Here is a 144,179-nt window from a genome sequence, read left to right as displayed (position 1 = left end):
CTTGAAACTTTTCTCCTTTCCTCCACCTTCTATATCTGTTGCCTTACCGACACCTGGCTTAGTGGGAATAATTATTTTTCCGACTAATGTAGGTTATAAATTCTATGTGGAAAACAGAGTAGTCAAAAAAAAAAAAAAAAAAAAAGGAGAGAGATTATGGTATTAATAAAAGAGGGCTTTCTTGTGTTCAAATTTCTATGCACAGAATCTTCAATCTTTGGAGCCCTGCTAATGAATACCACCCATTGCTATTTGGCTTAAATATTATGAATGTTTATGTTCTACCTAGCCCACAAGAACATGTCTTTATAGATTTGATGGCTTGGCCAGATCAACGTCTCAACTTGAAAATTAACACATATTTTCGATTACTTTAATCCTCCTCTTCCCTTTTATTATGATTTACATTCGCATTTGGTTCGATATTTTAGTGCTCATAATTTAGTCAAGTTATTCACTTTCCTACCAAAAAAGAGAAGGCTCTTGAGCTCTTATTCACGAATATTACTAATTTCTCCTTCTACATCTGAGAATCCTCTTTTGTTTCTGACCATCTCTTTGGCCAAACCTGTAAGTTATGATCACAGAAGTCATGCATGTAAACGAGTATATCATTTAGAAAATATAGCACGAGGAGAAGATTATTGCCGAAATGGATTAATTATCAGTTAGCCAGTTTAACAGGATAGAAAATGATAGAATAGGAAAGACAGAACGATAAAAAGTACTAGTACTGAATCCTAGATAGGTACAAGTTGATCTGTAATCGTACCACAGAAACGTTTAAGCTGGAAAAGAGAGCAAAGAAGGGAAACAAGGAGTTTTTCAAATATATGAATAAAAAGAAAAGACGAATGTATCCGATTCGAACCTTGACTGAGGGTTAATTGAAGAGGTACTTCGGATCAATATTTACAGAGAAAGGATATTTCATTGTGAAGTAAAACAGTGCGAGTGAAGCTGAAAAGAATTAAATTAATTTCAGAAGATTATTTATTAGAAAATATTTCGAGCTCATAGACGAGTAAGGCTCCCAGGATTGATGGCATATGTCCAGTGGACACGGCAAGAGAGTGCACTGAACTATTCAGGTTAATTTAGAGGACGTTGTTGGACGCAGGAGAGATTCCCATTACTGGAGAAGTGTTAATTTATCGTTAATACATAAAGGCGTTTCTAAGAGTGAACAAGATAACTACTGACCGGCTTGTATGACTGTCAAGAGTGCATCATAGGATCATTTTGATAAAAATGGAATCTGGAGGAAACGCAGCATAATTTTGTAAAGGGAAAATCACATTTAACTAACCTGGCTATCTACTTTGACACAGTAATTCATGAGCTGGATAGAGGAAATAATTTCGACATTCTTTATTTGGAAGTTGGATTTCAGCAAAGCATTTGACCCAGTTCCGCATGAGGTTACTGTATTAGCTGGAACATATCATAATCCTTAGATGATCGCAGGGTGGGGGGCAGATGGTTGTGATTAATGGTTACTCTTCAGATTGTACTAAAGTAAGAAGTAAGATTCCCAAGGACCAGTACTGGGACCACACTTGTTTGTGATTTTTTTTAAATGACATCGATGAAAGGACGTCTTTATGTCCTTTCCTCAAAGTCAAAAATTCAAAATTTAAAGTCAAAAATTGTAGATAATATTAAAGTCGGCAGAGTAGTCAATGACAGCGTCAAGCAACGCTTCTTCAGGACGACTTACACAGAATTCAAGAATGGTCAGAAAAGTGGCAGCTTGCAGCAAAATATAAGGTTTTACATATGCTGAAGAGCAACCCCAAAATAACTTATACATTTAGTGGAGTTGAATTAAAAATAGTAAAGTAAGATTTGGGAATTATGACAGGGTTGGACATAAAGTTCGCAGAGGAGTATAGACAGGCATCAAGAAAGATAATATTAATCTGCTGTAAACCCTTTCGGCTTCGAGGATCAACAGTTAATTATAATGCAAAGTTTATTATCTATTTTTTTACAAGGTATATTGACGAGGAATCGGAAATACATGTTGCCATTTTTAGAGCTAAAAATAAATTATTTTCCGTTCTGCAAAATACTGTTTTAAATTCTGCATTATACATTTACAGAAATATATAAATACTAGCCAAAGCATTCGAGAATTGTCCGAATAAATTTGGTATACTACTTTGATGATTCAGGTATAGTGCTTTGATCGTGTGCGTGTGTGTGTTGGTGGGTGGGGTGGGGTGGGGGTTAATCGAAAGAATTATCAGGCACTATTTTATAGTCCTGAGGGGGTAAGGTTCGATAAGCACTTTATCAAACTTAGGAGATATTGGAAGGGCAGTTGCACCACCTAAAAATTCACAAAGTAAAATATGAACTATTCGTTTATAGCAGAATACAGTTTAATAATTTAAAAGTGTTTATCAATAAAGGGAATAGAATTTATTTATTTCTATCTGGCATGTCAGCGGTAAGAGAAAGTAAAGAAAGATATGGTGTAAAGGAGCATCATGGAGGGAGGGGGGATTTTCCCTTTGATGGAATGTGCAGAACATAATGGAGACCTAGTTGGAAAAGCAGATTTTTTTTGTCATACATGATTTAGCTACTCATTTTCGTGTGGTTTATTTTAAATAAAAATATAAAAGTATTTATGAGAAAAAAAAAATTGAATTATTTCTTTAATATTTATGTTTTCAACTACCTACTTACCTGACGTTTTTTTTTTTTTTTTTTTTTTTATAACAAAGAATTCCCATGAATCTGTAAATAGCGTATTCTATTTAAAACAGAGATACGCTTGAAAAAAAAAAAAAAAAAAGTGAAAGGTCGATCATGTGACCCTTTTCATTTTTAAAGTAACTCGTATATTGAAAAATGCTACTCTTCCCTTCAGAATGGAGTGAAATTTTTATTTTTTTCTCTATCTTTCTAGCACCTGGAGAAATTACAGCAAAACCAGAAGCCCGAACATGTTTAAATGCGGAAATTCTGGGTCAAACCAAAGAGATAGTAACTCTGGTTGCTATCTCTTTGGGACTGGATTTGGATTCAAGATTCATCTACTATTCCATTTTTGATAATGCGGATTTCGAAAATGAAGTACATCACTAGTCAACAGCAATCAGTCTTTTTACAGAGTAAATTCCTAGAATTTGATGAATCCATGGGACACTCGTTTGTCGTGATTATGTTGAAATAGAAATACTATTTAAAGGTAACTTTCCCGATTCCTTTTTTTTTTACCTTAAGACTTATTTACCGATCTTGTAAAATATTAACAACATGTAAGTTTAGATTTTCAAGACGTTATTTTTTTATGTGGAGAAACTCACACACGAAATATTACCCAATACTGTAGTTTGGTGTAATGAATGAGTTGAGAAATTTGAACATTATTCAATTCAGGAAAATTTTCGATAGACTTTTTTTTTAGGTATTAATTGGTCATATAGCAAAATGGCCATGATGGTTTCAAATTATTAAGCGAAAGATACTAAAGTTTTATTTCAGGAAATAAACTATTCCAACGCTTATAAACTACGATAAATATTTTTATAAAGGAGCATCGCATTAAAAACCCTTAACCATATTAACAAACTATTGCGATCCTACTTGTCGCTTAACTATTGAAATTTTGACCTGTTCCAAAAGTAAACCATTAGCTCCCGTATCCTGGAACGAGCCAGCAAAATCAAAATTTAGAGAAAAATACATTATCTTTCCCATCAACTTCAAATGGCTTTTTGAACTTGGACCCTAGTTCAATTGCGCTGTCATAGCGACGGTCCTAGGTCGCTAATAACAGATGCGAAAACTTGTTTCATATTGTGCAAAAGTTTTATTTGAACTTAGCACCAATATCTAGCAGTGCAAAGTTCTGTGACCAACAGACAGAGTACAAAATATTCTTTTTTGAGAACAATGCGAATTGGGAAAATGTCTTCCAAAATTCAGTAGTTCAATCTTGAGATGGCCAGCAAGTTGCTATCACATCTTCGTGTTTACTTTCCTATCTCGTTGTTTATGTCGAAGCTCTGTGTCAAGGCAGAGCACTGCTCTAGGATGTGTTTGTTACTAAGTGAATTAACATGAATTATAGAATACACGTCATGTTTACCGTGACGTGTCAGACGTCATCAATTGACTTTTGCTCCCTGATTAATAATTATATAAATAATTTTTTTTTACGAGCTGCTATAAACTGAGACCTGTATTTTCCGCCTGGCAGATTCTACCTTGTGTTTCGAGTGATCTTCAACGGCTTTTCGTGGTGTGAAAGAAATTCATGGAATCATAAGTGTCACGGAAGGCAATTAATTCCAAGGAGGTTAGATAAAATTGGTATAATCTTACATTGCACTTTTGCTCGGAAAAAAAAAAGTAGGTCATTCACTTTCACTTAGAGCGAACTTTTTTATGTTAATATTGTGTAGCTCTCAACTTTATTTTGAGATAAATGATGTGTTCCAGTACGTTGTGGCGTAAGTGTAGTATTTATGATACACAAGGGGTGTTTTGTTTTTTTGTTTTTTTTTGCAATAATGCAGATGATAAAGACTGGGAAATTAAATACACAGCTCTGCGTTCTAGACTAAATTCATTTATTTCAAATATAGAAATTTAAAAAATATATATGTTGTAAAAGACGTATCAACATGTACTTCGCAAGGTAAAATTATCAGAAAGTGATAATCAACAGGCACTGCTCTTCGTAGACTAATGTTATTAGTGGAGTTCCCCAGGGTTCTGTGTTGGGCCCATTGTTTTCTATATTTATCAATGATATTGATGAAGGTATATCAGGCTGTCCAAGTTTACAGACGATACGAAGGTTGGCAGGGTTGGCAGTACGCTACTGCAACAGGATCTAGAAAAGATGGGCAGATGGGCTGAGAAGTGACAACTGGGAAATGACTCTTCAAATAGGTCATAAAGTGGCCTACCAGCCACAACAAACACCAAAAGAGTTCCACCATCTGGAGTAATACCCCAAGCATTCTGATCTATCTTATACATACTCTGATAGCAGATGACGTATCCAAGCACCCACAGCCTTACCAGGGAGGCGCCTCCGTAGCCAGGAGCAGCAGTGCGTAGCACACGCTTCTTGATTAGACCGGGGTTCGAGCCCGTGACCACCAAATACGGAGAATGCGGAAAGGTCAGGGAATGACCACCGCATATCCCCGGAGCAATATGGCCTTAGTTGCTAATGCTCCTAAAAAACAAATAACAATAACCTTACCAGGAAATGAAGCTCTCCATCCGGCCCCAGGCTACTTCCAGTTATTTCTAGCCGGCAAGACCTAGCCAATAGGAAAGCACACCACATCCAGAATCTCTCTCGAACTTGCAAACCAAACCCCTAGCTAATCAGGATCACTAGGTCGCAAGAAGGCTTAACTCTAATTACTTTAAAATTAACTCTGCGATATTCTGAACATTCCTTTATTAGTCATCAGTGAAGGCAGTAGGCACCTGTTCGAGCAAGCAGTATGTATGACTTTATTATAGTATTTATTAAATACTGTGTATTGTAAACGAATTATTTAGTAAATATATATTAATCAATAATTCATTGGTCAGTTTATCTTATTTTTACCTCCGAATAAGGCAGAGAAGCAGCCCTCGATATTTAAGGATTTTTGGAAGATATTTTCCAGATTTTAAATTTCAAGCGAAGAGATGCAAAAATAGCATTTAAAAATGTTACAAAAATCACATCTTAAATTAGCAGTAAGCTATTTAATACTACGACTATAATTCTTCACCTGGAACTCATGTTATTAATCTTTAATAGTCTTTCTCACAGCATTAATGTTTCAGAAATCTAATACATAAAGTATGGAAATATTGGGCGATAGTATCTTTCGGATGGCAATTGCCGTTGGCTGGCTGCGAGAAGGGCCCTTTAAGGAATAACACCTTTACGAGGCCCCCGTTGACTGTCTACCTCTAAAGCAAAGCTATGTGTAAGGTCACATGTAGCCCACCCGAACTTGTTACTAAATTCACTTCTACTTTATCGTGAAGAAAGCGACGTCTGTCTGGAGTCGTTCGGCTAAAATTCAGGGTCATATGATGCCTTTGGTCGAATCACAGGATTGTAAACATAGGTTGGGTGACGTCAACTTTTTGGTATTGTCGGATCTGTTTCTCGATCACTGATTAATCGCACCTTTGTTCTGGTCAGTAGACGAAAAGTACAGAACTGTAAGTGTTCAATTATTTCTCTTTTTACTTTTCCTTTTGTTAACAGCGCAAAGTGTATTGGTAAAGTTTATAATGTTATAGAATTTATCTTGTTGGTATTCACTTTTCTTAGAACCTGTTTTTCGATTAAATCCTCTAATCACTGCTCAATTTATGTATTAAAATCAATGAGTGACCAATGAATATTGGGAAAAAAATCCTACGTTGATTGAAATTCAGATTTTGTATAAATTACTGGCTTTTATATCGTGGATAAAAAAATTGATTTATCGGTTATTCGTATTGAATACGCATTGCAGTATGCAATACGATTGTGTTCATTTTATTTTTATAAAGAATGTGGATCGAAATACATTCAGTGAACTGGGGAGAATAATATTTTCACCGTGCAATTTTTTCAGCGCCTCGCTCAACAAATATGCAGTAGCATAAAAAAAAGCAATTCTTGCCCTCAGGTAGACGAGTTGGTACAATTGCTGTTTTCCCCCCACCGGGTGAAAAAAGGTCCGAGTCCAGTCAATAACGTGAGGAATTTTTATGGGCCTTTTTCACAACGTGGCTGATTTAGTCGGTTTCAGGCTAGTGTAGCTTGGTTTTTTCTCCCGCAAACTGGGGTTTTTTGTCCAAACAACAGAACTAAAACCCTATAACAACAACTTGCAACTCTTGTCGCATTTAAAATATTTACGATTCAGGGGAAACCCAGCTAATCCTCATGATGAGTTTTAAAGTTTTCATTTGTTTCGATTCATTTTTCTTTAAGGTTAAAATTATTTAAGAAAAAAAAAAAACAGCATTGAGGTAAGTTCAGAACTAACTTAAAATGAAACCGGTAATTTTAGAAGATTTTGCCAACTTATTACGTTACTTGAAAAAAAAATATGTGTGTGTGTGTGTGTGTATATATATATATATATATATATATACACACACAGTAATATATATATATATATATATATATATATATATATATATTACTGAACTGAGTTAAAAGTCGCCAAAAATAATAACTTCGAACTTAACTGTCGATTTTGTAAATCGTTATTTCTCATGTCTTGTTAAAACGCGACTATATTCTGGTTTAAACCTTAATTTTGGACCAAAATATTTTATTTTGGCAAGGAATTATTATTTATTATTATTAATAATTTAATTAATAATTGTTATTAATTTTTTTATTATTACTACTGACACCAGGGTTATCCCTCGCAGCTGTAGTATTCTTACTTGCTCTTGTGTTAATCAACATTAAAGTAAAAAATATCAGAATACTGTATACACAACATAATACTACAATAATTATTATACAAATACTGTATTACTTTTAAAAATATATTACGCTACAGTTTGTAATAATTGATTGAAGTACTCAGATCAAATTGCATTTTCAACGATTTTCCAATTTGAGAAGATTTATTATCGTTATTTAGCGATCAGTTGCGATTAAACCATGGCCAATTTAAACGCGTGTACTTTCAGGTTTACTTTTCGAAAAGTAAACCCTCCAGGAAACAGCAAATTAATCAGAACACATGCAATTTACAAACATTATATACTGAGCAATATGTCCTAAGTTGCTTATAGTCTGAACTGTGCAGCATATGGTTGTTTCAATCTATAGTTTTTTCCAGTATTAGTACTGGAGTAACCATTATTCAAGCAATCATTATGAATGCTAAATATTACTTTCTTCTTTAAAATGATGACGTGAAACCGAAATAGTTTACAGCATGAAAGAAAGGTTAAAATTATTTAAAAAAATACAATATGTTCTTAGTTTGATATGATTGTTTTTATTTCCTTACAACTAGAAGCTGTCCCAACTTTGAATCTTCCGCAATCAGCTATAAGTAGAAAAATGCCACAGCTTTATGTAGGGAAGAACGAGTTCAAAAAAAAAAAAAAAAAGAAACGGGGAGGGGGAATTCTTAACGAAATACTTTTCCAGAGTGCACAAAGCAGTCGTACCATTACTGAAGGATCTCTTATTACGGCATCTTGCCATGATAGTCGGAGGCCCTTCAAAATAACAAATAGTATTTTTATAAAAGATTAACCCAAATTAAAATTAAAAAGGCTTGAAAGATTAAATAGCAGAGTTTAAAGCAACAATTCAAATTAATTCAGGAAACAGTTTTAAAGGAATGCGTACCTGGAAAAACACTCACAGAACTACAAATTATCACGTACTTGAGACTAAAATAAATAATAAATAACTGGTCTGAATATTCTGCACATTACGTCACCAGCTCTCTTCAAATTGGTCAAGAATCAAGATGACATTCATGTTCTTCTACGAGAAATGCAACTAGATTTTTCATATTAGAACAAACTTTGCCTTCACAACGTGTTACCTTGGTATTGCACTACTTTGAAACACATTTGTTTGGAAGTAGTGCAATACCAGGACAACTCGTTGTGAGGGCAATTTTGCTGTGAGCAATAAGACAGTTGTATTAACTGTAATTATGATGAGGAACCTCTCTTTCTGACTCCATATAATTTAAAAGTTATCTAACTTTAAAATTTTATAAATGTAGTATAATTAATTAAATATAGTTACTTATTAATTAATTAATTATTTTAATTAAATTACTTTTTAATTAAATAATTAAAAATTCTTTAAGTTGGGGGCCATTCTGTTCCCGGATTTGAACAGGAAGAAATAGCAATCCAAATGTTGAGAGTTGTTGGCACAATATACTGAATATGCACTGCATTCCTCGTTTATCTTAGAAAATGGGTACCCCGTGTGATTGTTTCCCAGGGATTTCTGAAACAATTTATATCACTAATGAAACACGGGTCACAGGAGTGAAATGATTTGAGAAACTAACAGCTCTTTTTTTTTTTTCTTCCCGAAAGAGGGATGAACCAATAAACAATCACGCTCTTCTCACGAAGGTGACCTGTGTTCAGTCCTCTACAGTGGCAATGGAATTATAATTGGGAAAAGAATCGTAAAGACAAGTCTGGTTGTGTCACGCCGGTCCCTGGAACTTCACTTTGTAATATTTTATCAAAGTGATCGAAAAGTGTTGACTTATTCGGGTATGAGGTCATTGAGCAATGGCATTGGAGCGCCACTAAGCATAAAGGCGACCAAGTGGTTGCCTTTATGCTTAGGTCCTCCTTACAGATGACATTTCTGTAGCTCGAAGACCCGTTTTCCTTCATCTCTTCAGATGGGGGTCTGGTCCAAAATCGCGACAGTATCTGCTATATTGTAAAAATATATGAATTCTATATATTTATTAGTTTTTAGTAAGTAAAATTTACCATATTAGATTAATTTTGTATAGAAAAAATTAAAATTTTACGACAAATACCTCTTTCAATTTGAAGATCATGTTTTCTGTTACAGAAACAAAAAGTTTTAAAATACGATCGGCAAATAAAAACGGCTTAATTAATTTTACTTCGTTATATTGCATTTAACTGGTAATTTTTCAAGTCGAATTTTGGCATTTGTATAGGGCGTTTGAGCAATAATTATAGGTATAGCATTGAAATGCTAAAGATAAAAAACTTGAAATAAGAATACTTTCGGAATATGAAAATTTAGAGTAATGTATTTTGGCAGCTGCGTAACATTTGTCATAAATATAATTAGCATAACTAAAACTGTAATTATACAGGTATTTGTTATTAGCTATACTTTCACGAATTTCTTTGACAAGTACATTAGGCATGACCATGGGCGCCGGCAGGATAATTTGAAAGGAGTAACAGGGAAAAAATCCCATTTTCTTCTTATTATTATTATACTTAACATTATTTAAGTATTATTATTAAGATTATTGAAGTATATTACGATTATTATAATACTTAAACGTTTGATTATAATTTCTATGATTTTTTGCAAATTTTTGCAAAATCTTGATTTTGATATCATTAAACTGTGATTATTGTCAGTAATGTGGTTTTTGTGAACTGATATATATATAAAAAATCCGAACAAAACAATCATAAAAATAAAATAAAATAAATAACTAAATAATAATAATTAATAAAAAAAAAAAAAAAGGAAATTAAATCTATCATCCTATGCGCTTCCCTTACCCGAAAGTACTATCCAGATGACCTTTGAATTTCCCCAAACTGTCGGCCTCTACCACCCATGAAGGCAACTTATTCCAGTAATTTATAACTCGCTGGCTAAAATAAAACTTCCTGCAGCCCAATCTAAACATTTCCCCCGGTAACTTGAATTTATGTCCCCTAGTTCTAGCATCATTTATAATCTTGAAGTTGAGCATGTGGTGATAAAAATACTGCAAAACTGAAACAAGTTAAAATTGGCGACTTTTTAAATTCGAAACTGCGTGTCAAAAAAAATAAATAATAAATAAATCGAAATCGATTTATTTATTTATTTATTATTATTTATGTTACGCACAATATAACATAAATAACAAACAACGTACATTTTTAGTTAGTGGGCGTACATAAAACAAACATTACATTAAATATAAATTAAATAATGAAACAACAAAAATCACACCAATTCGTATTAATGGAGTTGCATGTGTACAGTAATGTGTAGATTAATACTGTAAACATCACATAATTCCCAGATGATAATACGATTAGTTACTAATAGATGGCAGCACTGACTTGGTCAGAAATGTGATGAACATAAAGTACAAAAAAAAAACAAAAAAACACACACATACAAACCGTTCATGAATTATAAACGATATGTGATAACATTGTCTGACTGTCATCACGACTGCTTCCTCATAAATAACATTTACTGTTTACATTTATATTTATATTTGCACAATCTGAATAGGCAACCGTGTTTTATTATCCTTCAAAGTCCAAGCGCTAAACTTGTTATGAAAACGAATTAATATGACACGCACTTCGGTTCAAAAATAACAATAATATCATCAATAAATGTTATTTATGAAGTGCAAATATAATACATTCAAATTATTAAAGAAATTTAATTAATCAGTAAAAACTAAAAAAAGTAATTAAAAGTGAATAATAAAATTGAATAATAACAAATAATAAAAGTGAATAATGACAAATAATAAAAAAGAATGCTGGAAAACAACGGGAAATATGAATTATAAATATAAAATAATTACGTATTTAGAATTAATAGAAATATAAATTAGCAGGGCTGTAAAAAGGCACTCCACAGTACAAGTATAAAATAAAAAGTTAGGGTTTCTCTATAAATAAGCATTTACAAAGTAATAATAAATAAATAAAATCTTAAATTTCAAGATACAAAAATATATTAAAATATTTCGAAACAAACAATCAATAAATAAAATGTAGTAGTAGTAGCATGTGATGCAAGACAGCATGAGCTTATGCAGCGTCAGCAAAAAAAAAATCACACCATTCCCTCCAAATGCCTGTCCAGTTCCTCCTTAAATTTATTTAACCTATCAACTTCCACAACGACAGATGGAAGTTTGTTCCAGCAATTAACCACCCGCTGGCTAAAGGCAAATTTCCGCACATCTATTCTACATCTGTCTTTCCTCAATTTGAAGTTATGCCCCCTTAGGTTCGTAATATGAACAAGTAGAAGGATTCCATCAGAATTAAGCGTGCTCAACCCATTCAAGGCCTTATACACCTCAATCAGATCACCGCGCAGGTGCCTAGTCTCCAGCCGCTGCAATTTACAGAACTTTAGCCTCTTGGTAAGAGGATCCCTTCATTCCCCTCACCAATCTTGTTGCCCTTCTCTGTACACGCTCAAGCAACTCTACATCCTTCCTAAAATGAGGCCTCCAGATTTGTACGCAGTACTCAAGGCGTGGCCTGACCATTGCCTTATACAGAGGGACAATCACCTCCTTCTTCCTGCTAGCAAAATTCCTATATATCATTGACAAAACCCCATGACCTGCACTGGCAGATGTCTGCATTGCTCAGAAAACTTCATATCTGACTGCACAATTACTCCCAGGTCTTTTTCATTTTCTACCACCTTAAGTGTAGTACCACACAGTTGGTACGTTTCTCTGGGGTTACTTCTACCCATATGCAGTACTTTGCATTTGTCAAGGTTAAACTTCAGTTGCCACTTCTTAGCCCATCTGCCCAAATTATCCAGATCCTGTTGCAGTAGCACACTGCCATTACTGTCATTAACAACCCTGCCAACCTTTGTATCATCTGCAAACTTCGACATTAAGCCTGATATACCTTCATCAATATCATTGATAAATATACAAAACAACAGTGGACCCAACACCGAACCCTGTGGGACTCCACTAATAACATTAGTCCACGAAGAGCAGCGTCCATTAATTACCACCCTCTGCCTTCTCCCACTCAACCATCCTTTTATCCATGTAGCAACTTACCCTTAATGCCATACCTCTCCAATTTGTACAGCAGTTTTCCATGCGCAACAGTGTCAAATGCTTTCCTGAAATCCAAATATATGATATCAAAATTATGTAAATCATTATAAAAGCGAAACGACATAGATTTCAATAATTTACACAAAAGAAAAGAAAAGCATAGGAAAACAATGTTAATACTAAATTTGGATATGGGTCTAGGGGTGTGTAGTTGTACTGGTCAGTTATTTAGTGTTTCAGGCGCATCAGCGACTTAGGCCATATTGCACCTTATATAATATGTCCGTAAATTGCGTGTGTTCTGTGGTCGATTTGTTGTTTGCTGTGAGGAAAAACTACTCTCCCCCTGACGACGACTAACTAAAAGAGATGATATATAGGAGGTTTGCTTGCAGGAATAAGGAGGTGATTATCTCTTTGTATAAGGCAATGGTCAGACCATACCTCGAGTACCGCGTACAGGTCTCGAAGACTCATTTTAGGAAGGATATAGAGTTGCTAGAACGAGTACAGAGAAGGGCAACAAGATTGGTGAGGGAGAACAAAGGCATGCCTTATCAAGAAAGGCTTAAGTTCTGCAAATTGCAGCGTCTGGAGACTAGGCACCTGAGAGGTGATCTGATTGAGGTGTATAAGGCGTTGAATGCTTAGAGCATGCTCAATGCCGATGGGATTCTTCCTTTTGCTCAGATTATACATCTGAGTAGACATAAATTCAAATTGAGGAAAGACAGTTGTAGAATCGATGTGCGGAAATTTGCCTTTAGCCAGCGGGTGGTTAATTGCTGGAACAAACTTCCATCTGCTCTACTAATGCTAATACTAACTCAGCCATGTTATAAAAATAATAATAAAAAAATTTCGTGATTGAGGGGAACAGGCAACTCAGGTTTTCCCACGTTCCACCCGTGTGTTAAAAAAAAAAGATAATGATTGGATGAATTATTCTATTCAATAAGCTTACATAGTTGTATAATAATTATCATTATATAATTTTTAAAATATATTTCAAATTTAAAAAATGTAATAATAAATAAATTATACATATTATAATTATTGTATATTTTTTCTATTAATTTTAGTTTATAGAAAAAATTAGTACCCTTGTACAAAATACAGTTTAATCCTCTTACAACGTGCGATACAGTTGTCATAAAAGCACAAAAAAAGTGCTTATTATTGCGAGGAAATACACTGAGTGATCACTGAATTATGACCACCTACCTAATACTTCGTAGGTCGTCCTTTGGCCCTCAGTACAGCAGCTATCCGACGTGGCATTGATTCAACAAGATGTCGGAAGCGTTCGGGAGGTATGGCCAACCAAGCTGTGTGTAATGCAGCCAGCAATGCAGGTATGGAGGTGATTGGTGTATCCAGACGCCTGATATGACCTTTTTCCAAAGTGTCCCACAAGTGCTCTATGGAATTGATATCTGGGGAGTTCGGAGGCCATATGCTGAAAGTCAGAACTGTGTTCCACGAACCATTCCTACACAACATTGAACAAGTGCTCAATGGCTCGGCGCATTGTCATCTTGGAAGACACCATCGCCATTCAGGAAAACGTTTAACGTAGCGGGGTATACACAGTCAGCAAGCAGTTGACGATAACGGAGACCACTGTTACGTTGTTCCACATGCACCAGGGATCCAAGTTCCTGCCAGTGAAACATGCCCCACACCATACAACCGCCTCCTCCGGCCTGCACTTTTGATACTATGCATGATGGATCAAGAGCATCATGTTGTTGAGGACAAATCCATACACGACCATCTACGGTGTGGTACAATTTAAATTTATTTATGGATTACTAAATTTACTAATGGAAAGGATTTTAAAAAGATCATTATAAGACAGATGAATGGAAAAGGATTGAATAAATAGATTAAAAGGGATAAATGGATCATAGTTGCTTATATTAAAAATATTCAAAAAATAGAATATCGGACTATATTTGCCATAGTCGGTTCAACACTTCAGAAAAAATAAGTTATCTCTATAGTTAAAAACTGTAATATAACAAGAGATAATAACGTAAAATGGTTTATACAGTTCCCATTAATGATTGGGATTATATATACTGTATAAACTTCAGACCAAGTTGTGTTCTTCTAATATTTGTGTTTCTACATCAATTATTCAATTGCTAGAGGTTTACAAAGAAATAGAATTCCAATTTTCTGTTTAATATTTGTTATCAACAACTGGACATTCATGAACTAGTCCAGTTGTACAGCTCAGCTCATCCATATATCACAAACGTAAGAGTAAGAATTCACTCTTGGGAAAATCCCTCGTAAAAGCAATGAATCTGTAACTCTGTCAACAAAGAGACATCATCCTATTGGGAAATTAACCAGTTGGAGAACGTATTGTCCAGGGAATGTGATGTTGCTCGAGACGTGGTCCAGTTGTTTGTTCTTGTTGTTAGATACCTTAAAAACTGATATGATGGCGTTATCTCGGTGACTCAGAAATGAAGATAATTTCCAATTAATGAAAGTTAAAATCTCAAATAATAAAAATTTCTAATACGACCTTATTATTCATTAACAACTAAGGTGTACCCATTATTTTACGTGGTACGTCTATTCTCTGAAATTCGTTCTTTAAACTTTCCAAGAAGTTGCTCTGGCGTGAATTCCAAAATAGTTTCTTATCCTTCTGCGATGTCATAAGTTCCAGGATCTGTCACAAGCAGTTCACCCCGCTTTACTCACTCATCTGAAAATAGAAACGTAAATTAAAATACGACTTTTCCTCGTCAGAAGCAAAATTTCACATAGTATCAATCGGATCTTGGGTACATTTATAACAGTGTAATTGTAATTTATTCTGATAAAACTATAAACCTTCATAAATAATAGCCATGCTCTGTCGGCCATCTTTAAAGTTTTTTGGACTTGTTAAAAGGAAAATTAATTAAGATATAAAATGACTGAGAATTTATTTGCTGAAAATGAAGTCGGCAAGTGGAAGAAGGATTACTGCACTGATACTAACTTGATAGTCCTTAACGACGTCGGCTTAAACAGTTAATACATTATAACATGAAGTAAACAACCCTTCCACGTCAACCCTTTGAGTTTCTGTCTTTACAATGTAAACTGGAAAGTTGCCAGTTTTGTTCATCTCTCGGTCTTATTTAAAATCTGTAGCAAGTTTCTTGGTAAACATTTGAAATATTTAAAATTCCTCAGTTGGAAGTCTCCCAACAGTAGTGACCAGTAAAGGAAATTGAAGGAGAAGGAAAGTAACAAATTGGTAATATATGATGTTGAGTCGTAAATAAGGAGAATTTTCAGTTGTTCTGACTTCATCAAAATCTATTACATGCTTATTGCCACATGGGCCTACATTGTTTTTTAAATCTAAGAATCTTGCATTATTATAATTGTTTGTATATATGCACAAAAACATTGGCAATAATAGTGACAATAGCAACAATTCGTAAACAAGTGGGGTGAATTATTCAAAATGGCCGCCCAGTTGTAGCTGATAGTCACTCGCTTGGAAGACTAGTAGGAGCAGCAATGCTTAATTGAGTTCAACTTGCTAATGAACTCATTAAGACAAGCTACACATCATTTTGGCTAAAACATTTTGTTGATTAGTCAACAATTCAGACTAGAAGGTAGTTCACGTACAGTAGTTTATATCTGCCGAACTCGACTTTGTGCCTTCTGATTTTCACACGTTTAGACCATTTAAAGGCGCATTTCGGTGATACAAGTCCATGGGTTATTCAAGAATTCGAAATATAGTTGATAATTGTCTACTCTTTATCAATCACTTTCTTCTCTAATAGAATCAAAACTTTTACCAGTTTCTGAAATAAATGTGTACAGATAGGTACTATATTGATGAAAAATAAACGCGACCATGTTGTCTAGTTTTGAAGGTGTACTGCAATTCATTGCTCCACCCTAATAAATAGCACACTGCACACCATGCCATTAGGATTGCTACTGAGACCATCACGAGCCAAATTTCGCATTGTCGTACCCATTAAAAGGGTAGGGATAAGTTGGATATGAGTAATTATGGACTGGCACATTTGACTTCTATAGTTGGTAGGATAATGGAATCAGTGATTAAGGATTTCGATAGGAGTGATATCTTAAAGGGATCACAGCATGGATTTGTGAAGGTCAGGCCTTTCCTGACAAATCTGGTTAATTACTATGATAAAATCATAAAGACTTTAAATTTTGGAAACGCTGCAATGCAATATTTTATATCTAAATTTTAGTAAACCTTTTGATTCGGTTCCCCCACGAGAAGCTAATATACAAAGTAGAGCAAGCTGGGATTACTGTAAAGATCCTGAAATGGATTAGAGTCGACTAAGTGAAAGAATACAGAGAGTGGTAATTAATGGGAATTCTTCAGAGTGGGTTAATGCAGAAAGAGAGTGGAAGCTCTCTCAGGATTCAATATTTCTGATTTTCCTTAATGGTATTAATACAGGGAAAGCTGTCAAAGTTTGCCGATGATTTTAAAATAGGTAGAATGGTAAACAGTCGGGACCATGATATGTGGCTTCAAATTGACTTAGATCGGCTACACATAGATCTGAAAAATGGTAACTGAAATAAGCTTGATCCTAATAAATGTAAGCTTTTGCATTTGGGATAAAGAAATCCGGTGGAAAGATTTACGAGTTATGACATAAGCAGATATGAAGTTTTTCTCGTAGTTAAAGTAGACGCCCAAGAAAGTTCAGGATGTACCATTAGTGATAAACAGAACTTTTACCAGAGGAAAGAATATGTTATTATTGCTCTTTGCAAAATAAAAATGATGGGACTTCACTTGTAACGTTGTATTCAGATCTAGAAGCTTCACCTCATCTAAAAAAAACGGTATAGAACTTTTATAATGGGGCCAAAGAACGGCAACTAGATTAGTTGGGAATGCTAAGGATTCTCTGTTGGAGGAACGTTTTAGGAGATGAGGACTGCAGATACTGGAGACTAGACACTTCAGAGTTGATTTAGAGGTGTTTATGGATCTTAAAGGAATAAGCACAATGAATGGGAAAGGTATTTTTCAAGTTGTCAGAAGAAACAAGTAAAAGGAGACACAAAAATAAATTTTTGCAAGTAATGGAAGATAAACTTATATAATCTCTGATACCTATACAATTTACTGTATTTTAAGCAGACATGAGAAGGAATGAGTTACAAAGCAGTTAAGTTAGAAGTTATTATTTTAATAGCTTTTAATTTAAGTTATTGTTTTTTTTTTTTATCCAAGTAACGTAATAATTTGGAAAACCCTTCTAAAAGTAACAGATTCGGAGTCATCTAACAATAACATTAAGTTAAGAAAGAATCAATCCCTATGTTGTTTTGTAGATAACGTTTAACTTCAAGAAAAAAAAAAAAGTCTAAAAGAAATTTTATTTAAAGTCACTATCTGAGGATTATCTTAGAATTCCTGGACTATAAATATTTTAAATATGGCAAGAGTTTCAATATTAATTTCCTGAAAATGTCAGGAAGTAGCAATCAGAGATTAAAGCGTTTTCGAAAGAGATTGATTTTGAATTTTCACTTTTGTCCTCTATTTTATATCGAATATTCTCCTTTATTTATTTATTTATTTATTTATTTCCTGAAAATGTGGCAACATACGAAGATTTTTTTAAAGCAGCCATTCCTATTTATTTAAAATGCGTGGTATTCCCCATTTACATCCTATATGCTTGTGCCCTAAAGTGCCCTCGTTGGTAGCACAGTTGGTAGAATCGCTGTCCTCTCCATACCGGGTGGAAAAGAACCGAGTTCAATTCCGTCGATGACGTGAGGAATTTTTATAGGCCTTTTTCACAACGTGGCTGAGTTAGTCGGTCTCAGACGAGGGTAGCATGGTTTTTCTCCCGGGAACTCGGTGGGGGGGGGTTTCGTCCAGAAAACAAAAAATCGACCACAGAACATACGTAATTTAAAGACAGTGTACACGGACAAATATTGCCTTAGCTTTTAGATTTATATGCTCCTAAAACTCTACTACTACAATAGCTCTAAAGTTCCTTGAGTGGCGTATGATAAAAAAAAAAAAAAATTTAAAAGTAACTTTGTTCTTTTTTTTTTTTTTCCCAGAGCATCTTTTAACTAAACTTAGTTACTTTTATCAGCCAACCAGTTTAACTTAACTTTGCTGGCTTTTGAAAAGTATGAGTTAAAACCAATTCTGGTTTCAACTCATTGTACTGTCTTTCGGAACTGTAATGTAGTATTAGTAGTAATAATAAATGATGCAAGGAAGCAATCTTACTGCGTCAGTCAACAAAGTTTATATCTAAGAATCTTTATCTGATTCTTAGATATAAACAAATTATCCATTTCTACGACATCAAATGGAAGGTTGCTTCAACGATTACTCTCTGGCTGAAAGCAAATTTTCGTAAATCTGTCCTACGACCATCCTTTTTCGATTTAAGTTTATGTCACCTTATGTGTGCGTGTTGTCCGACAAAGAGTAAGGTGCTATCAGCATTTAGTTCACTCAATACATTCAAAATATTTAACACTTTAATCAAATGCCTAGTTTGTAAGTGCCTAGGCCTCACAAATGCCTAGTTTCTAAGTGCTGCAATTTGCAGAACTGAAGTCTTTCGTGGCAAGAGTAATCTTTTGTGTAGTAGCAGTAGTAGTACTGGAGGCATGTAACATAAGAAAGCAAGCGCATGAGCTTATGTAGCATCAGCAGGGAAAAAAAAGAAAAAACTATAAATTTCCACAACAACAGATGGAAGTTTGTTCCAGCAATCAACCACCTGCTGGCTAAAGGCAAATTTCCGCACATCTATTCTACAACCGTCTTTCCTCAATTTGAGTTTATATCCACTCAGGCGTATAATCTGAGCAAAAGGAAGAATCCCATCAGCATTGAGCTTGCTCAAACCATTCAACGCCTTATACACCTTGATCAGATCCTCACAGGTGCCTAGTCTCCAGACGCTGCAATTTGCAGAACTTAAGCCTTTCTTGGTAAGAGGACCCCTTCGTTCCCCTCACCAATATTGTTGCCCTTCTCTGTACTCGTTACAACAGCTCTACATCCTTCTTAAAATGAGGCCTCCAGACCTGTACGCGGTACTCAAGACGTGGCCTGACCATTGCCTTATACAAAGGGATAATCATCTCCTTTTCCCTACTAGCAAAATTCCTGTATATCTTTGACAGTACCCCATGACCTGCTCTGGCAGCCTGTTTGCATTGCTCAGAAAACTTCATATCTGACTGCACGGTGACTCCTATTACACATTTGGTACGTTTCCCTTTCCCTGGGGTTACTTCTACCCATATGGTACTATAATGATAGGCATAATCGAATAATTTTCTATAATCGAACGAATCATTCGAATGATAAGTAATCGAAATAACCAAATGACTTTAGATTATGGAAAATCATTTTAATCATTCGAATGATATTAGTATGATTAAAATAAATCGAATGATTTGCTACAACCGAAATCATCAATTATAACCTCTTGATTATTCCCATCAGTACTTTTGTGTCCTTGACTAATCGTTGTCGTACTCTGCGTCCTTTCCAACAGATCCAAGTCCTTCCTAAAATGGGACTTCCAAACCTGTGTGCAGTAGTGCTCAAGATGCGGCCCGATCATTGTGTTATACAACGGGACTAGGAGTTTCGATTAAAATAAATTTAAGTATGAAACGTAACGTCAAACATGCCTCTCTTTGGGTGGCTATGACCAACACTCACTGGGAACACAGTAACGTGAACGAATCTGGAGACTGTAATGAACTCGAATATCACAACACCTTCGATGACGTAAAGGGTCTGCAAGTACATTGGACTGTTTCTTTATATAAATGACAAATTGTAATTAGCTTATGGTTTTTTTTGGGTGGGGGCCTTAATACTATGTAATACTAATACCTGCTCTCTTTGATCATCGACTATTAGAATCGTCACTAAAAGGATTTTCCTTATGGCGTCGCTAAACATCCATTTAATGTAAATTTTGACTTTCCTAAAAATAACTGCATCAACAACATCTATAGTTATTTTGGAACACAATTCTCAGAAATAACTGCAGGGGAAAGCGGTTGAGAAGGAAGGCATCATGGGATATAAGGTAGGGAAATAAAAAAAAAGAAAAACGGCTGAGGTTAAATTTCGGAAGTTAACAAAATCTTTTGCAGGAAAATCTTTCTTTCTGAAAGATTTTCCTGTTGCTTTTACAGTCGTATAGAATTACGAACTCTGTAATGTGGTTGGCACTAAAAGACATTCAACAATTATCATGTTCCCCTCATCCCCACTCTTTTTTATTTATTTTATTTTATTATTATTATTATTTTTTTTTTTAAAGCAATGCAAATATCAAAGCTTTGAGTTGCTGCTGTTCAAAAATCGCTTACCCAGAGATGATTTGGGGGGAATGAAAGCAGTCCCTCCCTGAACCAAAAATTGTTAAAAAGACTTCTGGTATATATTTACTTGTATAGATTTCTAATTTCCAGTTTAGGACCTTATCAACGTCTTAGTTTAAAACAGTGGTCCATAAATGATCCATCATGAACATAATATAATTTTCTAGAGAACACCAAAACCAGAAATCTCATTAATTAATCTTAAAAACGAAATATTACATAATTACCCGACTTACCCATCGTGGACAGAAGTTCCATAGGCGATTGCAGGTCATTCGTTAGCCGCCCTCATATTTCTCATTCTGCATTTTCACCAACATAATTCTTGGTACCAGCTGCCTTACCGTTTCTAACAATTTGTTTTTGAGAAAAGGGTGGAACTGTAATATGAATGCGCCACTGGATATAAAATAACTCGTGTTTGAAATTCTTCACTTTTTTTAATCAATGCACACTTTTTCCTCATCCCCAAACAGGCCTTCTCAGGGGAATGGACTTGCCGATCTAACCCTATAATCTGTGCGATTAAAGAGGATTAAAATATCCGATGTCATAAATGCGCTCGGTATGATAATTTAACTAAGGTAAGCGGGCTATCTGCCTGTGAACAAATCCTGTTTTCAGATTCCATAATCACATCTAGATCCAATAAACAATGAGGAGTGGTGTGGAATGGACTTCGTACCGAAAGTATGGCACTCAAAAAGAAATTAGCATTAGTAGAGGCATATGATGCAAGAAAGCAAGCTTATACAGTATAAACCCTTCCCATTTCACCCAACCATTCGCTCCAAAAGTTTGTCCAGTTCTTCCTTGAATTTATTTAAGCTATCAACTTCCACAACGACAGATGGAAGTTTGTTCCAGCAGTCAACCACCCGCTGATCAAAGGCCAATTTCCGCACATCTATTCGACAACTGTCTTTCCTAAATTTCATTCATTGTCTAATAAAAAAATCTTTCTTATTAGAAAGGTAACCCTCGTATAACACGGTTCTTAGGTTCCTGTAAAATGCCGTGTTGTGGGAAACAGTGTAATACGGGACTAAGAAAAGTACAAAAGGGGGGGGGGAGGGGTTACGTTCCAAAAGCTAACAAAAATACACTGTTTCGTTAACAAAATGTTAACAAAACTAACAAAAATACATCATTCTAGATTTCGTGTATCTTCTGCTCTCTTTAAAAAATCAATATGGGTTTGTTTGCTTTTGTTTGATAAATCTTTGTGAATTTCACCGTATGGAACTAAGCATTTTTGAAGCTCCCTTTTGAACTTTGGGCTCCTTTCGTTCAAGAATCTGCATTCGAAAAATAAGATTCTAATTGCTCGGCTAACTTTATGCCTTCCCGTATGCTTTTTAGTGTAAAATTTGGAAGTCTAGAATTTTCATATGCTCTATCATCCTCTGAACTGATTTGGTTTTACCTCCGATGCCATTTCCACCAAATCCGCTTCGCCGGCCTCTTTTTCTACCAGCAATTCTTGAACGTCTTCAGTAATCAAATCTTTTTTAGATTTGTTTAGGCGCATATTGTAAATTGCGTGTGTCCTGAGGCCGATTTTCTGTTTTGCTGGACGAAAATCCCGAGTTTCCGGGAGAAAAAACCGTGCTATCCTCGCCCGAACACGACTAACTCAGCCATGTTGTGAAAAAGACCCATAAAAATTCCTCCCTTCATCGACGGTATTCGAACTCGGGTCTTTTCCAGCCGGTGTGGGGAGGAGGAGGGCGAGTCTATCAACCGTGCTACCCACGAATTCTTCAGTAGTCATATCATCAAACTTTCCCCTCGTAGCGATGTAGCAAGTTCTACTATCGCACCGATTCCGTTTTCTGCCCGTTCGATCATATTTCGATCATAAATGAACTGACTCTGGCCATACATTTTTCCACACGCATTTAACATTGACGGTTTTACTTCTTTCAGCGATAAAGCTATGATTCTAATACAGTCCACAATTGAGAAATGTTTCCATGCCTCCATTACTTCAATAGATTCGGAATCAATTTTTTACAAAATCCATTGTAACGATTTTCTGATGGAATGAGTTTTAAAGGTGGATTAATGCCTTGATCTAATGGCTGAATGAAAGAAGTTTTATTAACCCCAGTACAGCTGTGGCGGTAGGAACATAACTTTTTCTTTTTTCCAATGTTTGGATGACTTAAATCTTTTGGAAGGCCTGGTGTGCTATCCAATAGTAATAAAACTTTGAAATTTAGATTTTTCCGCAAGTTCAACAAGTACAAGTTCAATAGCACAGAAAGAAACACGGGAATTTCCCAACAAAATGAAATACAGGGTTTCCTCGATATTTTTTTTTAATAGCGAGTCAACAGCGGGGATTCAAAAAGAGTGGAAACGTTTAAAAATTACATCCAACATAATAGCAGAGTTTCCCCCGCACAAAAGCTCAAAAATACCCTGTTATGCGAGATTTACCGAAATTCTCTAACCGTGTTGTGCGAGGAATTACCGAAATTTATCAATCGTGTTAGAGCGAAACCGTGTTGTAGAAGTACCATGTTATGGGGGGGGGGGGAGGGCCATATTTTTAAATTACCGAACACATCGTGAATTCTGAAATTTTTTTAATATTTGGGCAAGGCAGACCAGCATTTATTGCATACACATTTGCGTATATTGTATATCTTTTGTGGTGATTTTTTTTTATATTTTTAAATCTTTCTGGATGATAATTCTTTCATTACTGAATGAATACGCTTTGCTGGTTTTACACATAAATCTTCATTGTTGCTTTTCTTTTCAAACTACTGAAGGTAGTGTTTCACTCGCTGTTGATTTGTGTTCTCATCTCAAAAGCGAAAATAATGCAGATAAGTTTGGCTAACTATTTAATAGCTGATTATTAATAATTTCATCGTTGATATGAATTTCATCTTCTTGAAAATACACTATTTGATTGTCAATTTATAATTCTAAAACTGTCTCAGGCTTCATTAGTACACAACTTGGACAAATATTTTTCATCTGTGCGCCTCCTTCCACGCATTGGTGAAATGGAGACACACAGATGAAAAATAACTTTTTGATTGGTCTTCTGATATATGAAGTTTCTACAAGCAATTATCATTATTTTCATTTTGATTTACTATTTGTTTCCATGGCGATGCCTTTAATTATGACATACAGGGAAGTGACATTTGACAATTTAAGGCAATGATCAGACCACACCTTGAGTACTGCGTACAGGTCTGGTGGCCTCATTTTAGGAAGGATGTGGAATTGCTAGAACCAGTACAGAGAAGGGCAACAAGACTGGCGAGGAGAACAAAGGGGTGCTGTTACGAAGAAAGGCTTAAGTTCTGCAAATTGCAGCGTCCGGAGACTAGGCACCACTTGCGAGGTGACCTGATTGAGGTGTATAAGGCCTTGAATGGTTTGAGCGGGCTCAATACTGATGGGATTCTTCCGCTTGCTCAGGTTACAAACCTGATGGGGCATAAATTCGAATTGAGGCAAAACAGTTGTAGAATAGATGTGCGGAAATTTACCTTTAGTCAGCGGGTGGTTGACTGCTGGAACAAACTGCCATCTCTCTTTGTGGAAGTTGTAGTTTAAATAAATTCAAGGAAGAACTGGACAAACTTTTGGAGCAGATGAATGGGTGAAACGGGAAGGGTTTTTTTTTTTTGCTGATGCTGTATAAGCTTGCTTTCTTGAATCATATGCCGCTACTAATGCTAATGTTAATTTCTTTTCGAGTGGCATACTTTCGGTTATGAAATCCATTCCATACCACTTAAAACCTTGACGCAATTAATATAGCAATAACGTTAAACGGGACATTTGATTATGATAACCCGCCAAGAATGAACTTTGATAAATGATGTCTTTATTAAGTATTTAACAAATTAAAATCCAGCTTTGATGAATGTGTTCAAGAATAAAGCAAGAAATGCTCTTGGAGTTGATGGCATATATATCCAGTAATTTTGAGGGAGAGGCCAGAGAGTATTGAACAAGTGAGGTTAATTATGAAGGCATCATTTGACTTGAGAGAGATTCCTTTGAATTGGAGAAATGCCAAGGTATCGCCAGTAGATAAAGGCAATTCTAAGAGTGAAGTCAGTAAGTACAGACCGGTTAGGCTGACTTCAGTGGTAGGGAAAATCTTAGACGCAGTGATTAAGAGTGCAACCTTGAAATATTTAGATAGAAAGGCATTCTGTTTCTATTTATCTAACCTGGTAAGCTATTTTTACACAGTTATTCATGAGCTGGATGTAGGAAACAATTTCGACGTAATCTTTTTGGATTTTAGCAAGGCATTTGACTCAGTCCCCTATGGGAGGCTACCGTATTAGCTGGAACATTTTGGAATTACTGGAAAGAATCTAAGATCGATTGCAGGGTAAAAGGAAAAGGGTTGAGATTAATGGAAATTCTTCAGGTTGGTGTAACGTCAGACGCGGAGTCCCCCAAAGATCAGTACTTGTTTCTGATTTTCATAAACGACATCGACGAAGGGATAAAGAACCCTATGTCAAAATTTGCAGTCGACATTAAGATTGGGAGAGTCGTTAATGATCAATGCCAATGAGCGCTCCTTCAGAATTACTTGAACATTCTTCACGGATGATCAGAAAAATGGGAATTATGTTTTAATGCAGCAAAATGCAAGGTCTTATACTTGGGAAAAAGTAACCCCAAATTAACTTATACACTTTGTGGAGTTGAATTAAAAACAGTAGAGGAAAAAACGGATCTGGGAGTTACAATATGAAGGATAAGAATATGAACAATATCAATGATTTATCGAACAATATCCTGTAGAGATAGACCAGTCATAATCTCATTGTATAAGGCGATTGTAAGACCACATTCGAGTATGGAGACCTCATCTGAAAAAAAAAACATTGAGCTTCCTGAAAGGGTCTAAAGACGGGCAACTGGAATGGTGAGATCGACAAAAGAATGACTGTACGAGGGAGAACTTCGATTATGTGGGCTAAAGAGCTTGACAACCAGGCACCTTAGAGGGGACCTGGTTGAAGTTTATAAGGCTCTGAGAAGGGTTAGTAAAATTAATGAAGGCGGAATTTTTACTGTTAAAAAGAATTCCAGGACTAGGGACCATAAATTCAAATTTCAGGAAACGAGGCTTAGACTAGATTGTAGCAAGTTTTCTTTAGCCAATGAGTTGAAAACGGGTAGTAACAGGTAGTTGAGGCTATTGAGTTTGAAGAAATTCAAAGATGTACTGGACAGTTACTACATGAGAAGGGAAACGCATAATTTGTATTTTCTTTACTTTTTTTTTTTTTTTCTTCCGTGCACAGAAACCTGTGGATTTCTTGCACTATATGGCTAATATAAATATTAATACTAATATAATGTCTATTTGTTTTTAGATTTACGTTACTTTATAGTTTATTTCGTACAAACTTACATTGTGTATCTTTTGTATTTATTTCATATTTTTGAAAATACATATATATATAATTTTTAAATCATCTATAATTTCGAAATCTTCTGCTTTTATTTCAAAATCAAATGCACTGGACATTTAATCCAGGCCACTTAATCCTCTGGATGAACTGTTTTTCTAATTTATCATTTTAAGAATGACAGTTAACCCTCTGGTCGAAATGCTTTGGTTCAATTTATCTACGCCTTGTTCAGTCTCATTAGAAACAGATGGATCATTTTAATTATGGAAGAACTTACATTTAATCTTTGCACATTCCTCCCATGAGGTACTAACCGGCACACCCGTTTATAGAGATTAGAAACTGACCTAGAATCAGAGGTGCACTTATGCCCAAATTTTCTGGTAAGGCGAATTTATCGGCATACACTAACTTGCCCTACTTACAGGTTGTATCTAATCAACAGTTCAAAAGTGACAGGTCAAGAACTGTTCTTCCACCAGCAATATTTTGGAATACGAATTATTCACTTGAAGGGCAGAGTTCGTTAGGGTTTGGCTGTTTTGAATAAATCATTCTAATAAGTTTAAGACAGGATAATGGGATCAAACAAGTCACGCGACAACAGAATGTAGGCCGTAATGGTGAACAATAAGTGTTACCAAGGTTTCTGTGCTTTTCATTCCCAAAAAGACAAAAACGAAATGAAAATTTTCTTTAAATCCAAGCGCAGTTTCATGTCATTTGTACTTAACGAAACGCTATGATTTCGAAATTATTTGAAGGAAACCATTAAACCTGTATAGTTGACCTGCCAGGTGATATGAAAGTCGTGTTAGCTTAATAGGTCGAAAATGATTATGGTATATTATCATTGCAAACAGAATAAAATCAGTCAATGGAATAATTGCTCCTGAGACAGTGATCCGGTGGTTTTGTTTAGACAAACTTGACTTCACCTAAAAGTTTCTAAGAATCTCTATAACCAAAATAATTTAACAGTATAGTAATTAAAAGCGAGGAACTTCTGCCCTTGTATTCAGTGGCTTTATAATGGGTTAAGAAAAACCAATATGACAAAAATGCTGTTCGATTTTGACTGAGTGGCATGGTACGTAGGTAATGTAAATAGATTTAAAGAAAGAATGAGGCACTTCCGATATGAAGAAAGAAATGGCAAAAAGACCATTACGTAAATGATCTGTCACGTGACAGTTCAGTATATCAAAGGTGCTCTTGTAAAAAAAAAAATTATTGTGATAGGTCGATTTCGAAACCGTGTTTATTTTTATACTGTAGTATTTCATATCATGGAAGAGGTTGACTGCCCCTGTTTGAGGGGCAGTCAACATTTTCAAAAAGAATTTTGCAGAAGCCCTAATTGTCATGATTTCAAAATTTGACGTCAGTTACACTTAATGACTTAATAAAAAATGTTCTTATTTTTCTAGAAAAAAAAATAACAGTAATTTCTAAGAAGAATTTTATTCATTTCATTTAGATCATCATCACAAAATTAGAAAATCGCTCTGGACTTGTTGTCCTTGCATGAGCTACAACACCAGGAGCTCATAAATACAAAATTAAGGTAAGTAATGAGAATTTATGTAAATAAACCTTTAAAATAAAATAACATAACAAAAATTGAAGTTATTTGACGTTTTCAAAGTTTGAAAACTTACAAATCTTTATAAAAGCTAGATTGTTATCATAGAGCGAGGAATGAACTCCTTTTAAACAATAATTAACTAAAGATTTCTATTGAAGACACAGATATCGAGGTAGAAAAATGAATTTGACAAATTTTGGCGATGACTGTCTTGTTTTAATAGGGCAGATCGAAATGGAAACAATCTTATCAAGGTACGCAAATATTCCCTTTCTCTGGTGGTATAAATTTGGGTTACTTTTCCCTGTATTAACATTAAACGCTACCCCTACTCCTCAAACGCATAACACCTACCCCTCAATATATGTATGATATTTTTAAAAGCCACCTTTTCATATTTGGAAAATAGTTTAGCCCACTTTCTAAATAAAGTAAGGTAAACTAAAATATCAAAAAAACTACAACGTTGATATAAATTTTCAGTGAAAAAATCATATTGTGAACAATTCTGCCAGAAAATTAATTAAGGGTCATATTGACGTGGACATGGATACACCAAACAAATAAGAAGGAAAATACCGACTACATACAACCTGGCTAGTTAATAACGCTTATCAAAAACAACAGCTGTCTGCATCGCCAATTTTTGGGAACAATGACTGTTTAGCCTGGAGCAGTTAAACTCATTGCTGTTTATAATCGTGGGAGAAGTTTCGAAACGACAGAGAAAGAGAGAGACTTGTTAACCTGGATCCGTAATGCGGTCTCTGGTCACTCCGCATACCACATGATAATTAAGTTAGAACTAGTTATTTCTTTGATTTCTGATTCTCAGCCTGTGTTTCCTGGCTCAAGGTGAATATGAAAAGTGTTCGTGACACAGTTACGTAATTAAAATCTAGTTCTCTGGCTCAGCGACTGTTTACGGAAATAAATACCACTTCGCCTTCGACCGAATCGACTGTTGCTCCTTCGAAGCGTAAATATAAAATTAGTTCGTATACTTGAGTGTAGATGGCGCTGCGGTAGGCCATCGCGGTAAAGAAAAAGGTCATAAGCCTTAGAAAGTGGAGCCGTTTACCAGAAACTCACACTTCCGAACTAAAATTGGATACGATCTCCATTTTCTATTTCTCTTTTCATGTTATAGACCAAAAGGAGACGGCATCTATAAGGTTAGGGAGGAGTACGGCTGCGGTAAATTAGGCATGTCTCCTTTACTTTCCACCCTCCATGCGCCACTTTCACTATGGATTAAACTATGCGTTTAAAGTAGTTTGAACTCAAAATTTGTATATATTTTATACACCAACATTCGATAATTCGGCAATATTCTCAAATGAAAAAAAAAATTATTGCATTTATATATGAATACAGTAATTGATATTCATAAAAATGAATGATAATCACGAAAAGGTAGAAACTGAAATACAACTAGCTTAAAACCTGGGCAGTGGCGCGTTATACCTTTATGGGGCCCAAGGCAAAATGGAATTTGGTGGTCCCATTTAAAGAAAAAAACTAATAAAGAACATTTTCAATTTCATTTTATTGTGACAACAAAACAAACAAATCATATGACATAAGAACTAAATATAAAATTTCATCAAAATCGGTAAAACCATTTTTGAAAAACACTTACTGTATTTTCAAATTGATCTTCAAGTGAAGTTCATTGATCTTGGCAGGTAGAAAGTTCAGTTTCCAGTAAAAATCACTTAAAATATTAGTAAAAAAACAGTAACGAGTTTTGAAACAGTGAATTCCCCCCCCCCCATCCCCGACACACCTCTGATCAGAGTCCTAGGCAGATGTCTTTTTTGTCTATAGGATAAGGCGCCACTGGATCTTTGCTACAATAAGATTATTACACAGCTAATGTTTAAGTGGATTAGGGAAAGAGAAGCACAGTATTTGCAAATAAAAAAAAAACACTTAAGGAGCGGGAACATACGAGCTTACAAGATAAAATACAAGCACATTATTGTACTTAGCCGTCACTGCACTCCAGAATTGATCACTCAGCTACGTCACCACATCCAGATGATTGAGATGATATATCTTTCAATAACCCTCACTGAAACAGTTCAATTTTCCAAAAATCATGAGAAGACGAGATTTTCTCTTTCTACTATCGCTTTTGTAAATTGAGTGTGTTTTGCTTTGAATGTACACATACGAGAAAATTTATTTAGCGATTATGCGCTAAAGGAGTATGATATGCATTAAATTGGCTCTTTGCATTGTTAATTATATGTACCAAAATCTTCTAATAGATATACTGTTATCTTCTGCGTGATGGAAATACGCTTTGGAACAATCCCGAAGTTGTCTAGCGTACTGTTTGCTTTCTTATTTCCTTCTATCATTCGTATTATAGGACAAGGACATTAAGGTCTCCATTACAGATAATCTTTTACGAGAAGAATATAAAAAGAAGTTCTAAGAAGAAGTAATGGATCTTACATTCCATTTCTCTCCACGTGACCAGTAATGTAGAAAATTTCAACCTTCTTTCAAAAATGTCAGCCCGAAATAAAAATATTCTGTCAAGAATATCTTGGATTTCATCCCTCCCCCTTGACCTCTTCCGTGTACTATAAATTTTGTTTTGAATCTGACTGTAAACACAAATTTAGATGGGTGAATGGTCACGAACTTGTTTCAAAATGGCTGATTGCAATAAAAAACATGTCCGTCAAGAATGCCTCTTCATACTTACAATAAAGTTTTGAATGGGCTGTATATGTAAAAGTTCTACAGAGTTTAACCTAGTATTTTATTTTAAATTTGTACAGCCAGTTTTATAAAGTTTTCATTATCCAAAGTCTTTAGTCTTGTTACTTTGCAATACAACCAGCTGTAATTCAAGAATGAGTAATCAACTTACCTTCACGGGCCTGTTTAGTTGTAAGAGTTCTAAATGGTGGTGTTTACAAAGTGCACACCATATTTTTGTTTTCAAGATGATAAATACCTTAGGATCACTTTACAAGTTGTGTAAATTCGGTTTTAATCAGACTGTTAATGCATACATTCTATGCAAATGACTCTTATAATTTGAGCGGCGGCCATCTTGTTTGAAAATGGAGGTTAAAACAACTTTTAAAGAATTTTGAAGGTGATTGAAACTCATCTTCAGAGCCATACAGTATCCTTAACAAAGAACTTCTAGCCAGTGAAGTTAACATGACATCCACTTTGCAGTAATTAAGATTAGCATTATAGTGAAACAACTGACAGAAGAATTAGACCATGCTGACTTCTGGAACTTCATTAGAGTTGGAGATCCACCAGCTTGGCTCTGAAATTCTCCTAAATTAACTTTAACCCTGGACAGACTGCTGAAATTTGATCATTACTCACCAAACTCTGGAATACGGGTAATCAGTAACAACCTTGGTTTGGATGTAAACTACTGAACACACAACCTAGATAGAACACAGCAGATTCGTTAAAAAAAAAAAAAAAATGTTTATGTAAAACTGTGAATTGTACTTTCTGTAAACTCTGTTATTGATCGTAGAAACAACTTTGTTTTGTTACTTTCCCCTTATGTGTAAAGACCCCGCTAGTCGTTTTGAGATTTCCGGCTGATCCAATACGCACAACTTGGGATGATTAAAGATTATCATCCAAGTTGAGCTCTGCGGTAAATTTGGATGAATGTAAACACAAAATTTATGGGAAAGTATGCAGATGCACATACATTATTGTTCAAAAAAATGTGCACATAATGATATATGTGCACACTTTTACATGTGCGTATATTTATGATGAAAACATACATACATCTTTTTGAGAAACCCTGCGTATGGTGCATTTCAAAAGATTGTTTTCTGCTTTTGAAAATCAGGCTAAATATGAAATTCGTTTCATCGTGCATAAATAGTTTTAGCCGTAGTTGATCTAATTTTACTAGATCGGAAACATATTGTCACTTATAGGAATAAACTTCAGTCGCCATCAGTATTTTTAGTCGCCAAAGGCGATAAAATGTCTAACTTGTAAATAAACATGATGCCTCTAGTTATAAACTAAGCCTCACTTAGACAAGTTTCCGTACTCAACATTTCAGAACCACTGCACAAAGGTCATTTATACCAAATAATTCATACTCGTATAAAATATCTCATTCTTCCAATAAATTAAACATGTACAGTATTGATTAAATCTACAACGACACATCCGTCACAGGGGAAGGTGGGAAACATGATCTAGTCAGAAGCGGGGATCTGCTACCATGGGCGGGCTTGTTATATTTTAGCTTGGTTGGTCCATCCCATTTTTAAGAAAGTGTTGCAGCTATGTAAATCCAGTGGATTTACATAGCTGCAACATTTTCTAAGCTGCAGTTATGTAAATCCAGTGTATTTACATAACTGCTGCAGTCTAAGATTTAAATCCAGTGGATTTCCAGCTGATTTAACTCAGAGTGTGCAGGCCATGTAGTTGGTGCATGTCAACCAATCAAACGGCTAGGATACTTATTATCGAAAAATTCTCGAGCTGTGAGGCTATAATGTGGAGTCCTATTACGCATGAACCACAATTGACGTCGTGTTTCCAAGGGAACTTCTTTCAGCAATTCAGGTAATTCTTCCTTAAGTAATGCATGTAATTTTTGTCAATTGAGCATGGGTTATAGGAAAAATGGACCAATCAGGTAGTCACTAGTGATACACCCGTGATATCATGCGGTTTCTTCCCATAATATAAGGAGCTTATTTAAAGCAGGTGTTCGGACAGTTCTGATTCTTCCTCAATCAGCAGTACCAGGCGAAAAGGATCCCATCTCTCAAAGACGCCGGTGGATCGTCTTTGCAGAAAGGTTTCCCAATAGAAACGTCTAGCTTCACTACTGTTCCCGTTGGCTCGTCCACATATAAAATGAATGCCTGCCGTTTCAGCGTTAAATTTTCGATTATTTATGGTCAAGATAAAAAATAACACGTGAATTGAAAACAACAGGAATGTCGATTTTCACTTACAGGTAAATTCAGGATAAATAATAAATAGAATAAACGATGAATCATTGTAAGAACAATTGTCTCACCCAGAAGGAGTAGGTAGATTCGTTCCAAATTGCATGCATATGCAAATGATTCATATTTACCTACGACATCACCATACTTATTAACAGGCGTTCTTACCCTCATGTATGAAAAAAAAGAAAATGGTCTGTAACTCGGAAGGAAGATGTTTCCAGGCCACTGTCCATATAAACTTTTTTCATCTCTATTCTCGGTAGAACACTCCCTCAAAGTTTGAAGAGAAGTTTCAAAAACACTCTGTATAACATGGATGCTCCCATTCAGAAAAACTAAAATTAACGAAAACATTCGCTTCTTTCAGGGTAACTGAAAGCAAATGACTTTCATATCAAATCTCGGCATCCATTTTCTAAATAAAAAGGATTTATTGGTTGTTAGAAATCCCCTTGCATTTCAGTAGTTTAATGTCAAATAATAATCATCGACTTCCTTTTAAGCAACCCCCCCCTCCCAGTACCCTTTAGTTAGCTTACCTAAAGGAAAGCTAACTAAAATTTTAAAACAAAAAACTATCGCTATTTGCGAAACCACTAGCCTTGTTACTGGAGCGGGTTTTATTGCTTTGCTAAATAATTACCTGACAAACAAAAAAGATAATAATTTCAAAATTTTTCAGTTGTGAATATTCTCCTTTAGTCATGACATTTTCAGCGCGTGGTTTTTCCTTTTCTATCGGTAACTACGGAAAGATTTCTCTAAAGTCATTCTAAAATGCAAAGTGCCTTCTATACTATACAAGGAAAGTTTTTGGCATTTCGAAACAGAACGGAAAAACATGACCAATACCCTTCCAAAGTAATTATCCGTGTGCGTGCTTGCGTGCCTTACATTTGAAATTAGTTGGTATTCGGGCAGAGACAGTGATGTTTTTGATTTCTTATCGAGAACTGTTTATGTTTATTTCAATAGGCAAACTTTAGATTACGCGCAGTTTACTACAATAAATATTATGACCTTAGTGGACTGTTAGCGAAACCTAATCAATCCAACATGCTCTTGGAGGTGAAACTGTTGCAACGTCTGATTAAATGTCAATCGTTTCTCTGTTAGTTTTCCAGTATCTAATGGTGTTTTCTTTTCATATGAGGATGGGCCCTAATGTCTCTTAATTCGTAACCTAAGCACTAGTGGTGCAGTATCGTTTCGGTGTGGTTGTTCGTTTACAAATTACCCTGTTTGAAATGGAATTCGAAACGCGATTTATGCAGTGATTGAGTTTATGACTGCCAAAAAAAGATACATTTTTAAACGTTATTGTGACTGGAGATGCATGCTGGATTCATTACTATAGATTATGTCCATTTATTCACTATTAAAACGTCTCCATATCTTAAAAAAAAAAAAAAAAAGAGGTCCAAGTATCAGCCAGGAAAGTGATTTTGGCTCTTTTTGGGGGGGGGGGGGATTTTTTAGTGTCGATAACTACTTCACAATAAATTCAGTCCGTACATTGAGACATTAGACAAGAATCAAGGAGTCTCTGGCATTTGAAGTTGTTCATCACCCTCCCATAGTTCAGATTGGCCCCAAGAGACATTTTTTGTTCCTAAAGTTTAAAGGATATCTCTGAGGTAGCAGCCATGAAGAGATGGTTGGCCACTCTGTCGAAAGTAACTTAATATCCTGCTTTAAATGAAAAGCGGATATCATCTGCAATTTGGATTCAATTTTAGGAGCATGCTTTTGAAATTGAGGAGTAACCAATTGAGGAGTTTGAAATTTATTTTTTGCGCCATACTGAAACATCCACTCAACGAAGCATGAGTTTCAGTATATCGGAGTTACGTTGCTGTCTTATTGAAAAATTACCAACAAATTTCAACTGTTCGTGCTTTTGCTTTCGAACTCAAAATTCATGGATCCATCTCAAAGTAACTTTTTTCATGCTCGGGTATTCTTTTACTTAAATATAATTCTTCCAAAACTAAAAAGTATAAATTTAAACTATCTGGCTCAACAAAACATAATATATAAAAAGCAATGTGTTCACCAGTACATGTTATTTGGTGAAATATAATTCCTTTAATTTTGGAAACCTACTACACAAACAAACCTTATCTTTGGAACAGATACAGTTACCTATCACTTTAAGAGGAAAAATTGCAAACTCTGATCCATCTTCTGAATCAACAGGCCCCCTACTATAAACATCACAAGTGTTTTCCATGCAGCTGGCAATTGAGCCACTTGTGCGATTCGAAATATCCTGTTGTAGGAGCCAGTAGTGATTCCAATCTTAACCATCTACTACGGTATCCACCTCCCACAGTTTTGTAACGTCCAATCGTCAACTGATATTTCCTATCGCGTCAAAAAATTCACGAAAATTACAAATCTGTTTACACTCCGGTAAATTTGACCGCCAAACTTCAGATAATGAACCAGTGAGTCCGTTTTCAAGTATGGTACTCATTATTAAAACGGCTACTCTTGTTACCAAAGAATCCCTCTCACTTATCTCAATATCCAGGCGATGACACATCTTAATATATACACAACTGACCCACTTTTTTAAACCTTCATTGCTGACGTTCTTGGCACTTCAATTGACTAATAAAAAAATAGCTCATTTTATGGCTGAAAACGGGAATAAATTGCTGTAAATACTGCTCCTCTGGAAAGGTGTTATTCTGCCAACTGTCGCTGTTTATGCAGCGTGTTGACCATGCGGATTAACTTGTGTTGAGTTTGGTGATAAAATCCTACAATAAATACAACTAACATATCGGTCCCGTGAAAAGGAACAAACACAGTCGACATTTCGTCATCTTTATTCATGGTGTATACCACAAATGCGGCTTTCCCATATACTGCCTTTCTTAGAAATTCCATTTCATCTTGTGTAAGAAACACTTTTCGAAGAACCCATCTATCAACTTCGATAACCGCAAAAGAGGAGTAGACAATTTTCTGTTTCGCAGAAATTAAAGACAAAATAGGTGTACCCACACTTGTTTAACCACTTCTTTGCAATGCAGTCCTTCACAGCATACAGGATTTCACTGTGTGCTTAAATAACAACAGATTTAGCACACGGAAGGAAAGAAGTGGCGAATGACGTCACTGCTTCCGATTGGGAGTCCAAGGAACCTTTCAAGTTCCTTACGTGGTTATCTATCAGTGGCAATCTTAGAATGTAAGTTTATTTGTGACAGACGCGCATCACTGACGTTTATGTCTATGTCACCCTGATAATTATTTTGAATATAAAATAGGGGAACTGAAAAAGTCAAAAAATTATATTTAAGTTTTGAAATTTGTTTTGTTTTCGAAACTTTTCTCCTTTAAAAAATTGCGTCTGTTCTGTGGTCGATTTTCTCTTTACTGGACGAAAAACCGGGAGAAAAACCATGCTATCTTCGCCTGAGACCGACTAATTCAGCCACGTTGTGAAAAATGCCCATAAAAATTCCTCACGTCATTAACGGAACTCGAACTGGGTCTTTTCCCACCGACGTGGGGAGGGCGGCGATTCTACCAACTGTGCTACACACGAGGTCCAAATTATGTTAGACCAGCTGTGATCTGACAGTGAAGACATAAGCCCTGACTGTTAGTGAGCACAGATTGACATTTCCGCTCTGTACGCTGAACTTGGAGTGGGTTAACAAATAGAACTATGTCGCTGTTCTGCACCAAGCTGGTATGATACCTGGAAATAAAAGTTGCGATTAGTTGGTGGGGAACATGTCAGTCATGGTTTGTTTATTTGACTAAGGTTACAAAGATAACGTTTGGATTTAGCAATAAGCTCGATATGCTTTAAAAATTTTGATTCAAGAGATACCCAAGTAACACATGACCACACAACAGATCGTCGTTGGCATAGTCTCGACTCTTGCGTATCTTATTAAGAAATATATCTCGGAGATTAATTCAGGTTGGTTGTTGTAACGGTTTAGGCGCATCAGTAGCATATTGCGCTATATACACTGCCTTACCATTCCGGACACCCATCCATGGATGGGGGAAACAGGTTCTATGCATGCAACATGTCACAGAACCTGCTATAAATATGCACAGGGTGTAGAGTGTGTTTAGTGTCAAATAGCACCAGGGGTTTCCCCCATCTCCGCATAGTATACATTGTGGGTGTGAAACAGAACACTGTCAATGTCAGAGGTTTAAAGGTATATGGATTTTGTATATGTGTATTGTCGTGTACTGTTGTTCCTCTGGTCATTTAGCCGCTGGGCCCCTACTGGGCTTCGAACACACAATTGCAAAAGTGGGCATGCAAGATGACACGTTCAACAGAATTGATCACCCCAATAAATGCTAGAGGCCGATTAACATGGTGTAAGGAGCGCGAATCCTGGACTGTAGAGCAGTGGAAAACAGTCCTATGGACAGACGAGTCAAGGTTCGCACTCTACCAGTCTGATAGCCGTTCCTGGGTGTGGGAATGCCAGGGGAACAGTTCCTTCCTGATTGTATCCTCCCAACAATAAGATTTGGTGGAGGTTTGTCATGGGCCCATTAGTCGTTATCGACAAAACCATGAATGCCGTGCAATACCAGGACAGCCTGGACAATTATGCATTTCCAGCATTATGGAAATACTTCGGGGAAGGAAATACCTGTAGCAGCAAGACAACGCACCATGCCATACTGCTCGGGTCGTAACAGAGTGGTTTGAGGACATGAGTGTGGAAAAGTTGGATTGGCCAGTCCAGAGTGCTGATCTGAACCCTATCGAGCATCTTTGGGATATATTAGATCGTCGGGTACATGCACGTCGAGATCGCCAAAAGAACAAGGCTGAACTGGTGCTGCGTTAAAGGCCGAGTGGAGAACATATCACTTGACATTTATTAAAAAAATAAAAAATAAATTTTCTGTTCATACTCCGGGACGACCAAACGGTCAGAGGAATTCACAAGATAGACATAATACAAGAAACATCATCGTATTCAGCAGTCACGGGCTTGAACCCCCGTCACTCAAGGCACGTGTACTTATACGTCCACGCGCCTGACCACTAGGCTATGGCGGCCTAAGCTGGTTGAGAGTATGCCGCAAAGATTGAAGGCCGTCAATAGAAGCAAAAGGTTTCAGCACAAAATATTAAATGACACAATATTTTTATTTTTTTTTTTTTTTGTCTAAAGGCAAGTGTTTGGATATTAATGGTGGGGCAGTGTATTATAATATATCTGTAAATTGCGTGTGCTCTCATGCGTCCGAGACCGACTAATTCAGCCAAAATTCGCAGCGTCATTGATGGGATTCGACCTCAGACGTCTTCGCTACCCGTGCAAGGAGGGTGATAATGCCAACTGTGCTAACCAGATCATGTTTTGTAATACCCTGTAATCACAGCGCCTAAAATGCAACACTTATTTCAGTCTTTGTGATTTAATAAATTAAACAACAGTAGTATACCGTCAATGCTTTTGTAATGAATTTTACTTATTTTTTGATTTTAATAAGAACTGAAATATAACAGTATTTAATGTTTCTGTATTTAGTAAATAGAAAATAAAAACTGAGCAAAGAAATCAACAACTTTTATCTGCGAAGAAGAACCGAGAACATTTCGTTTTTGCGCATTCGTCATCTTTCCTATTCATTCCTCCAGTTGGCGCACGGAAAGAAACATATCTAGTGCTCTTCGGCTACAGTATATTAATAATTTCCTGATTCCTATTAGTCAGATTTTAATGAAATTTGGGATGGTTCAACAAATCTTTCTAAAAGAGCCAAATATAAACTTTCGTGAAAATCCAACCACTGGGAATCCAGTTATTACATGAGAACGGACATTCAAGACAACAGACGCTATATGCTAATGCGCCTAAAAACTGGATACTTAATTTTCCACATTTGGTATAATGAAGTGATATTTCTAAAGAGGAAAAGGTTTACGCGATCAAACATTTTATACAAAATGCAGAAATATTAATCATCACCATACATACAAAGAGAAACAGACCAATCCCGTGAAATTTAAAACCATCGCTTACAAATATGTCTTCATCATCTATTTAATCAGATATCTTTGTTCCTTTTTTCTTGTTTGAATATTGAACTTCGCCTGGAAAGTGATGTGAGTTGATTCCACACGAACGACTTCTGTTTATTTTAACAAGATAGCGGTTAAGAATAAGGAAGATCAGTGTGTTACAAGTGCCGCATACCACTAAAGGTTTGTCTGAAATGTAAACAACTCCACATTTGAAGGGCGTATCTCAACAAATACTGATAAGATTTCTTAGAAAAATACTCTAATAACTTTTCGAAGCCTTCTCGATGACATCTGAAAAAGAGTTTACAAACACAGTAAAACCTGAAGAACTGTTAGCGGAGCGAATGCAAATGACTCCTCGATTTATCTTTGATAGGTGTAAACAATCTAAAAAAAAAAATACAAATTAGAAAACAGAAACGCTCCTAGGGTTATTCAAAAAAATTTCCTTAAAATGTACATTTGAATATATTTTGTGGTCAGCGTGATTATTCCGAACCAAGAAGCAGCTATTGTCGCCATCATAGGTTCACTTCTGCCCTTCCTCGGTACCTCTTCTCCATTGATTGCATCTCTTGAAGTAAAGTCCGGGGGGGGGGGGTTGCACAGTGGTTATAATTACTATCCTCCCCACAGTGGAAAAGGCTCGGGTTTGAATCCTGTCAATAACGAGAGGAACTTTTATGGTTTTTTTCACTCAGCTGAGTTAGTCTGTTTCGGGTATGAGTAGCAAGGTTTTTCCGGAGAAAAACCTTGCTATCCTTGCTAAACTGTTTTTTCGTCCAGCGAACAGGCAAACCAACCAGAACAAATCCACAATTTATGAATATATTACAGCTTAATCCTTACAGCCCATTCTCTTTTCCTGTAGTGCTGATACTAACCTGCTGAACCAATGGCAGAGAAAGCAAGGGAACTTGGTGAAACCATCTGGTGTATATTCCCATTGGGATGCAATATAACTTTCATAATTTTACTTGAACTGTCTATGAAAAGACGCCACTTTCTGGATTGTGGTTGATACCAATTTCTTCATGACCAATTATACGAAACTTTTTATACAAATACTACAGACTCTTATATTGTATATCACAGTATTAATGCGCACTTATGTCATACGGTACATATAAATGTTGCAAAAATCCCCAATTACCGCCAAAATATTGACACAGCACGGGGAATTAAAGAAATAAATGTAAGGTGTAAGATTAAAAAGTATTATTCTTGTACATTAAATAATAGAGAAAAATAAACTGAAAAATCAAAACTAAAAGTGCTGTAAATTCGTTAAAATGCACAGGTAGTTTTCGTTAAGCCACATTATCTTTATCAACCAGATGTCGTGTAACAGCTGTGAGAAGTGCGAATTCTACACGTGATAGTTGCAGAGTATGGAGTATCAACCATGTAGTAAGTGTATAGATAACATTGGCTAAGGGCTAGCTAACGTTGGGATAGTACACGATGCGGTCGATCTCAAGTGTCGCCAACGTTCATCATATTGTGCTATCATGCCACCTTTGAAGTACAAATTTTTTGCAGAATTAAAAAAAATATATGAAAACAAAATTTTTAGAGAGCGCTAAACACAGTACGCTCACAATGATGTCATCAACATCGAGCTATCCTTGTCATACTTATGTTGAGTCCATCTTTCCTAATCAAACTGTATGGAGTACACCGAATATGAAGCGATTTTAACCACTTCCTATGCCAATGTATGAATTAAGTGACTATATTCGTGGCTTCGTATGGAGAAATTTGCTCCTGCTGCCAGGTGTGATGCAGCAATCACGGATTATTCCTAGAAATTCTGTTTACAAACAGCAGGATTGTGCTTTGCAGGGGCTGTCTTGACGTTTCCTTTTAGTGGACATAATTGTCCCCACAATCTGGACCCCAATAACAGTAAAGCTCCTTATCACGAAGTCGTTAACCTTGATCACGTAATTTTCATCCTCAAGAAACTCTTATTTTTGCTATGAAGACCTGAATATTATTGAGAAAGTTTCATAAAATATATTATTATTATCTAAAATTATACTCACTGAGTCTACAAATTCCTGAATCATAATAAAATATAAATAACTTACAAGGAAATTCCTCTCTTTATTACAGCCTTCTTTTTCTCAATAAGAAGTCATTTGCATAACCGGTACCTCTTTATTGATACTACCGATTTAACTATCAGGCAGAATTTCAATACCTAATATATGTACAATAAAGAATGTTTGTTTTGTTTTTTTTTTGTTCTCAGAAAAAAAACATTGTGTTTTAAAATATAATTCTTTTAGCGTATTAGACACGTTTATTAAGTTTCAGTGACCTGTTTGCATTGTCTGGCAAACTTGATTAGCTAGAATGATAGTGAAACATTTGTTTGTCTTTAACGAACACTTAAAAATAACGTTTTCACCACCAAGGTTAAGTAGTAGTTCCCTGTTAAAAAAAAAACAACCTACTAGAAATCTGGCAGTCTCTCAAGGTTGAGTGTGCTGCAGAGCCAATAACATCCTTTCTCTTTCATTCCTGTCTAGCATTTCATTCTAAACGGGAAATCAAAATCATATATCAAGGATTTCCTTATTTTATAAGATTCACTTAGTTACTTAATACAGTATTTAAGTGGTTTTAACCAATGTAAATATTTACTTATTTATTTCACTTTATAAAATTAAATAAAATTGCCTTCGCTTTGCTACGTTTCCTTTTTGTTTCTGTTTGTGTAGAGTATGCATTGTGTCTGTGTAACATGTATTATCAGATCAGATTGCTTGCTTGCAAGCTAAAGAAAACGATGGGGAGAGTGAAATCCGAGGGAATTGTTTACCTCGGTCGAGACCAACTAACTCATTCTTCGCATCTTCGATAGTAGTCGGATGGTGACCCTACTGATCTAACAGGTTGAGGTGGTTCCTCCACACAAACCTTTCAGTTTCGATACGCTTTTTACAACGTTAAACTAGGGTGCTGTATACTGGGGTTCTAAAGCTCCTTGTCACAATGTTAGAGCCAGCCACGAACCCCTTCTTCATCGTACTATTGCCATCTTCAAAACGCTCTTTACGGCAGCTGTTTTCAAATCAGCGTCCGTAGATGATGTAATTCAAGTTTTGGGTTAAGGAATCCCGTGCCTTTGATTTGAAACCGTTGGACATAATTATAGCAGATTTATTTGTGTAATCTCCTATTCAGAGCAATCTCCACCTAGTATAGGAAAAAAGTAAAACTAATTTTATTTATGAAATGTTAAATTTCATGTGGTTTTTTTTTTTTTTTTTTTTTTTCGCACCTCCCACTCCCAAAATATGTTGTGAGCCCAACGGTTATAAAAGTTTCGAAGCCATTGCTTAAGCGAGGCAGAGATAACTGAGGATAAAAGTTGGCAGGAGACTGGCATCCCACGACCGGGATTGCCTCCATGTGCGTAGGTTGAGAAGCCGGGCGTTGTCATCAAGGAGAAACACCTCATTACGGTTTGGTTAGGCCAAGATCTTTGGACGCAGTGTTCCAGTTACATTAATGTCTCGTTGTGGCGCTTTTATTTAATCATGGTATCCTTTTCAAGTCCACAACCCGAAAATTATTAATGGCATTCATTGTTGCAGAAACGATAACCAGTGGTCCAAGCCTAAACCATACCAACCCCACACAATAACAGCACCTCCGTCAAACTCCACAGTTGGGACTGCACACTCTGGTAAATAAATTCTCTAGGAATCAGCCACACCCAAACACGACCATCATATCGGAAAACCGTCTACAGTGATTCGTCGCACCAAAGCATAGTTTTCAAAGTTCCAAGGTATAGAGTGGTACACGAGTTTGAATTGGCTGCGATTCGACTTCGTGTGACTGCCAAATATGCTAATTTTCATTCTCTATCTTGTAAAATTCTGTGATCCTATATGACCGTTCTGAAGTCTGAACAGAAAATTTATTGATTAATTTTTATGATGACTCACGGGAAGTGGATAAACTCAAATCTTCGACCCATCTATTGCATTCCGTTGATGCAATTACTTGTAGCGTGAATGGAGTTCCTTCCAAACTAATTCCTGACACTCGGGTGGGTCATTTTTTTCAAAATCCCAGGGGTCTCCGAATACTTTTTTTTTTTAATGTAAACCCTAACACGAGAGGTATTAGAACCTATAGTACTTAGTACCGTGCTTGGGGTTGGAGGTTGAGAAGACGAAAGAAGATATTTGTTGACATTGGACTTGAACTTCTGTATACTGTAATTTTAAGGAAATATGTATGAAGGAAGGTTGTTCCCGAAAACGGCAGTTGAATGAATAAATGAGGAAGATGAAAAGTTGGTTCTGTGAGTTTCAAGTTGGACGGTAAATGGATGTTGGCTGGTGGGGGACTCTGTTTTGGAAGGGAGAGAGCGGGAATTATAGAAGCCAATTCAGAAGAGCAGTGCCCATGGAAATATCTGTAGAAGAGGCATGCAGCAAAAACAGCATCTATGAGACAGCGAGTGGAGAGACTCTGTTAGAGATGAATCATTAATTAACCTAACTGCCCTTTTCTGAACGTAATCAAGAAGCCTGAGAGTGGTTTTGGGTGCACCACCCCAGATGTGGGAACAGTATTCCATGGTAGGGCGGATTTGCGATTTGTACAGAGTGAACAGCTGTTTGGAAGAAAAGTAACGCCGAGAGCGAAAGAGAAAAACCAAGTTTTTTTAGATGTAGGGGAAGCAATATTTGTAATGTGCTTGTGCCATGGGAGATTAGAAGTCAGGGTAATCCCCAAAAGAGATATATCATTTTGCCTAGAAATCGGAGTGTCACCAAAGATTAGCATAGGAGCAGAAGAATCCTTTTTGCGACATATAAGACAAGACTGAGTTTTAGAAGGATTGAAATCAACTAAGTTGTCCTTGCCCCACTGGAGAATTACCTGGAGATCGGCATTTAAGGAATTGGTAGCGGATATTCAAGACGATGAAGCTGATTGAGCAGGGAAAGGTTTCTCAAAATGGAAAGTGGAATGCAATGTGCTATCATCGGCAAAACTATGGATAGGATTTCCAGTCAATAGAAGAAAGTCATTAATATACAAGAGGAAAAGAGTGGAGGAAAGAACTGAACCTTGGAGGACACCAGAATTAGTGGAGAAGTTAGAAGACAGAGAGCCATCTACCATCACCCTCAGTGAGCGATCAGAGAGAAAACTGGATAATCAATTACTAAAAAGAGTTGGCAAACCATAAGATGGAAGCTTGTTTAGAAGACCTTTATGCCAAACATGATCGAAAGCCTTTGAGATGTCAAGAGCAACTGCTTGTATTTCACCGAACTTTTCCATTGAATTAGTCCATAAATTGTTAACATAAGCCAGAATATCACCAGTGGATCGACACTGATGGAATCCATACTGGCGATCGTTGATCAGACGGAAGGTTTCTAGGTAGTTTAAGAGTTGGGGGGTTAATTGATTTCTCCATTACTTTAGAAAGAATAGAAGTAATTGCAATTTGATGATAACTGAATGGGAGGGATTTGTCACCCTTTTTAGGAACTGGCTGTATATGAGCAAATTTCCAAACAGAAGGAAAAACACCTTTGGAATAAGAAAGTGAAAAAAGGCGGCAAAGAACAGAAGTAAGTTCAGAAGCACAGGTTTTGAGAACAAGTGGAGAAATACTATCGGGAACTGAATATTTCTTAGCATCAAGATTCGCCAAAATCCTTTTGAAGGAAGACCACAGGAGGCATTGAATGGAGCGTGTTGGGAATGGTGGGAGGTGTTTTACCAAGATCATTAATACATGAGTTGGAAGAAAAATGGGATGCATGCTAGGAGGTCGGCTTTATCCTTGGCTGAAGTGACAACAGAACCATCTGGTTTGGACAGAGGTGGGAGCAGAGAGATGGGCAAAAGTTGCGGTCAACAGCTTTGGGAAGAGACCAGAATGCTCGGCTACCATTAGGGCAAGAAGCAAGTTTTCTACCCTTAACCTGTTCAAACTCTATTTTGGACTGATTAATAACTGCTTTACAATTGTTGCGATCTTTGGTGTAGGCAGAAAATGAAACCGAAGAATTAGAAACAAGCCAATTACGACATGCAACGTTCTTCTCTTGAACAGCCTTAGCACATTTACTGGAAAACCAAGGTTTCGATAGAGAACGTGATTTTAAAGTGGAGTGTGGGATAAAGGATTCCATTCCTGCAGGAATAATTTCACTGACACGATCTGAGCAAACGCTGAAATCAGAAGTTTTGAAACAGTAATCCGACCAAGGAAAAGAAGAAAAGAAATCTCGCAGGTCGTCCCATTTTGCATTCTTGTAATGCCAAACACTAAGTTGGGAACAGCCATGAGATAATAAAGGCTCCATAGGAGAAGAGACAATCACCAAGTTGTGATCTGAGGTGTCTAAAGGTCCTTTCACTTCGACCATGTACTTAGAAGGGTTGTTTGTGAGAAAAAGATTAAGCGTGTTGGCTGTATGGTTAGGATTGTCCAGTATTATTGTAGGTACATGAATAATTTGTGCAAGGTCATTTGTAATTGCAAAAGCTTCAGCATCTCCACCACCTGGGTCGGTATGACTAGAAAAAGGAAGCCAGCTGGAGTTGTGAACATTAAAATCACCAAGGAAAATTACCTCACTGTTAGGAAAGTTGGACTGGAGAAAGTCAAGTTGCAAAGAGAGGAAGTCAAAGAGCTCCAAGTGATTAGTGGAGTTGGGAGAATGGTAGAGACAACAGATGAATTTGACACAATGAGGTTGAGAGATTTTAAGCCAGAGAAGATCGAAAAGAGGAGATTCCAAATTACCAAGTCTCTGACAGGGAATATCGGAACGGAAATATGCACAAGTACCACCTTTGAGGAGAAAGGAATCATACACCGAATAATTTGGGCAACTAAGATAAGCAGTTGTTGAATCAACCGATAACTGAGATTCTGTCAGAAAAAGTACATGGAGTTCGGCAGACTGCAAGTGGAAATGGGCCGACAGGGCTAGCTGGGTGGGTAAAGTGCCTGCCTGGCAACCCAAAGGTCGCGGGTTCGAATCTCGCCTCGGGCTTGGATCAAAGTACTGCAAAAACCTTGGGAGGTGCATTATGGCCACAGAAGACGATGCACCAACAACTACCAAAAAAAAAAAAAAAAGTGGAAATGGACATCGTAGACCACGTAAAAAAAAGTAAAGTGCAGCCATTATCAACCCACTGCAGGGTGGAAGCCTCCTCAACAATTCATGCTGAGGGAAATGGACCATAATCTGCCACGCTGGTCCAGTGCGGGTTGGCAGATCGACCGTATTCAGCAGTCAGGGGCTTGAACCCCGGTCTACTCAAAGAGCGTGTGCTACTGCACTCCCGCTCCTACCCACTCGTATATTTGTGAAATGAATTAGGAAATGTTTGGGAGGTTCAGATTTTTTCACAGATAAGCTTATTCTATTAGTTTGAAAATTCATGGTGTATTCAATAGTAAGAAAAAGTGGGTGGGACATGCTGTATGAAGTAATGAAATTTTTGGATATGGCGTACACATGGTAAGAATATACCCAGATCCTTGACATAACGTGGCCTCGACAATACCCCCCCGCATACACACTACTCGGTTTTTTTTTTTTTTTTTTTGATTTGGTAGTTGTTGGCGCATCGGCTTCTGTGGCCATATTGCACCTCCCAAGGTTTTTGCAGTACTTTGATCCAAGCCCGAGGCGGGAATCGAACCCGCGACCTTTGGGTTGCCGGGCAGGTACTTTACCCACTCGGCTAGCCCGGTCGGCACACTACTCGGACTCCCTCCAGTCACTATCTGGTAGAGTAGAGGTAGCAAGATTATACACTAGCTGATCCGGAAGCCTCCTAGAAAGTTACCAATAGGTTCGGTCCGGTGTACTAACTAGCGGCCGGCCTGCGAACACCGTTTTAGAGCTGTACCCTCGAAATGTAAGGAAGATTAGATCTCGCCACGATGTTCATCATAACCTCAAAAGTCATCAATCATACTGCATGATGGAAGACATGGGGAAGGGTTGACCGGAACTTAGCTCTGGAGACTAAACATGGGTTCCACCACTTCAAGCCTCCAATAAGCAAAGTGGTATTGCACCGGTTGATGAGAGTCATCTACCACCTAGTACTGCCTGGTAACACAGAGGGGCGGTATTCCTCCATGTGGTGTGGGCGTCACACCTCCACCCCTACTTACATTGGTTCACACCTCGGTGGTCACCCACCGTGTGCATGGAGGTTATACCCATCTATGCCTGAGACTGAGTTAGTCAGTCTCAGGCATAGATAGCAAGGTTTCCCCCCCAGAAACTGAGGTTTTTCGTCCAGCAAAACAGGCAAGTTGACCAGAGAACACACGCAATTTAGAGACACAATACATATACGGATATATGTAAGAAATTACGGGTGGCATTTGGTGAGTAGGGGCTTGGCACACCCAGAGTCCTGAGCTGGACGTCATCATTCTTCTCTCGGTGATTCCTTTCTACTTCTGACTCTCTCTCTCTCTCTCTCTCTCTCTCTCTCTCTCTCTCCTGGTGCAGCGTAAGCCTAGGCTTCCATGCACCATATGGCTGGCTATTAATAAATAATAATTTGATTTGAATATAGTGTGTGGCAAGTAGCATGCATATACAGTATATAATTTGGCTGTCGTCATACCCAGCTGTGCGAAGAAGATTTGAAATCGATCCCGTCGTTGACTGAAGTTGCAAAATATTTCTCGTTGGTATGGCAGGAACTATTAAAATCTTTTTCTTGAACTGTGGCCGAGTATCGATTTCCGGCGGAAGGGGGGGGATCCTATGGTACCTCAACCCTCGGAAACACTGTTGTTTCCGAGGTGTGAGATACCATATGACAAACGACAAACTGATGATCTTCTACAAGTTGACTTCTTCACTGTGACCATAATTCCTGTTTTAGACTCCTGCTCACGATTTTAAAATCTTCATGGTTGACCTACAAGTGCCAGTTGGATCCTCGGAGATCATCACAACCTTATGTTGGGACTTTTTTGTGTCAGATACGTTCATGGTTTGCATTCTGACATGGACATTATATTGAGAATGAATTGATCATAGGGAACCTAAGAGAATTGTACATCAGCATTGTTCAGTAGTACAGCACTGTAAACAGTTTGCGGGGTTGCCAGGAAAGCGGACTGGGACCACATAGTACAATAAATAAAAAGTCAACGTACAATAAATAAAAAAATACAATATATAGTACTGATGCTGCATTCCCTTAGCTGCCAGTGATTGTACAATCACATCATCCATTTTATACCGAAACCAATTCAGAACAGTTATGGTTTAATTGCAAGCCAGTTTCGTCGTTATTATATTGTAACTGCAGCTAGCTGAGAAGGTTCATATCGCCAAGAATTTTATCAAACAATTTGAAAAGGTTGTTGAATATTTCTTCATTAAATTCCAGGAGTCAATTTTCTGAATTTCACAAAAAAAAAATTGGCAAGTTTTGTCTTTTTAGAGTATTAGTGACGAGTATTCCTTTTTTTGTTCCATGGATGGTAAATTTAAATCCCTGCTGAAAACGAATTATTCTTCTCTGTGGTTTCCTTTTCTATTCTAGCGAATCTTCCATTCTCGAATTTTGTCACTTTTTTTTCATTTGATCTCTCCATATTCCTCTGGTGATGTTTTATTGTCTAACGGTAGTAGCCTCTAATAAACCTGATCTTGATTATTTATGTAGTGTTGGTTGGCCAGTAGCCGATCGATTTTTCTCTGGAGTTATAAAACAAAAAAAAAAAAAAAAAAACTAATACGACGTTATTACTCGATAATCAAATAGCCATATTTCCCTCTAAACATGTTATTTGCGAACTTGCCCTATGTACACCATTTGGTAAGATAAACTTCTAATTGAAGTAGCAATCGAAGATCTAATCTCTGCATGTTGATGGTCAAAATTCTAGCTCCTTCCCGAGTGACGAAATCAGTATGCATGAGAAGAAAATTAATGAGACTTCCCCCTTTGAAATTTTTGAAGTCAGAGATTTTTTTTTTCACTAACTTGACCTCAAAATGACTTTTTACCCTCACACAGTTGGTGGCCATGAATATAACGACCGTCCACCAGGTATAAAAATTCCTCGCCACAGCTTGATGTAGGCTGAGAGCTACTTTAGTAATTACTTACTCAATTAAAAGTAAGCTTGTTTCCAACCCACGATGACAGCAGGCTTCCTAAGGAATACCTGCTAGGGGCCTACGGGGCAATAATTTACCCAGATTACGGATTCCAAGCTATATCTCATTATCGGCACACTCTTATATAACAGAATTTTTCATTTGTTATTATAACCTGATATAAACTATAGTCATTTGAAATTATTACTCTGCATTTTGGAGAATGCAGTTTACGATTAGTAGAAATTAAGCTAGGTGATCTGCGTGCTTTAACCCTGGTTGGAAAACATGGTGAAATATAAACTTATGTGTCAAATGCTCTACTGGATGTTTTTTAATTGGAGAGAACAGATAGGTGTTGAAGTAGTTAATGATGATGAAACTAACTGGCATCAATAAGCATGAATAAAAGATTACGGAAAACATTTTGTTAGCAAAGTCACCCAATGATTGCATAAATATATCTGAAGGTCAAGCATATGCACAAGTTAAACATTGGGAATAAAAATAACTTAAAAGCTCCGTTCATTCTAACATGTTTTTGATTAAATTAACTCAGAATTTAGTCTTGGAACCAAATGAAAATCTGGTATTTAGCTTCTGTAGAAGTGGAAAAGATTGACCAGCAATCAGTCTGTGGTTCCATTTTCAGTTTGAATGCTGCTATGGCATGAAAGAAAGGCTTATTTTCTCTTGAAGCTGTAATTGTTCGGTTTCCGGAGGAGTTAGTTTTATTCCAACGTACATGCAAACCGTCCTTGGATACCTACGAATTGCAAAATCGACATGCTGGTGCCTCGTGGAATTAGCAGCCTCGGAGCATAAAATTAAATATTTCAACTGAATATTTATTAAAGTATAATGAATATTGTATATTTTCAAAGTCCGCGAGAGTAGCACAGCGATTATAATCACCGTCCACCACATACCTAGTGGAAAAAACCCGGGTTAGAATCCCATCAATGAGCCATTGTTTCCTACCCCTTACGACACTCGAGGCTTTCATCCAGCAAACCGATCAGAGAACACATGCCATTTTACAGACATAATACATAATGTAACTCTCGGGTGGCCCTAATATGACAGTTTTTTTTTTATTTTATTTTGTGTGTGTTTTCAGATAATTTTTTTTCGTGTCTGTTGCTTAACTTTCTCAAAACCGGTGTCATGAATTCTCTCTCTCTCTCTCTCTCTCTCTCTCTCTCTCTCTCTCTCTCTCTCTCTCTCTCTCTCTCTCACATGAGTGTGCATCGTTCTACTTACTCAAAGCCATAACGTACTGAAATTTGATTTCTTTCACGGTTAGTTTCCTTTTGTGGTTTCTTTACAGTATATCTTCGGGATTATATTTCTTGTTATTTAACCCACTCAACAGTTCCGAACTTAAAGGAACTGTTTAACGATGTGCATTCCTATGCTGTAGCATGTTCGGTGATATCAGTCTGCATATTAACGGTCACTTTAACTCTACAAGAATACAAATACCTTGTTATTCGCTTTTAAAATGCGTTTTAATTGCATTATTTACTGGCGAAGTTCCAGTATATGTGTACAGTATGCATGATCAGCTCTTTAAGGTGGAGCGCCCTTCTTTCCATATATAAATTATCAGTTTTATAGAATGACAAAGCAATACGATAACACCAACAGAATGAAAAGGTAGAACGATACAGCATAAAGAAGAAAGAATCCTAGTTACAAAAGGAGTGCAAGTGAAGTATATAGAAGAGTTGCGTTCTTTATACCACAAAGTCTGTCCTGATCCTTCAAGGAAAATTGAGTGCTGAGGAATAAAATTGAAACAACGTCCTACTTGTTGTCCTTGATACCGATAACCTGTAATATAACTGTGCACCGACAAGTGAACATGTAATAATCAAGCACTGTTGTTTATTAATACCTATAGTTTTCCTTCCCTGAATAGACTATAGGTTATATAAAGATCGATTATTCGACTTGGATTTCCAGACCAATAAAAGAACTTTGCAGATAGCGATTACTACATGCTTTTTGCATTTACATGATTTTACATTGGCTAAAATATTTTAGCAATAAAGAAAATTTAATTAACATTTAATTAAATGTTAAAGGGTGACACGAGTAATTACAGACCAGTTAGTTTAACTTCTGTTCCGGGTAAAATAATGGAGTCACTGGTTAAAGATGCATTGCAGGATCATCTAGACAAGACTGCAGAAATAATTCAGACACAGCATGGGTTTGTTAAGGGAAAGTCTTGTCTGAAAAATTTGATAGGATATTATGATGTGGTTACAAAGGAACTGGATGCGAAAAATAATTTTGATATCATATATTTGGATTTCAGGAAAGGTTTTGACACTGTTGCGCATGGAAGACTATTGTACAAATTGGAGCAGAATGGTATTAAGGGTAAGTTGCTACAATGGATAAAAGGATGGTTAAGCGGGAGAAGACAGAGGGTGGTAATCAATGGGTGCTGCTCTTCTTGGACTAATGTTACTAGTGGAGTCCCACGGGGTTCGGTGTTGGGTCCACTGTTGTTTTGTATATTTATCAATGATATTGATGAAGGTATATCAGGCTTAATGTCGAAGTTTGCAGATGATACAAAGGTTGGCAGGGTTGTTAATGACAGACAGTAATGGCAGTGTGCTACTGCAACAGGATCTAGATAATTTGGGCAGATGGGCTAAGAAGTGGCAACTGAAGTTTAACCTTGACAAATGCAAAGTACTGCATATGGGTAGAAGTAACCCCAGAGAAACGTACCAACTGTGTGGTAGTACACTTAAGGTGGTAGAAAATGAAAAAGACCTGGGAGTAATTGTGCAGTCAGATATGAAGTTTTCTGAGCAATGCAGACAGGCTGCCAGGGCAGGTCATGGGGTATTGTCAATGATATATAGGAATTTTGCTAGCAGGGAGAAGGAGGTGATTGTCCCTCTGTATAAGACAATGGTCAGGCCACGCCTTGAGTACTGTGTACAGGTCTGGAGGCCTCATTTTAGGAAGGATGTAGATTTACTTGAGCGTGTACAGAGAAGGGCAACAAGATTGGTGAGGGGAATGAAGGGATCCTCTTACCAAGAGAGGCTTAAGTTCTGCAAATTGCAGTGGCTGGAGACTAGGCACCTGCGCGGTGATCTGATTGAGGTATATAAGGCCTTGAATGGGTAGAGCACGCTAACTTCCACTTGTTCAGATTACGAACCTAAGGGGACATAAATTCAAATTAAGAAAAGACAAATGTAGATTAGATGTGCGGAAATTTGTCTTTAGCCAGCGGGTGGTTAATTGCTGGAACAAACTTCCATCTGTCGTTATGGAAGTTGATAGGTTAAGTAAATTTAAGGAGGAACTGGACAGGCATTTGGAGGGAATGGTGTGATTTTTTTTTTTTTTTTTTTTTTTTTTTTGGCTGATGCTGCATAAGCTCATACACTTGCTTTCTTGCATCAAACGCCACTACTACTACTACTACAACTATATCACTTGGAAAAATTAAATCTAATGAGTTTTTATTACCTATTAAAATCAATTACGCAAATACCACGCTGTATATTTCAAGTGAGGCGAAGGTACGAGAGGCTTCCTTGCAGGGCCGTGCCAAGTCTCGGGCGAGCGGGTCAGTCAGCTTGGACCCATTTATGCTAGGGGCGTAATAATGAAATACATGAAAAAATTAAGTTGTAAGGGGGGAACAGTATGAACTGGTTGTCCCAGGTGCTCAATTAGCTATAAACGGCCCTGCTTCTTTGTTACCTACGAAATATTTACGCGTAACGCTAACCATGAATGACAAAACAGATATCGCCCAAAAAGCTGTTGGCAATTTTAATACGGAGTAATTCTGATCATTAAAAAAAAAGTCGGAAAACTCACTCCACGGTTTTATCCGATCGATAATATTTCTTGGCTACTCTGAACAAAAAGATCCAAACAGACATGTGATACACTGGTGTGCAAAACTTAAGGACCAATACTATTTCTAAAGGTTACAACCACAAAATCAAACGAAACAGCCTGTGGCGATTTGCATAATTGTGGCCGTTCAGTAGAAAGCTGGTGCACATGCAAAAATTTGAATCGTGATGAGAGGGCTCACATAAATAGATAAAAGCAGCAGTCAGCAGTTATGTGCAAATTACCGAATGGTGAGCACGATTGTTACAGACGTTCGATTGGTTTCATACAGTGCTACAGACAACAAAATGGCCAATAGACAACATCTGGATGACTTTGCCCGGGATCGAATAATTGGGAGCTCGAGGAAGGTCGAAGTGCGAGGAGTCTGGTTACAGAGTTCGGTATCGCCCATAGCATCGCCTCACGTGCATGGTTGGCCTTCAGAAGGACAGGTACAGCTGTTCGAATGACTAGTGGTGGTCCTCCACGAAAAACAACGCCCAATGATGACCGCTATATACTCCTACAGGCTAAGAGCACCAGAAGGCGAGATCCATTGCAAACCAGCTGCACAGGACGCAGGATATCGCGGTTTACTGTGGCCAGGCGACTCCACAAAAGTGGACTTTTTGCCCGACGGCCAGTACGCTGTGTCCCTTTAACACCTGCCCATCGGAGACACCATTTACAGGGGTGCATCGAACACACGGACTGAACAGCAGCGAAATAGGGTAAGGTATTCTTTACTGATGAGAGTAGAAGATTCTGTCTCAGCAACGATTCTGGACGTCAGCTAATCTGGCGAGAGGTTAGCACACGGTATCACCCCGCAAACATCGCTGAAAGGGATCGATATGACGGTTGAGCTGTTCTCGTCTGAGGAGGCGCTATCTTGGATGGACGTACACAACTCCAGATAGTGGAAGGTGGTACTGTAACCGGTGCACGCTACTGTACTGATGTAATCCTTCCTCATGTGCGTCTGTTTCGAGGTGCCATTGTCCCCGAGTTCATGTTTATGGATGATAACGCCACACCCCATCGCACTGCAGCTGTTGATATGCTTTTGGAATGTGAGGACATTGTTTGTATGGATTGGCCTGCCCGTTTCTCCTGATCTCAATCCCATATGGGACGCTCTGGGAGACGCCTAGCGGCACGTTCACACCCACCACAAAATGTTCACCATCTGATGATGGCGCTGACAGAAGAATGGACGTTTAACAAATAGATATTTATTGTATACCCAGTATAAAATGAAATATAAGTACAATTTCAGTTCAGTAGCTTTCGGAACTCGTGTCCCTTTATCAACTTTCATTTTATACTGGGTATACAATAAATATCTATTTGTTAAACTATGGACCCCAGTACTCCAGGCCCATTTGTCACTATAAGAATGGACGTTGTTACTGCAAGAACTTATCAACAACATTGTTCTAAGTATGGACAGGCGGCGCAAAGCCTGCATCAACATTAGGGGTGCCCATATCTCCTACTGAGGACCACCTCTTCCCTTTGTTCCATCTTTGGCAGTGATGCATCTGTATTATGGTAGCCAATGCTATGTTGCCATTTTTGAATAAAGTCCCTCTGTACCGTTTTGTTTCCATTGTTGTGTCGGTGTTGTTTCCTTCATCATTTCTGTACCTCACGAGGTTCGTTTGGTATGTTTTTCCCATATCCAGGCCACTCCTATGAGAAGCTACAGGTGAAACTTGACTGGTCCTTAAGTTTTGCACACCAGTATATAATAATCGTCTCTTATAATTAAAACCAATGTAAAATACAAAAAATAAACTGATACACCGAATAGCTGAAACCTGATAAAATATGAATAAGAGCAATAAAACACAATAAATATGAAAAAAAGTAATAAAACACAATCCGAAATTTTCAGTATCTTAATGTTCGCCTTTACCAACAACGATTTACTTTCAGTTTCATAGTGAAGATTTCTGTTTTTAAGAAAAGACCGAAGTCAACTGTAACCCTTTACTAAAAGGACGAATACACGTTTGATAATTGCTGAATGATGCAAAGAAGCAGACTTTTTCTTGCATCTGCCAAAAAGAAAAAAATTCTCTATCACTCATACCTTTCCTGTTGCCAAAAAAAAAAAAAAAAGTGGCTATCCAATTCCGCTTTGAACTTTACCAAACTCTCCACTTCAACCACTGTCGCAGGCAATTTATTCTAGTGATCTACAATATGCTGTCCGAATGAAAACTTCATGAGCTCCGGCTTTCTATTTCGCCTCAACATTTTATATTTTTGTCCCCTGATTCTTCTTTCTTCTCACCAATGAAAATATACCTCCTTTATTCATTTCACTGATACTTTTCAAGTCCTTGTATAACTCAGTCAGATCCCCTACAAGATATCTTGTTGCCACGGTTTCCTTCACATTCTTCCTATGGATATCGATTAGCAGTCCCCTCACCAATTTGGGTGCTCCTCTTTGCACTCTTTTTAGAAGGCGTGGCTTCTAGACCTGAACACAATATTCTAAATACTGTCTCACCATCATCTTATATAAAGGAACGATGACATCAGTTTTCTCTACTTCCGAAGGTCCTATATACTGTATATATCTGAACTGAATTATAACCCTAAGTCGCTTTCGTCCTGAATCACTTTTAATTCTACTCTCTTCAGCTTATAAGTAACATCTGAATCAACAGGCGTAAAAGTGCGAAACCTTATAATTAAAAGCATTAACATCAGTTATCATTTTTCAGACCATTTATGCAGTTGATTTAAGTCACGTCGAAGCAAAGTACATTTCTTACCTTTAGATCATCAGCAGATTTTTACAACTTCCCCTGAACTCCCTCATCAATGTCATTAATGAAGATGAGAAACAGAAGTAGCCCCAATACGGATCACTGAGTGATTCCAATTGCTACACTGATCAACCCTGAGGAATATCCAGTTATGACTACTCCATTCCCACTGCTATGTCTTTAATCCCAATTTGCTCCAATTTAAACGAGTATAGCAGTCTTTATTGGGAATATCTGATTTACTCTCTTTTCCATTTTGTATTCACGTGAGAAAAGAACTCATTGTTTCCATTTTTCGTTCTCTTCGCTATATGTACTGTATATATGTCGGAGGATTTAGATTAAATAAAAATAAATGGCTAAACAAAGAACCAAAGCAGCGAGTTTAAAATACGAACGTACAGGATTAGTCGAAATGATATTTACGTTTAAATAAAGTTTTTTTTTTTTTTTTTTTTTATTTTTAAAAAAAATCAAAATAAACTCTGGTGAGTTATCTACAAAAGTTACCACGTAAATAAAATTAAAAATTAAACTAAAATTTCAACAATTTTCACAAATGTCCTGTTTGTATTGTGTATACTTTTGTAAGATATGAGATGGCACGTAAAAACAGTAATGATGTTTAAATTACATATACACTTTACTAAAAGTGTTTTCCCTATATTCTATCACATTGTCCAATTGCCAGGTAGCTACAGTTTAAACTTAAAATGGGCCCTTGTGGATAGAGTTTCCGTTCTCCTCACACCGAGTTTAAAACACCCGAGTTCGAGTCTCGTCGATGACATAAGAATGTTTATGGGCCTTTTTCACAAAGTGGCTGATTTAGTTGGTCTCAGGCGAGAGTAGCATGGCTTTTCTCCGGAAAACCATTGTTTTTCTTCCAGCAAACAGAAAGTTGACCACAGAACACATCAAATTTACAGACAGTATACAGGGAGCAATATGTCTCCTTAGTCGCCAATGCCTCCTCTACAACAACTTAATAATATGTTCTCAGTCGCTGATGCTCCTAAACTCAACAAAAACTTAAAACGCGTATGCAGGAAAAAAATCTTTATTTCGTTTTTCTTCCCATTCCTAGTTTGGAAAACATTGACCTAGATTTCATTGCTGTTCCCATAAGAACTGTACTACGTGAGGCATGTCCGCCCTTCCTATATTAAATGATATAAACTCTGGCTGTAGGACAGCTGCGGAAATCATTCCTCACATGAAAAACCCCTACTTCATAGCAGAAGCCATCTGAAATTTAAGTCTCAAGGCCTTGTTGTAGGTGTACGGTCGCTTTGGATTTCGGGAGCTTCCTATTATAATGACTTATTTGGACAGAGTAGCCAACAGATCTATTGAACCTTAAGCGAAACAGCTGTGTAGTATGCACATACCAGCATACCATTCCCAGAATTAATATTTATATGCCCCAGCACACATAAAAATCAATGCAAGTGGCTCCTATTAATTTAGCTAACTTCCGGTTTGGTTTCATATGTTTTAAATTCACTTAATCACTGCACCAAATCCAGTCATTTCAACAAGTAACGAATTCTAGGGAAGTATTAGTCCATTTAAGTAATAGGAAATCACTGGATAATAAATTGTTTAACTGTTCAATCCTTCGTTCAATAGCTCAATTATGAAGTATTGAAATCTCTACTTGAGGAATTAGTGCTGACTCTAACTTCTATAAATTGACATAAATCTCCTAATCTCTCTTAAGCTGAGTATTATGTTGTCTTTAATCCTACATGTCAACACTTCGGTTGATATTAGCAGTTTCTAGTTTATAGACAACACGTTTTCCACGGGAGAACGTTGAATCGTGTGTGCGATGATATCATTAAAAGCAAGCGAAACGTTTATTTAGCCTTAAATATTAGAATTTAATTTTCTTTTCTTTTTTATTTTCCGTTTTTTCTTTCCTATTTTTTCGAATTTACTGAAAGAAATACACAAGAAGGTTTATTATGTGTGGCATGTCAGAAATTCTCCATAGAGGGCGTCTGGATTTATTGTATCTGGCATTTCAAGAAATTCTCCATAGAGGGTGTCTGGAAAGGCTTAATAGTAAATATCACGCAGTCATGGTAAACATTCTTTTTTTCTTTCCTTTTTTTTTTTCGAATACTGAAAGAAATACACAATAAGGTTTATTATATCTGGCATGTCGCAAAATTCTCCACAGAGGGCGTCTGAAAAGGCTTAATGGCAAATATCACGCAGTCATGGTAACTCGCATGGAAAACATTGCATACATTCAAGAAATGTCATTCATTAATTGGTGACAGTTGTTGCTATGATCCATCAGTACTTTATTAATTTATTTTTATTTTATTTTATTATTATCTTTTTCAGTTTGTTAACCCTTGCATTTACCTTAATATTTATTACAGATCATTGAACTGCTGAGAATTTATGTAGCTTCCACCGAAATTTGACTTTCTGATAATGTTCAAATTTTCATAATTTCATTTCATATCGCTTTCTAGCAATAAATCGAAGCATAGGTCTAGGAATGTTACTTTTAAAACTACATTTCATAAAAATGCTGCTAAATTCATTTGGATACAACTGGCATCCTGAATTTCGCACTGATATATGAATCTGATAGAATGCTGTGTCTTACTATCGCCTTTTTAATTGCACTGTATTAGGAGGAAGTTTTACAATAGCTAAAAGAAAACGGGGAAATGATTCTCCTATTGTTTATTTTACTCAAATATTATAAATCTTTAAAAAAAACCTCGACCAGATTACCACACAGTTGCTCGTTTCCAAACATCGCAACTTACAGAACTGGAGTCTGCATAAGATTAACCTTTTGTGTTCATAACAGATCGTGTTGCTCGTTTATGTACCTTTTCCAGCAGATTCACATCCAAAAAAGTGCTTTATTCTCTACGATGATCTTACAATGTACTATCGTATAATGCATATTTTATGATCCCAGTCTGGCTATATTAATTTTCAGTCTATTGTCCAATAAGAAGTCGTATAGTGTTAACACACACCGTAGAAACGGTTCGTAGAACGATTTGTACGACTATAGTATCACTTAACTTTGCCTCCCGTACTAGAACCTTCACCTAAAACAGCCTACAGAGGCATACACCTTCTTGGATTACAGTATACCTCTGTATACTGTAATCCAAGAAGATATGCAGGTACTTTATTGAGTGTACATGTAAAATTTGTGTGAACAATCTTAGTCTGTATTTTTCGGTTTTTCTCTCCGAGGAGCGTACAGTGTAGAATCTTTACCTACGTGCACACCTGGAATCTTTACTTAGGTTGATTTCTTTTATTGTGGAATAATTTCAAATTTACGTGCATCAAACTATCTGATTACCTTATAATAAGCGTCCTGTATATTGTGGACACCTGCCAAATACTGTAGTCTGGTGGTCATGCTGGAATATAAACAATTCTTCCACTTCATTAGAATCTGCGCATGAGTCCACCCTCTAGCTGTCTCCCTCACTCATCCATAGAGAGCATCATGTTTGCAAAAGTCTTGAACAGAACTTTTCCACCACCATTTTTCATCTCACCTAATGATTTAAATCATCATTAAGTTGCTACATTAATGAGGTTCTGGCCACCCTCTGAGAGAGTTGTGATATATGGTATCGCATTACAAATAAATGGCAATTATATTTCTTATACGGAAAGTACTGCTTATTTCTATTGCAACTGTTGTGACATCACAGTGGAATGAGCAGAGAAGGGAGAAAACGAATTCTTCCACTTCATTACTCCCTTTGGTAACTCAAGGTTTTCGACAATTTGCGTATTACTATACCCTTCGTTGTGCAAAACTAATACTCTTTAGCAAAGAAAAAGGTCACTAATTGAGGTTACCTATTGTCTAATTATGGAATTAAATAGTACCGAAATCAGTAACGATAGCGCCTTCGAGTTTTTAATGAATAACGGATTCGCATTCTTGGTGATTAAGATGAATTATTAGATTAAAAACGATTGTTCATCGCGTTTAATAGCAGACTCGGGGATAAACATAATCGCTTCAAAAGAGCATAAAGCTCTGTCATTGTAACAGGAGGATCAATAGAATAGAAAAAGAAACTATTTTAATACATTTGCATTTTCTAGATGTGGGTTCAAAACCTTTCACCATATTTATATAACTCTTAAAACAATTTTCACAAAACTTCATCACAAACAGACGCTCTGCATGAACTACTGAAAATGAATGATGAAATACGTCGCCGTGATTCCGCAATCCGATCTGTGAGAATCAGCTGTTGGGATGATGCCAGTACAATATGTATCGATCAGTACTTTCCTACTATTTTCGGATCGCAAAACCTCTTGAAAACTCGGGTTTTTTTTTTTTTTTTGTTTTTTGAGAAATCCCAGTATGTATTTAAAAATTGAGTACTCAGTGCGCTACATTTCGGGCGAGTTCAATTTTTTTATGCTTAAATTAAATGCATTTTTTTATCCCTTTCTATGATTAACAGAAGTGAAAAGTAAATATTTATTACTCTTCTCCCTTACACTCCCCCCTTTTTTTTTTCTTTTCTCTGTGTGTACAGTATACGTATCACTTCACAAGTGACACCACATTCACCAGCCTTACATAATAATGTACGCGAAGAGTGCATGGACTGTCTAAAGCTAACAACACTGCATTAAAAGTACATTTAATCTATGAATTTCTCCATACAAATTGTATGGGGGAAAAAAAAGAAATAATAATACCAGATTTCTGCTTGTCCGATTTTAATGAAATTTGAAATCACTCCACAAATACTTTTAAAAGGCTAAAATATAAAATTTCATGATCCGTCCGCTGGCAGTCAGTTGTTACATGTGAGCGGACGGACGGACATGGTGAAGACAAAAAGCGCATATACATATGCGAACGCGCCTAAAATGTAATATATCTGTGGCCAAATAAAAATATAAATAACAAAATATTTGAGGAACCCCTGAGATCACTTTGGGAAGTTCCAAAGAATTCCACAGAACACTGATTTAAAACCTCTGCTGTAGATTGAGTTTACGTTTTTCCATTACTATTTTAAGCTACTGTACGACCTACGAAGACATAATTCAGTTAAGGTAGATTTTAAAGTGTGCTAAACTTTTGAACAGGTGTTTATAACCACTGATGTGGAATTCCAGTTCTTTTACAAAGCTTGTGTGGGATTATGTTATTAGTTCTAATTCTTCGCCTCCGTTTTTCGAGAATGGGAGGATAGTCTGTCAATGTTTTCATTTAAAAAAAAAAAGATAATAAACTTTCTATTTATACTCCGGGATGACCACATAAGATCAAAGGAGTTTATATGATAGAGAGAACACTATGATAGAGTTCATATGATAGAGAGTCACGGAAGTTTGAACCACGGTCACTCAAAGCACGTGCACTTTTGTACCTTCGCGCTTACCATACCTAAATTAAAACTTGTCCTGTCCTTGTTTGTCTGTTATAGGTGTCACTTGCTTGATTAAAAAAAAAAAAAGAAGAAGAAGAAAAGTTAATAATAATATATTATCAATAATCATAAAATAAAGGGAGGTAAGGCAGCTGAAATTAATAGCATTCTGCGAAATTGATTTAACTGAATTTATTTCTCCGAAGGTCATTCTGTTAAGGTGAAGGGTAAGTCAACTGACGTACCATGAAGTAATAATCGATACTCTTGCGTCAGATAATTTATTTGTATAGAAAATTTCGTTGAAGGTGTAATTAAAACATTTGTAATACCCTCATCTGAAACATTTCGGGGAGAAATATTAGTACACACGAGGTAAAAATGTTATTCCCTACCCAATGTATATAAACAGCACTTGACAAGAGGCTGGAGTAAGAATCAATAGACTTGCATCAGACTACAACAAACGCTAGCGCTGCTCAGCAAGGTGCAGAATAAAAGCGAATTGCTGTCAGTGACCTACATATCTGTCCTCGATACGGGCAGCAGCGAACTCTTCATTTCAAACAGTATTACTTATTTTATTATTTTATAAGATTGGTTTATACAAAATTGAATCGGACGTGTTCGAATTATAACAAAATAAAATACGTCCACGTACAGAAAAACCTTCAAAAAATCCACCAAACATCCACAAACAGGTTCTGTACCAAGAATGTAAGGCAGTTTCGCCCAGGGAGATTGCTAATTTCCTAAATACCACGCCACCAAGTAAAGTTTCGCCTCATTACGAAGACAGAGTCAAGCGTAAGAAAATTATTTTTCCGCATTACTGAAGAGAGAGAGATTCATAAACAAAATAGATGCATAGGTCTTTCAAAATATGTCAGCTTACTGAAGAGTACGTACATAAAGCTGTCTAATTGTTTCGGATAAATGCGCATATTTGCATAGTTTAGTCGTAGTGTATCTAGAGCGGGAGGTGTAAAATTCATAATGGCTTGCGGGCCGCATGGTATGCACACCAATTAAAATAAATACTGTAAAATGAAAAATACAATTTCGGTGTATCGAGAGAAAATCAGCAAGTAGTACTGTATTGAACGTTTTCTATTTATACCGCGGACTTGAATGAAAGCTTTGAAACCCCAAAAGAAAGGTCACCAGAGATAAATCTTGGAAGGACAATTGTCAAGATTTCTGGGCTCAGATTAGCTAAATCATTTGCTTTTCAACAGCAAACGGAAAATTTTTTGTAAGTGCCGGTTTAAACTTGTTGCGACTCCCAGCGATAAAATGTACGAGGTCCTTCCTCCTGGACCAAATAATAATAATAAATTTAAAAAATTTAAATTAACAATGATAGCCAAAACCATAACAAAAATTATCATACGTTTGTATGATGCTTACAGTTCACTTGTGATTATATTTAAAAAAATTAATTTTTTAAGATTAAGTGATGCCCCTTGTGATGTAAGGCCCTATGTTGTAGCTTGTTTAGCTTATATGCAAATTCGGCTCTGTCTTTGTATTGGAAACCAACTGAAGTGCTTTTGAATACTCTGCTTCCTAATAATTTATGTACGGTAAATTCTCGCTAAAATGGACTTAGTAAACAACCGACAGTGTCCACTGCATCAAGCTTTTCGTCACTGCGGGATTCAGTGATATAACTGCCTCCATCTGATAGTATTTGCAAGAAGTTGAAATATTTTGACAATAAAGTTCAAGTTGTTTGGTGTGCCAAACAGAAATTTCTTTACCATCTTCCATCAGCTTTTCGAGAGTGTCAGACATCGATAGGAAGTCATCTGAAACTCCAGCGAGGTTACTCAGGAGATCTCCAGGCTGAATTGGTTTGCCAGTTTCTTCTGACACTGTAAGATAGCAATTTCGGCGACTATAGGTATTTCTCTCAAGTTTAATGATGGACAATCGGATTTAGTAAACAAGCCTTAATCCCATACACACATTCCCCTAAATCGAGATTTTACATAAGATAATTTTTCAAAAAGTTTAGCTTACAAGTCATGAAACGAACGTGGTTTTGTCTCAGGAGTTGGCATAATGATAGCTCCCCCCACAGACGTACACACTGTAATTTCTAATTTTCTATTTCAAATCCCTCGCTCTCCCCTCTTGTCTGGGCCCCGGGCGACCTTTCACTTTCCAATACCTGTATTACAGCTCCGAGTCTAATGATGCTTAGACGATGTGTTAGCCACACCGTAACCCCCTACCCCTTCAAAAGAAGGAACTACAGTATCTTTGAAAACTTTTTCCCATATTTTAGACTTCCGAACTAGTTCGATTTTCATTTCACAAACAAAAATGATCACGCAATTTTATAATTATTTTTAAATTTTTATAATAATAATTTAACAGCTAGACTTAAAAGCTTTCTAAGTACATCTCTAGAAGTTAGAGCTGTGTATATCCAGTCCCCTCACCTCGGCCTACAACCCTAATGTCAATAATGACAGCCTACCATGTATACATTGCATCATAACATTATGATATCATTTATTTTTATAATTTTTGGAAGGAACTTATAAAACTACGATATCTATTACAGTCTAATCATGTTAATAAGGCAAGTCATGGCCTAATGTTAATGCTACGCCTATATTTCTTACTGTATCATCTTAAAAATATAAGTTTCTCCATTGATTGTTGCTGATGTTTACTAAGCCTTCCAATATTCTGTTGCGTTGACCAAGGCAACTATAAATCAGAGAGTGAGTTTCGCTGTGTTAGTGGAATACATTTTCGATAACGTTTTGGTATATCCTGAATGACAATGAAGAAATATGAGGTCCGTGGTGCGTTGGCTCTTAATCGCAATAAATTTGGCTTCAAGAATATTTTCTTGTAATAGCTGATAAGTTCAATATTTGCACAACGGACAGTAGTTTTAGAGATCAGTAGCTTCGTTCATTTTTACGACTGTCATGGGAACTTCGGAATTTATAGATATCGTTCTCTTTCGAGCATAAAGATGATTCTGGAAGGTACACGAGCAGAGATAAAGTTGATGTAATGGGACTATTTTTTAAGATTTTGTTAACAACTCAAGATACTGAGAGAGAAGCGAGGTTGAAATTTAAAAAAAAAATAAATAAAGTAATTATAAGAAAATAACTTACTGGATTTAACATTTTGTAATCGTAATTAGTATAAGTTTCTCCATTGATTGTTCCTTTGTTTCATTACAGCCTCTAATAGCAGTCCAAGCTGCAACATAGAAAACAGAATATTGCGAGAAACCGATTTGTTGCAATTATCAAATTCATTCATTGTATAAAGTAGCTCAGCTCACAGTCTTAACTTTTCACTTCCGCTTTCCCTAATACTGCAAGTACTACTATTAAAACGTGACTAGTTCATCACACATACAAGGCAACTCCGTTATTTATGGAGTTCAGTGACACACTTGGCACTTTGCCAAATCAAACCTAATCGTTTTGGTAACAAAGGTAGCGAGTGTTTTCATTTATTATTGTACAGTATATCCATAACTTGACCCTACTACAAATATTCAGCGTACTGTTAACCTTACTTCTGGGTAAACTTAACTGTATAACGTATACTCTTACTAATCTGTGTTTCTAAACTTGTACGCACACTTCCAAAAACTGCAAACGAAAAATAGATTTTGCTTTCAGCGCCATCTGAGCTGTAAGGCTACAATGAAAATTAAAAAATAAAAATATTTTTCCCGTACTCAATCTCAAAATATATTTTTCATAAATTACGCAGATTATCATTATTAATTTAAAAGTTGTTGTTGTTTTTGTTTCTTTTTGAGATTAAAACAGCATTTAGCAGTAAACTTTTCGTCATTTAAAACACACTGATTCCATGCAAAACTCGCTTTGAAGAACAGTTGTCTTATATTTCCATGATATTGTCTCTTGTTTCTTAAATATCGCCTCGTATTTCATTGCTGTGAAACTGTATGGAAGAACTAGCTTTCATCTTCTGTCGCAAAGTTATCACAATGACGATAACCTTCAACGTTTTAAAAAAAAAAAAGTGTTTTAATTTCCTTCGACCTTTTATTTATTTATATTTTTTTACGAATAGTTCACAGCTGTGCTGTGATGACTTTTTACCATGTATTAACATCCAATGTAATTACCAAAAAAGCTGTTTCTAAAAGAACCATTTTATATCCTGTACATATTAGATACTCTTTATTGTGCAACGATAAAAATTGAACAGTACTGTTCTTCACGGCCAGAGAGAGAGAGTTATTTCTTCTCAGCATTACAAAAGTTATTTTGAGTTCTTTTTTTTTTTGGCTTCTTTTTTTTTTTTTTTTTTTTACTAATAATCCATTGTCGCACCATTAATTGCCATTAACAGTTAAATAGTTATAGAATTTTTGTATCTGGTGAAAAACTTAAGTTTTTACCATAAATTTAAATTTGGAATGCTCCACCCCATGCAGCAGTAACTACATCAAGTAACGGTATGCCCCACAGTGAAACATTTGTCTCTAAAACTAGATACATCCATGAAAATAAGATTAACTCTCAAAATTCACATGACATATCTCCTTTGTAACTAATGTTTTGATCGTATTTTTATGAAATTTTTGATTTTGTTTGTCTATAGTCTCGTAAACATAATAAAGAAATGTTTTGTCCAGAGAGAAACATTAATAACACTTCTCACCCTTCAATTTCTTACTCTTTTTTACTTTTTTTGCGGTATAATCGAGAACAAAAGTTTCAGAGAATATGATTTTGTGGCAATTTTCTTGCAAATGCTTCAAACTTGAATTGAAAGGATGAGATATTACTAATAAATTATATAGTCAATCCTCAACTGTTCTGGTTATATACAATTTGTATATAACAATCACAAACAAGGTCTTACATGATAATCAGAATATTATGCAGGTGACGAATACTACTTGAATTCGAGAGGAGATAGTACCTCCCCTCGAATTCAAGTTCAGAAGTAGTCCCTTCGTAGACACCAATGGCTTCAGATGTTGTTCCCGTTTTCAAAGACAATGGTTACAGCTGAAGCGTTACGATTTTGAACTAATATTTTCTGCATTGTGCTTTACCTATTTTAACAGAAAACATAACTAATTCTACTTCCCTTTTAAATTACTTGTTTCTTTTCCAAATTGGAATTTAATGAGCCTACAAAATCTAGTTGACAACGGATAGCTATTTCCATATAATGGTTTCTTTCGGCATTATATAGCTTGATTCACTCTAAACTTTACAGAAACAATTTCGAATCATCATTTTGTGCTGCCTTCAGACCTTTATTTGTATTGTTGGTACCTTGCAATTCTTGCAATACAGACCCTTACAGATAAGAATTAATTTTTAACAAATGGAGACTTTCTGGGAGAACATTTTAGCAATTCGGATAGAAGTATGGTGTAACAAAATTTGAAGTTATATTTTTTTGTTTCTGTTTCAGTGATGAAAATTGGTTCTTCAGCAAGATAATACTCAGATTTAACTTTCTGCACTTGCAAATAACTGGAATATACATAGTATTCCTAGACTTGCTATCACTTTGCCATATCAAGCCATTAACTGCGGACGTTTTTTGTGCCGCAGCGCGCCAACTTCTGTGGAAGTTGGATCATATCTATCTTTATGGTGATCTTACTTTTGAAAAATGTCAATAAGTGTATGAAAATGGACAGTTATGGGTGAGACACTTTAAAGTTTCGTAGCTGAATAGGCTCATTGCATTATCGTACAATCAGATTTTTAAAATTTTTGATTCTTCTACTCTTTTAGGGAAAATGAATTTTTTACTCTTTTTGAGAAAATGAATGAATTTTTCTAGAGAAAGAAAAATTCGTTTTCATTCATTTCATTTAAAAATAGTAATATGTTTGTTTCAGAAGTATTTTCATTAGAATTATATGAAGATTATTATGCGTGTTTAAAAATTTACATATTTTAGCCGAAAATGAGAAGTTTTTCAGAAATCTATTCACTTATCAAAATTTCTCTAATTCTATATATAAAGATGCTTTTAATAATTATAGTCCATATATCTTAACAATCATAATCAATTTTCATGTTTTAACAAAACAATTCTCACATTTTTCAATTCCCCGATTCTAAATTTTGCATTTTTCGATTTTTATACGATTTCAGAGTCACATGTTCCACTATGTACTCTTATACAACCTTTCACTCATCAAATTATGTACATTTCTAACATAAATAATCATAATTACAAAATTTTTCAAGAAAAGAACATATGAATACAATGTATCATATTGTGGATTTATATTTCGAAACTGGATTGTCATCATTGCAACACCAGGGTACCTGCCCACCCACTGATGAGGAGCCAATAAGCTCCGAAACGGTGCCGTATGAGTGATGGTATCCTCTGAGAATAAGTAACAATACTCTTCTCCTATGGTGAAGCGTTACTTATTCGAGGTAGTGCAATAGCATGGCAACTCGTTGTGAAGGTATTCACAATATGAAATATACTTAATGATACCAATTTATAACTACTTCGGTAGTTGGCTGAAATGATGCAATTGCACTAACTTGTACATTAGTTAACTGTACATTGTATAATTGTGTGTACCATATTCCGTACGACGTAATCGGATTCATCCTGTTTTGTTTTGATTACTAAGTTCTCGATGGATCAGTATCATATGAAAAATGAGGAGGTTTCCCTTAGACGCACCTAAAACCCTCCGTTGTATGCACAATTTACAACACAAGAGTAAAGGTTGCTAGTAAGCATCTCCATTAACACAACTTAACTTCTTAATCGTGCAGCTATATGTTTAAGAAATAAGAAAGAAAGAAAAAATCTAACAAAATGAAATTTAGGAAATATATATTGGAAAGTAATTTAAAAAGCGAATTGAATTTTATATTTCTGTGTGAGTTTACTTTACGTGTACTTGAGAGATAATGTAATGATTAGACTAAAAAATGTATAATCACCTGACTGACCTTCCATTCTAAGCATTTCTGCTCAGATAACTTTTTTTATCAAAACCAAAACTACAAAATAACGCCCTGATAAACACAGCATATTTCCTCAAGCCATATCCTTGGCACTATTTGTATTTTATGGAAAACTTGATTTCATTTAGTAATTAATCACTTTGATGACGTGCTAACTCTCAAATAACCTCGCACCCTCCCACTGACATATATACGTTTTCGCTTACTTAAAAAACACAGAAAACTCAGCTTGCTTTGATTTATTACTACTATCTGAAGAGAACTTTAAGGTACATAATAAGAAATAAATGCCTTAATTTATCTTAACAACATAAATTTTATTAACTACCGAACTTAGGAATTTTGTGCTGAACAGAAAGATGGTGGTAGCTGCTCAATAGCGCTGCCATCTCTTTGTAGTCCGAATAACGAGGTTAACAGGTTGTGTGTTCATATATATAACGCGCGAGGCACGTATTTGTTGGCATAGTGCTAGTTCGAACCGTCACGGGCAAATCTCAGGTGACTAATTCAGTCAAACACAATACTTGTATATGAAGCCACAGAAGATCATTAAACTAACGGAATTATTCTAACACCAGCTGAAATTTCACGTCAGAGCAGTTTCACAAGCCACTACTACTCCAAGGTTTGCCACTGAAAGCAGTAATGACTGATGTTACAAAATTAATTATTTAGGGACCTTGATCCTTAATTTAAATCAACACAACGTAATAACTGTTTTGCTTTTCTGTTGGAATGTTTAGTGATACTCTCAAAGGGATTTGTGTAGATAGTGATGAAAAAATGGTCCATCCCTTTTCTCCTCTTATAACGTCACGAGAAGGGGAAATTAGTGAAATTTTGCTGCTGGCTCGTTTTACTTCTTAGCTACATCACTATGTGGAAAGGAAGCTATCAGTAGAGCTGAAGTACATAACATAATAAATGTCCTCTTTTTAACTTCCCCACCCTCCTTACAGTGTTGAACTCTCTGACACTCTTCCATTAACTGCCGAATCCTCGATTTATTAGTAGGTAGGTCATACATGAGATTCTGCTCTAGGGAATCGAACTTACGACCCCCTTGGCTTAAATAGAGCAAGTTTCTTAACACCATTTTCTATATATCTGCCCAGCATTTCAACATGCGGTTATTCTCTCTCTCTATAGATATTTATTTGTTTCCTTCCGAGTAAGTCATTTTTTCCGCAAGTGAATTAATCTAATCCACAGTTAATTCATCTAATTTAATCAACCAGAGGTGAAACTAGGCGCACAAGAAGCAGTTCTTAATATAAAATGGTAATTTTCTTTTCAAATTCTGACATAAGTAGATAAGTTATTACATATGAGTTAAAAGATTGCTTAATATCGTTTTCCATGTTCTTTATTACATCTAATAAATACTTATATGTAATGACAAGGGTATTTTTCTAGTATCAATATTTTGACGGCAATTGAATACTTTATTTATTTATTTTTTACGACATTTATTATGTATTACATAAATGTGTGTCAATACTGTGATATATAAGAACCTTTAGTATTCGTAATTTTGCAATTTTCCATGGGAACCAAATGAAGTCGCAAGTTATCTCCAGGCTCATTCTGCTGTTTGTGGATATAATATAAATTTGGAGCAGGTCAAGCTTAAAAACATCGCACACGGCTGCACCAAGTTGTTGTGCATATGAACTTCTTTTGAATGTCTACGGGTGATGATGAAAACAAGTTGTGAGCACCTCATGCCTGTTGTGGTAGTTTCAGGTTAACATTAGAAGAGTGGTTTCGTAGTAGTCGTGAGTCTATGCCTTTTGCTATAGCTCGAATGTGGAAAGAGCCCACAAACCGTCAAGACGACTGCTACTTTTCTATGGTGCACACATCACAGTTTAAAGATCCTGCGGATCGTAAAGCTGTAGTGTATCTCAACACACAAGTTTTTACACTGTATCAGAATCCCTATGCTATCGTTTTGATTTAATTAATCTTTATGAAGAAATATAGAGTAGAATACATGGACCAGAAATATACTGTATGGTAGCAGGTTTTGAACAAACTGGAGGATTACTACTTATTCTAGATCTAGAATGAGCGAAGGAGCCTAACTGTATCAAAATCTTGAAAGGCTGAGAACCAATGGCAAGCAGTGACCACAATACCATAAAATGAATTGTATCTAAAGAAACCTATGTAATCAGAAGTAAAGGCAAGATATTCAATTTCAAGAGAGAGAGGGAACTATAATGGAGTAAAATATTTCTTAGGCTTGATTAACTGGAGTGGCTACTGTTTGGTGTCAGATATGAATACGCTATACGAAATGTTTAAGGGATTTATCCTCAAAACCACATACACTTTCATCCCTTCTGTATGCCGATATCACTTTATGTTTGCTTCACTTCTTACCTTTGGATATTTGTTGACCTACAGTTTCTTATTTCCTCATTTGTAATATGGGCTTGCCATTGTTTTCATCTCTTAGTTTATTTATTTTTCTTGAAACTCTTAATTACTGAAAATTCTAATTTTGATCCCTTTGGTTCCTATGCAGGTCTCAGCTACATAGTTTAAAATGGGCTGATACTAGTACTTACTAGTACTAATACTAGCATTAGGTGGTAGATGACTCTCATCAACCAGTTAAATGCCACTTTGCTTATTGGAGTCTTGAAGTGGTGAAACCCATCTTTAGTCTCACGAGGAAAGTTTCCGGTATCCCTCCATCTCCTTCAACCCATACACAGTACTAATTACTATAGGTTTTGATACCTTTCGTGTTTGGGATTTTCATTAAAAAAAAAATATTGATAATAGTCACAATCCAGGGAGTGGTGTCACAGTAAGTGGTATCACATCAAATTTTGAAAGTTGTGTTGCTTCACAATGGGAATGTAGGCCCACCGCTTCCCTTTGAGCACTCTGTTCATATTAAAGAAGACTACGGAAATGTGAAACATGTTAGTAAAGACCAAGTATGACCAGTGGAGGACTTAAAGATGCTGGGGTTCCTTCTAGGTTAACATCCACTTTACTTGTGAAAGGTGGAATGTTTATTGGTCCATAAGTAAAGTGGATGGTAGCTTCATAAGAACTAGAAGCCAAAATGACTGATTCTGAGCATTCACTGTTAAATGACTTTAACAGTGAAAATTAAAAACTACTAGTTGACAAAAATTTGATTGAAAATTACGGAAAAAAAGAATTCAGAATGTTAATCAAGATCTATTACTTGCACTCTTACCTGGATTTTTTTTTTCAGACCAAATCTGGGTGATGTTAGTGAACAGCATGGGGAGAGGTTCCACCAGGACATATAGTCAATTCAGAAGAAGAAGGTGGGGTAAAGCTATGATGGATGACTATATCTGGTTTCTGGTGCAGGATGATCATCCTGAATACAAAAGACAATGACACTGAAATGTATATTTTTAAGGAAAATTTCTTCGTCGAACCCTAGGTTCTACTTTTTAATCTATGATTTTTTGCATGATGCTTTCTTGTATAAAATATTAATACTGTATCCTGTACAGAAATTAAACACTAATAATAAATCTGATATATTATTACATATTTACCCTTCTTTCATTTCTGCAAAACCATCGGTACTATGTCAAACCGAAGGTCACATTCGGAAACAGCTTATTCAGATTCATATAGAAATATCAAGAAATGCATAGTGTTATTAGCTATGCTGTAATTAGTAACTACTAGAAGTAGAAGGGCCTGCGGCGACCCATGATCCAAAGAGTCTCAGCATTTTGTCGGACGTTGCCATACTGTTATCCCATTGAATATAGGAATTCTGAGAGGGAGGGATTTGTTGGCATAAAAAAAAAAAAAAAAAGGGTAAACTGCAGCCATTATCAACCCACTGCAGGATGGAAGCCTCCTCAACAATTCATGCTGAGGGATATGGACCATAATCTACCACGCTGGTCCAATGCGGGTTGGCAGATCGACCGTATTTAGCAATCAGGGGCGTGAACCCCGGTCTACTCAAAGAGCGTGTGCTACTGCACTCCCGCCCCTGACCACTCGGCTACGGAAGCCTTTTTTTTTTTTTTTTTTTTTTAATGAAACTGTAAATACTGATTGGTAGATTATTTTTTGATTAGTTTTCACGAAACTAATGAAAAAATTGATAAAAACACTAATGGAAAAATATATTTTATGCTATAATAAAAAAGAAACGACTTACGTAGATCAGTTTCCTCATATCCTCTTCGTTTCGAACCAGCTAAGGACCTATGATCACTTAACTGCGCCTTCACAAAATAAACGTTTTCCAGGTCGCGTTGTTATGCATTTCCCAATACTGCGGTTTACGGGTTCCTTTCTATCGTTTCCTCTTCATTCATTATATTTAATTACCTCTTCTGCATTACACTGCAACTGTTTTAATGATTTCCGATGTTCTTATTATATCGTTAGTACTTATTTGGAATTTATCGACATCCTTTAGTCAATGCTGAATTTAGGTTGTCCGAGGCCCCCTCGCATATAAATACACAAAATATTATGTTCTTCTGAAACATAGTTGCATAATTAAAAGAAAAGTATTTGAAGTGGCACAAAAATTGCTGTAAATTTATTTACCAATATATTTAGACGAAGTAAACGAAAAGAGCATAATTATTAGAGTAAATGAAATGCAATTAAAAACTAAAAGGATTTTGCCCCTTATATCAGTTGCAGTGGCCCATGAGCCCTCACGACCTTGCGGCCCTATATCAACTGCGTCTTGATAAATCAGGCAGTGCCTTTACTAGATCATCTTGAATGAAACTTTCTTCAGGAACGCTCATTAATTTTTGAAGTAATAATATTAAAAAAGAAAAACATACAAAACAACGAATATTGCCATATTTAGTAGTCACGTGAGCCCAAACGCGGATACTTCTGTATTTGGATTAATATCTTCTTCATCTAGCGAGCCAACTCAAAAAAAAAAGCATGGAACTTCTAGAAAAGGTTTTCAATGAAACGCAACTAGATTTGTGGCGAGTGCACGTAGAAGAACGTCTTAGAATGTGTGGACTGCAACGTTTGACAATCAGACGTCTAAGAGGCTATCTGGTTGAGATGTATAAGGAGAGCAAGGGGATTAGATAAGAATGAAAAAAAAAAAAACGTCCTCCCTCTTGTAGGCCAAGCTACAAATATAAAATAACAGAAGGGTGATTCTTGTGAAATTCACCTATGTGCAGCGGAATGCCTGCAGTAAGTTGCCAATGCACGTTGTAAAGTTGGCTTTTCTTCAAATGGAACAGAGCATCAATTTATAGAACAAAGGGCCAAACTGAAAGTTTGGTGAAATTGGGATAATCCCACCGAATGTTACGAATTGTTACAAGAAGGAAGAATAGGAAGTCTGTAATGTCGAAAGGAAGAGTTTTGAGTGGCACAGATTATTTATGAAAGAAGAGAAAATGTCCGTGACGATTGAAATGTTGCTAACTGCTATTCTACAAGGGTTTCTAATGAATTATCCACTGAGCTTTCGTTGTAAATCACATTTAAATTGCAACTGATTTTTGCATAAAATACGATTGGTTTGGAAATTTCAACTGAAATAATAAACAATTTTCAAATCATAAAAGATATTCACCATATTCATATGCCTAATCTGCTAGATTATGAATTCGAAATTAAAAGCAACAGCCATAGACAGTTATAAAAAATAAATCAGCAAAGTTTTATTTTTTAAGTGGATTTATCTGTTGTTTCGAGACGCTTAAAGACTTTTAAGGTACAATTAATATAGCCTGCTTTCTCTTTCTATTTTTGCTCTAACATTACGGTTAAATATATGTTGACACAACTCACTGTGGGATATTTCTTCACATCGGTTGTCAAGTGGTTACTCTTTCAATGACTGCTCTCTTGGCTGTGGCCATTAAACCAATTAACAAACGCAAACAATTCTGGCCCACTTATATGTAATATTATATACGCAATGGCTTCCGTAGTGATTACTAAGGTCAGATAAACTAGTTTAAAGTTCAAGAACACCATAAAATAAAGTAATACACCTATTAAAAAAAAATAGCCTTAGTTTATCGTATTCATCACCTCCTCTATTCTTTACTTTCATGAAGTACAGTACGCAGAATACGCTTTCTCTAACCCGTCCGTCTGTCCATCTACATGTAATAACTCGGCTCCTAGCAGATGGATTTTCATGATTTTTTTTTTTTTTTTTTTTATATTTGGGCATTTTAAAAAGATTTGTCGAATTATCCTAGAATTAAAATCAGACAAATGCAAATTCAGCAATTATTATTTCTTTGTGCGTCCGCGTGTAATAACTCCACTCCCAGTAGATGGATTTTCTTGAAATTTTAAGTTCCACTCTGTTAGAGCTATTTGTTGAGCTTTAAATTTATCTTTCTTTTTATTAAAATTGAACGAATAAATATCTGGCAATTATTATTTTCTCTGTAATAACTCAAAACCAATTAACAAAACGATGATGAAAGTGGTCCCTTTGAGTTTACTCCTACTTGAAGACCTGAATCATCTAATTAGAATATGAAAGCAGACAATTGTTCCCTTAAAGTAATAAACAAAGTGCAAACTCTATAAATTTCATTGTTTGAAATCATTAAAAGTCTAACACAATATGCTCGTGTTTTACACAAAATTCTAACTATAAATCATTCGAAATTCTGTCTTCATTTTCCTGTTTGTGGACCTAAGAGATCCAATCAAATGGTGACAGTCCGCTTTGATAGTACTGTACGTATGCCATTTGTCACGCGTTTGGAGAGGTTATGGTTGTAATCCTCTCAGAGACTGAAGGAATTCTTGAAATGGACCGCTTCAATCGGAACTCTAGTTGGCTGGTTAACAAGAGCAGATAGTAGGATATTCTTCTGAGTTTTTTTGCTCTTAAAGAAAACAAATGTGCGTTCAAGGACTACAGAAACGATACACAAAACAAGTCCGTACGAACTATTGACAGAAGATCTTTGCCCTTTAAAGTTATCTTCGCTACTAGTGGAGGCTTCACTCTTTATCATTCAACAGGTGATAAAACACTTTCAAAGATATGAAATGAAAACAAATATAAAAGGAACAAAATGGAGCTAAATAAATAAACTACTGAATGAAGACACAGTTCACATCGGGGCAAAAAACTTTCCGGCTTTACGTAATCTCACATAACTCTAGATGGAATGGCAAAAAAATAATGAAGCTAGAAGCTTGAAATGCCTAGTATATCATCACTATTATGATTGCAGTTCCTATTGCACTGTAACAAAATTATAATATTTAACCATGGAAATCAGGAAAATCATACAATCCTTCAATGAATACAACAGGTTCTTCAACATGAATACAATAATATCAGAGGGGTACGTTTTTCAATTTTCTCGCGACAAGCAAGCAAGTTTGAGATCGGCAAAGTTGAAGGTACATGAGAACAGTGCCGGATTAAGGAACGAGCTAACAGGGCAGCCGCCCGGGTCGCCAGAAAATGAAGAGCAAGGGAAGGATTTTTTACAACACGTAAGCCTAACACAATCTGCGGTTATAAAGTAATGTTACTGCGTCTGAAATATTCCATGATATTCCTAGGAAATGTTGCCATGATATTCCTAGGAAATTATTGCCTCTAAACATTTTATTTTTTTCTTTATCAAACGCACAATATCGAACTTCTGTCGATATATTAGATTACAAGAAAAGTTCCCTTTGTTTCTGAGGAAAGATAAAGCAGGTTCGGTCGAGATGGCTTCTCCTGCGAAGAAGAGGTCATCAAAGGGGCGCTGAAGTAATCTTTCCGCCCGGGGTGTGCGAATACTTTAGTACGGCCCTGCATGAGAAGAGGGTTCAGGAGTTAGATTTTCTGCTAGCAAGATATTTTTTAGAATATGCAGTATATATGTATGAAAATGGTATTTAGACGCTGAGGTGAGAGGCGGGGAGACGCCTAAGGCTATTAAAGCTAAAAATAGACGAAATAAATACAGTAAAGTAGAAAAAATAGTACTTTCCTCACCCTCCAATAATAGCTTGGAAGGTTTATAAAAAAGTAAGAATTAGAAAATACTGTATATTGGAGTGAAAATGGATGAACAGTGAGTGTGGATGTGGATGTTAAGCATAAAATAAACAAAGCTATGAGGCATCCGTGTATTGTTCCATAAATTGCGTGGTTCGCAATTTATGGGCGAATTACAGACACAGTAATTCGCCTGTTGCTGAACGAAAAACCAGTTTTCGGGAGAAGAAACAGTACGTAATCCTCGCTGTTGTTGTGAAGGTCAGGTGCATCAGCAACTTAGGCCTTATTGCGCTATATGTGATATGTCTGTAAATTCTGTGGTCAATTTGCTGGACCAAAAATTCGAGTTTTCAGGGAAGAAAAAAAAAAACATGAAACCCCTCGCCTGAAATCGAATAACTCAGCCACGTTCTGTGAAAAGCTCATAAAAATTCTCGCGTCCTTCATGGGATTCGAACTGATCATTTCCACATGGTGTGGGGAGAAGGATACTTCTAAGCACTGCAATACCTACATGTCTGAGGGAGTCTATCTCCAGATTTGATCATTCTTCCATCAGGATATTTGTTTGTAGTCTTCAAAGAACTGCGAAGCCAAACTGCCCTTTCCAACATATCCCAAACATTCTCAATTGCATTCAGATCTGTAGCATTAGTCGACCGAGGTAGATGTTTGGAAATCTTGGGAATGTTCCTTAAATCATTCACGTACAATTTCTGCAACGGTAAATAGATGCGTTGTCATCTTGAAGGAATTCATCTCATTCCGGATAAAACTGAAGCAATGCAAAGTGAAGTTGGTCCGACTATACAAAGGTATTCATTGGAGGTAACGCAAGCTCCGAACAGTATGAACGAATCCAGTCCATACCAGCAGAACATAACCCATACTATGACACCACATCTTGCCTCTTCTGTAGTGGATACGAAGCAGTCTGCATGGATAGCTTCGTCAGGTTCACGACACATTTTCACCATAACATTAGTGCAAAATTCTTTACAGAAAGAAGTATCTTTCGTGTAAGGCACACGACTAACCAAATCCCAGGTTCTTCAACTCCCACTGCGTATTTCAGTTGGAAATGTGGGTTTTTTCAGCTGCATTCTCTTTTTGTCTTCCACTCATTGTATACTTTCTAGATGGTTTCTTTCTACACACCAGTGACTTCCTTTGTTTTCTCAATTGTGGCTGCTACTAAACGTGCTTGGACAATACCACCTTCTGAAAATCGGAAAGATCATCTGTCGTGTTCCCCATGACCGGGTCGACTAAGACGACCCAGGGAGGCGTACAATAATTACGTGATACCAAGAGAGTTGTGATCATTCCGTATGACAACTTACATTTCCACATTGTACGTTAATTATTTGTTGAAGTCAATTGGAAAAGGTTTCTAATTTTTTGGCCTAGTGAGTGAACTGCAAATTAGAAACAAAGTTTATGATTTCTCTGAATTAATTTGGCATTCTTTCTGGCACCTAAAAATATCCGGACAATCACAGGAAGTAAAGAAAATAAAAATCGGTCAACTACTGAGTGCTCGGCACTCAAGATGAAGGGTCAGTAGTCACGAATGGTCGTTAGTGTAGTATCTCAAATAGAGAGCTTTATGGTAACTGAAAAAAGATTCTAGTACCCCGGCTTGGCCTAAAACTGAGGAACTAATGAAAACGTTGTCTATTTGAGTCTTTCCAGTTGTCTATTACAAGGGTGGGAGAAGCGACTCCGACTTCTTCCTGGAGAAGCGAAAACATTTTTCGGAAAAGGTTAGTTAGTTAATGGCAAGTCTTGGAGGAGAAGCGACTGGCTGGTGAGGGCCCTGCAACACTCCGCACAGGCGCCTCCCCACCGCCGCCGCCTCAACACTGGCTTTCTGAGTACCTCCTTGCCGGGACAACTCCAGTTTTGAAAATTGTTAAAAAATACTTCTCGTCGCAAAATATATAAATGACCGTTATAGAATTATTAACTAACTATTTAGCAACCTTTGTCACCAAAAGGAGAGTTACTTAGTACAAAGAAACGCCCTATCGAAGTGCAATAAAAAATTGTTTTATTTTAATTTTAACACAAAAATAAATGATAGATTTCAATCGGAACAGTTTTCCCTTGAAAAGCATCGAATAATGCATAGTAAATGTGATTTTTAAATTTTTAGCTCCATTAGCGACGGAAATAGAGAAAACAGAGGGAGAACACGAAAATTACTGACATTTTCCTGTCTGGCGCCGCCATTTTTAATTTTAAAAATGTTTTAAAATTATATTTTAAACATACTCCTTGAGCTCTTTCAATGGTGCATAATAAGCTATAGGTTGTTGACAACATTTATGTCCCTCCATTTCACCCCTTCCCCATTTCTTAGACAAATTTTTGTCAACAACAATCAATATGGCGTTATGTTAGCCCACATGATGTACAAACCCATGCAAATGTTCAAGTCAATAGGTTGAGTGGCCCCAGAGATACAATGCTGTGACAGAAGAACGGACAGATAGACAACCGAGTGACATTATAAGGGTCCTTCGTTAGATTACAGACCCTAAAAAAGAAAAATGTGCTTCATTGGATACAGTCGTTTACTTCACACAATGTGGAAACGGCTGAGGTTGGAGTTCTGTCTAGACAAGAGAAATTTTTATAGACTTTTTAAACACTATGATTGAGTTTGTCGGTTTCTGGAGAGAATTTCATGCGTTTTCCTTCCTGAAACTCTTTTTTAACTGCAAAACAGAGATTGACCAGGACGCATGTAACTTACAGACGCAATTACCAACGCCTCGTGACTAAAAGAAAAGCTAAATTTTTCATCCAGCAACAATCAAATACGACATTGAATATGCTCTATATTGAATGCTATATATTTAAATACTAAACACACCATTAGTGGACTCAGTTGTGGCTTGAAAGTAAGGCCCACAGATCCATCCGAGTAGCGAAAAGGGCAGCATGGATGTTCCTTCATACTCTGCGGAAAAACGTTGGTTTTAGCAATGGCAAAAGTTTAAAATTACTACATACATGGACGAGAGAAACTTTTACGAACTTTCTTCACGCGCTCTTGACGTGGGATGCATGGTTTTAAATCTCGCAAAAAACAAGCAAATCAATTATAGAATAAATACATTTGCATATATGGTGTACTGATACACATGTGCGAGAGCTCATGTGCCGCTTAATTTAGAAATACTTTAGATGCTGTAGTTAAAATACGGTGTAAGGTAGACCTCAGAGTTCAAGAAAAAGATTAGACCGTTTTATTGAAAAAATTAAGAAAATAATTGAAAGTACCTGAATAGAAACACTTAGACAGTTTGGCTACATTCCAAGAAATCACTGTTTACTGTTTCTTGTTGTCAGCAGGGACGTATTTCGACTATTGTTATCTTTTGGGAATTGATTCAATGACCTTAATTAATTCATTGGAAATAAAAGAATTGTAGTCTTGATGAAGCTGATTAACTTAAGGACTCTGGATGAAATTATGCCGATATTTTGCGAATAACTAAAGGTAAGAAATTACCTTGGTCTTTGTAGCTATCTATGTGATCAGTCGGAGCATATTCCAGTAAAATTCAGTAAATGTGGATAATGAGCATCCACTAAACTCCTGCAATGCCGGATTATCAGACACCACGAGTTGTTGGATATGCATTTAAAAGAAAAAGATAGGCTACTGATGAAGTCACAATATCCAAAATTTTGCTGATTGTATGCGATTTATTTTATTTTTTATCTAGTTATTATTTTATATGATAATATACATAAAACTGTGTAAGTACAGTGACAGAATTAACTATGTAACTATTTTCAGCTGTTTCAACTGTTCTTTATGTCATGATAGAAGAAACGATGTTGAACTCAGCTAAAGATAAATATCATGATAACATTAATTTTTGGCAATTGTATGTAGCACTTTTGTCCAGTTCAAAAACTATGCTATTGCTTCCTGAAGCATATGTTTGCGATTTTAAATTCACGTTATGCGATTGGACTGTCCATTGATAATTAAACTCTGTGAAAATTAAAATCATTCAGATTTCCTTATTTGGTTAACTTTAGTTCTATATGTTAAACCAATTATTACTGGTATATCGAAGCAACACAATTCGACAAAATACAACACCCGACTTACGAAAATATTCTACATAGTGTCTGATTTGGGTAGTTCGGGGCGTAGTGACATATTTTCAAAGGCTCTAGAATAAGATCGCGGGTCTCCTTCGCAAATAATAATTGCATGGTTCTGGAACTACTTTAGCTACCTTGGGGCTCCTGGAACAGCTGCACCATTGCATTTTAGTAAATCCGGCCTTGATTGCGTATACGAACAAAGCTTTTAGTATTGGGATTTTTAAGCCATCAAAAAATTATGCCATATTGCTCCGTATATATTGTCTGTAAATTGCATATGATCTGCAGTTGATTTTCTGTATGCTGGACTAAAAACCCAAGTTTCTGGCAGAAAAAAAACCAACCATGCTATCCTCGCCGGAGACTGACTAACTCAGTCATGTTGTGAAAAATATCCATAAAAATTCCTTCATAAGAATGTTTTATAAGCTATACAGTATAATCCTGTGATGGATGAAGTTTCTTAGTCTGACAAGTCAAATACAATTATGAAAATTGCCATAGCGATGTTATTTACAAACATTATAAAGCATTGTCAGCCAACCTGATGTTTGATCTAAGATCCGCAAGAACCAGAAACTCTTTGGAGTTCCCTATCGCTGGCTATTAATCATGAGTATGTCGTTAATTTTGTTTAAGCAATCTTAAATTAATTACAGAATGCAAACATGACTTAATTGCTTAATTCTACTCACGGTAGCACAGCGGATCCTTCCCACCTTCCCACATCGAGTGGAAAAGGTTGGGTTCGAATCCCGTAAATTCCTTGCGTCATTTACGGGATATGGTTAGGCGAGATTAGCATGGTTTCGCCTCCCAGAAACTCCGATTATTTGTCTATCAAAAAGGCAAATAGACAACAAAATACGCAATTTACAAATACAATATGCTGTCACCTCATAGCCTGAGTCGCTTTGGCTTAACACGTAGATATGTTCCTTAATTCCTTAATTCCCGTCTTCCCAGGATTTATCTTTGGGGGATAGGGCTGAGAATCAAAGCCACTGCTTTGTCATAAACGGCGAATTACTTAGTTATTTTGATTTTTTCGTTTTGATCAGATCTCTTTGTTGGGGGGGGGGGGAGATTTTAATTCCAGCAGCACACATCAGCATTCAAGGGAGAAAAAAAAAAACAAAAATAAAACTGTAACTTGCTGGTTTCCCTACTCAGATGTCGGATTATTGGATTATCCGGACCATCAGATATCAGACTTTTCGGCTTTTACAATGTTTAGATTTAATCATTAGTACGATTGCAACAAAAAGTACAATGTTTACACTTGTTTAATTTCTAGATTTTACTAAGAACTCAAAAGTTCTTAGTAAAAGCCAACAACCAGACTCTTCTCATTGCTTGCATTTTGGCTTTATCATCAATAGTTAGACGTACCTGATTGTTGGCTTTATCATCAATAGTTAGACGTACCTGATTGTTGGCTTTATCATCAATAGTTAGACGTACCTGATTGTTGGCTTTATCATCAATAGTTAGACGTACCTGATTGTTGGCTTTATCATCAATAGTTAGACGTACCTGATTGTTGGCTTACTTACACGGTTAAAGCCAAGAACATGAAAAATTTGAAAACAGCTCAAATAGTTAGACGTACCTGATTGTCGGCTTTATCATCAATAGTTAGACGTACCTGATTGTCGGCTTTATCATTAATAGTTAGACGTACCTGATTGTCGGCTTTATCATCAATAGTTAGACGTATCTGATTGTCGGCTTTATCATCAATAGTTAGACGTACCTGATTGTCGGCTTTATCATCAATGATTAGATGTACCTGATTGTTGGCTTTATCATCAATGATTAGATGTACCTGATTGTTGGATGATGCAGACGCAAACAAATTTCGCGCAGTGAGAGTCTTTGAAACGTTAACTAGGAATATAATAAATAGGGCTAAAGAATCAACAAAAAGTTGTATCTGTGTAAATTTGTGGGATGTTCCCAGGCCTGATGAAATTGAGTCGGATGTTGAACAAGGCTTGTGAGTCGTATTCTACACCTCCCACCTTAAGAAATGAAAGTTTTATAGCTCTGTTTCATTTTAATTCAGTGTTTTTAACGCTAATATACGAATCGAGAGCAGCTCCAGTAACGGGTATTGACGGAAGCTCGGTTTTTTTGTCAAGTAAACAGAAAATCGACCTCAGAACACACGCAATTTACAGACAATATACACAGATCAATACGACTTTAGTGCTGATGCTCTTAAAACCCTACAACATCATCACGAACAACAGCAACAACAACAGTAACGGGTATTGAATGATTTGTTCATTTGTTTGTGTAAACAGAAAAGTGATATTTGGTAGCAAGTACAGGAATGGTCGTTCGATTACTATTTCTAAAAAAAATATTAAATTAATAATTATAACTAAAAACCTGTTTTGCTCTTAATTTTTCTAACTTTAATAATATACCACAACTACGTTTTATTTTTAATTTGGAGCCTCCTCCACCTCAAAGGAAAAAAAGTATTGTCTCGCAAGGGCGAGTCCATCCTTAGTGTTTAGTCTTTTTATGGGGTTGGGGTTAAAGCAAAAGGAAATAAGGAAGATCCAGACTTAGGGGCTAATAGCATATGAAAGTTCTGTTTATAGATAATATAGAACATGCATTTGGAATAATTTGGGGAGGTAGTTGCCCTAATTAACTCTCTCTGAATTCTCCCTTAGTTTATATTGTGTATTTTATCTATTGTTTTATTTCACTATTGTACTTGATTATTATGTCTATTGTTATATTTCGCTCATTTTTTATTTTAGAAAAACATCGTCCGTTTGTGGCGCTACTTTCGCCTGCACGCTACTCCTAACATGACGCAACGACCGCGTGTTCCGAGATCAGACACTGGGAGGAAGTCCTTGCGGGAGGTTGTTCCTTTGCTTGCTGGTTTTCGTTGGAGGGCATCGTACTTTACATTTAAGAAAATGAATTCGAATAGCATTCCAGAAAAACAACCAATGACCAGTTCTTCATCAGAAGACACCGGATCTTCAGAAAGTGTAAAACTGAAGAAGCAGATCAATTTATTTAATGGTGTTGCTATCATAACAGGTATTATAATTGGATCCGGCATCTTCGTTTCACCGCGTGGAGTATTACAAGAATCGGGGTCTATCGGTTTGGCATTACTTGTATGGCTCATGTGTGGAATTATATCAATGATAGGTGCCTTATGTTATGCTGAATTAGGAACTTCTGTACCAAAATCAGGAGGAGATTATGCTTATATATATGAAGCCTTTGGTCCACTACCAGCCTTCTTGTTTTTGTGGGTAGCTCTTCTCATAATCATGCCAGCTGGAAATGCAATAGCAGCATTAACTTTTGCAAACTACATCCTTGAACCATTCTTTCCGTCCTGTGTTCCATCAGCGAATGCTGTTCGGCTTATAGCAGCATCCGTTCTGTGTAAGTAATATCATTGCCCTTGTATCCTTCTCCATATGTTATATAAGTTTTTGTAATCAAGTAATTAGCATGATATATTTAGCTAATAAAATATGGTGTTATCATGAAAGAGCAGAATGGCAATCATTGTATTTTGCTCTGAATGTGGAGTTACAGGTAGAGGTAATAGTAATCTGTGCAAAATTACCTCCCACCCCCAGTAAAACTAAATGGAATATTTCAGCATGGTAGTAGCTTTTAAAGAAACAGTAATTGGTGTAATATAAGCTGAAATAGCATGTAATTACACCCCAGACCATTTGGCACATGCTTCACAGTTGGGTATAATTCTTTTATATGGAATTGCAGACAAGGTCCACCAAACTCAAATTGACCCAGTTCTCCTATACTTGGCTTTTCAAAATCAGGTTAAATTTATTCTTTAAAATGAGTTGTAACTAATAATTGTTTTACTTCGTCTGCATCTTTTTAAAAACTTATTAAATGACATTTATACAAAAAAAAAAGAGTAATAATTGAAGTAATCAGATATTACCCAAGTAATTAAATAAAAATTTTAACTTAGAATTTCACAAGATTGTGCCAAACAAAACCAGTGTATTTGGTGTTGAGATTCGATTTGTAATTAAATATGATGGCACTCATTACTTTTTAAATAACTAATGCAAATTAGTTAGATTTACAGTAAGATCCCCATTTTAACTGTTGGCACATATTTGTAACAACTCCCAGGTAAAGCTGTTACATGGCTTTATATATATATAAAATACTTTATTTTCAAGAAAAAAATATGTATAGATATATGTATACACTAAGTAATTCCTGGTACAGTGTACTACTAGAGGGCTTAAAAAATAACTGCTGAGAGGTCAGGCCTGCTTCTTGGGAAGGGGATGCAGCAATTGCAATTACTCAGACCCAGACTGAAAGGCCCCCCAAATCCTAATGGGGGGAACTCACAATCTAGCCAAGAACTGCTTGCTTGCTTTTCCCCCAGTGTTGCACCCAAGCCCTCCAAATTCTTGGACCACTCTGCCCAGAATATATAAATGCAGCCAAGAGAGTATGCAGAGATGAAGTCACAATAAAAAGACAACAACGTTGACGATTGTTGCTGCATGAGAAAATATATAACATCAAAATCTCCCTGAATGCTTGAGTTACTTGTTTTCTTAATGTAACCTAACCCTTTATTAGGTATGATTAAGTTTGTTAGTTAGTTTACCATTGGAAAACTTTTTTTTTTTTTTTAAAATAATGCTATTTTCAAAAAAAAACATTCCATTAATACTAGCCTCTGCCTTGCTTGATGGATTCTGCATCCAGATGTCAATGTCCAAATCATAATGACTGATGTAACAAACAGCAGTATTAATGAAATGGAAATAAAACTTTCTGATGCATAAAAGATTTGATTGAAGCATGGGACATAGTCGGGGTCGATCCAAAGAACTGAGGAAATAAAATTCCTAACATCATGTATGGTGTGATCAAAAACCACTCATTGCCTTTTTAAATAACCAACACAAATCAATCAAGTGCACAAATGAGTCCCAGTGATAATTTAATACTCTGATTTCCCTAACCTGATAAAATTTTCGAAAATAAACACCCAAAGGGAAGTTTCTTATATTCATTACATTTCACTGTCATTGTATAGTTTAGTCAATTTACCTAATCTGGTCGTTTTGTTATGAAAATTTGTCAAAGTGTTAAATGGAATAACATGTAGTTTTAATTTCTAATTTGCTTTTTTTATTCAGTCCAAACACCAATTTATTCTTTCAGGATGAACTGGTGCTTGGACTGACCTGTTTTTATTCTTTTATTTTAAATAACAATGATGAAGGAATTCAAGTTTGATGCCAGGAGAAATTTGGAGAGATTGAAATAAAAATAGTAGAAGAACAAAGGGGATTTGAAGTTTGATACAGATACACAAAGTTCTCTGCACAGTGCAAGCATAGCTGTGGGGGACCTCATGGTGTCATTATTTGTGTCCTCATAATGTCTTGTTGAGCAGGACATTGAGGACACAAATAATTTAGTATACTAAATTATTGAGCGTACCAGTATAGTATGCAAATTTATTTCATATACTGATTTATCAAGTAATTATTTGTGGAGGTAGGAAGGTTATAATTGCACTGTATAAGGCAGTAGTATGACTACTTGGGGTACTGACTAAGTGTGGAAGTTGCACCTGAAAAAAAAAAAGATGTTAGTCTGTCTTCATGGTGAGGTTGGCTAAAGGGTACCATATGAAAAGAAACTTTGAATACTTTGGCCCTAGGGTACCTTATTGAGGATCTGATTGAGGCTTTAAGGCTCTGATGAGGGAGGAATAGTAAAGTGAATGAAGGGGAAATTTTCACTTATTAATGAATGCTAGATTGAGAGAGACAGTGAGACTAGAAAAATTTATGCTAGCATGAAGGAGCATAAATTCAAACTATGGGAAAAGAATTATAGACTGGATTGTGAGAAGTTTTGCTTTAACCTGAAAGTTATTTGTCATTAAAATAACTTGCATCTGTGTAATTGAGGCTGATGGCTTGGAAATACTGTATCACTACCTATCAGAAGGGGTAAAGCACCCAGGTTGTGTGTGCATGAATGTGTGTTGCTGGTGCAGCAAAAGCCTCTAACAGATTTGCACTATATAGTTGATATTAAATACTAATTGTTATAGCAGCAGTTAGTATGATAAAGTGTCAATCAATGAAAGTAAATTATTGATTGACAAGTATTTTGCATATCAGAGTGTTAGCCAGTATGGTAAAATTCATTGATTAGCAGGTGATTTCTCCCATTGAGCACAGAGTATAATCAAGTTCATTCGTGAATTCTTTGCCAATCTTTTAGTTAACCTTGGCTGTTTGTACTAATCACTCCAGTGAATAAAGCAAATGAGAAGGGTGAAATTCCAGTTAAAAAAAATCTACCAACAAAAATTTCTGTTGGTAAACAGCAACTGCCCTTCTCTAGGCCCAGGTTTACATTTAGCACAAATACATAACGTAAACCTGGGCCTAGAAAAGGGCACTGGGCAGTAGCTGTTTTATATTGGCGGTAGTAAAATACCTCGCACATGTTTTTAGGCTAGATTTTTAAGTTTCTATGCCAAAACAGATGAACTAGGTGGAGATGGGCTTTTGTCTAGGAGCCACCCTTGACTCTGGGATACACGTATGCAGTGCACCAGGAGGTCAAATATAATATGTCTTATATATGTGTAACGAAATGTTAACGTATATATATAAAATTGTATATATATCTTTTTGTAAGTATTGTATATATATTTATATAATAATTGTGTGTATAAATAAATGGAAAAAAATGTATTTGTAACAAAAATCTTAAATTTTTATGACAAATGCAGAATTTCTGGTATACATACAACATACCAGAAAATTAGTTTTTGTTGGCATCTTGCTTGAGTTTATATGACTGTACTATGTAATAGTTGGTATTTGTCTTAATTACAGTTAGTTACAATCAATTACAGATTAATTTTAAATAATGTTTTCTGTTTGTACTCCAGAAGACCACATAAGGTCAGAGCAGTTTATAAGATAGAAACAAGAATATTACTGTCATGGTATCATGTGGATTTTAACATACATTAAGAATAATTCTGTACTTGTGTATTGACCACTCAGAACAGTATCTTTCAAATGTGCAAGGTTTGGTTCTACATTAGTTCTACAGGCTACATGCCACTATTACTGTTACTACTACATGAATTTATAACTTGGGTCGTCACTAAATACATAGGTGTTTAACAGTTTTAAATTATTACTGTTGAATCCTCTATTTCTAAACATGTGTAGCACACTTTTCTAGAATGATCAAACATGGGAAGTAAATAAGAGTACTATCTGTGCTGGCTGACCAACCTTGGAGATTGTCACTGAGATAATAAAGCTGGCATGTTGTATAAGTGTGCCAAAGTTGATGTAGTCACATGTTGTGTAAGGCATTGAGGATGTGTGCTGTAAATCAGGATATATTTTTAATGCATGTCGTCTATGTACAAATTGGTTACTAGGCTAATGGAAAGTTGTGATAGGTTTGCAATGAGAATAAATATGAAGAAGACAGGTTATGGAAAGAAAGGTATGAGTTAAATATTGAAATAGGAGAAGAGAGAATAGAACAGACAAGTTGAGTATAAGAAGCCTAATAGTGGAAAAAGCAAAGAGCACCAGAGAAATAAAAATAGCAATGGGTAAAAAAGCTTTTGAGAAGCAAAGAATATTATGTAGGAGATCAGGAACTGGTTTAAGGAAAATATTGGTACATTGCCAGTAAGGAGTCTTCTGCTCCATAAGTGTGATATTTTATGGAGCAGAGACATGGACACTGAGAATGGAAGAAATTAGAAGATTGGAAAGTTGTGGTTGTGGGGAAGGATTGAAAGGAGAAAATGGGATGATCAAGTTACAGATGAGAGGGATTTGAGAAGAGATGTTTGAGTGAAATAATTAGAAGGAAGGCAGAAGAGAAACTGGATTGGACATGGATTGTTAGGTGAAGGATTGATAAAGGATGTGATGGAGGGAGATTGAGGAAAACAGTGACAGATGATATTTTAAGATAATAAAGCACTCAAACCTGCATTGGTTTAATTATGTTTTTTCCGCTTTGGAAATATGTACATAATGGAGTCAAACATTTTGTGGTATTTCTTACCACTTCTTCAATGATAGCTGTCTTTGCAATGTCTCTGTCAGAAATAAACATAATTAAACCAATGTAGGTTTCAGTGCTTTATTGTCTTTAAATTACATAGTTTACTTATGTACCATGTCACTCAAGGAATATCTAAAATGATAGATGAATTAAGAGGGGATGATAAATATTGGGAGATGAAGAGGAGGGGTGAGGATAGTTAGATATGGAGAAGCAATTGAGTGTATACATACACTATGTATTGTCAGAACAATAATAATAATAATCTACACACATCTCTAATCTTTATGAGAAGAGCTTTTGAGAGAAGCTGACGCACAACAGACACCACATAAATTTAAGTACTCTTGAAGTACATGAAGAGGCTCGATAAATATTAATTTAAATTATCAATTAAATTAAATATCAATTACATTATCATTTATCCATTTCGAAAATTTCTCCTTTCTTAGATTGTATATTATAAAATGGAATTGAATGAACAAACACTAACTCATATGTTATTAATAAAATTAAATCTACTGACAAGTCCAAAATATACATCTGTCAGGCTGTGTACCTGTTGTTGATTCTCAAACAACAAAAGAATGGAAGAAAAGAATTCCAAGATGTTTTTGCTGGTGCATTTACTGGCGACAGAAAAAGTTATTAATCATTTTTGTTAATTACAGTTTTGTGTTTAATAACAATCGGGATGAGCTTTCCCAGTTGTACTGTAGTATAAAAATATAGTCAATATGGCTGGACCTGTATAGAAAATTAGCAAATAAGAAATTCTGTATAGGACCATCAACATTGACTATATTGACAGTCCTGTATAGAAAATTGACAAATAAATTCCTTGCCAATTTATATTTCATGGAGTCATTCAAATACATTATATTCCTTTAACTCTCTGATTAGCATGTCAAAAATTTAGTAAAGCAGGCATTTAACACAATTTTAAATTTTTTTAATAAGTTTAAAATTGTATTTTGTAATGTAATTCTGTAGTTTAACATTACTAATTTAGATACAACTAGGAATAGTGTACATTTTTCAAATGTGGTCATAATTTTAAAGAATTGCTTTTAAAAAGTCTACTAGTACTCTTTGAACTTCACACAGGCTGAGAGTATTAGTAAAGGCATATAATGCAAGATTATGATTATGTTAATTATTTTATATTGAATATAGTCTTAATTCTTGTATGAAAGGTGTTGGAAAAGAGATACTAATAATTAAATTAATTTTTTTAATTAGTTTTATTATTTAAATTGCTTTAAAAGTTATTGTAGGGTAATATAAATTATTTACACATGCTGATGAACTTTGTTATAAAGACAGATTGATATTGCATTTATTGCCTGACAGTATGGGGCCCATGATTAACTGTTTTAACAATGCTCTAATATAACTTAAGGCTAGCCTGGATAAAAGTATAGAGACTCTCTTTTCATTCATGTGTATGAACATTGGCAAATTCAATCTATCTGCATTGAGCATGTGAGTGGATGGAGGCAAGGTCATTCACTCCTTGTTATCACTAAATTTTCACTCATTTATTTGGGTTTGTTAATGCTATTTAGAGACATGTTCTTTTGCTGCTTTGCTATAATATTAATGCTGTGATTATTTTCGTTCACCTTAAATCTTGATCACAAACTCCATGTGGGCACACACTTGTGTGATCCCTGCCTTTCTGGATGTGTGTGTGCAAAAACAGTTTGAGATGAAACATTCTTAGCCTTCGTTGTCATTCCTCACATGGATACAATAGATGACTAGTAGTTAGATAACACACTTTGAAGAGCTAGAACTCAGGCAATAGTTTCCACAATAAACGTAGTTTATATTATTTGTGTGTATTATGTTTGTGTAAATTTTGTTTTCAGCTTGAAAAACACGAGACTAATTTGTAATATTGTACAAGCTGAAAAATCCAAATTATTCACAATGAAACTCTACTCCCTTTGTGAGAGACTGGCTAACTGCAGCCCCGATGAGGAGGCATTTAAGAATTCTTTTGGTCTGTAATGGAATTCAGACCTAGACCACTTCAAATGGAATGGCAACTAGGAAAACCACTATGCTGTCATAGAAAGCATTTCACTTTTACAGACAACAGCTATCTTTGTGAAACTCTCTAGGACTGTATAGAGGAGAAAGAGGATAGAAATGCATTTCTGAACACATGGTTGGGGTATCTCAGGTACCCTATGATACCTTTGAATGGTTCTTTCTCTAGGACAGTGTTTCTCAAATCTTTTTATTTTTTAGTCCGTGAACCACATCACCATGTTAACCACCTATCTTACCTTGGGGTTAAAAAAAAAACACCCTATCAGCTGTAGCAGTTTGTATCAGTAAGCGTGCATTAACATTTCTTAAATAATACTTTAAAATCATTTATAATTACAGAATACAAAATTCATTTTAAAATAAGTTTATAGGTACTGTATATTACCTATAATGGTAATCAATCGTCTATTGATAAGAATCAAATGTTTTGTTATATATGCCTGATTACTAACACAAGTGATATAGCAGCTCACAGATCATGCCTATGTGAATATGCACATCTGCTGACAACACTCTTAAAAATATATTTTAAAACACATTTATTGCTATTTAATATATAGACAAAGAGGAAAAATTACTTTCTTAAAACACATTTTCTAACTACAGCATGAGGCTGGAGCCAGTTTTATGAGTGTAAACTGTGATCATGACTCACACAATTGTAGCTCACTATCCATGTAGATGGGCAAACCTTAGCATATGATTATGAACAATTTCCATGAAACCCTCATGACTTTCTTGTGCCATATCAAACAATGTTTCATATTTTCATTTATTGTCTCACCAGCACAAAGCATCCTATGAATTTTCAGTTAATGACAGCTCGGGCCCATTTAAAAATGTGCCCTTTGAAATAATGAATGAAACTCAAAATATAAATTTCAAAATAAGTTGAAACAAACGGTAAAATACAAAAAAATGCAACATACAAAAAAAGTATGTACTTTTATATGAAATTATCAAAGATTACAAAACATAATTACTTGAAAGGTATAATTTTACTTGTTGATATTTTGTGATTTAGTTATTGCACATTCTTTTATTTTGCCCATATTAATGCTTTCTAAAATATCTTTTTCTTTTGCTAATATTTCAAGACGTACTGTAGCACGTCTTAAAGCCTTTCCAGAAGTACTGTAGATCTTAAGTAATTCTTAATATTAATTTTAAAAAGATTTCTTCAATTGTAACAGAAAAAGGAAGAGTCAAACACAGTGCAGTTGTATTACATGTAACCCCCATATAACACGGTTTCGCTCTAACATGATTGATAAATTGTGGCAAACCTCGCATAATGTGGTAATTACATCCTGCTATTATGTTGGATGTAATTTTTCAACATTTCCATTCGTTTTTACGAATCCTCACTGTTGATTCGCTAATCATTATGCAAAAAAAATTATTGGGAAACCCCGTGTTAGGTTCTGTGCTATTGAACTTGTGCTTGTTTGAGACCATAAAAAATTGCGACTTTGAAGCGGGCAGTTCATGACTTTTTAGGTTTTTGGAAGGTTATTTTGGCTCTTATTTGATCGTTTATAAATTTTTCTGAGTATGTATTACAAAACTTTGTTCTTAAGAACTGTATTGGAATAATTTTTTGTTATGAATTAAATTCCAGCTCTAAATTATGTCTAAGGAAAGTAAAAAAGCATCTCTCAAAAGAAACTTTTTTTCTCTCTAGAATCAAAGGTACAAAATATGGATTGTCTTAAAAAAGGGGAAAGGTATTATACATTGCAAAAAGTTTAAGTTTAAATGAAGCAACAATCCGGACCATAAAAAAAAAATGAGGATCTTGCAGGAACTTTCATTTCTGCAAATGTGACACCTCATTCCCCAGCGCCAATAATTGAGAAAATGGAAAAACCACTTGGTATTTGGATTGACAATAGCAGTGAAAACAGATCTCATTAGATGACGATGTAATTAAACAAAAGACACTAAACATTTATAATCATTTAAAAGAAAATGGAGAATCTTTTGTGAACCTGGAGTTTGTTGCCAGTAAAGGTTGGTTTTAGCGATTTAAAAACCGCTTCTCATTACATAACATAAGAATTCAAGGGGAAATTGCATCAGTTGATAATGAAGCTGCTAAGAAGTATTCAGAGGAATTTCAAAACATTTTCAATGTCGATGAGACAGGTCTTTGGCGGACAAAAATGCCAAACAGAATGTTTATTTCAAAAAAAGAGAAAACTGCACCAAGTTTTAAGGCATCAAAAGATCATGTAATGTTACTTATGTGCAGTAACATATCAGGAAATTATATGATACAACCTATGCTAGTTTATAGATCTTCTAATCCTCTTGCAATGAAAGGTGTAAATAAAAATGCATTACTGGCATATTGGAAAGCAAATAAAAAAGCTTAAAATTAAAAATTTACAAAGATCTGTTAAGCAAAAGGAGAGATTATTAATATTGCAGTGGTTGTAATATTAATGTGCAAACGTGATAATTTTATTCAGAATGAGTGCAAAATTTTTAAGTTTTATAGTTAAGTTTAAGTTTTGCTTGAAGTACAGTTTGACCAGTCAGCAGCAAAATTTTTAATATTCTTTTCTTAATATGAATGATAATTCGTATTAAGAAAAATTAATTAACCTCAGTGGATGTAGAATTTATATGAACTGTATCATCTAATATAGTCACACAACCTCATTTCATCTCTCTGGACTGCATGCTTTTGTGAAGTGTTGATATACTGTATTGCATGATTCAGCCCAGGCAAACTGTTTCATATATTCAAGAAAAACTGTTGGTATTTGTGAATCTTTATTGTGGTTCATGGGGCATGAACCACAGTAGAGATAACCTCTGGCTTAAGGTAATGAGACTTAAGGTAACTATCATGACAGATAGTTATGTCACTTACTTCCCATGTGGAAAGGTCTGAGTTTATCTGATATTTGCAGATCTAGGGAATTTCAAGTTTTTTATACTCAAGGCTCGGTTTACTGGCCTTGGTCAAGATTGTAACGTTTACCTGCCTGCTGGAATTATTCCAGATCTTCATCCAGTGCATACAAACTAGTCCATGAACGTACATATTCACAAACATAAAAAGACTAGCTTGATCCTCCACACGATTAGAGGTAAGATTTTGGGCTAGCAAATTGTCACAGCAAATGCTGATAAGAAGCCCACAAGAAGCTATTTAATTATATTTCACATATTCAAGAAATATATAAATATATATATTATATAAAAATATATAAATGATATGTTATATAAAAATATATAAATGATATAAAACAGTTTTGTATATTCATAATTTTTTTTTACCCCCAAATCTTCAAGGATACATTTGATTCTTTGTATATATTGTTGTCACTTAAGATTTGTTGTCAAAATTCATTAATTTCTCCAGTTTTTAATTTTAATTGTCTTATCTTGATTACCTTTCAGGTTTGCTGACTTTTGTAAATTGTTATAATGTGAAGTTAGCCACTCGAGTTCAAGATATATTCACTCTGGCTAAGGTATTTGCCTTAGTGGTTATTATAATTGCTGGTTTGGTTCACATAGGAACGGGTAAGTTTTCCATATGATTAATTTTAATGATTTAATTAAATTACAAGTCATTTTTATGATTATAATGAAAGGTGTAAAGATTTAGTGCATTAGCCACATTGGAACTTATTGGACATTAGTATCTCATTAAAGATGTCTAAGGAATTTTTAAATATTCTTATTAGTAACATTCATTTATAATATTTGTTGAAAGATGGCAAGTTTATTTCCTGCCCATTATGCCTTTTACCACAGTGAAATCTTTTTTAAAAAATAAAGCCTTGGCACTGTGTATGTTTTTTTGTGATTTTGATTTTGACGTCTCTAAAGCACTTACAGAATTTGCTTCAGTGGAGTTGTGGGATGAATTTTGACTTATGGGGAAAAAAAGAATTCTTTAAACTGACAGTATACTATTATAAACAGAAAAATGGGACAAAATTAGAAGCATAATTATTTTAAAAAGATAGTAAATAAATGGTGGAAATGCTCAACTTTCTACAATTGCTTTAATATAATTAAAGCAATGTTTTTCAAAATGGAAAAGTAGAAAGTCTTTTTACTTTTTAGTATTCAACATGAATGCACGTGAAACCTTTTATTTAGTACCGTAGGCATGGTGTAGACACTACACAAAAACAGCTATTTTCACCCTATGGAATGCAAGTATAATTGTTTTAAACTTTTTTTTGTAAATCCTTTGCCTCAATATTCAGTTATATAAATTTACTATAAATGCAATTCGCAAATTCCCGGTTACTCAAATTTAAAAATTCTCAAACTTCAGAATTAAAAATGTAAACTCTCAAATATCCAAATAAATTTTATTAAGACAACACACCACACAGGGGAATGTTATTTCCTTCAGTATGAAATAAATACAAAAATAAACTTTTCCATGTTTTTTTTGGAATAATTTAAAACAGTTAAACTGCAAATATGTTACTATGAAAAAGTTGTATTTTTGGTTGCATGAGGGTCTCCGAGGCTAACAGTATCTTCCTTAACTTGAATGGGTAATTAAAAAAAAAAAAAAAAAAAATATATATATATATATATATATATATATATATATATATATATATATTAAAATAGGTAATCAAATGCCATCATGAGTCACAGCTTTGTGTCTAACATGTACATCTGTGTATTTGTCTCTACCTGTGTATATGATATACCTGGATATATGGGTAAAGTGATTTTCTTTAAATTTAAACAAGATTAATTGACATCAATGAAATTTACAGGACAGAATCCTTCAAGGAAACATAAGGTATAATATCATTTTGTACTCTGTAAACAAATAGGACTGCTTTTGTTTTAATCTTTGCTTATACATTTTATAAAAAATGTTTCTTTAAAAAAATTGTTTTAAAAAATTAAAGATTTCTGGGAAAACTTGAGAAAAGTAATAGAAGCAATTCCACATTGCAGAGAGATAGTCATAATGGGTGATTTGAACTCCAGAGTGGGACAAGCTGCAGACAATGAAGTGGTGGGAAGACATGGTCACTAAACAGCAAATCACGATTTTTCTCTGTTATGTTAGGGCCCAGGGAGGAGCATATTGTGGCTCTGATCACTTTTTGGTGAAGGCTATGTTGTCATTCCCATGGATGTGCCAAAAAAGAAAGGAGAAAAGGAAGAAAGACCTGGAGAGGAGTGAACAACTTGACGCTGAAAGATTCAATGTGGACTCACTAAAAGATGAGAGCACTAGGGGCTTGTATCAACAAAGATTAGACCAAGAATTAGATGAAACCTATGGGGAGAGTGCAAAAGATATATATATATGAATACCTAAAGGAAACAATGAAGAAAATTTTCCACAGAGACAATAGGAAAATTTCAAAAGATGAAACAATTATTGGCTGAACATGGGAATTAATAAATGGTAAAAAGGAAGCATACCAAAGATGGCTAAGTTCAAAAAGTGAAGTTCATAGAAAAATATATAAATAAAAAAATAAGGAAGTGAAAGTGGAAGTCATCAAGGCAAAGAACGAGTCCTGGGATAGAGTATGTGCCAAGATGAACAGCAAACTAGGATGTACAAGATCTGTAGAGGTGTGGAGAGTATTGAAGAGTTTAAGGAAACCTCATAAGCAAAATGCTAGACTGGAAATGATAGATCTGGAGGAATGTGTCAATTATTATGAACAGCTATTGAATGAAGGAAAAGAGGAATTTAGAGAAACTGAAACAGAGACAGTTGTCATGGAAAAAAGATTGAACACCCAAATTAAGGAAGTGGAAATAAAAAATGGAAAAGCACCAGGCCCAGGTGGAATTAACATGGAGCTGCTTAAATATGCAGGTCAAAAAGTTATAAATCTACTAACTCGATTGTTCAACAAATTATGTGATGGCGAAGAAATACCAGATGAGATGACAATTGGATATATTACATCAATTTTCAAGAAAGGTGACAGAAGAAGATGCTCCAACTATAGAGGAATCTGTGTTATGAGCTCTATTTCTAAACTACAGTATTTGGAAAAGTGATAAAATCAAAACTGGAACAAGCGATTGTTATTTCTGAGGAACAGTGTGGCTTTTTGACTGGATGCTCATGTATAGTCTGTTTATTCACTGTTAAGCAAATTCTGGAAAAATGTCAGGCTACAAACCAAGATGTAGGTATGCTGTTTGTAGACTTAGAGAAGCATATGATAATGTGCCAATAAATCTTCTGTGGAAGGCTATGAAAAAAATATCAATAAGCCAGCCATTAATTGAAATAATTAGAAGCATCTACAAGAATAATACATGCTGTATAAAAATTGGTTCAAAAATATCAAGAAAATTTAAGACATCCAAAGGATTACTTCAAGGATGCTTTTTGTCACCTACTTTGTTTAAGCTGTACCTGGAAGTTATTCTAAGACTATGGTCACAGAAGTGCAGTTCAATGGGTGTTCCTTTTGGTCAAAATAAGTACCTTTACAATCTACTGTTTGCAGATGACCAAGTTGTGGTAGCACAGGATTATGATGATGTAAACTACATGGGCAGAAAGTTACTAGAAGAATATAAAACATAGGGACTGACAGTTAATTTTAATAAGACAGAGTACATGAATCGAAGTGAGCAGGTTCTGGATTTAGATTGAATACAGGTGAAAACTGTACAGCAATTTAAATACCTGGGTGCAATTATTCAGGCTGATGGAATGCTTAATTCTGTGCTACGGAATAAAAATATTATTAACAAAACTAAACATCAATTATATAATACAATACTACAAAGTGTCTTATTATATGGATGTGAGACTTGGACTTTAACTAAAAGACAAAAAAATAAACTACTGGCTGTTGAGATGGATGGTTGGTGATGATCGGCAAGAAAGTCTAGGACTGAAAAAGTTAGAAATGGCATGATAAGGAATATAATGAAGGTCCAAAAAACCATCATTAATAAAATAGAGGAGAAAAGATTGAAGTGGTTTGGCCATGTGAAGAGAATGGAGTTTAGCGGATTGTCCAGAAGAACCATGGAATGAATGCCATGGAGAAAGAAAAAGAGAGGAAGACCAAGAAGGACGGGGATAGAAGGTGTGAGAGCAGCCATGAATAGAAGAGGACTGGTGGACAGAGATTGGGAAGAAAGAAGAAAATGAAAAAAAGAATATGGGAATAATTTTTTGATGTTAGGTTGAGGAGAACCGTTGTAATAATGGAATAAATCCTAAGAAGAAGGTAAAAAATGTTTCAGGGAAAGTTGGAAATAAAAATGTACTTATTCTCTTTTCAAATTTATTTACTAATTTTTAGTACTAGAAACTGAATGTCACAGTGACATTTGTATCATTTGCTTGAGTACTTTAATTTTGCATTGTTGTGAAAAGTATGTGCAAAGCTGGATGTATAAAATGTACCTTCATTTTATAAATGTACCTTCAATATCATATGTTATACAGAGATCTTCATTTAGACCAATATATAATTGGTACAGTATGCAAATTCAGTCAGTCAAGCTTGTAGCTGATTAAAACATTATTGTATTTTAACTTCAGAATTCCTAGGTTTTATGAAATGCTTTATATGGTTTTTTTTAAGAAAAAGTTACAGATGTATGTGCCAAAATATATATAGAATAGTTATGACATAAATTGAGTTATAAATTATATTTGAAAAAATATATATATTAACTTGTTAATGACAAATCAGTTGATTTTGTTTTTATTAGGTGTAAATTTAACTATATTGTTGCCAGCAAAATCATACACAACTATATAAAGGTATCATAAAGTATTAGATATTGCTTAATTATAACATCGGAAAAATTAGACTACAAACACAATTAGGCATAAGTATAAAATGTATTGAAGTTTTTATTTTTTAAGCCAAGATGAATAAATCAATAACGTATCTGAAATATAGTCTGGTTTGTTTTGGTATCTGTGTTTTTTTTTTTTTTTTTGTCTTTATCACATAATGATTGCATTGTAATTCTTATAAATCATTGTCTTTGTTTAGTCTCTCCTGAAATGAATAATTTTAACAGCAATATTCTAATATCTGACAGATCATAGAACAATAAGATAATCCATTCGCATTATCTAACAATTTGAGAAAAGTGCTTTTTCTCCTGAGGAGAAGTTGGCTGTTTACCATTGATGAATACTATTACATAATATGTCTATATGCAGATTTTTTCAGGATATTGTTTTAGCATGAGTATACAGTAGGCCCCCAGCTTATGTTTATTTTGTTTTGAAGGTTTCTGCATAAGTCTAACAATGCTTAAATACAATGCATTTTTTAACATTCATTTCAATGAATAGTTAAACCTTAAAAAAGTAACACTTACAAAAACACAATACCATTATAACAGTTTATAATATACAGTAAACCCCCGCGAATAGCGGGGGTTACGTTCCTGAGAAATGCCACGAATACCGAAAATGCGAATACTGAGTTATGGCTCCCATAGTAATAAATGGGTTCCGTTCCAAAGTATGAAATATATAAGAAAAACTAGTCTAAAATTTTGTCTATGTATGTATTATATGTACATAGACAGTGCATAGTGAAATGCAAGCATAAGGCATCAAAATGAAAATAAGAAACAATTTAATATTAAATGTAATATTTATTAGAAATTTCAAACAAATCTTTCAATCCAGCACCTTTGCTAGCTAAAAAAAACTTATCCTGCCAGTACTACACCAGTTTTGCTAAAGTGTTGATAAAGGAGTTTTGCCTTTTCACGAATGATGAGTGAACTTAACGGAATTTTATTTTGAGTTCAGTCTTCTATCCACAGATTTAAAGCCTTTTCCATTTTTTCTAATTTAACATCACGAGTTACAGAGGAAATTTTTGAAGCAATTAGCGCGTTTTCACGGACACTACGGCGGATTTTTTCTTCCAATTTCTTGATTGATCGTACCGTTCACTCATTGATTTTATAATGTTTTGCCACTGAGGAGACACTTTCACCATTAAAAATTTTGTCTAATAACTCAATTTTATTCGCTAATGTCATCACCTTCTTTGATCTTTTCACATTTCCCTTGTTATTCGTAGCCATATTTTTGTACGGGTTAGAAAGAACTTGTCCACAATAAAGTCACTTTGTTCGTTAACACACTCGAAAGTCTGTTTTACACTGCAAAACGGTAGATTTATCACTTTTGTAAGCATATCAATATATAAATTTATTCAATTTATAAGCATATAAATTAAAAGCGAACAACGAAACCTTCCATGACAAGCGCATAGCACATACTGAACAAGGATTATCGAGAAACATCCACGCTTGCGATTTTGTCACCCCTCTCCCCTCCACCCACTGAGCGCTGTTTTGACCGGGAAAGATAATTTTAGCCATGCCCATGTTTTTTTATGGCGGAAAATGTTCACGGCGCTTTAAAATTCACATTTTTTTAGGTTTCATTTTATATTAAATCACCGACCACGAATAGCGGGGGTTTACTGTAATTACAATAATATTATAAAGCATTATAATATGTAAGCCATCTATATCTGGCACTAAAGACTGTAGAAGCCAAAGTACCTACCTAAACTGTTTAAATAAAACAATAAGTGAAAATTTCTATCTGTATATATAAAGATCTATGCAACTGGAACACATGTAAGTTAAACTTTGCTGTAGTTAGGGGGAGGAAGAGATTATCCTTGAATCATCATTATCTTTGATGAAACATAGCAAAGATAAATTAGGTACTTGTAACTCCCATTTCATGCATAGCTTTTTGTTATTAAGATATTAAAATTTATTTTTCACAAATACTATTTAAAATATCAGTTAAATGATGAAAATAATTTAGCATTCTCTGTTTTTTGTTGCCTTAATCTTAATGAACACTTTGAGTTATATCAAAATAGTCTTTAAAACACTGACTGAATATGCAGAATTTATATAAAATAAAACATAAAATATAAAAATAAATAAAATGTATACTATATGAGTGTTTTTAATTTTGGCCTATGAAATTTTCATTACTGTAGCTTATTTTAATTTATTTAAATTACAGGACACACAAGTAATTTCAATAATGCATTTAAAGATACTACAAAAGACCCTGGGTACATTGCCTTATCTTTTTACTCTGGTTTATTCTCATATGCTGGCTGGTAAGATTTTCATTGAGAATTTTTTAATAATAATAGCATATCTGAAATGTAGTCTGATCTATGTATTCATTTCATGTTTTCAAGTAATTAGTAATTTATAAGATGGAAAACCCAACCTGCTAAACAGCTAAACAAATTACAGCCAACTGTAACAGCATGAAATTATAACTTTAATGAATGCAATTATGCATCAAAATGATTAATTGAGCAGATATTGCAAAAGATATCTCCTCAGTGAAAAATCCAACCTGTTACCTACATGGCAGGTTTGGTTTCTTAGTAATAATAAAAACTACTTGCTTTACCAAATTATAAATCACAAATAAATTCAACAAATTTCCTTATCCTACACTAAAATTGACAAAACAGATATTTAAACAAATGCAGAAAAAAAATGAAAATAACCTGTTTCACATGAAATGTAATCAAACATTGCACACTTTTCCATCTCACACTTAGTAAAAATTAAAATCTTTTAACTATAACTTAGAGTAGACTAAATCATGTCCATGCTAAATACTGCAACAGTAGGAGGTGCCCCATCTCTCTCTCTGCCTCTGTTTATACAGAGTAGTGTGACTGGCTTAGTATGACCATAGGAACAATGAGAAATCAGGATTGAAGCTTCAGTTAGTGCTTTAAGTTTTCTTGCAGTATAAATGTTTTACATTTTTAAATATACTAAGGTTACTATAGGTGACTACTTATTTCAAAAAAAAAGATAATCGTATCACATTATGTCGAGTGCACCTCTGTATAATATAATATTGGTGTTGGGGACAACTTTAACACCCAAGTTATAAGCAGAGTGTGTTATAACTGAAAATGTAATTTACGAGTTTTTTAACATGAATACATAATGATCAAAAGACGACCCATTGAACAATCTTATATAAGCAGATTTCATTTTGCATGGTTTTTTTTTTTTTTTCTTTAGTTTTACTATTTTGTCATCAATTGATGAAATGAGTTAAATCTGTTAAATGGTGAATAAAACATGACTGTAGTTTTTTAATATTTTTTTTTATATAAATTGAATTCAAAAGGTCATTGTGTTGAACTGATTTTCTAGGAACTACTTGAATTTCGTAACAGAAGAACTGAAAGAACCATACAAGTAAGTATTATTTGGATTTTGCACATGTGTGTATGCATATATGATTATTCAAGTGGTATCAGTAAGTTGCAGTGCAGGTTTATGTATGGAGGCTCTTGTGATGGCCTGATTCTTGGACAACCTTGGACAGGTTTTAGTATGACATACTGTCTGTGTCTTTATCATCTGCCTACCACACTACAGTTGAAATTTTGTCTGGATTTGGCCTGCTTACACTTTCTCTATTTTCTTCCACCTGTAAAAAATGATCTAAACAATATCACCTTGATATGAAAAAAATTTTTTATGTGAAAGAGTTGAGATTTTACACTTAAAAGTCAATAAAAAAGGCTGATCTCCAAGCATTTATATGTGATTATCTGTTTTATATGTTTATAGGAGCTTTTGTATAAATTGCTTGTTCATTATGTTCAGCAATTTGATTTTAAATTTGTAAAGTTAGTGATAAAACATGAGTTCTTGTTTAAGTTTTGAACATAAAAATAAATAATTATATGTATGAACTTAGAGACCCTTTTTTTTAATATATATATATATATCTGAACTTTGAGTTTGTAAAATTTCAGAACTAAAACAAGAATGTGGGTATCAACTTCTGATTGAGCAGTGTGGGACATTACAGGAAATGAGTGTTCTTGAATTTCTTTAATGAAAAAAAAAATGAGAGGGGAGAAACACATACTATTAATTGCATAGAGTTAAATTAAAAAAAAAAAAAAAAAACTCAGGACATTTACACTCCAAAGGTTAAATTACAATTATATAATCTGAGATATCAAGAAAATATGTACCCAAATTCCATCAAATCTTTTATGGAAGTACATGGGGAGGTTGAATAGTTTCTAGCCTCCCATAGAAGGGATGCTGGAAAGTTGTGAAAATCCATTTATTTTTCAACATGGTCCTCTTTAAGTCAACATACTTTCTGGCACAATCCCCTACCTTTCATAACCCTGCTCAAATAAAAATTAGATTTTCATTCAAACTAGTTGTTGACTGTATCCATCACAGCATTGTCACTGTTCAATTTCTGTCCTTTCAAGTCCTTTTTGAGATTTGGAAAAAGAAAATAGTCCTGTGGAGCCAAATCCAGTAAGTAAGGTGAATGCTGTTAATAGCTTGAGCCCACAATCAAGCTGTGTATGCTGGTGCATTGTTTTGATGCAAAATAACTCATTTGGCCAATTTCCTGTGCCTCTTGGGCTTCAGTTCCTTGCAGAAACATCTCAGTAGGTTAGAATAATATTTGGTATTGATAGTGGCCCTCATTCCAGGAAATCAACCATGATCACTTCTTCTGCATTCCAGAAGATGGATGCCATCACTTTCCCAGCTTAACATCTGCACTCAAAACTTTTTAAGAAGTGAAGAGGAATGCTTCCACTGTTTTATTTTTTTATTATTATTATTATTTTTTGTTTCAGATTTGAAGTAGTGTATTTGTGTCTCTCAAAACTGAGTTTATTAGTGCTTAAAAATGCTGGAAAATCTCATGACAATACCTCACTTTTTTCCATTCTGATCTGCATTCAGTGCTTTAGGGACCCACCTTGAAGAAATGGTACCTCCGTAGCCAGATGGGCAGGAGCAGCAGTGCATAGCACACGCTTCTTGATTAGACCGGGGTTTGAGCCAGTGACCACCAAATACGGGGGATGCGAAAGGTCAGGGAATGACCACCGCATATCCCCAGAGCAATATGGTCTTAGTTGCTAATGCTCCTAAAAAACAAACAACAACCACCTTGAAGAAACCTTCATTCCTAAAACATTCACCACAATATTATGAGCTCATGGGGAATGTTGTCTCAGTGTGCTTCACTGTTATTCTGTGGTTTGCATTATCAAGTCATGAGTGGCATCCATATTTGCAGGTGTTGACATGGTGACAGGCCTCCCACTACAGGTGTATCTTCAACACTGTCTCATTCATGCTTAAATTCTGCAACCCAGTTTTTGACCTTGGTGTATGAAGTACAAGATTCCCCTAATGTTTGCTGCATGTCTTCATGATCCTTTCTTTTACATTGAGTAAATTCCCTTTACATGAAGTTACTCAATGACTACACAGTGTTTGATTCTCTCATCAGTCACCATTTTCATTTGCTTTCCACACTTCAATGCCCTCTGTAAAGGAGAAGAACATAGTTATAAACCTGAAATTTTCTGTGAAGACATAAGAAGAGTTACAGCACAGATTGGTAATATTGTCTTTCACAAAAACCTTTGCAATCTATATTGGCCAAAACCTTTTCAACTCCCCTTCCCTTCATATATTATAAAACTCAATTAAATTGAGTTTTCAAAGAAATATGGTTTTTTTTTATGAACTATGATCTTATGACCACTTGAAATTGAGGAATGAGTCCTGCATAATTTAGGCATTCGATAGGAAGTATGATAATACTTTCAGCTGAACAACTCTCACAATTATTTCTCCTACAGTTTATAAGACTGACTAATATTTTGTGGTAATAAATCAGAATCCCTAGATTTATAGATATGTCCTATGTAAGTGAGATTTACACTTATATGTGTAAGTAAAAGTTTTATATCTTACCACATAGATGGTTCTGAGAAGAGTTTACATGCTCCAGTTTCTAAAGCATCTCAGACTTGCTCAGTTGGATTCAGGTTTGGAGATCTGGCTGGTCACTCCATCCATCCAAAGAGTATCTCATTTTGAAGGAATTCACTGACCTACTGGGCCCAATGTGCAAAAGCACTTTCATCGATGAAAATGAATTCAGCACTTATAACATTTTAGAAAAGCCTAATATAGGGCAGAAGGATTGCATTCCTGTACCTTTATGCAGCTAAGATATAGAGGTTTGTGCAGTTGTTTATCTTGATGCCTTCCATTGAGACTTCTACAGTAGATTTTCCTTTCCATGATTTTAGAATGGTGGGAGCATGTTCTGCATTCTTCACAGATAAAAACACAATGAGTATGTTTCAAGACTGAATCTAGACTTATCTAAGGAGACCATCCTATTTGGCCTGATGAGAGATAAGTTTCCCTTGTGGAATGGGGCAAGGTAAAAAAAAAAGTATGAGTCACTGACACATTTCCTAAAGCTTTCTGTATGTGTTTTAAATTGAAACTGTCATTCCTGGTATCATAACCATGAAATTACCATTTTTAATATAAATAACCCAAGAGCTGTTCCCCCCGGAAAACTCCGGGGGGGGGGGTGTAAATTACTGTCCACACTTGACACTAACTCAACCATGAAGTGAAGAAAGCCAGTAAAACTTCCTCACATCATTGATGAGATTTGAACCTGGGCTTTTTCCACCCAGTGTGGGAAGGATGGTTATAACAGCTGTGCTACCCACACAGTTTACCATTCTTGATATATAAGGCTCTGACCACCTGAAAGTCTAACCCCTGCCATTAGCCAAGCCACCATTGCCTAATCTTCCAAATGTCTGCATTGTATTCAGCAGAAAGAGAAAACCTAGTCAGATGTATAAGCTTGCTTTCTTCTATCATATGCCTCTATTAATGCTAATGTTACATTATAAATGAGTGAACGTTTTACTGCAGACTTTTGTAGCCTGCCTAATGCATGATTCTGAAGTTTAGAATCATATTCAAATTGTCTATACTTAAATGTCAAATTTTGCATAAAAGGTAATATATTGTGCTTAAAAAATTATAAAAATACATTCTTGGTTGCAATTTACAAAAAAAATTGCAATTAACAAAAAGACAATGTCTTTCTGTTCTGTAAACAAAACAGGACTTCCTTTCAGAATTTTTATTTATTTTTTTCCCATCCCTTTTCTTTTTTTCTTTTTTTTTTTTTTTTTTAGGTGTAGGTGAAAGACCAACCTTTACATGCTGCATTACCAAAAACAGTTGATGAATTCAACTAAAGAATCTGTATAGTTGTTGGGTTGTTGGAAGAGTTTTATGCATATACTACACATACCAAAAGTGAAACATGAGGATGACTCTCATTTTTATCTGTGCAAAGTAACATATGAAGTACACATTAAACTTTCTACTTTTAAATAAAAGCATTTCAGCTCTTTCTCAGAATATACGTATTTTTTATAACTTGCTTGGTTTTTCCACACTTTATTTAGAAATTAGGAAAATGATTTTGAATTTCCCTGTGTTTATAATAAAATAAAATACATAAAATTTAATTTAAAATAAAATATATGCAATAAGATGTTATTGTTTCTTAATTTTAAAATATCTCTTACAGAAATCTCCCAAGAGCTATATATATCTCACTTCCTGTTGTGACTGTTATATATGTAATGGCAAATGTTGCCTACTTTGCTGTGCTGACTCCAGCTGAAGTGCTAACTTCCAATGCTGTGGCTGTGGTAAATTATCATATTTAATATTTCTTTATTTTTTTTTGGTTAAAAACTGAGAATTACTTTTTGAAAAAGAATTAAGCTTACAGGAATTGCAAAATTTTATTACTAACTGACATTCCCTCATACATTAATTCATGTTTAATTTTTACAGGATTTTTTGATAACTTTAATAGATGTTACAATTTCAGTTTTAGATAATTTTCATTTACACTGTGATCATTGATTTTGGCTTTCAGAATAAGGTGATGAATGAATATTTTATTCACTAAATTATGATGTGTTAAAATTTAAGAACTAAACTGACTGGGATTTATGTCATAATGTAAACCTAAGAAAACTTCTGGAAGCATGTCGCAGTGTTCCTTTTATAAATAAAACTATATTAGATGCTTTCTGTTTATATATTAAAAAAGCATATTTGTGCTGAGATGTAGAAAAAATTTATACATAAAGGATAAATATAAATATCAGCACGATTTTTATTTTATTTTTTAAAATTTTTAATAGTTTTAGATTAATTTCCAGTCTTAAATCTGTTGGCAGTTTTTATTGCATTTACACTATACACTTTAAGCAATTAAAGTGTACATTGGCTGTACACTTTAATTGCAGTTGATGCAGATAGCTTACCCTTGTGACAAGAAATCCTGTAGTCTTGTTGTTTATGAGCCATCCAAGGTAGAAGTGCTACCTAAATTTCTCTCAAATTGTGTTTTATTGGTGAAGTAATTTTTCACTTAGCTGGGGGAGACATGGGGATACCTAGAATTCCCATGATTAAGTAGTTTGTCTCTATACAGGGTGAGCTGAAACTTGTTACCCCACATTTTTCTTTTAAGTTGTATGTTCAGATATTGTTAATGGGGAATGTGAACAGAATAAATCCTTTGTTTCAGATAGCTGGCACAAGGTCCTATAATGTGAAAGAACAGCTCATTGTAAGTGTATGGGCTCATGAATGTCCACACACTGAAAAAATAATGAAAGATGTGCAGTAGAACTCTTTGCAAAATTTAATAAAGAAGCCTCTCCAAGATTGGAAATATTGTGATGAAACAAACTTCCTGTCACAATATTTCCAACAATGCTATATTAAAAGTTTTTCAGTTAGAAGGTGACATGACATGTGATCAACTGAAAAATTTTGTACATAAATGCTTCTAAATGCAACTGAAAACTCTGTACATAAATGCTTCTAAATATTTTTTCTTATTTTGACTAGGTTGCCCAACAGTACAATGAATTTCTAAAAAATCAAATCAGAATTAATTTTTTTTTTTATTTTGTAAAAAGAGTCATTAAAATATAAAAAACACTTGCTATTGCTTCTTTTTTGATACAGTAATATTGGCTATGTTTAATATCTATTTGCTTATGAACTGATATTGTAGACACAGTTTATAATAGATGGTATGAAATTTGGAAGAGGACTGCATCAGTTAGCCATTATTATCTAATTTTGGCTTACAAAAGCAGAAATTCTCTGGAATTTAATCAACTTCTGAATTCCAGATAAATTTGGTAGAGTCCTGCCAGTTAAAATTCATGCCATCCCAAAATTGGACAATAGTGCCCAATGATGTAATCTCTTCTGATTTTCAGCATTACTTTTCTTGCTGCCATCTACAATAACTTGGAAACAGATACTGGATTGCAGCCATTACAGGAAGAGTTCAAGTTAATTCTTATGTTAACAAATACATTTTATAAAATGACCTTCAAACGTGTATTTATGTACAGTTTGTGTAACTAAGATTTTTGTTGCCTATGGCCAAATATCAGAAATCATCTTAAATTTCATTAATTTTTATTAAATTATAATTATAATATCAGTTAATATTGCCTTCATTTACTGATCTAATATTAAATTATAAAGTAAAATACAATAATTATTGTTCAAAAACCTATAGTTTTTATAAGAAGGCTGCAGCTTTTTATGATAATCGATTTAAATAATAACAATTATTAGTATTAATAATGGCAAATGATGCAAGAAAGTAAGCTTATACACCATCAGCCTAAAACAAAATTTGCATTTCACCTATCCATCCCCTCCAATAGTTTTAGTTCTTCCTTCAGTTTATTGAAATTATCCATTTCCACAATGGATGGTAGCTTGTTCCAGCAATCAACCACCTTTTGGCTGAAGGCAAACTTCCACACATCTATTCTGCAACTAACTTTCCTCAATTTGAATTTATGCCCCCCCCCCCTCGTGTTCATAGGAGGAGGAAAAATCCTATCAGCACTGAGTTTGTTCATTCCATTTAAAGCCTTAAACATGTCAATCAGATCACCTCGCAGGTGCATACGCTCCAGATGGTGCAATTACAGAACTGAAGCCTTTCTTGATGAGAGCACCCTTTTGTTCCCCTTGCCAATCTTTTTATCCTTTTCTCTACCTGTTTCATCAGCTTTAAATCCTTCCTAAAATGAGGCCTCCAGACCTTTATGCAGTACTCAAGATGTGGCCCGACCATTGCCTTATACAATGGGCTAATCATGTCCTTATCCCTACTAGGAAAATTCCTGTATATCTTTGACAAAATCTCATGAGTAGTCCTGGCAGCCTGTCTGACTTCTCAGAGAACTCCTATCCAAAATGCACAATTACTCGAGACCCTTTTCATTTTCCGCTCCTCTGAGTGTACTGCTACACAGTTGATGCGTTACTCTGGGATTACCACTGCCCATATGCAGCACCTTATATTTATCAATATTAAAGTTCAATTGCCATTTCTCAGCCCATCTGGCTAATTTTTCTAGATCTTGTTGCAGTAGCATACCCTCATTACTGTCATTAACTACCCTATTAACTCTTGTATCATCTGCGAACTTAGATATTAAGCGTGATATATCCTCATCAGTATCATTAATAAATACGGAAAAGAACAATGGGCCCAGCACAGAATCCCCAGAATCCCAGGAGACTCCACTGATAACACTAGTCCATGAAGAGCAGTGTCCATTGATTACCACTCTGTATTCTCTCACTCAGCCATCCCTTTATCCATAGCAGTAACTTTCCCTTAATGCCACACTACTTCAGTTTGTACAGTAATCTTTTATTTGCAACAGTATCAAAAGCTTTCCTGAAATCCAATTATATGATATCAAAAGTATTTTTTACATCCAGTTCCTTTGTCACTGCATCATATAGTGTCCAGTCAAATTGATCAGACAAGATCTACCTTTACCAAACCCAAGCTGTGACTGAAATATAATTACTTTCCTCTCTAGATGGTCTTGAATTACTTCTTTAATCAGTGACTCCATTATTTTCACTGGAACGGAAGTTAAGCTAACAGGTCTGTAATTACTCGTGTTATTGATCTCTTTGATCTCACCCTTTGATCCACTTTTGTGAACTCTAAATACTGCTGCACATCTCCAATCCACAGGGATCTCCCTCTGAATCTAAAGATGCTCTCAAATTATGGCTAATGGTTTTCTTACCTCCTTTAATATAGTTGGATAGATCTCATTTATCCCCGGGTACCTTTTTTATGTTTAATTTCAATTTCTCTTCCACTTTCCTCTTAGTTATCAGAAAATCATTGGCTGTCTGTTAGAGTTGATAAACTTCTGACATCCTAAATTATTCCTTCTGTGTGAATGTAGATGTATAATACCTATTCAGCCGGTAAGCAACCTGAGCAGGATCATCAACAGCTAAACAGTTGACATGACATGGACCAATGTGATTCAACCCTTCCTATACCTTTTATAAAAAGTTTTGTTGTCATATAGTTTCCATTTAATGATTTAATATTAAATTTTAAAATAAAATACAATAATTATTATTATTCAGAAGCCTATAGTTTTATTAAAATAATAATTATTGTCATATTTTTAAAATTAAGTTATAAATTCTTGTATTTTGAGTCTTTTCTTTAACTTCGTTTCCTGCATACGGTGAATTAGTGATAATCACCTGTCTACATTATGCCTCTGTATGAGTACATACTTGCCAAAAGGTTAATGATGCTAAAATTTATTTTATATTTTACATAGGCCACTTGGATTAGCTGTATATTTGTATGCTAATAACTCTGAATCTTTTTTTAGGATAAGACATATTCATAATTTATTAAGCTTAGGCAGAAAAATATGCTTTTATAATTTTATTTACAAAAAAAAATTTACATTCAGGATTAATTATTAATTAAAAACAAAAAGAGAGAAGTTCAGTTGTTTACCGCTGATATAATGTGTTTTTTCTAAGTAATTTATATGACTTTATAATTACCTTGTATAATGTTTTTAATTATTTAATTGAAGTTTTGTTGTTTTAATTTTTGCATAATTCATGGTTTACAAATAAGTTAAAAATTGCCTTAAAAGTGCCATTTGATTCTCACAAGTAACAAATTATTTTTTTTTTTTAGACATTTGGTGGTCGGGTCTTGGGAGTAATGTCATGGATAATGCCTGTTTCAGTTGCCCTTTCAACATTTGGTGGTTTGAATGGGAGTATATTTGCATCATCAAGGTAAGAAATTTATGAAAAGACGAGCCTTTCAAGTTATATCACTTAAAAGTTGCATTGTGATAAATAACATTAGAAGTTTTGTGAATGATATTGTTGTTGTAAGTATATGGCATAAAATAGATACTTAACTATGTATAAGGGTTGCTGAAATGAAAAACAGAAAATGTACATATTTCAAAAAATTATATAAAATAATGTAATTATAGTAGGAGGAACAAAGTCTCTGAATCTTGCTAGAATAATTTTGAGAATTTGTGTGTGTGTGTGTTTAATTAATTATTATTTTTTTTGTAATGTAAGTCAGCATATGTGATCAGACAAAAACAATCCTAAAATTTTAAAATTGCAACCATTTTTGAATTTTTTTTGACTCTCTCCCAACCCTTTTTACTGTCCAACAGCATTATATGGACACCCCAAAAAAAATCTTAATAGTTAAAAAAAATAATAATAATAATTTGTCAACTTAAGTATGTATCCAGGTGATTTTCACATCACAAAATTTATAACCATGTAAAGTAGCTGCATGCAGATATTTCTTTTTAAAGTTTTAATTTTCATTGATTTTTAGTACTATGAGCACTAAAAATGAAATATCATTAGTATTAGCAATGGCCACACGGTGCAAGGAAGCCTATAGCTTATACTGCACCAGCCAAAAAAAAAATAAAATAATAATAATAGTAAAATCTCTGGTTCGAAAGGGGACTCCATTGTCAGGGAAACGGGAAATATTTTTTGTAATAAGGATAGATGGACTAGAACCAGGGTATGTCTGCCAGGAGCAACTATTAATGATGTCACCAACAGATTGTCAGATTTTAAGGGGGGTAAAGAAGAGAATATTATTATTCATGTGGGGACTAATGATATTAAGCATACACGATCTGACAATTTGTTAGACAAATATAGGACCATGCCGAAGAAATGCCACAAGTTAGGCCACACTGTCTGTTCTGTGTCTGCAATTAATCTTAAGGGAGGCAGCAAGTGAGTGCATTGAACCATTGAGGCTAATTATGCAAGCATCACTGGACTCGGGAGTGATTCTATTGGATTTGTGAAGTGCCAATGTATCCCCAGTACATAAGGGTTGTTCTAAGAGTGAAGTGGGAAATTACCGGCCCGTTAGTCTAACTTCAGTAGTAGGGAAAATCATGGAGACAATGATCAAAGTTGGAATTCAGAATCATTTAGATAGAAATGGAATTCTGAAGGATACTCAGCATGGTTTTGTAAAGGGAAAATCATGTTTAACTAATCTGGTTAGCTATTTTGACAGGGTCACTCAAGAGCTGGACTTTGAGAATAATTTCGACATTGTTTATTTGGATTTCAGCAAAGCATGCATTTGACTCAGTCCCACATGAGCAGTTACTTTATAAGCCGGAACAGATTGGAATCATAGGGAAAGTCCTTAGCTGGATGGCTTCAGAGCAGGAGGCAGAGGGTTGTGATAAACGGTTATTCCTCAGATTGGATTGATGTAAGAAGTAAGGTTCCTCCAAGGATCAGTATTAGGATCACTGTTTTTGATTTTCATAAATGACATTGATGAAGGGATAGAGGGTGTGATGTCTAAATTTGCAGATGATGTAAAGATTGGTAGAGTAGTTAATGACTGCCACCAAGCAGAGTTTCTTCAGAATGACCTAGATAGGACTTCAGGGATGGTCAGAAAAATGGTAGCTATGCTTTAATCCAGCAAAGTGTAAGGTATTGCACCTGGTGAACAGTAACCACAAAATAACTTATACATTTGGCAGAGTTGAACTAAAGCTGGTAGTGGAGGAAAGGGACTTGGGTGTTATGATACAGTCAGACATTAAGTTCTCTGAGCATTGTAGACAGGTTTCAAGGAACGCCCATGGTGTCCTATCGATGATGTATTGAACAATTGCTAGTAAAGATAAGGATGCCATAATCCCATTGTATAAGGCTATTGTTAGACCACACCTGGAATACTGTGTTCAAGTATGAAGACCGCACCTAAAGAAAGGCATTGTTTTTCTTGAAAGGGTCCAGAGACAGGTAACTTTCCTGGTGAGATCGGCAAAAGGGCATCCAGATGAGGAAAGATTTTGAATTGTGAGTTGCAGAGCTTGGAAACTAGGCACCTTAGAGGAGACTTGATTGAGGTGTTTAAGGCGCTGAGAGGCATAAGCAAAATGAATGAGGATGAATTTTCATGGTTATAAATGATTCTAGAACTAGGGGTGATAATTTCAAGTTACGGGGGGGGGGATGTTTAGACTGGATTGCAGGAAGTTTTGTTTTAGTCAGCGAGTTACAAATTACTGGAATAAGTTACCTACATGGGTGGTAGAGGCTGACATTTGGGGAAATTCAAAGATCAGCTGGATAATTACCTACGGGAGGAGGGAAACGGTTAGGTTGTCCTTTTCCTTTTCTCTTATTTATTTTATTTATATTTTTTTCTTATTATTATTATTTTATTCTTATCATTTTATTTTATTTTTTTGTTATTTTATTTTATTATTATTGAAATATCATATTTATAATAATAGTGATTATTTTTCTATAAAAAAGAAATTGCTCTCATAATGCATATAATGTATTTCTCAATTTATTTTTTCCTTAAAAATCATAAATGCAAGTCTATAAAAATAATTGCAGTTGTTTAAAAAAAATTAGAAGACGAAGCATGTGCTGATGCCATCATTATGGTAGCAAACAAATAATTAAACACTTTCTCACTTACTCAGAGGTTATTCAAAAGAGGGCACTCAGTTTAATTAATGACCTATCTCTCATGAAATCTCTCCACTCTCTGTCTCACAGATGTCTCTGCTGCTTGCATTTCCTCTAAATACTTCCATGAGGACTGGTCTTCTGAATTGGTATCTGTAATTTCACTGCTGTTTTCCAAACCATCCATTCATTGCCCATTTACTCTCCAATTCCAGACTCACAAAACTAACTTTTCTTCTTCATTTATCGCTTCTACCTCTGTTCTTTGTGAAAACCCTCCTTCACATGTATTTCCTGAAAATTACAATCTACAGAGATTCAAATTTTATGACATCTTCTGTCTTCTCAGCCTTTAATCTGTGTATGGTACTGAGGTTCTAATACCTTTCATGTGTGGGGTTTTCATGAAAAAAAAAAAAAAAAATTGTCTAGTGGAAAGCAAATATTCAGAGACTTGCTGTGCAGGGTGTAACCTTATAATGACACATATTATGAGGTTAAGTTACACTTGACCTTATAATGTATCATTAGTAATTCAGTCCTGTTGTTATGTGGAAGGGAAGATTTGCAAGATATTACAAACACAATTAGCCCTTGGAGACAATTCCTCTTAAGCCTGTACCTTTAAAAATATACACAGATAAATTTTCAACTTTATCTGATTGGTTTCTTGAATGCTTTACTCCCACTGAAGTGAAATAATGGTATCTTTTAAAGTTTTAAACAGAGTCATTATGACTTGATTATTTTTCTCCATTGTGACCTCAGATAAACAGATTTATTGCTGCCAATGCAAATATAGCGAAATCTTAATTTAATGGAATACGTAGGGTTAAAGCTTCTTCAGTGACTCTGATTGTCTGTTAAACTTGAAAGAAATGCACATATCTTCCACAGTTGGGGTAAAGCCTTTTTCACTAATTTTGATTGTTTGTTAAACTTGAAAGAAATGCATATAGTTTCCGCAGTTGCTAGAAATAACATGTTAGGTAATTGCATTCATTATATTAACTGAGTTTTCTTTTTCTGTGATTACAGTAACTAATTATCTTGTTATGAACTGATTACTAAATTGATTAACAAATAATATAAAAGAGTAAAACTTTTCATTTCACTGCACATACCTCACAGTGTAATATTCACTCAGCATTTTCTAATACTTATTCCTCTTGGATTTTTAATAAAAATTAAATTCAACATATTTCATGGATCTTCTGTGATTTAACAAAATAAATATCTCAGATCAATATGCAGTCAGCATTTTTGTAATGTGCTTTACTCCTAGATTTTAATAACAGTTGAAATATAACATGTATATCATATTTCTGCTCTGATTAATATAATCAGAAAATAGTAATAATTCATGATTTATGTGTTTATTAAACTGATAAAAAAAAAAATAGCTTTTCAAAAATAACAAGTTTGATATGCGTGAACTAAGAACATTTCTTATCTGCACATTCACCATATTGACAATAATACTAGTGCTTCAGCTAAAGTATATGGATAGTGGTAGTGATATATATATATATATATATATAAATAAAGATAATTAATTTCTGTTTGTACCATTTTTAATGAAATATGCAATAGCTCGATAAATCTTTCTGACAGAGTTAGATAAAAAAATTTCATGAAATTCTGTTTGCTGGAAGCAGAGTTGTTAGTGCAGATACACAGACGGATGGCTATAAGTAAAGACAGTAGGTGCCTTATGCATATGCAAATATGTCTAAAAATATTAAATGTTGTAATACTGTATTTTACTGCATTCTTAACAGTTTTGTAGAAGATGTGCTGATATTTTGCCATATTTTAACAGTGGTGGTGAAAACTGAGTGAAACTTATTCATAGTGTGAAGAGAAGAGCTCTAGAGTATCTTCACTGGAAGCTCAGAATGACTCACTATTGATGTCTTGTTTGGTAGCTTATGGAAGGTGATGATGATGAGGAAAATCCTGGCTCCCTTGCACTCTCTACAATGTGAACCTTGTAAAGGGCACAGGACATATAAATTTGGTTGTTTGCAGTTTCATCAAAATGGCAGAAACAATTTAGTTACAGTATTTCAATAACAACAAGAATTTACTTCAATAGTCATCAAAAGAACACAAATGAGTGATAAAAAGAGAATTTCGTAGAGTAGTTTGGTTTTCTGTTTGAACTAATACTGTATTGATAAACTAAAGTAAGACCAGCCTTCTAATTAGTTGCGAGTTAAATTTGTTTTATTGTTAATTAAGATATTTTAACTGATAGTAAAAACCATGAAATTGAATCATTTGGTTCAATAGATGCCATCTGTTATTTCCAGAATCATCTGTTAAGTTGAGGGTTTAACTGTATCAAAATGTCTCTGGAAGGCAGATATGATCTCAGTAGGGTTAGGCAGAAAGTTGTACTGGTAATGTCTAAAGAGACAGTTGTTTTCAACACAACCCTTCTAACCAATTGATTAAATGTTGTGTAACACCATTTAATCAATACTGTAAATTGTACAGTAAGACTTTCTAGAGTTATTGCAAAACATGTTTTATTGGTTTTATTTCTAAAGAATCTACTAAGCTACTCTGCATTTCTAAAAAAGTTGATTGCTATTTCTTACTCTTATTCATTCATTAATTCATAAATAATGTAGAATAAAATAGTTCACAGTTAATTGTTTGATTTACAAGAAGAAATTGTCAGTGTAATTTTTTCTTTATAGGCTGTTTTTTGTAGGTGCTAGACAAGGTCACCTACCTGATTGCTTAGCCATGATTAGTGTTGAACGATACACTCCAACTCCTAGCCTAATATTTGTGGTAATTGACATTTAATTATAATATTAATTATAATTAATATTATTTTTCGATTTATTGTGTTAATGGGATAACCAAAATTTTCAAAAATGTTTGAATTTTCTTTATTTCTCTTTGGGTAAAATGTGTGATAAGTGATAATAAAATGTTCTGCTACCTCGCTATTGTAGGTTAAGGGAATGAGGGGGGAAATTGGGCATAGATCAAAATAAAAGTAGTAATAAAAAAATTAACCCATAAGCAATGAAAGTTAATTGAAAAACCACACTTTTTCACCGTAAGAAGAAATTCACTCCACTCCTTTTTCAGGAAGATTCACTTCTTGAGAAAAGTGTGGAGTGAATTTCTTCTCACAGCATTTGTAGCTACCGCCACATCTGTATAATATTCTGGTTAAACTGTTTGATGAAACTGAAGCTGAATATCATGTCTGATATTTTTTCTGAATGTTTTTCTTTTGTGAAGATTTTGATTAGTATGCTTTTTGATTACAGTGAAAATAATATTGTACAAAGTTATTTATTTAAATTGATCAATAAAAACTAATGTGGTGGAGGCACGAATCCTAAGTTTAAAGCAAAACTGGATATTACCTTGTGGGAATGGGAGTAGTATGAATATTCTGAGGATTTTTTGGCTAATGCAAGGAAAAGTTCACTTCTTTGCATCATTCGGCCTTACTAATACAAATTACATCATAAGCTGACTACCCTTCACAGCCAAATTTCTAATTGAGTTACAAAAACATTACTTGGATGCACCACCACTAACCTTTAAGGAACTGCACTTCACTATGTGAACATTGTTTTATTTAGCTGCCTTGGTAGGAAAAGGATAAAATTATTACAGCTTTACCCTAATCATTCTCTGTATCCCAAATTTTAAGTGGTTTCATTTCTGAATTCATTTCATTTCCACTGCAGCGAAGTATCATCAATTTATACTTTGTCATATTCATTGCAAAAAGAATGAAGCAATTTTGCTAATTATACAGGGTTTTTACTAATGATTATCCATTTATCACCCAATCCATTGGGCACCAATGTGTACTAAGATGACTGTGGCAACAGAGTACATGTTGCAGAGTACATCAGATGTGGAATGATATTTTTTGGAAGGTGGGAGAAGACAGTTTCATTGTTACAGCCATGATTGAGCAAAAGTACAACATTTATTAGGCAGCATATAATATGGGCTTAACCTAAGAAGAAAGTGTTTTATTTTGTAACTGTACTTTGTAATCATTGTGTCATGAGTGCTTTTGCCACAAATTTAACTGCCAGTCAAGAGATTTAAGCGGAAATAAAGTGGAAGGTGTTGAAGTGTTTTTTTGAGATTTTCCTGGAAAGTCTACCGAATCTTTGGTGCGTGTGTGTCATCATATGATAGTGCACAGTGAGTCATGAAAAAAAAAGTTAGTGGAATGCATAAGAGTTTAGGACTATTTCAGTTTCTTTCATTCAAGGATAAATTATCTGGGATAACTATTTTTTCTCAGATTAATCCTGATTTCTTCACAGTTACATGAACAGCCAGAGTAATTGAATGTGGTGCATAGAAAATCATTGCACAATATTAACAGACCCATACTCACAAAAGTTGTGTGGTGTGTCATTTCATGTAGGATTAATTTCCTGTATTTGATTAATATCATTTTATATACTGGGCCAAATATTTAATCAGATAGTGACACTAACATGTATCCAGACATTATTTAGCAGCTCATATGTATTCTGACATGGATGAACAATACTGCTGGTTCCAGCAGGAGAAAGTGATGCACATTTGCATCAACAAATCTATTGGCAGTTCTTTAATTACTGCTTTATTCATGGGTTTTATAGCTTCCCTGGATTGCCCACGCTTATTCTGAAACCCAGTTTTTGACCATGCCATATGAAGGATAGAATCCTCCTAATGTTTGCTGCATGTCTTCATGACATTCTTTTGGCAACATTCCCTTCCCTTTAAAGAAAGTACTTGATGACTGCACGGTACTTGATTCTCTCAACAGTCACCATCTTCATTTGCCTTCCATGCTTCAGTGACCTCCTGTAAAGGAGAAAAATATCATTACAAACCTGAAATTTTCTGTGAACACAAGAAGAGTCATGGTGCAGACTGGCAAGATTATCTTTCCCAAATCTCTGTGATCTGTGTTGGGTTAAACTCTTTTCAATCCCCCCCCCCCCTGTATATTCTGAATATATACAAGATATGTGAATACAATTACTCATGTATCCAGTTTCTGACCTCCAAGGGTTTTCAGTCAAAGTTCAAGGTACATTTTTATAACTTGTGATAAATGCCTAGAGCAGTGCAATTAAAAAAAAATAATGTTTGATTAAATTTCTTGTTAAGGCAATGTACAAGTAATAATTTCAGAATGTGGCATGAATGTACCACATTCAAAAACTGCTACTCGTATACTTCTGAATGTATATATAGCAAAATGAGGAATAATTAAGACTGTCATAATTATTTGCATTTTTATTTATATTTTTGTTATTTATATTTTCAGGGTTTAATGAGTATAGCATATCTCACTACAACACAGGTATATGTGTTGATTAACTACACGGCATTTACTGAATCATTATTTGTTACTTTCTCTGTTGCTGGAATGATGTGGTTACGGTATAAACAACCAGAGAGGGAAAGACCAATTAAAGTAAGATTCTATTTATTTTTTATTTCTATTTCTTTATATAATTTTTATCATTTAAATATTATATTTATTCAAACACAAAGTAACTCCCTTAAATTTTTCTGTTAAAACTTAATTAAAAATTTCTCAATTGCACTTATTTTACAAATCCTTTTTGTATCCAAATTTCTCTGAAAGGTCAGTAAAATTGGCAAAACTGGTGTCAAGTATCTGTTTTCATTATTGCCTTCCTTCTCATTCATCTCAGATTACTCACTCTACTGTCGTTTATTGTAATTGATGTACACAATTTCTTAAAGTTCCACGATAATAACACTTTTCATGTGTAAATACAGTGGCTGGCCTGTTGTGTAATTCACAACATGAAGCATCACTGATAATATAAATCCTTCTTTAAAAGATTTGTTTTTTTTTTATTGCAGTTTCACATGATTGGTTATATAAAATGTTTGTAGGCTGTTGCTTAAGCAAACTGTAGAATGGCGCCTCCGTAGCCAGGTGGGAAGGAGCAGCAGTGCGTAGCACACGCTTCTTGATTAGACCGGGGTTCGAGCCCGTCACCACCAAATATGGAGGATGCCGAAAGGTCAGGGAATGACCACCGCATATCCCGGAGCAATATGGCCTTAGTTGCTAATGCTCCTAAAAACCAAATAATAACAACAATAAACTGTAGAATAAACATAAACTGCAATAGTGACAATGTGCCAGGGGAAATGGATTGGGAATGATAGTCCCATGCCATATCCAGCACAGTTTCCTGACCTGAATCCATGAGATTTCTTCTTATGGGCACATATTTAAGTCTGTGATCTACTAAAAATTGATGGGACACAAGGAAGACCATATCCTCCACATTCAGGATGTCTGATTCGCCACACCTGATATTTTTGACATGTGCATCATTCAGTGGTGCTTCGATCCAGGTTTGTTGCCAAGTTCAGCTGCTGCTTTGAGCTTCTTTTCTGATTGCAGAACATGGTGAAAAAGCATGTAAAAGCTCCATTAAAGAGAGCTAATTACTTGCTATTCCTTGTACCCCAGAGCAAACCTATTAAAAAGTGTTTTCATCCATCACTTTTCAAATGCATAGAAAAGGCTGTAACTCAAAAGGGAAGCATTTCTGGACACATGTTTATATGAATTTTTTATACTTGTTTTGGTACATAAAATTTGTTAGTCTAATTTAGAAGCACTCTATATATCTATGTATGTTCATGTGTATTTTTATAAAAGCCTACATCAGAAACAGCCTTTAAGAGAAGAACACTAGGCAATATTTCTGTAAGCATTCAGCACTTCAGTTTTTGTACTAAGTTTTTTGAAAACAGGTTAATAAAAAAGGAGCGAACTAAAAGCCCTCCGACTGAGTGCTGTAGAGTTCTGTAGGAGGTAATTTTTAAAAAGTCCACGTATCTCTTCTTGACCAATAAAGTAATATTTCTTTATGTATTTATTTATCAATACAGTAATCATGTGCACTACTTATCATTTAATGTGAGATTTAGTGGCAATGTAGTAGTAGTAGTGGCAAATGATGCAAGAAAGCAAGCATATATAGCATCAGCCAAAAAAAAAAAAACCTTCCATATCCTCCAAAATTTTGTTGAGTTGAATTCATTCAAACCACTCATTTCCACAACAACAGATGGAAGCTTGTTCCAACAATCAACCACCTGCTGGCTGAAAGCAAACTTTCTCACAGCTATCCTGCAACCATCCTTCCTCAATTTGAATTTATGTCCTCTCGTGTAGTCTCAGAAAGAGGAAGAATGTCATCAACATTTAGCTTACACAATCCTTCAAGGATTGGTTCTTGGACCACTGTCGTTTCTCATTTTCATAAATGACATCAATGAAGAGATAAAGTGTGATGTCAAAATTTGCAGACAACATAAAGATTAGCAAAGTCAGTAATGATTAGTGCCAAGCAGCACTCCTTCAGGATGACTTGAAGAGATTTAGCATTAGCAGAGGCATACGATGCAAGAAAGCAAGCTTATGCAGCATCAGCCAAAAAAAAAAAAAAGTCATTTCACTCATCTATTCACTCCAAATTTTTGTCCAGCTCAGCCATAAGAAATGGCAGTCTGTTCCAGCAATCAACTACCTGCTGGCTAAAGGCATATTTCTGCACATATATTCTACAACTGTCTTTCCTCAGTTTGAATCTATGCCCCCTTAGGTTCTTAATCTGAGAAAGAGGAAGAATCCCATCAGCATTGAGCTTGCTCAACCCGTTCAAGGCCTTATACACCTCACATGTGCTTAATCTGCAGACACTGCAATTCCCCCCCCCTCCATTTTGAATTTCTTCAGTGATGCTGATGAGGATATTTGTGGAAAGTTGTCACAGTTTGCTGATGACTTAAAGTTAGGAAGATGGAAAGTAATTGGGAACAGAAACTGCTTTGGAATAACTTAGATTGGTTGTACATAAGGTCTGAAAGATTGAAAATTACAACTGAAGTTTAATTTTGCTAAATATAAGATTTTGCATTTGGAGTAAAGAAACCCAGCAGCGACTTTACAAATTGGGGACACAGAATTACAGTTGGTTCAAGGTGAAAGATGAGAAAGATATTGAGGCGGTGATACAAGTAGACATGAACTTTCCCTTGTGCTGTAAGCAGGTAGCCAGTAAGTCTATAGTGTACTGTCAATGATCTATATTTCTCAACCTTTTTCAAGTAGGGAGAACTTTATTTTTGAGGTAGAAGTCATGGACCACTTCTGTATTTAAGCTAGAGGCCAAAGCTGTGCCATGCCGAGGGTGAGGCGAACAAGGTTCTTGCCTCATGTGATAAAGCTAAAAGGGTTGCCAAAAGAAAGATTAAATAATTGTCAACGTTGCCATCATTAACAATAGAGCGCAATTTTTCATTCTTGCCTCAGGTACTAAAATGGCTCAGCATGGCCTCTGCTAGAGGCTATGGACCACAAAAATATTATATTAAACTATATGTGTAAATATATTAACTATTTTTTTAAATACAGTGATATGTACTTAAATATGTAATACATGTCAGGTTTTTGTAGGCATACCTGTATTTCCCATTACTATTAATGGCATTTCTGCCTACTGCAAAAAAAAAAAAAAAAAAAAAATCAATTCCCCTGTAGAACACTTGTTTGTGTGGGTAGCACAGTGGTATCATCACCATCCTCCCCACACTGGGTGGAAAAGGCCCCGGTTCGAATCTCGTCAGTGACATGAGGAACTTTAATGGGCTTCTTTCACTCCATGGCTGAGTTAGTTGGTCTAAGGCATAGATAGCGGGGTTTTTTTCATCCAGAAAAACAGGCAAATCAACCAGAGAACATGTTTGTTATTTGGTTTTTAGGAGCATTAGTAACTAAGGCCATATTGTTCCGGGAATATGCGGTAGTCATTCCCTTGACCTTTCCGCATCCTCCGTATTTGTGGTGACGGGCTCGAACCCCGGTCTAATCAAGAAGCGTGTGCTACGCACTGCTGCTCCTTCCCACCTGGCTACGGAGGTGGCAGAGAACATGTGCAATTTACAGACAATACATATATGGGTATATGTATTAACTTACCAGGTGACCCCTAATGTAATTATTTAGTTTTATAGAACACTTGTGACCAGAGGTTGGAAACTAATCTGTAGGACTTTTGCTAACAAAGAGAAATATGCAGTTATTACTCTTTATAAAACTCTGTATTTAAAATGTAGTATTTTAAATCCTGCTTCCTGCAGGTGAAATGCTAGTGTAAAAAATAATCGCAGGTGATAAGATATGATATACTTTCAAGTACTTCTGCACAAAGTGAATTTTACTTAAAACACAGTGATTGATCTGCTCAAAAATTTGATGCGAATCAGATGTAGTGAGGAAGTTATGTTAATCATATTCATTAATTCAGGAAGAATTTTTAACCAATATGAATCCTTATAGAAATTGAAAACAGTTTGCTGTCAACGTCTAATATTACACAAAAGTTCTGAAAAAGTTATGCAAACATGTAGAAGATTGATCAATTGATTTAAGAATTCTTGACGCAAGAGCTACTGCAGCTAAAATGCACCTGTAAAATGTTATACAACAGTTTTGTTCTAATTTGTATTTTGCTGCTAATAGTTACATGTGGAAGAAGTGTTCATTAGTTCAGGACTGCACAGGTTTTGTATCATGATGGTGCTAGAGTCCACAATGCACTTGCCATCCACATTTTTATGGCATAACATTTAAATCTTGTGCTGTGATTTCTGTTTTGAAGGAAACCAGATATTGTAATGAGCAAAGTTTTAAAGACATTACAAAATGGTCAGCAATAAGAAACATTTTAGAAATGGAAGAAGTAATGGAATAGGTGCATTGTAGCAAGGTAAGGGGTAGTACTTTGTAGTACATATGGGTACTAATGATTAAAAGCATAAACAAATTCAGGATTTGGTTCAGAGTAAAAAGTTAGCAGCTGTTACTCTCTACCTTCCTAAGCAAGCACACGTGCACACACACACACACACACACACACACACACACACACACACACACACACACACACACACACACACACACACACAGTTTTTGAAGTCAAAATATTTTGTATGCAGAGTAATTATGTGAAATTTTCTGATAGACAAACATCTTTTGTCTTGATACTTTTGGTTTCACTGTAATGTGAAAATGTATGGTTCTTGCCAGATATGCTGCTTGATGATAGTTACCTACATGAGAAGGGAAGTGTATAATTTGTATTTTCTGATTTATTTTTTTAAAAGCAAAAGCCTGTGGCTGTGTGGCTTCCTTGCACTGTAATGCAAAAGCAGAAGTGGCACCCGTTTTTTGTTTCTATTATTATTGATGTAAATTGGCTTTTGTCTTGATTATTATTTATTTATTTAGTGAAAATTAATACATGTACATGCCCAAGTTTTGGTTTTCGTGCTTAATGATTTTTTTAAGCTAGAAAATGTAATAGTTTTATTATAAGGGCCCTTTTTAGAGGTTGGAAGTGATATATGAACAATATTATTACTACACTGACTAGGAGGAAATGCAACTTAAATTTTTCTAGTAGTGAAATAAAGTCTGCTTATACAGAGAAAAGAATGAGAGGAAAAGAAGGAAAACACCAAAAAACCAATGAAATGGTATGTCTCTTTGCAGATTTAGGGTTTACAAAAATGAAAAATTAGAATGAATTGAAGAAAATTTTTCAACAATGAAAACGCTCAAACACTAATAATACACATATCTACCTTGACTGGTTAAAGCTCTCACATGCTGATATGAAAATTTAGAGAGACAGAGAACTGAATAAGATGAAGATTGCTTAATGAAGAATAAATGAAAACTATAAGAATTTGTCAAGAGGAAGTTATAAAGTACTCCAGCAGGCAAAGGATGAACATGGTGTTTCAGTAACTGTCAACCCAGAAGTGTCCAAGTTGAATGGCTGTAGTTCCAACACTACACCACCAGTAAGCAAATACAGTCCTGACCAGTGAAGTCCCCGAATATAAAACATGCAAACAGAATATAAAAATTCGAAGTCAGTGTCTCATTGAGAATAGGATATTGGGCATCACCTGCCAAATCCCTCTTCTTTTTCAAGTATTTTCATTTTTTCTTCATTAGGTGTCCTTCAGTTTATTTAATTTACTTTCTGTAAATTTTTGTTTCAGTTTGTAACAGCTTCGGCCAGTTGAGGAGCCATATCGTCTCATTGGCATTCTAGAGTTCACTTCTGAAAAATTTTCTTGCATTCATTCTAGTTTATTTTAGTTTATTTTTGGAAACCTTAAATTTGCAGAGAGAATCATACCATTTTTCTGGTTTTTGGTGTTTTCCTTCTTTCTTGTTATTCTTTTTTCTATACAAACAGACTTTATTTTACTACTACAAAAATTTAAGTCTCATTTCCTGCCTGTTCAGTGTTGAGAAGAATATTGTCGGTAATGGTTTTATGTTAAATTTTTTTTTTACAGTTTTTTATATATATATATTTAAATAATGGCTTAAAAGTTAGAACGTAATAACATAAAATAAAAAAATAAATAAATATTAATGCAGCGATTCCATGACCATTATTGGCCTCGTGGTCCTCTGTCGATATGGGGCATAATGGTCAGTTATTTTGTTCTCTTTTAGTAGTTCTTTTTAGTCCCTTTTGGTGATATTTCATGTCTTTTGGAACCGGTACCTTACAGGATGGGGGGGGGGTACCGCTAAATTATTATATAATTGGCATTATTTTAAATTTAAATTGGAATTATTATTATAAATTGGATTTAAAGCTCTGAATTATTTTTGGGACTTCCGGGTACGTTTTCTGTCTAGTTACCTTTACTTCTCCCTCCCCGTTGATTTATTTTTTGTTAACTTTCGCTCTGCAGTTTTTTTGCCATATTATTGACGTTTTATTTTTATATTAATTATCAGTTATATATATATATATATATATATATATATATATATATATATATATATATAATAGCTTAAAGTTTAACATAAGATAAAATAAGAAAATAAATAAATAATTAATATTAAGCTATCATTAGAGGCAGCAAAATGCACATCCTCCACATGAAGCCCTGATATATCCGATATTTCAAAATAATTCAAAATAAAACGAAATTAAAACATAAGCCAGTAGTATGGCAAAAATGTAGAGCGAAATATTAACATAAAAATAACGTAAAATAAAACGAACAAACAGGAAAGGGAAAGTAAAGGTAATAAGACATAAAGAGTAGCTGATTATACCCTATATAATTTAGCACTTTAAATCCAATTAATAAAACCGATATCAAATTTAAAATAATGCCAATTATAATATGATTTAGCGGTACCCCCCTTGAAGGTACCAGTTCCAAAAACCTGAAATATCACCATAAAAGGGTTAAAAGAACTACTAAAAGCAAACAAAATATCGAAATAATAGACTAACCATTAATAGCTTAATATTAATTATTTATTTATTTTATCTTATGCTAAACTTTAAGCTATTATTTAAATATTAATCAGGGTACTAGTGGGTTGATATGCTAAATAAGCAGCACCTGTGCCGCCATCTGTTCCATTCTTTTCTTTATATAAGCTGGTTAAGCTTACATTATGTCAGTGGTGTGGCTCTGATCTAGAGTGCTGTCTGTTCTATGAATTATTTCTCGCTGCATAAGGACCACCGCCATGCAGATCCTCTGCATTGGTGGATCGATCGGAGGAGGAATGGGTGGTTAGGTTCTTCGATCTTTTCGCCTTTGTGACGATCTGTATGGTGATTGAAATGCAGCGATTCCATGACCATTATTGGCCTCATGGTCCTCTGTCGATATGGGGCATAATGGTTAGTCTATTATTTTGATATTTTGTTTGCTTTTAGTAGTTCTTTTAACCCTTTTATGGTGATATTTCACATTTTTCAGAACTGGTACCTTCAAGGGAGGTACTGCTAAATCATATTATAATTGGCATTATTTTAAATTTGATATCAGTTTTATTAATTGGATTTAAAGTGCTAAATTATATAGGGTATAATCGGCTACTGTTTATGTCTTATTATCTTTACTTTCCCTTTCCTGTTTGTTCATTTTATTTTACGTTATTTTTATGTTAATATTTCGCTCTACATTTTTGCCATACTACTGGCTTATGTTTTAATTTCGTTTTATTTTGATTTATTTTGAATTATTTTGAAATATCGGATATATATATATATATCTGATAATTAAAATAAATATGATATTTAAAATAAAAACATCAGCCAGTAGTACGGCAATAATGCAGAGCGAAACGAAACGCAAAATAATGTAAAATAAACAAACAGGGAAGGGAAAGTAGAGATAATAGGACAAAAAGGTAGTCGATAATCCCCTATATAATTTAGTCAATTAAGTCATTAAACCCAATTAATAAAACATGATGTAAATTTAAAATAATGCCAATTATAAATAATTTAGCGGAACTCCCTCGAAGGTACCAGTTCCAAAAGACGTGAAATCTCACCAAAAAAGGGTTAAAGAAACTACCAAAAAACTAAAATATCAAAATAATAGACTGACCATCATGCCCCATATCGACAGAGGACCACGAGGCCAATAATGGTCATGGAATCGCTGCATTTCAATCGTCATACAAACCATCGCAAAGGCAGAAATATCGAAGAACCAAACCACCCCTCCATTCCCCGATAGATCAACCAATGCTGAGGAATTTGCATGGCGGTGGTCGTTATTTTTCGCTGCATAAGGACCACCGCCATGCAAATTCCTCAGCATTGGTTGATCTATCGGGGAATGGAGGGGTGGTTTGGTTCTTCGATATTTCTGCCTTTGCGATGGTTTGTATGACGATTGAAATGCAGCGATTCCATGACCATTATTGGCCTCGTGGTCCTCTGTCGATATGGGGCATGATGGTCAGTCTATTATTTTGATATTTTAGTTTTTTGGTAGTTTCTTTAACCCTTTTTTGGTGAGATTTCACGTCTTTTGGAACTGGTACCTTCGAGGGGGTTCCGCTAAATTATTTATAATTGGCATTATTTTAAATTTACATCATGTTTTATTAATTGGGTTTAATGACTTAATTGACTAAATTATATAGGAGATTATCGACTACCTTTTTGTCCTATTATCTCTACTTTCCCTTCCCTGTTTGTTTATTTTACATTATTTTGCGTTTCGTTTCGCTCTGCATTATTGCCGTACTACTGGCTGATGTTTTTATTTTAAATATCATATTTATTTTAATTATCAGATATAATTAGGCATCATGTGGAGGATGTGCATTTGCTGCCTCTAATGATAGCTACATAGCCATATTTATTTATTTTTATTACTTTTGCCTAACTTTTACCTTACATAATATAAATTAATGGTAGTAGTGGGTTGATATGCTAAATAAGCAGCGCCTGTGCCGCCATCTATTCCTTTCCTTTCTGTTATATAAGCTGGTTAAGCTTGCATTATGTCAGTGGTGTGGCTCTGATCTAGAGTGCTGTCTGTTCTATAGATTATTTTTCGCTGCATAAGGACCACCGCCATGCAAATTCCTCAGCATTGGTTGATCTATCGGGGAATGGAGGGGTGGTTTGGTTCTTCGATATTTCTGCCTTTGCGATGGTTTGTATGACGATTGAAATGCAGCGATTCCATGACCATTATTGGCCTCGTGGTCCTCTGTCGATATGGGGCATGATGGTCAGTCTATTATTTTGATATTTTAGTTTTTTGGTAGTTTCTTTAACCCTTTTTTGGTGAGATTTCACGTCTTTTGGAACTGGTACCTTCGAGGGGGTTCCGCTAAATTATTTATAATTGGCATTATTTTAAATTTACATCATGTTTTATTAATTGGGTTTAATGACTTAATTGACTAAATTATATAGGAGATTATCGACTACCTTTTTGTCCTATTATCTCTACTTTCCCTTCCCTGTTTGTTTATTTTACATTATTTTGCGTTTCGTTTCGCTCTGCATTATTGCCGTACTACTGGCTGATGTTTTTATTTTAAATATCATATTTATTTTAATTATCAGATATAATTAGGCATCATGTGGAGGATGTGCATTTGCTGCCTCTAATGATAGCTACATAGCCATATTTATTTATTTTTATTACTTTTGCCTAACTTTTATCTTACATAATATAAATTAATGGTAGTAGTGGGTTGATATGCTAAATAAGCAGCGCCTGTGCCGCCATCTATTCCTTTCCTTTCTGTTATATAAGCTGGTTAAGCTTGCATTATGTCAGTGGTGTGGCTCTGATCTAGAGTGCTGTCTGTTCTATAGATTATTTTTCGCTGCATAAGGACCACCGCCATGCAAATTCCTCAGCATTGGTTGATCTATCGGGGAATGGAGGGGTGGTTTGGTTCTTCGATATTTCTGCCTTTGCGATGGTTTGTATGACGATTGAAATGCAGCGATTCCATGACCATTATTGGCCTCGTGGTCCTCTGTCGATATGGGGCATGATGGTCAGTCTATTATTTTGATATTTTAGTTTTTTGGTAGTTTCTTTAACCCTTTTTTGGTGAGATTTCACGTCTTTTGGAACTGGTACCTTCGAGGGGGTTCCGCTAAATTATTTATAATTGGCATTATTTTAAATTTACATCATGTTTTATTAATTGGGTTTAATGACTTAATTGACTAAATTATATAGGAGATTATCGACTACCTTTTTGTCCTATTATCTCTACTTTCCCTTCCCTGTTTGTTTATTTTACATTATTTTGCGTTTCGTTTCGCTCTGCATTATTGCCGTACTACTGGCTGATGTTTTTATTTTAAATATCATATTTATTTTAATTATCAGATATAATTAGGCATCATGTGGAGGATGTGCATTTGCTGCCTCTAATGATAGCTACATAGCCATATTTATTTATTTTTATTACTTTTGCCTAACTTTTATCTTACATAATATAAATTAATGGTAGTAGTGGGTTGATATGCTAAATAAGCAGCGCCTGTGCCGCCATCTATTCCTTTCCTTTCTGTTATATAAGCTGGTTAAGCTTGCATTATGTCAGTGGTGTGGCTCTGATCTAGAGTGCTGTCTGTTCTATAGATTATTTTTCGCTGCATAAGGACCACCGCCATGCAAATTCCTCAGCATTGGTTGATCTATCGGGGAATGGAGGGGTGGTTTGGTTCTTCGATATTTCTGCCTTTGCGATGGTTTGTATGACGATTGAAATGCAGCGATTCCATGACCATTATTGGCCTCGTGGTCCTCTGTCGATATGGGGCATGATGGTCAGTCTATTATTTTGATATTTTAGTTTTTTGGTAGTTTCTTTAACCCTTTTTTGGTGAGATTTCACGTCTTTTGGAACTGGTACCTTCGAGGGGGTTCCGCTAAATTATTTATAATTGGCATTATTTTAAATTTACATCATGTTTTATTAATTGGGTTTAATGACTTAATTGACTAAATTATATAGGGGATTATCGACTACCTTTTTGTCCTATTATCTCTACTTTCCCTTCCCTGTTTGTTTATTTTACATTATTTTGCGTTTCGTTTCGCTCTGCATTATTGCCGTACTACTGGCTGATGTTTTTATTTTAAATATCATATTTATTTTAATTATCAGATATAATTAGGCATCATGTGGAGGATGTGCATTTGCTGCCTCTAATGATAGCTACATAGCCATATTTATTTATTTTTATTACTTTTGCCTAACTTTTACCTTACATAATATAAATTAATGGTAGTAGTGGGTTGATATGCTAAATAAGCAGCGCCTGTGCCGCCATCTATTCCTTTCCTTTCTGTTATATAAGCTGGTTAAGCATGCATTATGTCAGTGGTGTGGCTCTGATCTAGAGTGCTGTCTGTTCTATAGATTATTTTTCGCTGCATAAGGACCACCGCCATGCAAATTCCTCAGCATTGGTTGATCTATCGGGGAATGGAGGGGTGGTTTGGTTCTTCGATATTTCTGCCTTTGCGATGGTCTGTATGACGATTGAAATGCAGCGATTCCATGACCATTATTGGCCTCGTGGTCCTCTGTCGATATGGGGCATGATGGTCAGTCTATTATTTTGATATTTTAGTTTTTTGGTAGTTTCTTTAACCCTTTTTTGGTGAGATTTCACGTCTTTTGGAACTGGTACCTTCGAGGGGGTTCCGCTAAATTATTTATAATTGGCATTATTTTAAATTTACATCATGTTTTATTAATTGGGTTTAATGACTTAATTGACTAAATTATATAGGGGATTATCGACTACCTTTTTGTCCTATTATCTCTACTTTCCCTTCCCTGTTTGTTTATTTTACATTATTTTGCGTTTCGTTTCGCTCTGCATTATTGCCGTACTACTGGCTGATGTTTTTATTTTAAATATCATATTTATTTTAATTATCAGATATAATTAGGCATCATGTGGAGGATGTGCATTTGCTGCCTCTAATGATAGCTACATAGCCATATTTATTTATTTTTATTACTTTTGCCTAACTTTTACCTTGCATAATATATATATATATATATATATATATATATATATATATATATATATATATATAATCAGCAGAAGTTTTGTTTCTTTGGAAATAACAGCTGTAAAAATTTTTAACTTAAAAAAAAATTTAAAATTATGTTTAGTAAAAGTTTGGCATTGGTATACCACAAACAGAATTAAAAAAAATAATAATAAAAAAAATAATAATAATAAAAAAAAAACAACATTTTCAGAAATGAAAATGATCTGAAATCTCTGAGATCGTGTCATCATTATTGTAACAATTGATACTGCTATTGTTATCAGGTTAAGTGTCCTTCAGAACTTAAGCCAAGACCTGTCATGATCATTAAAGGTTCACTGGATTATTGATCACTCTAGATAATCTGTTTTCAATAGATATTTTAATGTGGTCACTTTGATGCAGATTAAAATTATCTGATCTGCATTGAAATAGCCATCTTTTGAAATTTAGTAAATGTTATTAGTTTTTTTCTCTCTGAAAGTTTTTTGTATTTACAGCAGTTTATTCTTCATATTTCTCAACATTTTCTGTTTATTCATTCATTCTTCACTTCATATCCTTTCAGACTAAGTTATTCTCACCTCTCATTCCAGATATGCTCTTCATTTTTGTGAACTTTTTGTGGCTTTTTCTCCTTTTTGATGTGTACCTTTGACCATTATTACTGTTCCTTCAATTAGCTAAACATCCTAATTTTTTTCTCCTCCTTAATTATTAGTTTCCTTAGAATTTTTTTTTTTCCCTTGTCTTCAGTTTTTTTCAACTGTTAATTTTATCAATGTAGTCACTTAGATCTGTTGCTGGAACCACATTGGAATTAGAAGAAATATTTCAGAAAGCTTTTATGATCCTGATAGGGTGAGACCTCCTGTGGATAAATTCTTATATTTTTATATTGAATTTAATTTACAAATGTCACATCCTGTGCAAATGTGAACTGCATAAAAAACAAATGGTCTTAACGCACTTGTGCTTTGGAAAATATTTCTTTTAATTCTAGTGCAATGTAATATATAATACATATATTGCGATATTAATATAAGACTTATTTTATTTTCAATAGTACTTTCTTGACTTACTTCAGTTGGTTATTTTTGCATTAACCTTCCTGAATTTCTGATGTGTACAGTGTGCATATTGTTAATTGTTTATTCAGTTATATTTTATTAAAAAATTGATATTCAGTTTAAAATTATGATCCTCCCCTTATTTTATTATTATTATTATTTTTTTTTTTTCAGGTGAATCTTATACTGCCTGTTATTTTTCTCCTTGTGTGTGGCTTCTTGGTTACTCTTCCATTTTATGTAAGTCCCTGGGAAACTGGAATGGGAATCACAATTGCTGCCTCAGGAATTCCAGTATATTTTGTGACAATCTACTGGAGGAACAAACCAAAAGCATATAAGCGTGCAATATGTAAGTGAAGCTCTTCGTATGTGCTCGATGTTTAAAAACATTTATATTTGATTATTTTTCTTTTTTTCAATTTCTGGGATAAAAACAGATTAATTAAAATTACATTAAATTAAAAACACCGAATTTAAATAAATAAATAACCTAAAATACCTCGATATGCTCATACTTCCCATACGTGAACCCTCCAAGCACCGGAACATGCCGACATAAACTAGCCCCAGGCACTAAAGAAGACTGTGTGTTCCGGTGCTTGTAGGGTTCACGTATGGGAAGTATGAGCATATTGAGTATATTAGGTTATTTATTTATTTATTTAAATTCGGTGTTTTTAATTTAATGTAATTTTATTTTATCTGATTTTATCCTGGAAATTGAAAAAAGATCTATTTGGATATTGAGGTAACTCTTATATTTATTATTATAATTAAGAAAAGAGAGATAGATTGAGATTTTCATCTCTTAGTATTTCAGATTAATATTTTGTGTATTTGGCTCTAGCATCTTTTTCCAATATAATGCTTAGAACAAAAAAAAAACAAAAAAACTCTGCACATTAAGAAGATATATAGATGTTGAAGGAGAAAAGATTGTTTTTACACAACAGCTCCCCTTGCTTAGTGAAATCAATTATTTCGACTAACATTCTTCTTCTTTGCAGGAGGACACAAAAGTGATAATTTGGCCATAACATCATAATCAAGTTATCATTGAAAAATAATAATATAATAACAAAACTCATTTGAAATCATTAATGATTTCAAAAATCGTTCTAAAAATTAGGAATACAGTAAAAAAAGAATGAACACTTAATTTCCTTAATGTTACAAAACTGACATTATTTGTTACCTTCTTTTTTTTTTTTAAGTCACATAACTGAAAATCAGAAGAAGGAAAATGAATACTGAAATAAACCATTATGTACCTCTGAATAATGTCCTCTTGATAGCAACTAAAATAAGAAATATAGGAACAAAAAAAAAGTCTCATTATAGTGAACTTTTTCTGGGAAATAACTAAATAAATAACTTATTATAAGAAAACTGGTTAGTTTCTTGCAGCCAAACCACTGGGAAAACTCAAAACTGATAATAATCCTTTAAATCTTCTTCAAATATAGTTAGCTGGTGGAAGAGACAAATGAGCCTTGGCAACCATATAGTGTGTATTCCTTAGCAGTCTTCTGTGACAGTATAATGGTTTCACCAGTTTTAACTCATTTGGAGAGATCTGCATTTTGTTTCCCTCTATGACTTGAGGGAATTTCTAACGTCATCTTTAATTGAGACTATAGTTTGCCAATCTCAGGAAAACTACAGCCTCACTTAGGGTTTCTCCCAAGAGTTATTCTTGATTTTTCAGCCTGAACAACATGTAAATTGGCCTGTGAACACTCACACTTGTACAGACATAATACAATGACACAGTATAACCTGTCTGCTGATGTACCTAAAACTCAATATTTTTGATTAATGATTTAAAAACTTCTTTTAAAAATTAGGAATACAGTGAAAAAAGAATGAACACTTAATGTTATAAAACTGATATTATTTGTTACCTTCTTTTTTTTTAAGTCACATATAAGGAGTGTACAGAAAGTGTAGTAGTAGTAGCAGTGGCATTTGACGCAAGAAAGCAAGTGTATAAGCTTATGCAGCATCAGCCAAAAAAAAAAAAAAAAAAAATCACACCTTTCCCTCCAAATGCCTGTCCAGTTCCTCCTTAAATTTATTCAACCTATCAACTTCCACAACGGCAGATGGAAGTTTGTTCCAGCAATTAACCACCCGCTGGCTAAAGGCAAATTTCCGCACATCTAATCTACATCTGTCTTTTCTTAATTTGAATTTATCCCCCCTTACGTTCGTAATCTGAACAAGTAGAAGGATCCCATCAGAATTCAGCATGCTCAACCCGTTCAAGGCCTTATATACCTCAATCAGATCACCACGCAGGTGCCTAGGCTCCAGCCACTGCAATTAGCAGAACTTAAGCCTCTCTTGGTAAGAGCATCCCTTCATTCCCCTCACCAATCTTGTTGCCCTTCTCTGTACATGCTCAAGTAAATCTACATCCTTCCTAAAATGAGGCTTCCAGACCTGTACGCAGTACTCAAGATGTGGCCTGACCATTGCTTTATACAGAGGGATAATCACCTTAAAGATGCATTGCAGGAGGTTAGGCAGGCGAAGGCAGATTACAAGAAATCCTTGGCAAAAGATGCTAAGAAAAACAGCAAGGATTTCTTTACTTATATAAACTCTAAAAGGAAGGGGATGAATGTGATTGGCCCACTTGACATCGATAGTTCGACTGTTGATGATCCTGCCCAGATAGCAAACAAATTGAATGAGTATTTTGCATCTACATTCACACATGAGGAATTATTAAGGTTTGAAAATGACAGAAGGTTATCAAATTGTAGCAGGATACTTAATGATTTTGTAATAACTGAAAGCAAAGTGGAGGAGAAATTGTTGAAGTTAAACATAAGAAAAGCACCTGGGGTGGATGGGATCTATCCAGTTATATTAAAGGAGGCGGCAGAGCAACTAAGCAAACCCTTAGCCATAATTATGAGAGCGTCCTTGGACTCAAGGGAGGTTCCCACGGACTGGAGATGTGCAAATGTATCCCCAATTCACAAAGGGGGATCGAAGGGTGACACGAGTAATTACAGACCAGTTAGTTTAACTTCTGTTCTGGGTAAAATAATGGAGTCACTGGTTAAAGATGCATTTCTGGATCATCTAGACAAGACTGCAGCAATAATTCAGACACAGCATGGGTTTGTTAAGGGAAAGTCTTGTCTGACAAATTTGATAGGATATTATGATGTGGTTACAAAGGAACTGGATGCAAAAAATAATTTTGATATCATATATTTGGATTTCAGGAAAGCTTTTGACACTGTTGCGCATGGAAGACTATTGTACAAATTGGAGCAGAATGGTATTAAGGGTAAGTTGCTACAATGGATGAAAGGATGGTTAAGTGGGAGAAGACAGAGGGTGGTAATTAATGGGTGCTGCTCTTCTTGAACTAATGTTATTAGTTCTTAATAATTAAATTAGTTCAGATGGATTGGTACCTTCTGGCAGTAAAAAAGAGTATAGTAGACTAGATATTTGTATAGGCAAGCATGTCTTAGGAAGGGGGGGATGTGATGCAGCAAAAGCCTGTTTTCTTTGCATCTTTTGGCCTATATATACTAATATTCTCTTTGCCTTCCACCTTTCCAGTGCATCTGCTATAATGCTAATTGATGTTTAATATAAGGTATTGTTTTTAATTTTATATTTGAGTAAAGAATTATTTTTTTCTTTCATTTATTAAAATGCCTCCATTTTTACCTTTTTTACAGGTGTATTTACGAACTTTGTTCAAAAAATTTTATTAAGTGCACCACAAGAAGGAAAATTTCAATAGGAAAAATGAAGTAGCAACAGGTCCAGCAGTTAGGAAGATGATTCTGGATGGACAGTGTAGAAAATAGTTGTATAATATTTGGATATGCAGTTGAGTGTAAAATATGATACTGGTTTGTGGCCACAAAAAAGGAGTAAGAAGAGTTCTTTTATAGAATACAGTTAATAACTATTAACATATGCTCTTTTACAAATTATTTTAAAATAAAAATATTAAACAAGAATAATATTTGCAGACTGCATTCAGATTATATTCTTTTTAAATATACTTTGTTTATTAATTTTAGCTCATCTAGAGTGCATATAAAGAAGAAAATTTTTAATTATATCTGGCCTAGCACTATGCTAGGACTAAAAAGAAAAAAAAGTGTTTGCAAGGATATTTTGATTAGCAATTATAAGTTCTTCCATAATGGATGTTACTTAATGGACATAATGTTCACCTATTTATTTACTTTTGTGTGACACAAATTCAAATGCATTATTCTTGCATATTTATTTCACTTCTGCTTTATTTCATTATGATGTTTAAAAAATGTTTATTTTCATATTTGTTAAAATATGAATAGGTTTTTTTTTTTTTTTTTGGGGGACCAACTGCTCAAATGGTTTTATTTTTCTGCTCCTTATGTGATTTATAAATTGAATTTGACTGCCATGTCTGGTAATAGTTAATCTATTTTTAAAACTAATTAAAGTATACATTTATCATATCATATTTCAAGAAATGAAAACTTCGTTTAAAATGAAAAGGTAAATTTTGAACATAGTTGTACTTTTTAAACACACAACTTACAGAAAAAGTTCTGCAGTTTTATAAAATATTATGGAAAACAGTTGGTTTAGAAGGGCAAAAAAAGTATTTAATTAAGTATTATTTTTTTTTTTTGTATTTTTTATACAACTGCAATTTCTTTTTCACTAAGTTATTTATTTTTGTATAGTGATTATAAATATCCTTTTTTATTAATGTGTTGTGTTGCTAAATTAGTTCAGAAATTGTAAATAGCATGTTACTTTAGCTTCATAGAATGGGTTGTGTATAACATAAAACAGCTAGGTCTTTGTGGGCAGTTTGATGGTAAAATTCATTAATGCATAAAATTAATCGTTAACAGTCGATATGGAAATAAATTAAATAATGGTAGACAAAGAAAACAATCTTTTTCTATAAGAACAGACATAATTTCACAATTTAAAAACTTCCTGGGTATTAAAACTTATCCTTTCAATATTGTGTGAGAACAAAAAATGGTTTTGGAAATCAGGAAAAAAATCTTTTCCTTTCAAAGATTAGACTCTCAATCATTCCAACATTATAGGTTAGTACTTTCTTCACTGTGATATTTTGAAATTGTCAGTTTCTCTGTTTTACAGTAGGACAGCACTTGAGCTTGTTAAATAACCTGGAGTTTTTCCGATCTGTAGTTGTTCTACCAACTTCTGGTTATAATCTGCTACTTCTTCACTGAGTTGGAATTACAGGGTATCTGTAAAGTCATGCAACCTGGAAATAACAAAGGAGCAAATAAATAACTGAAAAGTGGAGTTATGGTTAAAAATAAAAAGCTTTTGAATATGTCCACTATGCTCAAAGTCAGGGGTGCATATTTACCATGTTAAGCAAAACCATTATGTAGCTTGTAAAGAAATGTCAGTAGTATAGTTTGATATTTTACTTTTAACTGTTCCAGAGTCTGCATCAATAAGTGCATTCCTTGATGAATCACCCACACCACAGAAAATAGGCAGGTGACATTGAGGTCAACATGAAAATGCAGTGTGGTGATAATTAAGGAATTGTCAAAGAAAATTATTATTATATTTAGCCATATGGTGCAAGGAAGCCTGAGGCTTTTGCTGCACCAGCCAAAAATTTCTGCATTACTCTGAGAGATAGAGAGGAACAAGAGTAAAAGTAGAAGGGAATCACCAAAAAAGAGAAGAATGATGATATCCAGCTCAGGACCCTAGGTGTGCCAAGCCCATACTCACCAGATGTGAGCCCCTGTGGTTGTGTAAACTCCATGGAAAGTCTTGAAGTGGGGTGAAGTTAGGCCATCTTATTGAAATGAACAATAATGATCATTTAGCAAAATAAGCTTCTTTTTTTTTTCCCCTCCCAGTTATCTGTTATCCCAGTTATGTTTCATGTGATTAAGATCAGTCAATTATTTGAATGCACCTGTCTTTATGATTCCGACACTAAAATATCACTTGGGGTACAGTCACATGACATTGCTTGCCAGTCAGCCATTCCATATCATTCAGTCCACTCTTCAAAATTATTCTTATCCAGGAACTATTGTATGTTTAATCTGTAGTGCTCTGTCATATTTCCAAGTATGCATTACATGTGACAGTCTGTATCTCTTCTCAGTAAATGACATATGCCCCCCATATATACTATAACATTAGAGTAGATAGGTATGTATACTCTGTGTCAATATAACATGGTTTAGTCCATTGGAGAGGGATTTAGTGTGCGTGTGTGTTGGTAGCATACATCAATTGGCTTATATAGATTGAATGGTAATAACCCTGAAAAATAGCCAATTGATGATGTTCGTGCCATCTGACATGAACATCAATTGGCTATTTGTCAGGGTTATTACCATTCAATCTATATAATTGAACATTAGCTATAGCTGTCCATTTCTGATTGTATCTAATAATTAGCAGCCAACTTGTGGAGATGCATTTAGCACTCATGGATAATTAACATAAAACCATGAACTTAGATATGCCCTGTTGTGTGTCACTTATAAGTTAGACCTTTTGTAGATTGGGGCATATGGGAAGAAAGCATATTCTAAAACCAGGCAAAATAAGATGTAGAAGTAAGAATAGAATGAACACTTTCCTTGCCATCAAAAATCTAATAGTTTGGAAAAGGATAAGAAAGCTAAAAGCATGTGGAACAAGGAAAACAGTTATGGCAGTAATATTCAAACATACATAACTGTCCATCCCTACAAGATAAGAAGATATTTTTAATTCTGCTTTATTCTTAATAAAAAATATAAAAAAAATTTAATTAGATTTATCAATTGCAGAATCTAAACTAAATAAATATAAATTATGATGAATTATGTGTGAACTTCAATCAAAAGAAGTTAATCCAAATAAATATGAATATTACAGAAACTTGAATCAAGATGCACATTAAGGAATAATTAAGATGAAAAAATACTAATTTTTATTCTAATGCTAATCAAGTAAATGGAAGAACTTAAATAACAGTCAGTATCATAAAGATAGTGAAGTAAAATGATAATAATAATGATTTGTGAAACATACCCAAAGTATAGAGTACTTTTTTTTTTTTTTTTTTTTTTCAATTTTGGCAACAGTGCCTCTCACTTTGGTAATTTTATTGCCATGCACAAGTGATGAGCACCAGTGGAACTGCATCAGATTTCTCACAAGCAGTGATGAGCATATTAACAGCATTGTACTATCTGCTCTGAGTAATCCACAACCATCACAAATCTAATTAGTATTAATGTGATGACCTTGACCTCAACTTACCTCAATAACAACTCAAAATTATTATAGCATGGATAATCCTTAGATAAAGAATATTAAACAATACTTAGACTAGTCGTATGTATAAGTATTAAGGAATTGTGCTATAAGCAGAATATAAAATGCAGTGCACCAAAAGGAAGATGGTGAATATAAGCCTAATAATCAGGAATGTTAACTTGTGTATTATAAATTCATGTTAAATCATTACACTTAGCCAAGTGTCTACAGCATGGCCATTGGTTGGTGGGAACTGCTGTAAACTGAAATAATTAGTATTATGCCTCAACAAATGTAACTGATAATAACTGCAATGCAACACGCCAACCGTCAAAAACGGAAACTTTATTAAAATAATAATATGTCCTGATCATATTCTGCAAAAATTAATGATAAAAATATACAAAAAAATACACTGATTGTACATACAGAATTAAAAGTGATTAAAAACAACCGTTGCTTTCAGAGGTGACCAACTCCTTGATCATCAGTAGGACTACACTGTCACAGTACATCCTTAAATAACTGCAGGATCAACACTCACAGCACATGTTATCATAGGAGCATGGGCATTATCCTCCACACATAATATGCTTTGTTTCTTATCTATATTTATTTTAAATATGTTATTATTATGTGACCTATGATGCAAATCATTCATACTCCCTGCTAGTGACAAGGTGAGCAATACCAATAGTGACACAAAGTGCCTCCTTATTACTGGTTTTTGTGCTTATAGGGATAGATAAGACAGATAATTACCTCATGTTTAGAATTTTAAATTGTGATGTAATAGAATTAAATTTGATGGGCTGCAACAGGTATTGTGGTAGATGCTCCACAGTGTCATTATATAATGATAGTGTTTATATGTATTACCTAATTAATTTCTGACTTTCAGGTACCGAATTATCATACTAAGAATAGCATTTGTGCCCAAAATTTTACAAACACAAAAGATATTAAAGATAATCTGTTTTCTCCTGCCAGAATGTTTGAAAGATTTCACACAGTTAAAACCATTATATGTAACTAGCAGTCAGCTATCATAGTAACACAGTTTACTGCACTACCTTGTTTGTAAGTGGTCAGCTTCATATCCTGTACTTCGCCTTAATTTCTTTCCCAATTATTTTGGGGCACATAATCGAGATAAGTTTTTATAGACCAGTTGAGCTCTAAAAATTTTAGCATTATGTTTCTATTGGCAGACGCTCCAATTGGATTCTTCACTGAGAATCCAGTTACCTTTACATTGCAAAAGTAACAAACACCATCATGGTCTTTTGGCTCTCTCCATATCAGTGTTGCCATTTGAGATTTGTGAATTGCACTAGATCTTGAAAAAAAGGAAATAAAATTACAATAAATGGCACAAAATAAAATGCTAAAAAATCCTAAATTTATTTCCTATTTGTAAAGATTTCTCTTTATTTTAAAAATAAAATTCTAAAAGAAGCTTATAATAGTGCAGAACACATTTTATTCCTATTTAAGGCACCTCCATAAAAAGGTCAGGGAATGACCACAGCATATCCCCCCCGGACCAATATGGCCTTAGTTGCTAATGCTCCTAAAAACCAATTAACAAACAAACATTCCTATTTAAATTATTTATAATCATAATAAAATCAGTTTTTTTATATTTTGAAACAAAGTTATTTTAACAGAATGGACCTCAATATACTGTGTGCAATCTGTGCTGAGTTTTGAACACATCTAGTGAATTAACAGATGTTCTTATTTTTTAAATTTCAATAAATACAGAAATAATTGAAAAATTAATATAGAATATATTTAATTGTTTATTTGTGAATGGAAAATAGGAATGGACCTAAAATAGCTTACTTTACTTAAAAATATTACATACCAATTATGTGACACTTTAAAAAATGAAACCATCATCATTCTTCAGCAGTTCCTGAAATTTCTGCTTTAACATCACTTTCATACACATCCAGTGTCCTCATTTTCCGAAAAACTTTTGCGGGAAATTCATAATTGTGATATTTTCCTATGTCGTCACAATCCGTATTTGATGGACAAAATTGAGTTCAAAGTTTTGACTTTCGTTCTGTTACATAACTTTGATTTTACAATATTCATATGACTGAATAAACATTCTACATCAGCAACAGAATGAGGCAATGAAAGTACTGCTAAAGCAAATTGAGAAAGCTCTTCAAATGAGTTTTCACCTATCGCATTTCTGTAATTGGTGATTTTTTTCCCCAAAGCCATGTTATTTCAAGAGGTTTCAATCCATTTAATATGATGCAATTTTTTCCATTGAAAATCAGCACATATAAGCTTTCTGCATCACTGTAGAACATTTTTGGTAGGTCCAGAATATATTGCTTTACAGGATTTAGGCATTCGCATGCACTTAAACATGATGTTGATTGTAAGATAGTAACATTTTCTCACAGATGTTGATGAAGTTGTTTTGAGTTCAACCAGGAACTTTGTACAACTAACACAAGTATTTTTTTTTTTTTTATCTTCACTGAAAGTTTGCATTCACATATTACTTTTTTGAATTCATGGCCCAAGTACAACTTCATAGCTAAATTACTTTTAAATTACAAATCAGTGATGATTTTTGTCCCTTTTGAGCACATGAAATCAATTCAATGTACCAAGTCATTCAACAACTTTGAAAGGTCATTTACTCATCAAATTTTTTTATTATCACCAATATACTTCAAGAATTAGCTTCAAAAATAAAAGAAACAATAAATTTCTCTTGTCACGAAACAGTGAATACCATATTTCAGCTGTATAACAGCCTTCATTTCTTCCGACAATTTCAAAATTATTCTCAAGTTCACACCATTGCTGTAGAATTCTGGTTATTGAAATTTCAATCAACATACATCTTGTCTGATTATACTGAATTAACTTCAAAGGAGGAACTCCACCATTCATTAAACTGTAAAGCTTTTTTTTAATTTAGCCTATCAAATGGTGAATGTAAGAACCAATTGTGTTTCTTTAATAAGAAAATTTGTTTCTTGGCAGACACCCATCTACAGCATGAGACACTGCTAGTTGGAGTGTATTATGTACACACTTGATAAGAAACAGATGGAGAATCTCAGCCTTTAATTTCTTATTAACACCTTTGTTAATACCAACCATTATGGATGCATTATTAGTACCAAGAGCAATAAGTCTCTGCAACTCTACTCCATTATTTCTTGGCGATGTTTTCAAAGATCCACATATTCCTTCTGCATTGCATTCACTGAGGTTCAGTCATGTCAAACAAAGTTACCAAAAATCGATTCTTGAAATTTGAATAGTACAGTATTACAATTCCCAACATTTTTATAATGCTAATATCATTACTTTCATCAGTAATTTAACTAAATTTCCTATTTCCTATCAGATTTTAATTGTCCACAAAATGTGGTGCTATAGCATTGCATATTATTGAAATAAATTTTGTTCTTTGCAGTTTGAAGCCCTTGCATTCCTTTTCTTATGAAAAACAATTTCCAGTGGTCACTCAAATGATCAACTACCCATAATGCACAGCTATGAAAAGTGCTATGCCACTTTTTTGCCTATGCATCTTCTCTTTTGCCAATTTCCTTGAATGGCAATACACTCTGATGCTGAGAATTAAAGGGCTCTTTGGCTTTGTTGTGTTTAATTGTATTACAGTGCCTTTCAATATCACTTAATTTGGCTGTTAGCATGCATTTACAATACAGGCAAACCCCCCCCCCCTCATATAACACGGTACTTCTACAACACAGTTAGAGAATTTTGGTAAACCTCGCATAATACGGTATTATTGAGCTTTTGTGCAGGGGAAACCCTGCTGTTATGTTGGATGTGCTTTTTCAACATTTCCACTCTTTTTGAATCCCACTGTTGACTTGATAGTCAAAATAATTATTAAGTATTTTATTTTGTTGGGAAATCGCCATGTTACATCTGTTCTATTGAACTTGTGGAAAAATCTAGATTTCAAAGTTTTATTACTATTGGATAGCACACCAGGCCATCCAAAAGATTTAAGTCATCCAAATGTTGAAGTTATGTTCCTACCACCACAGTGCTAGGTTAATACAACTTCTTTCGTTCAGCCATTAGATCAAAGCATTATATCCACCCTTAAATATCATTACATCAGAAAATCGTTACAATTGGTTTTGGAAAAAATTTATTCCGAATCTATTGAAGTAATGGAGGCATGGAAACATTTCTCTATTGTGGACTATATCAGAATCATAGCTTTATTGCTGAAAGAAGCAAAAGCATCAACATTAAATGCTTGTGGGAAAATGTATGGCCAGAGTCGGTTTATTCAGGAAATATGGTTGAACCGGCCAAAAATGGAATCTGTGTGAGTAGAACTTGCTACGTCATTAGGAGGGGAAGGTTTCCTTCCCCTCCTACGATATACACAGAGTAACAGGGCCTTAGTCGCCAGTGCTCTTAAAAAAAAGATATGATTACTGAAGACATTCAAGAATTGCTGGTAGGAAAAGAGGCTGGTGAAGTGGATTTGGTGGAAATGGCATCGGGGGTAAACCAAATCAATTAAGAGGATGATAGTGCAGATGAAAATTCAAAATTTCCAAATTTTACACTAAAAAGCATATGGGAAGGCATAAAGTTAGATGGGCAATTAGAATATTATTTTTTTTGAATGCAAGATTCTTGAGCAAAAGGAGCCCAAAGTTCAAAAGGGAGCTTCAAAAAATGCTTAGTTCCATATGATGAAATTCATAAATTTTTAACAAGCAAAAGCAAACAAACCCAGATTACCGATTTTTTTTTAAAGAGAGCAGAAGATACACGAAATCTAGAATGGTGTATTTTTGTTAGTTTTGTTAACGAAATAGTGTATTTTTGTTAGCTTTTGGAATATAATCTCCCCTTTTTGTACTTTTTTTTTGTCCTGTATAACACAGTTTTGCACAACACGACATTTTATAGGAACCTAACTACCATGTTATACGAGGGTTACCTGTATTTACAAAAACATTTTAAATAATCACCATCTAATTTGCAGAGCCAGGTCTTATATTTAGTGTCC

At 34.8% G+C, this 144,179-nt stretch overlaps 1 protein-coding gene across 1 annotated transcript; it reads left to right on the top strand.

Moving 5' to 3' along the window:
* Positions 1–83,275: 83,275 nt before the first annotated feature.
* LOC150089954 (Y+L amino acid transporter 2-like) lies at positions 83,276–135,614 on the top strand. The gene is made up of 10 exons (XM_090390141.1): positions 83,276–83,759; positions 93,930–94,055; positions 100,537–100,636; positions 101,709–101,753; positions 105,973–106,096; positions 110,482–110,585; positions 116,006–116,102; positions 118,621–118,770; positions 131,996–132,173; positions 135,535–135,614. The coding sequence occupies exons 1-10, from the start codon at positions 83,276–83,278 to the stop codon at positions 135,597–135,599; spliced, it is 1,473 nt and encodes a 490-aa protein (XP_090246267.1). The 3' UTR covers positions 135,600–135,614.
* The last annotated feature ends 8,565 nt before the right edge of the window (positions 135,615–144,179 follow it).

Source organism: Mastigoproctus giganteus, chromosome 2 (assembly GCF_048544385.1).
Source record: "Mastigoproctus giganteus isolate SK-2022 chromosome 2, ASM4854438v1, whole genome shotgun sequence".
Classification (NCBI taxonomy): domain Eukaryota; kingdom Metazoa; phylum Arthropoda; class Arachnida; order Uropygi; family Thelyphonidae; genus Mastigoproctus; species Mastigoproctus giganteus.
The sequence above is the reverse complement of the archived record's forward strand: the minus strand, read 5'-3'. Positions and strand labels throughout refer to the sequence as shown.

Excerpts from the sequence above, each read along its gene's own strand:
- LOC150089954 (XM_090390141.1), top strand. The coding sequence starts at position 83,276 with ATGAATTCGAATAGCATTCCAGAAAAACAACCAATGACCAGTTCTTCA. Across the intron at positions 94,056-100,536 it reads TTTGGTTCACATAGGAACGG|GACACACAAGTAATTTCAAT; the intron begins GTAAGTTTTCCA and ends TTTAAATTACAG. Across the intron at positions 101,754-105,972 it reads GAACTGAAAGAACCATACAA|AAATCTCCCAAGAGCTATAT; the intron begins GTAAGTATTATT and ends TATCTCTTACAG.